General features: G+C 39.6%; 2 protein-coding genes across 3 annotated transcripts; one reads left to right on the forward strand and one right to left on the reverse strand.

Annotated features, from left to right (window-relative positions):
• Window positions 1–4,226: 4,226 nt before the first annotated feature.
• Window positions 4,227–14,200, forward strand: WNT16 (Wnt family member 16). Its single transcript, XM_047095064.1, has 4 exons — window positions 4,227–4,321; window positions 4,505–4,746; window positions 6,705–6,991; window positions 13,736–14,200. Exons 1-4 carry the CDS (start codon window positions 4,227–4,229, stop codon window positions 14,198–14,200), a joined length of 1,089 nt encoding a protein of 362 aa, XP_046951020.1.
• Window positions 14,201–24,416: 10,216 nt separating this feature from the next.
• FAM3C (FAM3 metabolism regulating signaling molecule C) lies at window positions 24,417–81,452 on the reverse strand. 2 transcript variants are annotated; one of them, XM_047096254.1, is made up of 10 exons: window positions 81,305–81,452; window positions 68,234–68,288; window positions 64,128–64,232; window positions 55,354–55,383; window positions 54,588–54,711; window positions 41,452–41,510; window positions 40,265–40,315; window positions 38,217–38,301; window positions 27,166–27,292; window positions 24,417–26,572 (listed from the first exon to the last, which is right to left on the reverse strand). In XM_047096254.1, exons 2-10 carry the CDS (start codon window positions 68,244–68,246, stop codon window positions 26,483–26,485), a joined length of 684 nt encoding a protein of 227 aa, XP_046952210.1. In that variant the 5' UTR covers window positions 68,247–68,288; window positions 81,305–81,452; the 3' UTR covers window positions 24,417–26,482. The 2 variants fall into 2 exon arrangements, with proteins under 2 accessions (XP_046952210.1, XP_046952211.1); XM_047096255.1 differs by lacking the exon at window positions 81,305–81,452 and adding an exon at window positions 75,854–75,871.
• Between the last annotated feature and the right edge of the window lie 62,727 nt (window positions 81,453–144,179).

The raw sequence follows: 144,179 nt of genomic DNA on the forward strand, positions 1-144,179 counted from the left end.
TAGTATAATCCTCATTAATGATAGGAGACATGAACCATATTCTATTAGAGATATAAATTAGATTATAAAAGAACTCCTCACTTTCACATTCCAGAATAAATAAAATATCTGTAATTTCCTTTACCCTCAAAATAAAATTTCATATCGTGGCACCTGGGTGGCTCAGTCAGTTGAGCATCTGACTCTTGATTTCTGCTTAGGTCATGATCTCACAGTGAGCATGGCGCTCCATGCTAGGCACGGAACCTGCTTAAGATTCTCTCTCTCTCTCTCTCTCTCTCTCTTTCACCCTCTGCCCCTCCCCCACTTGCATGCACACATACACTCTCTAAAAAAATAAAAAAATATATAAATAAATTTCATATGGCCTGATAACATTATAATGTATTTTATTTTAATTTAAAAAAATTTTTTAATGTTTATTTATTTTTGAGAGAGAGACAGAATGAGTGGGGGAGGGGCAGAGAGCGAGGGAAACACAGAATTGGAAGCAGGCTCCAGGCTCTGAGCTGTCATCACAGAGCCTGATGCAGGGCTCAAATTTGTAAACTGTGAGATCATGACCTGAGCCAAACACTCAACTGACTGAGACACTCAGGTAGCCCTAGATTATACTGTATTTTAAAGTTAAACCATTTTTTTATTTTAATGTGTATTTATTTTTTGAGAGAGACAGAGCCCGAGCAGGCGAAGGGCAAAGAGAGAGGGAGACACAGAATCTGAAGCAGGTTCCAGGCTCTGAGCCGTCAGCACAGAGCCTGATGTGGGGCTTGAACCCACGAACTGCAAGATCATGACCTGAGCTACAGCTGGTCGCTTAACCAACTGAGCCACCCAGGTACCCCTAAAGTTCAACCATTTAAAAAGACTTTTGCAATTAAAAGAATTCATTTTAATTGAAACTCAGAAGGAAAAGTAGAACTGAAGATGCAGGATAGGGGCCAAAAAAGTCTAGCCTGTGTCACCCTGGAAACTGGGCCATCACTCAAGTAGACATGCCCTTGTCAATGACTAAAGGCTTCCTCCTCCTGGGGTTATAAATCCACTAGCAAATGCAGTCTCCCACCCCCCATTACCACACACACACACACACACACACACACACACTCCCACTACTTCCCTCCCTCCAGCCCTGTGGGAACGCTAGTAGGAGCTTCAGATCTGAAAGAGAGCTTTTTATAATCTTAAAGGTGAGAAAACTGAGACTCAGTGTTGAAATGAATTGCCTAAGAGTACAACTGACTGACTGGCGCCTCAGTCACCCAACTCACCCATTGCTCTCCCCACTGCTCTGTCTCGGCTGCAGAAACCAGACAGTGAGGAGGGGGCAAGCGGCAGGATACCCAGGTGGACGGACATCTGCCTCAGTGAGATCCACTTCAAGGCAACCCATCGTGGGTTGTTCAGAGGACAGACGAACTCTTCTGATGGAGAGATCTGTGAACTGTGATATGAAGAACCATGGAACACAAAAGAGAAATTTAGCCCCCAAGGCCCAGTGATGTGGAATTTAATCAGAAAGAAAGAAAGAAAGAAAGAAAGAAAGAAAGAAAGTTGTGAATTAGGTTATGCAGCAGTATATTGAGGTGGAAAGAACAAGCCGCTACAATAAGACTTTTTTTTTTTTACATTTATTTATTTTTGAGAGACAGAGTGAGACAAAGTGAGAGCGGGGGAGCGGCAGAGAGAGGGGGAGACACAGGATCGGAAGCAGGCTCCAGGCTCTGAGCTGTCAGCACAGAGCGCGACGTGGGGCTCGAACCCACAGACCGTGAGATCATGACCTGAGCCGAAGTCGGACGCTCAACTGCCTGAGCCACCCAGGTGCCCTTTCATAAGACTTATTTTTGACTCTACTACTTACTTGAGTGACCTTGAGCAAGTTTTTAACAGCTCCAATTCATTTTTTAATCTATAAAATGAGTACCAATTTGGGAGCGTTGAAATTTTGTGTGGAAAGAGAGAGAGAAGAGAGAGACAAAGCGAGAGTAAGAGATTGAATACTAGAGGCACTCATCAGGCTCTCCGTGCATGAATGTCTGGCAAAAAAAAAAAAAAAAAAAAGGCACTCCAATGTCTGTTCATTGAATGAAAAGTGTATTTCTTCAGCTCCATCAACTCTTGGAAATAAATACCCTTTGCTTTAGAGGTATGGACAGAATAATCCCTAAGTATTAATGTTCTCCCCTCCCCCATTCCCCCCGAAAAGGAAGTCACTTCTCTTGTTTCATCATTTAGACCACTTAGGTATGCACTCAGGGCGTTCCTCATCATGTTAATCCACTCAATAAATTCTGTTCAAAACCAAGATTTCATGTGCTGGGCCCAATGGCGGGGATACAGCAGAAAATGCTCCATGATCCCCCTGGAGAGGCTCACAGAATAAAGTGAGCTTGGATGAAGGCTCTGATTTTGAGAGAGGCCACTAGCCATTAGCCAAAATATGTCTGGATCAGTAACTACACCCTATCATCAACTTGACTCTCTAAAAATTACAATGTGGCTTTAGGACCTGGTACATAGTGTTCGCTCAACAAATATTTGTTGGATAAAGGCATGAATGGGATGGGATGGGAATTTCAGTGAGCTTTTATTGCTCTGGGCTGATGGAGGAGACATGCAGCAAATAAAATCCTTTATTTGAGGACAAAGCAAAGGAAAGCCAATCTTTTATCTGAGTAAGTCTGGTAGGTCCACCCTGAGAATTTACTACCATTTCAGAAGTCCGCTGGGGAGCAGGTGACACCTCTCAGAAACATTTCATGTCACCAACCAGGTGAGGCAGGACTGTTGGATACGACGGCTGATCGGGTCCAGCTTGCCTTCCCAATTGTCCCAGAGATCTTCTATCCTGGAAATCACTGGTTCCCTAGCCTTCCTAAACTGCTGGGCACCATACATTCTCTGGCTTCCCAACTCTCTTTGGCTCTAGAGTGCCTCACTGGACTCTATGCTCTCCTTCAGTGAAATCTCAAATTCTTTTGTTTTAGACTTGTCTCTGTGGCTGGTTTGTGAACTTGAGGGAAGGGACACTGTCTATAAATTCCCACAGTACTGGGCAAACATGAAGCATTTAACGAGTAACTGTTTAAACTGTGTCTTCCGTGTGTAGCCTTGTCCAATGTCTCCACGTGAGCCACAATACCGAGTGGCGATAAGGGCAGGGACGCAACCCTCATCTACTCTAGAGCTCCCCAGAAGCTCTCTCGCACATTCTGTCTCTCTCCTCCGTCTTCTGACAATGCTCTCAAAGACTGCAGAAAGTAAGACAAACCGGGAAAACGAAATCGCATAACACCATGTAAATATGGTAGATTAGATAGGAGGCCAGAACCTTCTCTTTCGCTAAAAATAAATAAATGTCTATTTAAATGACGACGACCTCAAGCCTGACAGCATTCCACCCATCTGAAGTCTCCTGACACGTTGAGACCTCAAGCAGTGTTGAAAGGTCAACTTGTTTGGTACCAACTCTGACTCAAAAAGATTACTCTCCTGTGAGGTGAGGGAGAGGAAAGAAACGGGGGCAGTGAGGTTTTCCAGCCACTCCACCCAGAGGGTAATTAATCCAAATGCGAGTGGGGTGGGTGGAACTCAAACATCTCCCATTCGACCCACGCCTTCCCCCAGGGTTGCTAAGACAGAAGCGGCCCTGGCAGTCTTCGGGTTGAATCAATACCCCTCCCGCCGAGACCCGCTCTTAGAAGACCGCGACAGGAGGAAAGGTCATGAACACACCCGGGTCTGGACGCGCTGTCCCGGAGCAGCGGGCCCGAGCGCCCCCCGCGGAGCCCGCTCGCAGCCAATGGGAGCTTGAGGTCCGGGGATGATGAGATGCGGGGCCGAGGCTGGGCCAATCAGGCTCCAGGCGCGGCCAGGGGGAGGAGATGGGAGGAGAGGCCGGGGGCGATGGAGACGGCTACACCAACAGAAGTTTCTCACCTATTTCGGCGAGGGACGCTCCCGCACCTCTTGCACACCTCCAGCTCCGCGCGGGAGGAGGGCCCCAAGCTCCTTTCTCCACCTCCTTTCAACTGCTCCCTGCAAGCGAGGGGAAGGCTGCTGAGAGCCCCTACCACCGCTGGCCTTCTTTTTATGTTGTCTCACAGGGAGAGAGGGGGCGAGGGACAACTTGGTTCTGGGGAACTGACCTCTGGCCTGGCGGGCCTCTGGGCAGCGAGGGCAGCAGTGGAGCGGCTGGGGCTGGGGGACTCCATGCTGGGGCCATGGACAGAGCGGCGCTCCTGGGACTGTCCCGCCTGTGCGCGCTGTGGGCAGCCCTGCTCGCGCTGTTCCCCTGCGGAGCCCAAGGAAATTGGATGTGAGTATGGGGGCGGCACGGGGGTTGTGGCAAAAGGGGTGCCCAGCCTCGGGGGACTTCCAGCTGACGCGGGGGAGCAGGGCCGGGGACCCTGGGGCGGATGACCCAAAATTTGGCAAAACACCTGGGATCGGAGAGGAGAGCTGGGGAGCGGCTCACGCTAGGGGCGGCGGTGTCTTACAGGTGGTTGGGCATCGCTTCCTTTGGGGTTCCGGAGAAGCTGGGCTGCGCCAACTTGCCGCTGAACAGCCGCCAGAAGGAGCTGTGCAAGAGGAAACCGTACCTGCTGCCGAGCATCGGAGAGGGCGCGCGGCTGGGCATTCAGGAGTGCAGGAGCCAGTTCAGACACGAGAGATGGAACTGCCTGGTCACCGCCACCGCCCAGCCGGGCACCAGCCCCCTCTTTGGCTACGAGCTGAGCAGCGGTAAGTCCCGGACCCTCGGGGATGGCGCAGGATGGAGGGCGACAACTCCTCCAAGTACGGTAAATGAAGGAGTGCTTTCGTGGTCCGCCGCTGTCTCAATCCCAAAAGAGGTCCTTTAGTGGACGAGAATTGGGGGGGTGACGGAAACCAGGCCCGGGTGCAGGTGCGGTCCTGGAGGGGGGTGACTCCCCAGGTCCAGAGTGGGGCGCTAGGAGCTGTAGCTCTTCCTCCGTCCCGCGGCGCTCGGCGGGAGTTGCAGAAAAACTGACACTCCACCCCGCCGACCCCTCGGAACCCGTAGCGCCCCCCTACGTGGGTGACCAGCTGGAGAAACATGATGTCGGCAGCAGGGAATGCTGCCGCCGCATCTGCTTTGATTTAAGAGCTCCGCTGCGCACCGAGCCTTGGACAAGGGGCTAATTGCAGCGAAGCCCCACGTTTGTTGGCACCTCGGAGCGCGGGGCAGACAGAATAACGGTGATTGTAAAAGGGAATGTCCTGGACAACTCTACGTGCGGCTAACCCGAGCGCGACTACTTTGGCTCTCCCCTCTGGTCTCCTTTCCTTTTATATCTTCCCTCCAGAGAGCACACCCGCGGCGCGGGAAGCTGCAGTAAAACAAAGTTCCACTTCCACGTGCCCAGTGACTCTGTAGGGATAAAGGTTCAGGGAACCAGGATTGTTCTAGGAATATCAGCAGATTCAAAGAATTTTAGAACCTGGGCGCCGAAAGATTCGTTGTTGTTTTTCACATTCATTTCCGTCCTCCCTCCTCCTTTGACCCTTCTCCACCCGCTCCCTGCACGCATCGCCGCCAAAGTATTGCATTTGCCCCGCTGCGTTTTGGCCGGCGCGCCTTTCCGAAGGGGGTCTGCCCCTCCCCGCACCCCCGCAGAAGAAAAAAGAAGGAAGAAGGGGGAAAAAAAGGAGGAGGAAGGAGGGAAGGAAGGAAGGAGAAGAAGGAGAAGAAGGAGAAGAAGGAGAATTAGAAGCAGAAAAGTTTTAGTTGATGAAATTCAGGGACATCAGCTGTTGAAAAGGTTTTTTGGACAACGGGCATGCAACTGTTTCTACTCCAATCTTATCTCAAAAGAAAAAAAGGTCATCTGCTGAGTCTCTTCTAGCCCATTTTACTAATGTTTTAATGAACTTTAATTTTCAAAGATTTTAGGTCAAACTCTATTGCAGGTGGGCTAAATATATACTCAGTAGATTTCTATAACAATTCTTTTTTTTTTCTTTGCTGGTGACATTTCATTTCTTTGCTGGTGACTTTCATTGCTTTTAAGACTGTAAAAGGATTAGCTAGCACTATATAAAATATTTAACTGTTCCATATTAATATCAGTGACTGTTGTTTATGATATCCTTGGGAAAAAAAAAAAAAGACCAGTCTTTGATGTGAAAGTAAACTGTAACATCTACTGATGGCTTTGGCCTTTGCTTAATTTTAATTTGCATTCTGACGTGTATTATTTACACAAACAAAAATCACACCAAGTTTTTCAGCTTGTGTTTTGTGAGAACACATTTGAAATGTAAAAATAAAGGTAATCTGGACTCTTTGGGCATTGTATTACCATTTACTGTATCCATGCGAAGGATTTTAAATTCAATATGTATTTATTGAACTTTTATTGTCTATTAAGTACTGAGCTAGGTGCTGGCATACATTTCAAATTTTAAAAATAAACAGATGATTCTAATTGTCATGAGGGGAATTTATGCTGTACAATATATAAAAATGCCCCCAAGTGGAATACTGAAAATTAATGTAGCTTTTTTATAAGACTAAGACAATATGAAATTGTCCTTTCTAAATATGTACTCATTAAAGCATCCATTGAAAGTAATTGCAAAATCACTTTCCTGCTAAGAGGTTAAGAAGGAGGCTTTGTTATGAACATAAACAGACGGAGGTATGGCTCTTCCATTCAGCAATTTATGTTTTGTTCTAGGCACCAAGGAAACAGCATTTATTTATGCTGTGATGGCTGCAGGCCTGGTGCATTCTGTGACCAGGTCATGCAGTGCAGGCAACATGACCGAGTGCTCCTGTGACACCACCTTGCAGAATGGCGGCTCAGCTAGTGAAGGCTGGCACTGGGGGGGCTGCTCTGATGATGTCCAGTATGGCATGTGGTTCAGCAGAAAGTTCCTAGATTTCCCCATCAAAAACACCACAGGAAAAGAAAGCAAAGTTCTGTTAGCAATGAACCTACACAACAATGAAGCCGGAAGGCAGGTATGTATCAGAAAATGGAATGAAATCTAGTGCCTTTAAATAACACTGGGATGACACTTCTGAATGAATCTGTCCAAGTGATTTTAAAAACATACACTGGTAGTGGAAGAAACATATATGTCATCTATATGTATAATATATATGTGTGTTTATTGTATACATAAACAATATGTATGACTTCTACATCGATTCAGTTTAAGTTCTCCATCGGATAGGGGTTGATGTATTGGTGATTTTATATTTTGTCTACCTGGAACACTAATTATAAAATAACAGATGTGCACATGCCTTTGGGTGATTTTGTTCCATCCCCTTAGCGATAGAGCCAGAATAAGATCTATAGGATCTGCCTAATGGTACCGAATCAAATTCCGTCTTAAATATGACTTTTGATTATTTCTTTAAATCTATTTTTAGTGGGAAATGGCTCCTAAACATCATGTGATCTATGCGTCCGTACTTTCTCGAGCAAACATTCTTGGATACATTAGAGAATTCATAACTCCTAACTAATATTTTGGTAAAACAAATCTTTTTTAAAGACAATCAGTTATTTTATTATAAAGTGACACAGATTCATTATAAAAAACAATAAGTGCAGATAAATGTAAAGAAGCTTTAGATACATTAAACATATGGATACTTAAATATATACATATTAAAGATTTAATTTAATCTTTAATTAAATTCGAAGAACCACCATCTAATTAACCTCTTTTATGAATTCTGTGATTTATACTAAAGTTTTCTTAAAATGGAATAAATTTGTAGCTTAATTTAACTTTTACATATTTATTTTAATGAATATTGACACAATAAAGTTTGAGTTCTACAACATAGGGGAATTACTTGGCAATTCATAGTGAGTTTCTTAAAACAGTCAAAACTTTTTTATGAATATACGTTTTCTATGTTATGATAATCTTTTTAGGACAGGAATATCAGCACATATCCTATATTATTGTAAATATCCAATAACCTGTAAAAGTCCCAAAGTAGTCATTGCAATCTGCCACATTCTCCTGAAATAAATTAAAACAAGTTGCAGTATCTGTCAGAAATATTTAAAGTACATGTTACATTTGTTTTACATTTTTGGAAAGTGAATAAATGGAACCCACTTAGAATAGGTACAAGTTTCAGCCAGCTTTCTTTACTTACCCATTCTGGTTTATAATGCGAAAACAGAAATCTCAATAAACGTTATTATCACCATGAGGCTTCAAATTCAAATTTGAATTCTTAATTCAATGTGAATATTGATTCAAAATAGCAAAATAGAAACTAGGCAAGTCAGTAAATAGCTAGGTAGGCTTTTCATATTTTTGTTTAGCAATTTTAAAATTTAATAAAGTAATTCTTGCCTGACACCACAGTTACACACATGTTTCTTCTTAAAGTTTTCCATGTAAAAAAAAAAAATTAAATGAATGAGGTTCTGCTTCAATGTAAATATTATCCACTAAAGGATTTTTAAAATTATCTCTAACATATGAATATAAAAGAGGTCAAATATATGTTTGTGTTTCTTAATACATATTTTTTAAAACTCTAGAGTTAGGATGAGAAACACATTAAGTCAAATTAATATCTTTAAAAAGTGTATCAAATTAATATCTTAAAAAATGTATATTAATTATCAATTTAGATCTTAAATCTTCTTTAATCATTCTTTAAATAATTTTGTAGGGAGTTTTAACATTTCACTAGAAAAAAAACTTGGAAATTCATGTCATGATTAATTCCCTGAATAAAGCTATCCCTAAACTTCTGAGAAGCTCTGCAGTATTCTGTGTTTTTATCAGTATCGTTAGGCAGGTATTTAGTGTTATTCTGTCTTGTGTTGTTTCTAATTAGGTAGCAATATTTGCCTCGGTAACCACTTGATCTTCAACTAGTATTTATATTCCAAGTTTATTAAAAACATACAACTATTTAGCATCAATTTTAATCCACTGTTGGCAAAAAACAATCTTCTCACATTACTGAGGTTTTTGCTATTATTCTAATCGTGCAGAAAATAATTCAGCCTATACATATATATGCAGTTTGTGTACATTTTGGAGTTTTCTCTACTGAGTCTTTTTGTTCTTTATTGGTCTACATAGAGTCTTAAAATATTACAAAACGTTACCTGGACTGGAGTTTTTGTTGGTCTGTTTTCATGAAATATTACAATTTAAAACTATTTCGTATTTTTCTTTCCACTGGCAGCCAAACCCCCCCCTCCCCCCCCCCCCCACCACCACAACAAAAACCAACCAGGTTTCCAGGCTATTATCTAATATGGAAGAACAATCAACTCCATTTTTAAGATTGGCAATTAGGATTTTAATCTAATAGGCATATTCTTCTGAGTAAAGTTCAAGGTCTGCATTCAATTGAGTTGATTTTCCTCGTCTCAAAATCCCAAACTCAAAATGTAGGAAAGCGTTCAGAGAAATGTGGGTACTGGCGCTTAGTAGTGCTGTGAGCAGGATAGATGATTTTCTAACCGCTGACCTTAAATACTCTGATTCCCACTTGGTTTCTGACACCATTCCTAAAGTTATGACTCCAAGAATAATGTTGCTGAATGGTGATTGGCTAACAGAATGATGTGATGTCTTCCAGGGGCAGAACTTCTGGGAATAATGTGACTTGGAATATTTATGGGTATTTCTTTTGGTGTGCTTAAAATATTTCCATTCTTCCCATGTCCACCTCATAAACTTTTAAGTTTCCCTACCCCATAATTTGTTTTATGATGAGTAACTCAAAAAAGTGGGAAGGGCCCAACCCCAAATTTTCATTGACCTGTTTCAAGAATATTTATAAGTACTTGAACAACACATAAGTGTTTTGCTTTTCAGCAGGTTCAAATATATTTTTGGACTGAAAGAGACAAAATGGGTCAGAGGAATAGGAATTCTACATATAACCATCCAACCTTATGTCACAGTTTTCCTAAAAACTTAACTAGATCATCTGATAGTTGACAAAATGAAATGTTTATAACAAAATGTTCCACAGTAGTTTGTTTTGTTTTGGTCATTTCTGTGAAGTTTGGATAAAGCGATACATTGGAAAACAATCATCGCCTGCTGTGTTACCTCTGAATCAAAATTGTGGGACCAGTCACTCCTTAGACCACTTCTTAGAAGTTTCTATTTTTACATTAAGTATTAATGATACATCTTTCCTATTTCACTTCATTAGAAGTTCATCAAACCAAAACTTAACACAAAGAGCCCAGTAAATTGAATGCTACCCTCCTAATTGCTCTCCCATAGTTGAAAAATATTCCACCAAAATGTGCACATCTGTTTGCAATAGTTAACAAAACATTCCTCTGTTAATATCGTTATAAACCTTAACAACTCAACTAGAGTAGAGAAAGGAATTTTCTCATAACCACATACTACTCATACGAATGCTGTTCTCTAACTTTTCCTGTGAGCAGAAAATGGCTATCACTGCAGTTCAGAACGGCTATTTGATGTTAATTAAGAATCCCAGCTGAAAAGCTCCAGAATATACTTTTTTTTGGAGTGTTCATGCAATTTCCTTAAATATACTACATTTTCCACTTTCATTTTTCTCTGTTTTACTAAAATTCTCCTGCTGCATATACAGACTTTACATCATATATCACCAACTTTCCTTATGTAAATCAAGTGTCTTAACCATGCTGTTCACTCTTTTGTAAAACTGGAATAATATGTAAGTACATGTTCATTAACTACCTACTGTGTGCAAGACATTTCTTTCTGTAAAGCTACATCAAGTAAAATAATTTATGGAAAAGTTCTCTGAGAAACACTAAGTTCTGCAGTTAAACTATGTGTGTGTGTGTGTGTGTGTGTGTGTGATCTGCCTTGGACTCTGCATTTCATCAAATTGTCCTGATGGTAATTACATTGCTTTATTTTAATCCCTATTTGCCCAAGTTTCTTCCTTAGAGTTTTTTTTGGGCTATAATCATTTAAATTTCATGTCAAGTTATTGGAATTCTTCTCCTTGATGTTTATTTGTCTTTCTATCCTAGACTATATCTATAGCTATGTCTATATCTATATCCATATATATGATAATATATATGGTAAAACATATGTAATATAAAATATATACAATAAAACTTATGATAAAATATAAATAAATAAAATATAAATATAAAATATACACACGCTAAAAATACCATATTTATACTTATTGTTAAGGACAAAAAAGATAATGGAATTGAAAGGTAATCGAACAAAACTTAAAAATATCATCCCTGAAAAGTTATAACTAACTCCAGGTATTTAAAAGATTCTAGTTTTCTATAGCAAGAAAATCTTCCCAAAATTCTGATGTGAATTCAGCAGGTGATATCATTAGATATCACCTTTTTATCCTTCAAACCTGGGAGGTAATGTGTCCTAACTCTGTGGTCTAACACTGCTGTGGGCTGAGAAATCGGAGGAGAGCCCCACAGGATCAAGACCTTTCCATGCCATTGACTCTCCTGGCAGTGACTCCTTTGTTTAAGGTGGTTTTCAGTTCTTTCTTCAGCTTCAGAGCACCAACAGAGAGTGAGTTAAAGCTGTTCAAGTGAGCTGGACTAACTATTCCGTAAGTATTTGGTGAGCATCTACTCCATCCTCCATGCTTTGCAAATTGGCAACACCATACATGATGTCTGAACTGGTTGATGAAACAAAAGCCGGCCCCTCAGTAAGATCCTGAGCAAGAGGCAGTTTTAAATCACCAAGTGATGACTGTGAGGAATGTTGATCAGGTTTAAATACATAAACAGACATTCTTAGATTTTTGGCTTTCTTTGGACAATTTGTTTTGTTATTGCCTAGCATTAGCTGAGCTCTCTTTTTCTCATATCCTTCAAGCCCTTAAAATCTGAACAAAAGTAGGCAGATTGCATTAATTTGAACATTTATTTGCCTGGAGACATTTTAAAGAATGGAAGTCTTTGTGAATATCAAATGCCATAAATTTAAGTAACTAAGCTGTGTGCCATACTTTATAAATTGCTTTCATATCATTGAAAGCTGTCTTTTGCCTGAGTTACTAAGAAATAGACATAGCTACTTGCTTCTCAGTTTTATGAATTCAAAAAGAGCATATGTGCTCTATTCCATAAAGGACAGGGTTTAAATATTATCCTGTTTATTATTTTCAACACTAATAAGTATCGAATATTGCACAAATCAATACCATATGCTCTCACTCAAGGTTGCAAATATTATAAATTGTCCGAAATAGTCCATCTCATTAGATAGTTCAGAAACTTTAATTTGTTGGGAAACCTAACATTCCACGAACACGTCAGTGTCAAGTTTAGTATAAAATGGCAAAACATAAACCCCTGTCATTTTAGAGTCGTGATAAGAACTGTAAGTGGAATTTAAGCTGTGAGGTTTTCCTTTCTTTGGTGAGATGACACACATAATTTCCAAGTTATTGAATGGGCAGATCAATTTCCCATTTTACCCAGCATGCTGACAGACCGTCAGCGCTACAGCTAGCCCCGGCGATTTATTAATCTGCTCTGTCGTCCTCTAGGGATGGAAGGAAGCTGTGTTAACCAGCCTGCTGTATAAGAGAATAGAACCCCAAAATTCTTGAAATCTCTCTATTGCTTTTGCACGGTGAGCCCCATGTAAAATTTTCTCTCAACTCTTCCCAGACCTTCTTCTTCAGGGAAAGGGGGCATTTATTTAGACCTTAATGTGTGCCAGGCAATGGACTCTTACAGATATATGTAATTTCATTTAATTCCTCAGGCTGAATAAACCAAACTCAGCACTTCGAATTGAAAAATTATGTATATATATTATCCCTTTTCTATGTTAGGATGGTGCTACTGATCCATCAAGAATAGGACATATGTTTTGAATTAATTTTCCACAACAGGGGAAGAATTTGCTGGGAGCAACCACACTCTCCAGCCCCTTCTCCTTTTGACCAATTTAAGTTGATTAGTCAGGGTTTCTCATGTGGTCTGTGACCAGAGGATAACACGGTGCCTCAAGCCCGCATGAACGTAATGGACTTTTACAGTGATCAAACCTGAGAACTCTCAATCCATAGATCTCATGCTTGGATGCCCGTTAGAATCATCTGAGCAGCTTTGTGGACGTGCCACTGCCTGGACCCCACCTTGGCCAAGTAAATCAGAATCTCAGCGATTAGTGCGTTGGTTATTTGCAAAGTTTCCACGGATGCTTCTATGCACTTGTGAGGCGAGGATGACCATCCTGTCAGTGCTTCTCAAGTTTTAAGGTGCATATGAGTCCCCTGAGAATCTCATTAAAATGCAGATCCTGATTCTGTGGGACTATAGTGGGGCCAGAGAAGTTGCGTTTCTCACAAGTGATGTTGGTGCTGCTGGTTCATGAACTACACTATGAGCAGCAAGGTGCGATATCAGGAACACGGAGGCATGCATGAACATCTTCCCACCCCGAAATTAAACACAAAAATAGACATAAGAGTAGTGTCCCTCAGGTGTCTCAGATAAACCCTGATGACTACGTTGGCCTGGTCCACTACTTTAAATTAGACTTGGAAACGTTTGCTCTGCAGGGTCAGAACGACAAAACACTGGAACCCTGAAGCAGCTGTAGAGACCCTTTATGTTCAAAACTATCGTTTTTGTGCAGGACTACACGGAACCAGAAAGTGAAGCGGTGAGGTCAGCCGCGCTTCTGTTGTTGGGTAAGACACTTCATGAATGATATTTAATGCGATTCCTGTTGGTTTCAGGCCGTCGCCAAGCTGATGTCAGTAGACTGTCGCTGCCACGGAGTGTCCGGCTCCTGCGCTGTGAAAACGTGCTGGAAAACGATGTCTTCCTTTGAAAAGATCGGCCATTTGTTGAAGGACAAATATGAAAACAGTGTCCAAATCTCAGACAAAATAAAGAGGAAAATGCGCAGGAGAGAAAAAGATCAGAGGAAGATACCCATCCGCAAAGATGATCTGCTCTACCTTAATAAGTCTCCCAATTACTGTGTAGAGGACAAGAAACTAGGGATCCCAGGAACACAGGGCAGAGAATGCAACCGCACGTCAGAGGGCGCGGACGGCTGCAACCTCCTTTGTTGTGGCCGCGGCTACAACACCCACGTGGTCAGGCACGTGGAGAGGTGCGAGTGCAAGTTCATCTGGTGCTGCTACGTCCGCTGCAGGAGGTGTGAAAGCATGACTGACGTCCACACTTGCAAGTAGCCCCTCCATCCAGCCTTGAGCCCCACTCCTCAGTGACAAACAAGGGACTGCCATTCCGAGGTGCCTCCCACTGTGCAGGGCTGTGGAAGGCGCCTCCTGCCTCCGAAGTCCCAGACCCTTGGGCCTCCGGCAGCGCTCTCCTTGCCTGACGGATATCCAGTCACACACTGAGCATGTGGATTTTGGGGGATACCAAAGTTGACAAGGTTTGGGTTCATTCTTTGGTGGTTTGGAAATACATATGGACCTACCAAGAAGATAATCTGTCTCCTAAACAAGAAAGAACAAGAAGGAGCCTTCATGCGGGGAGACCTGGGCCATGCTCAGGATAAGATCCTTGACTATGGAATTCAGTTATGGAACTCAATAGCGGTGGGTTTAATATTAGACGTTTTTAAAAGACGCATCTTATAGCAGCAAGGAACAGTAAACATGATCTCATTTATTTTCTCAGTAATTTGGGTGAAGAAATCATACTGTGCATAGAAACAGACATTGAAAAGTTAACAGAAGTGGAAGGTGCTCACTTACCCTTTCATGCATTTCAAAAGAAGGGCAATTTAAAAGAATTTTCATAACTGATACAGTATCCCTAAAATGTGTTTGCTAGAGATGTTTAGTGACAAAAGGGAGAATCTAAACATAGAACGTAAAATGTATGATTTGGATTTTAAGTGCCTTTTAACTATGAGAGTTTATCTAGAAAAATCTCAGTGAGATATACAGCAATCTTTTATCTTTGGCTTTATTCTTTAATTGTAGACCAGTTCCTACTATTAAAACCCCAGCTCTGAAATATCGGAGAAGAGAGGGATCTCAAAAGCATGTGGGAAACTTAAAGGTAAAAACATAAAGGGCTTTCATACATTGTAAGGGAAAGCACCCTTTAAACATGTAAGACAGTATTTTGTACAGTATTTTGCTTAAAAAAGTTATATATTTTGTAAATACAGTATTTAAGTTATATGATGATATGTGTTAAAACTTCAGACATTATTGCCAAAGCCCAAGAGTTAAGGCGATAAAATTATCTCAGAAATAAGATTAGCTTCTGTTTCTTTTCATTCTATTAACTCTGACTTTTTTTAAACATTGAAAAAGAAGTTAATTGAGCAGTTATATGGATGTGTTTTTCTTGTCAAAATGACAGTTTTACATGTTATAGATTAAAATATGCTGCAAGATATTGAGAATTGTGTTATTTCAGCAGATTAGTTAAATTCTGCTTTTAATTAGTTCTGTTTAACTTGTAAGGCTATTATAATAAATTATGCAGTAAAAGTGTTAACTGGATAAAAGAATCTACATCAAAACAATGATCACCTTGTGTATTTGATATCCTGGATATTTATTATATTGTATGTAATGCTGCATTTCCATGTGAATGTTGAATGGTCTTTCTAAGTTTAGTATTCATGCATGTATATTCATCATACTTTACAAGGTTCCTGGTAAAAATTACAGGGCTGTATTTAAGGTTGTGTTTTAATGTAGATGCTTATGTTTTTTATGAATTGTTAACTATTTCAGTATTCTATAGGAAAAAACTTCTAAGTTCAGGAAGGACAAAGAAAGAATATTCTTCTTCTAATATTAAGCCAAGAAAATGTTTCCTTGCCCATAACTCTCATCCTATTTCCTTTCAATCTTATTTCCCAAGGCAGAGCAATAATTTGCAAAAAAGAGCAAACCCATGGAAAATGTCTCAGGCTTCATATTAAATTCAAGGCTAAACATTTCATTGTGACCCTTACAGTTTAACAAAGAAATATTATTTATAAGTGAAAATCTCAGAAATGACAATTGAATAAATATAGTACTTATTTAAAAGAGTGGTTTACCAATCTTTAGCATCCGCTGATTAGAATAACCTGAGAGACTTATTTTCATGCCCCCCCTTTTTTTGCACAGTAAATCTATTTTATCTGCATTAAAATAAGCCCTCTTTTTTTTTTTTAAGGTGAAGAATAGTTCCCATTAACAACCAATTTCTTCTATCAACTAGACAACTTTTCATAATTACCTTACCAACCAATTGGTAGAATCAGGTGGCCTCTAATTCCCAAACGCTAGTATGCAGCCGTTGCTTGAAGACAGTGATGCCAACTCAGACTCTCTTCTCTGGGATGCCTGAGCAGGATCTCCTAACTCCCAAGCTTTGGCTTCTTCTTTTTGTGTATTTTTTGTGTCTTTGGCTTCTTCTTTTCCTTCTCCTCCCTGGCATCACTATGGAAGCCATTCTTGAATTTCTCACCAGTTTAACTGATGGCCAACCTGGACTTGGCTCATTTTCTTCCCATTCCCCGTCATGCTGCAGGTAGCACCACGGTGCTCTCGGGAATACAAGTTGTGGAGCCCAGATGTTCCTATTCAATCTAGGCTATTTTGCCTGCATTGTTTAGGGCTCTTCGTGTTGCAAGTAACAGATGACACAACCCAGACTGACAAATGTTAAAGGAAATGCATTGACTCAGTAACTGAAGAGTCCAGAGTCCAGACTGGTTCCCGTGGAGCTCGATCTGAAAACTCACACTATGTTCCCACGGTTCAGGTCTTTCCAGCTCCAGCCTAAACAGGCTGGCTTCTGCAGTGTTGTCTTCTACTTCAGGCCCTACAAGGTGGTGGGGGGACCCTCACCACCTCATGCCACCCCAGGGGCCCCAGGCTCTTCTCTCTTCTTAGCTAAATGGCTGCTACACTCCCTCCAAACCTCACATTCTCCTACCACTCATTCTAAGGAAAGAGAGAGGTTCTTCTTGGTTGCTTCTATAGGAGAGATGGAATTTTTTTTTTTTTTCCTTCACAAAATGACCAACTAAGGTAGTTCTGAGACTCATTGGCTCTGATTGGTTAATATGTCCATCCGGGAACCAATCACAATGGGCATTGGAGATTGGGGTTAGGGGATAAATACACTGATGATCTTAAGGCAATCAGATCCAGTGTGGAAAGTGGCAGTGAGTGATTCATTCCGACTAAACCCACGTAGCTTGAGAAAAGGGAGGGAAGAGGTGAATCTGCGGAGGAAAACCAGGGTGTTATGTTAACATTAAAGGGTACCTGGGTGCTGGGCAGCACAGACATTAGATGTCTTCAGCTCCAGTGATGTGTTTCAAAAACAGCTTTCTGGCAGCACTTGGGTCAGGCTCACAGCCAGACAAAGCCCTGCGACTTATGTATAGGGTACAAGGTGCCTTCTTTTGTTTAAATGCCCTTTATGATGTTGAAAGGGGAAAAGGAGAGGGGAGGTGCTCTAGTGTATTAATTTTCAACGTAGGAGTTCAACTATTTTGTAAATTGGGAAATGCTTAATAGAGACAGTGGTAAGAGGCAATGATGATTGTCTGAAAATGATATCAAGAAAAGCATATCAAATGGCATTATCTATAACCTCTAGATAAAGAAGTTTGCTAATTAAAATATTTCCCTCGTAGTAGTAGCTTGCAAAACATTAAAAAACGCTTTAATTTGTTTGGCTATAAACAACTGCATTCTTTCCTTATTCACAATCTGGATGACAGTCGTTTTGTTTTTAAAGAACTAGGATAGCTATATTTAGAGTAAAAATAGAATCTAATTATATAAGATGCTACGACCCTGTATGTTTTTGCAGCTTTGTAATCATGTGATATTCACAGTAGAGATTTTAGAAACACACGTTGACTTTCGCAAGCACTGTCAGTACTAGTGTGTCTGGTTTCTACTTAGTTTAAAATGTGGAACCAGAAAAGCTTCCCATCAAAATATTCATTTATAGGCAATTTGATGAGCTGTTGGAACTTGTTGCATTGCGTTGCATTGCATTGCAGTGCCCAGACACTGCGGAGTTAAACCAACCATTTGGAGCCAGTTAGTTAGTGATCCAGAGTACTATAATCCACTTAGCTGACTTGAAGGAAGAAAAATTCAAGTCTGATCTCCAGGAACCAGGAATACTCCTCAGGGCAAGCCCTTCTTAAGGAAAGTTGGCTAAGATGCCTTGATTTTTTTTTTTTTAATTTCAGTTTCACTATAGACCAGATGTGATAAGTCATAACATTTCTCAGAGTAGGATGATGAGGTGAGCCGAGAAGGACAAATGCATGTGGTGCAGCGTGAAAAGGGGGACGTGGTTGTACACCAGGGACTCATTTCCTTTGAAATAGGGAATAATAGCAAACACTTAATTAGCACTTACTGCGTACCAGGCATTAAGTAACTTCTATGTATTAATCAGCCTGTGCCCTTCACCAACATGTGCTTCACACAGCATCAAAATTGTCACACACTGAGTTTGCAGTATACCATTTAGAGAGTTTGGGGCCTTTGTAAATAAAATGAAAATTACAGGATGTTCCTTCATGGTTTGGCCATATAAACTTGATTGAGGAGCAGTAGTTAGATGATGGAAGAACCGAGAGCTTAGAATTCACCATGAAATAGAATGAAAAGACACTGCCTCTTGATTTCTAAGCTCTAAGTGATTTAAACTGCCTGCTATTTTAGATCCCAGTGTGGGCTAACAGTCGGATTATGCAAGAGCCTAACAATCATTCCAAAAGGAAATGACTGGGGGTGAAGATCAAACTAATTTAGTGCGACGTTAAATAAATACTTACATCCTTTTTATTGTTGTGCTTACAGCCAATTGTTACATAAGGTGTCATTTTTAATACATGGATGAAATTTACCATTGGTAACAATTTACATTCACATCCAAAGGAAAACCACTAGAGGTGGTTTGCATGATTAAAACCTCTTGAAACAAAATCAGGATTGAAAAAGCGGCCTCTCCCACTGATTGTAAAGGGAAAGTAATAATAAATGTGGACCAAGTCAACACAAACTGCAGTTTCGTATGTGACTTTTTAATTTGCAGAGTTAAGTGGAAGCATCTGATTGGTGTGTGAATGGTGGATATAGCGCCGCCTGTTCCCCTCTGTTAACTGCTGTTCTGAACCCTCGGAGAGGCTCCTCTCAATACAGGCCAAGGAGCCTTCCCTTTTGTACGCTAGTAACAATCAAGCCCCTGTGATCATGCCCATATCCAGTTGGCCATGTTTAGCCAGGAAGCAGGAGGGTGGCCCCTTGTAGCCCTTATTGTTCTCTGACAAAAGAGGAGTATCGCCAAATTTAACTGCACATTTAAGTACACCTCAAATTCTGCATGAATTACAGGTGTAAATATACAAAATGTAAAGTTAGTAATTACCTGTTTGTTCCTAGTACATAATCCTGACATTTCTTTTTTAAAAAAAGAAAGATTTTTTTGGTTTTTGGGTTTTTTTTTTTTTTTTTTGGTAAGTTGTATTGTTTCTATTTTCCCCCCAGCTTTCCTGGGATATAGTTGACATATAACATTATGTAAGTTTAAGGTTCTGTCCATTGCAAGTGCTTCATCTCAAGCTCCCCGGCAGACTACCAATGTTTGTTCCTTACGGCTTCATCCAAGGCAAGCCAGCAAAATGGAAAAACTGAAAAAGTGAATGTGATAAAGCCTCTTTAACATGCCCTCTATTTAATGGGTATGGGCTAAATAATTTTACAAGCTGAAAGATAAATTTCACTACTCAGAATGAGAAATTCTCTCCTTTTGCTGGCTTGAACACTTGTTCTTTCCCCCAGATGCTCAATATATCATTTCTTGAGAAACTACTTTGAACTTTGCTGACTAAATAGAGAACTACAGCCTTAAAATGTTGATTGTCACAACTGTATTGTATCCGTGTCTGACACAGTTCTGTAGAATTATAGGGAACCTCTTCCAAACAGATTATTTCCGTAAGAGAATGTTAACATTCCCTTGCAAGGTGTTAATAGTTCCACAAGAATTGTCTTCCAACCTCATTCCTGGGTCAGAAGTTTCAGATTTCAGGGCACCTGGGTGGCTCAGTCAGTTAAGCATCTGACTCTTGGTTTTGCCTCAGGTCATGATCTCATGGTTCCGGAGATTAAGCCCCCTGCTTGGGATTCTCTCTCTCCCTCTCTCTCTGCCCCTCTCCCACACACACACACACACACACTCTCTCTCTCTCTCTCTCTCTCTCAAATACGTAAACACTAAAAAGGTTTCAGATTTCTTTAAGAGTACAAGCTCATTTACTGATGTTAAACCTTAGGTCCTCTCCCTCAGGGAGAACAGAAAGCCAGCGAGGGCTGTCTGCATTCCCCTGGGAAGAGGCACCAGGACCAAGGGCCGGGTGCTTGCTCCTCAGACCTCAGGAAATCCCCACCTGCCGACTCTCCCACCTCTCCTACCTCTGAGAACAGCAACCCTCAGGCACCACTGCCTTCTCCACCAACTGAAAAACGTACTTCTAACTTTTCGGCACCATTTGCTTCTACGTCTCTCCTCTGCTCAGAGCTCAGACTCGCAAGACATTCTCCTCAGGGTTCATTTCTCTTCTGGTCACATACTGCGCACAGCACTTCTCCAGTCTGACTCCTGGCACACGGGGTATGCAGAAGCTAACCATTTTTAGAGGCTGAAACTTGAAATAATTGAAAAGATTTCTATGTTAAAACGAACATCTGAGTAAATGATAAAATAAACCAAAAAATTCACGTTAAGTTTTAGGATAGAACTTCTCAGACTCAGACTGGGCTCTTCACTAAAACCTGATTTCCAGAGGTCAGCGTGTACTCTTCCTCAGCTCTGAGCGATATACCTACAGAAAACAGGGCAGTTCCATTCACCATTCCGCTGGTGACACTGAGGTTAAGAAGCCTTGGCAGGGGATTCAGCAGCCCCCGTATTGAGCGTGTCCACCCGAGTAGGCCAGGTCGAAGCAGCAGCGACAGCACACGAAGGCACAACGCATCGCGGAAAAAATGTTCGAAAGTCAAATGCATAAAGTTCAAATAATGAGTTTACTATTATAAGGAAAAAGGTCTCAGAAAGCAAAAAACGTCTCAAAATCCATTCAAGGCATTCCTCTCCTGCCCAGGCAACACTCGCTAGTGGGTAAGAACGTCCACGGGCCTTCTGAACAAGAAGCAAATGCTGGTGTGCAAGAGAGTGCCAGCTGGGTCCCCCCTTGCCCTCAGCAGGAGTTAGATGGTTAGGTAGCAGGTTAGGAGCAGGCCTCCGGGTCTTTTGTTCTGGGCTCTCCTGGCTTGGGGCTGCAGCAGAGCGCTCCCCCACGAGGCTCATCTGCCAGCTGCCACCACAGAAAGGAATCAGCCTCTGGCTAAGTCACACGCTTTCCCATACCTTCCCCTCCAGACGGGACAGCAAGTGCAACTAGATCATGTAATCATTTGAGTTGCCGGCTCCCTGGGGATCCACAAAAGCCTGGATTCTGCATATGAGATACGGTTTGGTGTCAGTGCAGACTGAATGAAAGAACAGGTGATACATAATCGGAGGCCGAGGTCAAGGAGGAGCTCGGGTGAAGAGCTGTGTCCTCTCTCATGACCTTACTATCCAAGTCGTTCAACGGCTCCTTTTTGGCTTGGTGTCTCAGTCCATTCAGGGCGCTATAACAAAACACCGCAGACGGGGTTGGCTTATAAACAACAGAAATTCCGTTCTCACAGCTCTAGAGGCTGGGAAGTCCAAGATCAGATTTGGGGTCTCGTAAAGACCTGCTTTTTGGTTCATGTGTTTTCTTTCTGTGTCCTCACACGGCAGAAGGGGCCAGGGCGCTCTCTAGGGTCTCTTTCATAAGGGCTCTACCCCCAGTGAGGGCTCTACTCTTCTGACCTAATCATCTCTCAGGGTTCCCACCTCCAAATTACCGTTACATTGGAGATAAGGTAACAACCGGATAACAGGGGCAGGGAAGAGGGGTAGCTGGACACAAACATTGGGACCGTACGTGGTGTTTGGCAAGATGGGACTGGGAAGCTCAGGGAGGCTGGCTTTTGTCTTTGACCAGAACAGTATTAGCTGCAAGAGACACAGTCAATAATAAGGACAATACTAGCAGTTGCATTTAGTGCGTACCGGGCACTCGGGCAGGCACCACAAACACAGTGAGGATACAGACTTTCTCAAGTTCCCCATGTAGTCAGCAATGAAGTAGAGACACATACTCAGGCAAGTCTGTACTCTTCACCAGTATGCTACACTCCCTCCGTTACAGAATTCACTCCTCTTTAAGGTTTTAGGACCCTTTCCTCTCTGGTGATCAAGTGAAATAAATGCGGGCTGATTACAGGAAACATTAGGAGACTGCAGTTTCATAAATTATTTTTCCCAAATATAGGACTTTTACCAATTGAAATTTTTTTGAATGTTTATTTTTTGAGAGACAGAGTGAGAGCAGGGGAGGGGCACAGACAGAATCCGAAGCAGGCTCCGGGCTCCGGGCTCCAGGCTCCGAGCTGTCAGCACAGAGCCCCACGGGGGGCTCAAACTCACAAACCTCGAGATCATGACCTGAGCCTAAGTCAGACGCTTAACCGACTGAGCTACCCACGCGCCCCTCTTTTACCAATTCAGTCTCAACTTCATTCAATGTTAAGTGCCCATCCAGTGATGGGCAGACTTTACGTAGAGGTGAACAGTGAGTTTTGTTTGCTAAGTAATCTCTACACCCAACGTTGAGGCTCCAGCTCACAGACCCCAAGATCAAGAGCTGCATGCTCTATCGAATGAGTTAGCCAGGCGCCCCTAAACAGTGAGGTTAGTGATGGCAGTGAGTTGCGCCAGTGAACTAGCTCTACTGGGAAGACGGTCTTTGTAGTAAGTTTGCTTATAAACTGCCTAGGCAACAAAGCCCAGAAGCCTTTCTTCCGACTCTAATTGAAGGATCAGCCAGTCCCTTTTCCTTTCTAGAAGCGACATCCTAGTGTTGAAAGCATTTCCTTAATATAGCTGCCCTCAGGTTTGTCTGCACCCTCACTGGCTGCAGGAAGGTTCTGGTGGAAGAAGTCTCCTAGGTTCCTGGAAGGCGTTCCCCACGCTCCTTCAAGCTGCCTAACAAGACTGCCACTCCCAAGCCAGGCAGGCCTGCTTTTCGCTCTAGCTGGCCTTGATTTGACAGGAACCTCAAGAACGGGGGTGCGGGAGAGGAGAGACCAGAGGTAGGACAGTAGTGAGATTAAGGGAGCTTTGAGGGGAATTGGGATTAACTAGCTATCATCACGTGACAACCAAAAACCAAGTATGCGACAGAAAGATCAAGCTGGGAAGACGCAGCAAAATTCTAAGGGGTGCTTTAGAAAAGGTAAAATCTGGGGCACCTGGGTGGCTCAGTCAGTTGAGTATCCGACTTTGGCTCAGGTCATAATCTCACAGTGTGTGAGTTTGAGCCCTGTGTCAGGTTCACGGCTGTCAGCCTGGAGCCTGCTTGGGATTCTCTCTCTGCCTCTCCCTACTCCTCCTCTGCTTCGCAAACACTCTCTCTCTCTCTCTCTCTCTCTCTCTCTCTCTCTCTCAAAAATAAAACAGGGGCGCCTGGGTGGCTCAGTCAGTTAAGCATCCGACTTCGGCTCAGGTCATGATCTCGCAGTCCATGGGTTCGAGCCTCGCATCGGGTTCTGTGCTGACAGCTCGGAGCCTGGAGCCTGCTTCTGATCCTGTGTCTCCCTCTCCCTCTGCCCCTCCCCTGCTTGGACTCTCTCTCTGCCTCAAAATAAATAAATATTAAAAAAATTTTTTTTAAATAAACATTTCTTTTTAAAAAAAAAGTGAAGGTAAAATCTGGTACGTTACTCTGCAGCCCTTAACTTACATGTACTGACTGCTGTCCGAGGCCTCGCTGAGGAGGGTAAAGCAGGAAATCTGTTCCCTGATCAACATGAGCAATTGTTCCTTGTCTATTCATTTTAAAAAGTATTCTACATGCATTTCTACTCTTCATACTCTAACTGAGCACAGCACATTTCTCATTCCTTCAGTTAAAAATGGGGTATGTCAACTGAACTATCATCTTTTGGGGAGGGGTTCAAATTAGAATTGTAAAAACTGTTAAAGTATGAAGTGCAATACAGGCTAAACGCTTTGAGTTTCATCTGGCATAATAAAATATTAGCTGATTCATTTTGAAACAAATACAAAATGTAGACAGAACACTGACGAACTTTAATCAATTTAAAGTCAGGAATATAAAGACTCTGGCTCAATTTTTCTTTAATTTCCCAAATATCACTTATTTTCCTACAGTCTTAGCTTAACTTTAATAGGCATACTATAACACACTTGTTCTGGAAAACAAAAATTTGTGATTTCAAATAAAAAGTATGCATCCCAAAGTCCTTATACACCATTTAATACACCAAAATGTCAATGCCAAATTTCTGATTTTAATAAAGAAAATTCTCAACATCAAATGAACATTGTTACATTTACAATGCAGACTTTTACAAGAGATCTGAAAATGAAACGTGGGAAAATTATTGCTTCTAAAGTTGGCACCATCTATACATGAACTGAAACAAAAGCAAACTGCACCGAAACTGCCACAGAACCAATCTTTATCCCTCCTTATGACATTCTGTACAGCTTCACAAAGCTACCGTCTTATACTTTTCACCTTGAAAGGGACGTCTTGCCATCTGGGTACTTAAATTCTATATGTATATCCTGAGGATATCAGTGTGTTTAAGCATAGGAATGTCTTAAACGTTCCATGTTGAGCAGTACAATGAATGCTTGACAAACACTAATGTGAAGTTTTGTAGGTATGTTATTTGGCCAGATAATACAACAAAACCCAACAATGCAAAAAATGCAACATCAATTCACCATCCCTGGAACTGGAAAAGAGCTATTCTTTTAATTGACATAATCTAGGGAAGTATTTTAAATGTCAAAATATACATGCTGAATGTGATTTTGCATATGAGCACCAGAAGTCTGAAAAGTTTACAAAAATTCTATAAACGTATAAGGTGCATTTATTCTTGAATTACATTCATTTTGAGAAGAACCAGTACCCCAAAGCTCATTAATATTTAAGAAATAGCTAATAGTCTCCAAGTTGGCTTACAGCAAAATAAAAATACTGCCTTTAGTTTTTTTATACAAGTCATCTAAAATTATATTCAAAATTTAAGTGTTGCCTTTTATTGTGAATAGCAGTTTGATCATTAATTTATGTTCCAGTTTAAGATATTTCATGCACAATAGGTATTTAACGCCCTTAAAGTGTATGTGTGTGTGTGTGTGTGTGTGTATACACACACACACACACACACACACACACACACACACACACACACATTGAATCATTTAGTTAACATCTCAAGTTAACAAAATTTTATGTAGAATTGGGTATGAAGTCATCTGAGGTCCAATAAAATTATTTTTGAAATGGTATCACTCCACTCAGTAATTACGACTTTTCTAAGTCCTTATATCTTCAGGCAAAACTGCTATTATGAAGTTAGATGAAGTGAATACAGAATTATTTCTTGGTTGACCATCAAAATAACTATGATATTAAAGTATGCCTTTTTCTAAACCGCATGGTCAATGCTGACAACAGTTCAAGAGGGAAATCTATGCCAGTGTTGCTCTAAATATACTGCCATGGCTGTCCTGCACTACCTGGTTGGGACAGGGAAGGGACGCGGCCAGCTTCCCAAGTTCCGTGGGGCTGCCACCCCCAGCCTCACTCTAAGCAGCTTCTGCGAAGTCGTTATTCACACCACTAACACGAAATCCAGCAAACTACAGTCCTGAATACCATCTACATTTACATATTTACTTTTTTACTGTGTACATTAAAAAAAAAGAATTCTGTTGTGCTTTTCACATATCTGATACAGGTTTTCATTTATTTCTAGGTTTTTTGGGAAGAGAAGAGAAAGACTAAGGAAAAAGAGCAGAGAGTCAGACTGTAAAGTAACATTACACACACAACTAGCCAAATATCTTTTTAATTTAAAAGATACTATCATTAAAAAGCAATATATATACATACATATATACATACATATATACGTGTATGTATATATGTGTATAAAAGAAAACAAAGTCTCCTCCCTAAAATCCAAATTATCCCATGATAGGTTTTCACAGCAACCAGTATACATATCAATATATTTTTCACAATCGGTTCAGTTATCCATCGGGTATGCTTTTAGAATTAAAGGATGTCATTACTGTAGCAGTCTAACCACTGTACTATTATAATGGAAATGTGCTTAGAAATGGTTCAGTGATTTGCTCATTATGATGACTATTTACAAAGGCATCTATTTACGTTAGCAATAAATAATCCTGATATCAAAAGGGATAATGCTCATGCACACACCGAGATGGCTGCATGCTCTTAAAGTATTTACACATAGCTCCTCTGTCACAGCTCTGCCATTAATAATGAAAGTGCGTCTCCTTCAACTTCCTCTACATCAGTCTTGCTTCTGGGGGATGCATCCTTCCATCTCGACAACTTCGGGCCATCCTTCGTACTTGTTTGTGTCCTTATTGTTCTTGATGTGCTGTTGGAATACAATAGTAGGATACAGGGTTAAAGACCGTTATGAACCGCTGCTCTACAGGAACATACTCCAGTGCACTCATTTCAGTAACACTCATGTCAGTGATGCGTGCACACCAATTACTGTTCCAGACAGTCAATGAGCCACCCTTGGGGCCTAGCAGTCCTTCAAATAGCCAAAAGAACAAAACGTCGCACAAGTTTTCTAAAGGATCATCTGTTAGTCAAAAAGTGAAGTTTACGTTCTTCTAAGTTCTAAGGTATTTCTAAACTTAACTGATTATAATATCAAAAGCTCGATTAAAATCCTTAGTAATCGATGCTTCCCAATGGTCCTGATAAAAGCACTGATATGCCAATGCACTGTCATATAGGAAAAAATTTTCCATGCAGAATAGGACTATTTTTAAATTTTGGTTTTAAAACAGTGCCATAGTTATTTCAAATAACTGATTACCAAGAGCTTATGAAAAATAATATGAACATATTTAATGGCTGCTTTGTCTAAGTTTCAAATAATTGGGATAGGAATATGCGCTGTATAGTTTCACAGTTTACTTTTGTCCATTAATTTTGAAAGTCTAAGACACTAACCTGTTCAAAGGGGCTTTTTGTCTTGATGCCTTTCCCACCACAGAAGACCCAGTTGTCTCTAAAACCAAGATTAGTAATAGAGGTACTCCCCAATTCAGCAATGAGCCGCCGTGCCTCATCATTGAGTCTTAAAGAGGAGGAAAAAGAATAATACAATTAACAAAGAGCACTAATATTATCTAAGTATACTGATTCACAAGGATATTAACATATAACATGAGATGAAATGAGAAAGTATCAGCTTAAATGAGAATATAAAAAAAGAATAAAGAATTTTTTTCAGGGGCACCTGGGTGGCCCAGTCAATTAAGCATCCAACTCTTGGTTTTGGCTCAGGTCATGATCTCACAGTTTCGTGAGTTTGATCCCTATGTCGGGCTCTGTGCTGGCAGCACAGAGACTGCTTGGGGTTCTCTCTCCCTCTCTCTCTCTACCCCTTCCCCGCTTGTGCTGTCTCTGCCTCTCTCAAATACAGAAATAAACTTAAAAAATTTCTTTTCAGAGCAACATTCCTACTATTTGAATTCTTTAGTGACAAAAGACATGAAATCTAGCAATTTTAAGTTTATTCTACTAAGAAATACCTTTTAGATGTCTTCTTTACAATAATTCACTTTCATCTATATCCACCAAATAAATAAGGGATACTGCAGTGAGCACATGCCTACCTAGGTTAATACAAGGTCTTAAGCAAACAGTATCTTTGCAAAATTAAAAATCACTTTGAATTTCCACTAATCCCTCTGTCAATTACATTTGAAAAAAGGTAAATGCTGACAGGTATCAAGGTGTTTCAAATACTGTTTTATTTCAAAGAAAATGAATCTTGAGAATAAGTATATAATTTGTACTTCAGTAAGAACTGCTGAGTGGTTACTTAGTAAAAATGAGTATCAACCACATAGCGGTGAAGTGCGGCCAACGACGATGAAGGGCAGTGGCAAAAGTTAACTGGTAGGGAAACAGCTAACTGAAAGATAGTGTTAAGAAATGTTGTGCGGGTTATCATCCTAATGCTGAGTATTCTCGGTCTCCTCTCTGTGTCACAAAAAGGAAGAAATTCAGTAGATACATGCTAGCTAGCTGTAGAGTTTAAAGAGAGAGAGAGAGAGAGAGAGAGAGAGAGAGAGAGAACAAAAGATCGCTCAGGGCAAGGGCCACCTGTGCAGGTATTCGGCAGTAGGTCCTATAGATCTTCCAAGAGATGGTACTTACAGGTCACTTACAGATGTCTGTTCTGCTAACGTCTGAGGCAAGGTAAGGTTTCTATTTGCAAACAGCATAAGGGGCAGTGAGGAAGGTACTTATTTACCTGACAGTGTTCTTTGAAACATCTCATGCCATTATCAGTCAACTCTTTTAAGGTACTAATGAAAGAAACACTAGGTACCAGAGTTCTCATGTAACTGTCATGACAATGAATAAAATAACTTGTTTTAAAAAAACTGCATAAAACAAGAAAGAAGTGCATATATATTATACTTCCAGTTTATGCAAACCACATCCATGGGCAGTGGAGCTGGGTTGTTTTTTCTTTTAATTTTTAATTCCAGTGTAGTTAACATACAGTGTTAGATTCGTTTCAGGCGTACAATATAGTGATTCAACACTTCCATAAATTATCCAGTGCTCATCAGGACAAGTACCCTCCTTACTCCCCATCATCTATTTCACCCATCCCCCCGCCCACCTCCCCTCAGGCAACCATCAGTTTGTTCTCTGTAGCTAAGAGTCTGTTTCTTGGTTTGTCTCTCTTTTTCCTTTGCTTGTTTCTTAAAGTCCACATGAGTGAAATCATACAGTATTTGTGACTTATTTCTCCTGGCATTATACTCTGTAGCTCCGTTCATGTTGCTACAAATGACAAGATTTTATTATTTTTTTGTGGCTGAGTAGTATTCCATTGTCCATGTGTGTGCATGTGTATACATACATATATACCACATCTTCTTTATCCATTCATCTATTGATGGCCACCGGGCTGCTTCCATATCTTGGTTATTGTAAATAATGCCACAATAGACATAGGGGTGTTTTTGTGTTTGGGGGGAAACACCCATTAGTGGAGCTGTTTAACTACAGCCTGGGTACTGCTGTTCTCCTGGAGGAAGTTCAGTAGAATCACTGAAAAAATCAGCTATAACCCTGGAATATTTAGACTCAAAAATCTATATAAAGCGAGGCACTTACAACCTGGTAAAATAAAAATAAATGAAATGCCTATGCAAAAGAAACCCTGAAGTCTTGGCCTCTCTGAAGATTTTGAGACTTTCAGAGAATCAGGTGTACATGCTTCTGGCTTTCTTCCCGAAGTCTGCAGCCGTGTTTTCCTGCGCCCATCCTTACGTGAATTAGCCATCACTTTTCATTTGTTTGCTCGCTTAATGAGCAACCTGTATTAGAGGGACACTCCCTGAGTGCATTGCCTGAACCCTGTTTTCTTGTTTCCAAATGGTGTCAGGATGTCGTGGATCTGGAGGACTGTCAAATTCCACTTTTTAGTTTATCCAAACATTCTGTTTTCTGGCTACCTTCCTAGAACATTTTACTTGCATTACCAGCACTAGCAGGTGAATCTTGCTGCAATAAGAATAAATAGTATTAAAATGCAGAGGTTGGGCAGCAGGTTCACTAGGCAGCCTAGTGATGACTGCCTATAGAGGTTTTGGTGGTTTTATTTATTTTTTGGGGGGGGGGAGGGAGAGAGTGAGTGCATAGTGGGAGGGGGCAGAGAGAGAGAGAGAGAGACAGAGAGAGAGAGAGAGAGAATCTGAAACTGAATCAAGGCTCTGAGCTGTCAGCACAGAGCCCTATGCAGGGCTTGAACTCACAAACTGGGAGATCATGACCTGAGCTGAAGTCAGATGCTTAACAAACTGAGCCACCCAGGTGCCCCAGCAATACATTTTTAAAAAAATTTTTTTAATGTTTATTTACTTTTGAGAGTGAGAGAGAGAGAGAGAGAGAGAGAGACAGGATGCAAGTGGGGAGGGCAGAGAGAGAGAATCCGAAACAGGCTCCAGACTCTGAGCTGTCATCATAGAGCGTGACGCGGGGCTTGAACTCACAAACTGGGAGATCTTGATCCGTGCTGAGTTGGAAGCTTAACTGACTTGAGTCACCCAGGGGCCCTGAGGCTCTGGGGTCTGATTCACATTTACATCTCAGAGTAATTACCAATTGGCACCTCATGGGCTTTGGGGTTGCTCCTAAATAGCTGAAGGTGAAGTTCACAGATGCCAAGAGACTGTTTTATACGTAAAGTAAAAACTGCTTGCAAAGTCGGTGTTTTCTCCGACTGCAGGCCTGTCTCCCTGTAAAAAGTATGAATAAAATCTTCTTCATCTATGAATTTTATATCAATTAAGAAATATATTGAAGGGCAATCATTTTTACTTCCTTACTTCTGAATTTCAGAACCATTCATCTCGATGTACATGAGTAAACTAGGCCAATTTAGCCAGAGATCCAGAAGCAACTTGAAAATGGCTTTGTTTTGACTCCCTCCCTTCATCTCTTTACTTCCTTTCCCATGAGAACACCCTGCGGTCCTGTGCAGAAGAAGGCAACAAAGCCGGCCTACGAGGGCTATCTTTAGAAAGGCCTAACAGCGGGTTGGTCCCCGGCTGGCAGCTGGACACTTGGATTTGGGGAGGGCTCCCCCATTCCCAGAACTGCTCGGGATGGGTCACTGTGCCTGTACTGCAGAAGCAAGGCTGTCTATGCTGAACACCTACTTTACGTCTGGGAGTCTGGAATCTGGGGATGTGTCAGGCAGAGGGTGCCTATGTGGCCAGTAGCCAGTAAAATCCCTGGACGCTGAGTCCCCAGTAAGCTTTCCTACAAGACAGCATTTCACAGTGTTGTCACTGTTTGGTGCTGGAGGAATGAAGCCTGTCCTGTGTGGCTCCACTGGGAGAGGACTCTTGGAACGTGAGCCTGGTTCCCACCAGACTTTGCTCAGTGCGTATTTCCCCTTTTTGCTGATTGTGCTTTTGCTGCAACAAATAGCAGTCATGAGGCGAGCAGGACCACATGCTAGTCCTAGCAAACCCTCAAACCTGGGGTGGTCCAGGCGCCCCCACCCCTTACCCCTATGAGTATCCACTATAGTTTTAGAACAAGGTAAGTTTCTCAGTGATTTCTAAAATTGTCTGCTTTGCCTACATAGAACTTGGAGGATTTCATTATTCCTTTCTGACATCTTTTATTTTAGTAAAAGATGATTTCATGTTTCAAAAAGAAGTTTAAAATCATGCAACGTAACCAATATTCTCAGCACTTGATTCAATACACATTAGGTATCAAAATATCCCATTTCTTTATTTTATTTTTCAATGCTGTTTTATTTTTCAGAGAGACAGAGCAGGACAGGGGAGGGGAGAGAGAGAGGGAGACACAGAATCCAAGCAGGCTCTAGGCTCTGAGCTGTCACCACAGAGCCTGATGTGGGGCTTGAACCCACGAACTGGGAGATCATGACCTGAGCTGAAGTCAGATGCTTAACTGACTGAGCCACCCAGGAGCCCCTCCCATTTCTTTAAAAGCCAGTGTAACTAATATATACATAGCATAAATTTAAAAATATAAGCTTTTATTCTATATAGGACCCCCATGAGTGTGTTACATATACCAATGGTCTTAACTAGCAGAGATGTGAAAAATTTCAATGGACTACATTTTCTTTAAAATTAATTAAAAATTATCCTGTGACAAACAAGAAAGCAGAGACAGGGATCAAGTTTTCCTAGAAGAGATTCTACAGCTACACAGGGGCAATCTGGAGTACAATAGAGGAAGTGGGTACTGGAGAGGGGGCGACTCCGAGATCTGCCTCCATCTTTCCTGGGGAAAAAGGAGCCGCTGAGAGCCCCACGGTCACACCATCACAACAGGCCGATGCACCCTGTCTTGAAAAGCACAGAAAGCAACATGGAGAATTAATGTCCTGGGCTCAATGTGGACCAACAGGGAAGAAGCACTTGGGAAGTAAAAGTGTAGGTGTCAAGAACTCTGGAAGAAAATCACCATACTATCTCCGGAAACTGAAGAATAAGCAACGCCAGGTACAGGTGACCCCGGAGCCTGGACTTTGAAGAGAGCACATCATACAAAGTTCAGATTAAAAGCTCTTATGAGAGAAGAGGGCTCTTCAAAAACAAACCAAAACTCCCAATAATTTTCACTGTATGATTGCTAGCAATCCCAGAAAAGAGAAGGATAGGTTCCAAATTAGTGCTGCTATAGGAGTGTTCTCTGATGGGCTCAAACTCAGAAAAGCATCCAAAAATGTAGGGCAAATCATATTACTGATGGCAAAACTTTGAATACTACTACCAGGAAGACCTGTAGTGCTCAGAATAAGATGAGACTCCTAAAACTATAAAAGGCCACAGAAAGAACTTCTGCTACTAAGCACAAACAACGAAGTGACCCACTGTTTCACAAGAACAGTATAATATCGAAATCAAAGCATGCCTGTCCTTTCCAGGGAGGCAAACACTCTGATCAACATAAAAAGGGAAGAGTGGTTCAGGAATGTCTATATAAGTGCTTTAAAGTAAATGGAAGCCTCCAGGCCTACACACATCACACAGTTAAATTCCGAGGAACTTATTAATATCATCTTCAAGGCAATGTCCATTATTTTAGAAGCATTATGGAAAATGAAGGTGCAGATTGTTAAAAGTTACTCCAGTCTTCAAAAAAGGCAAGGAAATTTTTAGAAACAATGGTTCAATAGAACTACTTCCAATTCTTAGCAAATTCTAGAATGGATTACAGCAAGGAGATCCTGTGAACATTAAAAAAAAAAAAAAAAAGGAGGAAGAGGAAAGATGGGGTAGTGAGGAGGAGGGAGAAATACATCAAGCCAAGTTAATGTCATCTCAGTCATTTCACCATGTAAAGAGGTTTTCGGGTGGTAGATTAGGCTACTGCAATTAGCATAGTTCATGAGTTTCAAGTGAGCATCTGAGAGTCTTAGAAAATAGCCTCTGTGAATAAAATAATGAAGCAGCAGCTGGATGATATGTCTATTAGGGTGCACTGGCAGCTGTTTAAAAAACAGTTTCTGTAGATGATCAGTAGATGAATCCCTTGGAGGAGGCCCCTAGTAGGGTGGCACACTGCCCTTGGCGAACAGTTTCATCAATGACTTCGATTTAGACACAAGAACAACTCTGGAGAGACTACAAAGCCTGGATCATGGAAATCTCATAGGACAAATGTCAGAATCATGACCTAATGAGCTAAAATCAGCAAAATTGAATGTAACAAGGATAACAAGGGTAAATGAAGCCCTTCATTTAGATTAAACAAAAGCAAGTACTGAATGGGGAGAAAGACCTGACTTGGCAGTGGTTTAAAAAAAAAAAAAAAGGTCTGAGATCAAATGAAATGATCTAAGAATTTAACTTAACCAAAAATTCAGGAGTCAAAAATGTGATATAACCATTTAAAGGAAACTAATACAATACTAGTCTGCATGAATATTCAAAGAAATGTAATCTCCAGAACGGTAAAAGCTAGCATCTCCCCTGCACTGGCCAGACCACATCTGGAGCCCTGTGTTTGATCTGGGGCACTCATTTTAAGAGAGCTGATAATCAACCAGAGAACTGATGCCCAAAAAAATGCAGCCCAGAGGGTAAACCAACCCAGAAACTTAACATGATGAAAGGTGACAAGGGTCCTGTGTATGGTGCAGGAAAATGGAAAAATGAAAGAGAAATGCTAATTAGTTTCAAACATGAAGTATCAAATGATTTGGGGAACATATTTATTGCTCCATTTACCCAAGCTAAGACTACCAGGTGGTATTTAGAAGGAGAGCAACCCTGAGAACGTAATGTTTACTTAAGAATAATTTTTTGCTCTGTTTTGTTTCAGATAGAGCAATGATGAGATACTGGTGCCCTTCAGAGGTAAGCAGTTCAGCGGAATTCCCCCCACCCCCCACCCCCAACCATGGCTTGGATGCTTTGTCAAATGACTTAGGATCACTTACTTCAGGTCACCCACATTTAAACCTTTCACTTAGCCAGGAAGCTAACATGTCATAGAGTGTTGTCTCCAAAAGGAGGGCTATGATAGCAAAATTTAGCTTGCTCAAACTATTAAAGTTCTTCATTACATAAACAAATAATTTATTTTAGAAGGGTAGGTCGGGGAGGGGGAGGAAGTAGGCATCATTAGAGATCTGCACTCTCCAAAATGTACCTTTTCTGAAATATAGTGGGGTTTTTTTGTTTTTTGTTTTGTTTTGTTTTTAAAATGGGCTTCCTTGTTACAATCAAGAAACACTGGGATAAACAAAGGTAAAGAGGTTTCCTTGGGGGCAAACTTCAGGGCCTTGCATTGTAAATCCCTGAAAGAGGCAAAATGCAAGGTGCCATCCCCCAAACTTATTTGACCATTACAGGTTTAAAGGGCTGGGATCCCACTAGAACACACTCTGGGAAGTGCTGTGATGGAGACCAATCGCAAACACTCTCACAAGTTCACTGTACAGCCAAGGAGCTCACTGCTGATAGCAGAAAATGGGATCAGGCAGGGACAACTATGGAGAACCCATACCAACTCCCAGTCTTGGAGACAGTAGGCACATCCATTTCAAATTCTAAACTCTTTTGGGTATTGGGTATAAGCAGGAAAACAAACCATTCCTATGAAGTAAAATCCAGAAGCCTTATGGAAAGAAAAGCCCTTAACACATCAGTTGAAGCACAGACAGCTTCTAATCCCATAGAAGACTGGGTATACCACAGCTGATGAATCACACTTCAAATGTTCCACAGATACCTGCCAAGGTGTATGCTTCAATTCCGTTACATTTAATAGATGCAGATGGCCATTTATAAAGACTGCGTGTCCATTTTTGTATAAAGGACACAATGCTTACAATTTATTTCACTGGTGTTTGGAAAAAGGAAATATTCAAAATACAAATTCATGTACCCAAACTGAAAATGCAGACAATTGAAATCATTTAAATATACAGAGGTTGAACCATATATTGGCTAAGTATAAAGACATCACAATTTATTTATTTTTTTAAATTTATTTTTGAGAGAGCGCACAGGGGAGGGGGACAGAGGATCTGAAGGGGGGGGGGACAGAGGATCTGAAGCAGGCTCTATGCTGACAGCAGAGAGCCAGATGTCAGGCTCAAACTCACAAGCCGTGAGATCATGAGCCAAAGTTGGAGGCTTAACCAGCTGAGCCTCCAGGCACTCCAAGACATCAAAATGTAGATTTCTACTTTTGCCTTACAGGCTGAATGTCTTCTGATTCTGCTCTTGTTATATATGATGGGCACCAATAAACGTCAGTTAAAGAAGAAATATCATCCTGTCTTAGTTCTTAGGTATCGCCACAATTTATCAGAAGAAGGGAAACAGGTCTGAAGCTGACAGCTATAATTATGAAATAACATGATGAAAAAGAGAGGTCATGTGTATCTACTCAGGAAAGCAAGGTTTTTAAAAATTTTTAAACCTCAAATTATACATGTAAACTATCTTAATCTATCAGCAAAAGCAAATAGCAAGTTACTTGTTTTTTCATAAAGAATGCCTAATTACTTTCCATTTAGTTCTATCTAGCTAAATGGCAATGGATGCATAGTCAGTTTTATTTAACCTTCCATCTATGGATTTAACACATCCTTAGCTGAACCAGATAAAATGTAGTCAAAGAAAATACTTCCACTTTAAAACATTCACAAAGTAGCACTGTTTTCTTAGTGCAAATCTGCAACAATGTAATTATACATTAAATGCAGGTACAAAAAAAATCAATAAACAGACATGCCATATTCCTTTGTGAACTTAATTTTATAGCCTTTTCAATTAAAATCTGTAAGGGGTGCTTTTTATTCCTGATAAAAGTACCACACTTTTCATCTGGATAAAATATCATAGAAGGGATTTGAGAAACACTATTATTAAAGACTTCTTAACCACCCCAGAAAGGTATTAAGTACAGTTATTTTTATAAAATAGTTATTAAAAAATTGAAATAGTGTCTTACTGGGGAAGGAAGAAATAGATGAACAGAACAAAAATTATAAAAAACAAAGTCAAATCTACATGAAAATAGGCATTCTAAGACACTGAGAAATAACAGATTTATTTTTTAAATTACATGAAAACAGGGGAGCCTGGGTGGCTCAGTCAGTTAAGCGTCTGACTCTTGATCTCTGCTCAGGTCATGGGACTGAGCCCCATGTCAGGCTCTGAGCTGACAGCACAGAGCCTGCTTGGGATTCTCTCTCATTCTCTCTCTCTCATCCTCCCTCACTCATGCACGTGCGTGTGCTCGCTCTCAAAATAAACATTTTTAGTAAATGTTCAATAAATAAAATACATGAAATAGTGTAATAAATAAAATACATGAAAACAGTGAAGTTGCTGGAAGAAGAAAACGTACTAAATATTTCATTTGGATATAGGAAAATACTTCAAGTACAAAAGTAGAAGAAACTAAAATGAAAAATCCATACACTTGACTAAATAGGAATTAGTCTAAACCTTGAAAGTCAAAAAGCACCATAAATTAACAAAAAAACCCACAAAGTAATATATTTTAACATGAGAAATAGTTAATATCCTTAACATATAAAGATCCTTACAAATCAATATAAGTCAACCTAAATGGTCAAAAGACAGTTTACAAGAGAAAGAGCCAAAAACACTTGTGAAAAAAAATGCAGTCTCAACAATAACCAAAGAAAGGCACATTAACAAAATCCCTTTCCAAAACTTTTAGAATTGGTAACTTTTAAAAAATTAATAGTAAGTGTCCTGAAACTTATGAGAGCCATGTAAAATTGGTACAAACTTAAAAAAAATCATTTTTTTTTAAATTTTTTTTTCAATGTTTATTTATTTTTGGGACAGAGAGAGACAGAGCATGAACGGGAGAGGGGCAGAGAGAGAGGGAGACACAGAATCGGAAACAGGCTCCAGGCTCTGAGCCATCAGCCCAGAGCCCGACGCGGGGCTCGAACTCACGGACCGCGAGATTGTGACCTGGCTGAAGTCGGGCGCTTAACCGACTGCGCCACCCAGGCGCCCCCAAAAAAAATCATTTTTAAAAAACATAAACATCCTTTGATTCAATACCTTTCCTCAAAAAAAATCTGTCTTAAAGAAAGAGATGATTGTTTAAAAATGTTTAAGATAGTACATTTTTCTAAGTATGAACACTTGAAATAGCCTGAGGATCCAGCAGCAGGTATTTGATTAAATAATTTTTAAATCATGACACATGTTTAAGGGCTATACTAGGCAGACATGAACAATTTTGTTATGAAAACTATTTAATGTTATGGGAAAATATTCACCACATAAAGAAATTAAAAGGTATGCTGTAAATGCTAGCATTCCAAATGATTAAGATGAAGAAAATACGTGTATTAAGGAAACTGGAGATGGAAACTAACTTATCAATAGTTACCACTGAGTAGACAAACTATAACTTGTTTTCTTTGTGCTTTTCTGTATTTTCAAAGTTTTACAACATGTACAATTTTAAGAAAAAAGTTTTATATAAAAGTTTACCATGCATTAAACATTATGAAAAACATATCACATTTATTCCTTCACAGTTAATGCCACTTCTAGGAACTTACCCTAAGGACATGATTACTTAAAAGGATGTTTATCGAAATGTTATTTATGATACAAAAATTTTGGCAATAATAGGAAACTTTCAAATAAAGGTGGGGCCGTGTGATCAACTCTTGGTGGGCCATGGGAAATGCTACTGAAGAATCTTAATATTAGAGAAAACTATTTAAGGTTGCTAAAATTAGAACATAAAAGGGTATAACAAACTTTAGGTACTATGTGGTTCTAACTTTATGACCATATATGCATGATAAATACAGAGAAAGACAGAAGGAAGCAAATAAAAAAATGTTAATAGTGTTTATCTGGAATTTGAGTACTTTGCTCTGCTTTATGTATTTTCTTTTCATTGAAAATGTATTGCTTTTATAATTAATTATAGCTCCAAAAATTGTATAAAATTTTAAGTTTACATACTTGGTTGCTCCATCATCATATGTTCCCATTAAGACTATTGTTCCATCTTGTATGGACTTCAGAAACTCAATAAATGGGGCCACATCTGGAGAAAAAGAAAGGATTGATGGTTTTGGGGGATTTTTTAGTGACTAAGTAGCCATCATGACAATCTCCTAAAAGTTAATAAACTAAAACATGAAGTATTTGTAAATCAATAATTTCAAAAGTAGAGTAACCAAAAGGGAAATAAATCTTATGAATAGGTTAAAAATGAAGTTTGTCCCTTAATAGGATCCCACCATCAACTTAGAATTTCCCAATCCTGATTCATCCTATGTGTCTTTTGTACTGACATTCCACCAGGGGCTAAATGAAAAAAAAAACACATGGCAAAGTCATATTAAAGCATGACTTATAATTTAAAGAAAGAAACTTGGGGTGGGGGCAGAAGAAAGCCTCAGGGATTCCCTGGGTATATGTAAAATGGTTTGGGTACTTATCTAAAAGGACACAGAGCTTTTATCTAATTCATAAAAGGCTCTGCAATTTCTCTAAAAATTAAATACACACACACGCACACACGCACACACACATACACACACACACACACACTGATTATGATCCTCTGGGCATATCTTGGGAGAGGAATGAAGGCTATATCTAATTATGGCAAATATCAGTCATTACCTGCTTCGTCTAGTGCACCAAGATTCACAAAAACTTAAAAATAAACCACTTCAGTGACTACAAAGTGGTCAGAGGTAGATCAGGTACTACCAATCGTTTTATATCTTGAATGCTCCAATATCAGGTCTCTGTGCAGTCCCCAAATCTAACACTATTTCAGAACTGGAACACTTCAAATTTACTCAGTTTCTTCCCATAGCAGATTCCAAAGACGTCCTCTAACTGCATTCTTTTTTGTAATAATAGCATTTTCAATTCTGAGAAAATGTACAGAGCAGCTAACAAACCATTTCCTTTTAAATGCAAAGATGGAAGTAAACTGCACCTATTTCTTCACTTGAAGAGTCTTTTCGGCATTCGGCAGTAATTAATCTACCATCTACAGTTGATGAAAGAGCAGAGCTTCTAGTCACGTGGCTGATTTCAACAAAGGTTTTGGAAGGGTGTTTCCCTGTAATAAGTTTTGGTGGGGCCAATTATGCCGTGAGACTATAAAATTGATGGTAGCATTTTAAGTTTATACCATTTTGACAGCCGTGAAAAGTCCTAAATAAAACATTGCATCTCATTACAAGCTGAAGAAATACTAGAAAAGCTGAATGGTTTGAAAACCTAACATAAACTTCAAGCCTAACAGCTATTGGCTTCTAGGGAATCTATACAGGGAATGGAAATGAGGAGGTGCTGGGGACAGCCTCATGCTGATATATGTCCCAAACCAACACCTCAGAAAAGAATCCAAAGATAAATCAGTGTTGGCCTTCCATCAGATCTGAGGAAGAAATGTCTTTGGGGCACACTCTTGTTCAAGGGGCTAGGTCCTCGCTTCTGCATGCTGGTAAATGACTTACACCTGTTCCTTGAGGAATTTCCACATTAGGAAGATACTGGTGAATCACTCTACGTGCAGTGAACTATAAAGAACACTCTATTCTTTCTCTCAAGTACTTATCTACTTTAATAATAATCCTGGTTATAATTTATTTTAGCGACGAAAAAATATGCAAAAAAATTAAGTAAAAGTGCTTAAATTGCTTCTGCCCTTCTCTAAATTACTTCTTCCTTTTTAAAAAGTTCAGTCAGAAACCTAAAGGATCCAAAGCTTTCAATTAGTTGTGCTGCAAAATACAGGACTCAGATTTTTAAAATCTAAATTTTTGTATTATTGCTCCTAATTACACAATTTCTATAAGAAAGCAAAATATACGCAATATGACTAATGACTTAAATACAGATAGATGTTTAGTGAAAAGAGAAAATGAATGAACACAAAAATACCATTATTTTCTCAGTAATGGGCTATGTTATATTGAGGAGGCTTAAAAAGTCAGTCAGTGCTATAGCAACAGAACAGTTACATGTTACCTATCTATACTTACCTCCTCCCCACATGTCAAAATATTTGGTGTCTAATACTTCTCCTGTTTTTCCTGAAAGAGATGGAAATCGTATCAAATTACGCAATTGAAATATACTCCTACACTGTATGGGACAAATGATCTTATCCAATGATGGGTGTGAATTCATTTACAAGAAAGAGTTATTTTGAAAAAGACTTAAAATCTGAACTGTGTGCATCTGAAATATATTTCTAAAAGAGTAACTTTTGGATAAATTAAAATTCTGCACTTTCTCACTAATCTTTAAGCCAAGGAGCAGCAACCGAAGTTCATGAGAGACCGTATGTAGACCGCTCAAATTCAGGTCGATATTTTTCATTCTTAGGTGTTACCACTTTCCCTTATTTAACAATTACCAAAAAATATGTAAGCCTTTTACAAAAAGATTAATTGATGCTATTTTCTATCATTAAAGTCATCTTTTAAAATTTTTTCACCTATTTCCCTTTTAAAGTGTATTTTTTTTTTTTTTGCTATCAATTAGACAAACAGGTACAGAGCTTTTTACCTAAGAAAATGAAGAAAGTAGAAATGCAGAAACTTATCTTTTGTGAAAGAAGTAAAGAATATTTTCCTATACTACGAACTGGGTAAGGTGGCTGTGGTTCCTAATCGCCCCATTACAGCCTTACAGGGTTATTGTACCAGAAGGAAAAGACAAGCATGCAGTTCCTTACTTCACGGGTTCAGATTTTCAGATTTGATTTTGCAAGAATACTTGAGATGCTCAGGATTCAATGAACTTACTTTCACTAATGAACTTACATGATGAATGTGGATAATACTGAAAAGTTACAATTAATTTTTACTCTTCATTCTTCTCCCCACCCCTCCCATTAGTCCATCACCCTCTGTCATTCACACACCCTCATCATGTCAATCTATCTTCATTTTGTTAGATTCCACATTCCTCAGCATTCATCAATTTCACGTGGGAAGCTCTCCACACACTGCACAGCAAGTGGGAGGCTTCCAAGAAAGCATGCTATAATACTTGGACACCGAGTCTCCCCCTACAGGTGGTTTTTGTGGATGAGGGTGGGAAGAGGGCTTTAGGGTCAAGTGTGGTACTTTCTGACCTGATCCCTTGATATTAAGGTGCATTTTACTTTGGGCCACATGAGTATCCACTGATCACATCTGTAAGCTAAAATAATTATTCTTACCATTTGCCAAGGCAACATTGATCCCTCTTCCAACGTTATTCTTAACACCACTCATTAAACTGAAGGGGAAAAGTCAAGACAAATTTAGAATTAGATATTGTAAATACACCTAGATCAGAGAAATAAAGCCATGTCAAAAAAGAGTTGGGGATATTATATACACACACAATTGTTTAATAACTGCAGTGGAGATTAAAAGGTCTCTACTACATCACAGGAGACAGTCTAAATTTAAATAATTTTAAAGCAATGTCCTTAAATAAGAATTCACAAATAGATATATTAAAATGTATCAGGGCCCAAATACTATTTTTTGCTGCTGTTTTGTGTGATGAAATGGCATTTTAGAAAATCTTTAAAACATGTGGACATTACGCACATATTTTGCACTATCCTCCATGGATCAAACAATAATCTCTTTTCTACTTTTTGCAATATCAATGTGACATGAAACAGAAGTGAGATGCTTTTATAATCTGAAAACCAGAATAATGGTGAACATCCTCTTAATCATGATCAATGTAAGATTTCTCTACACTCAGAAGAAGGAATCTTGTATGCATTTAATTGCGGCATCGAACCACACTCACTTGTACTGTTACAGCTAAGGTAATCACCATCCACGAGCAGCTTACAGACCACTGTGATACTGTGACATGGAAGGTATGAGTGGAACACTGCTTGTGTCGGTTCGGTTTGCTTAATCAGAATTATTACACTCAAACTGTAGGTGTCTTTAATTCCAAAAATTCAAGGTAATAGTGATACTGCCGGTGGTGTGCTGTTCAATGATTCACAACTGGTTTGCGGTTGGTGGAGAAGGGCAAGTATGCATATGTGAGAATACACACAGACACACACACACACTCACATGTGGTACATCTATACACACGCACACAGGGGCCTATGTTTATCATGAACTTTTCTGATATAAAAGATTTGTTCCACACAATTTCACAGGAAAAGCTGTAATACTCTACTACGAACCCCACGTGGCCAACTGATTCTCACAGAACGTGTTGATTTTCATAGAACTCATATCTGTAGCTAACCTATGGTTGCAAGTGATGGATGAATGCAGTTTGAACACAAACCTTGGATGACATTTCATTTGAAGAGTAAGACAAAGGAAAAACTGAAATGATGAAGGTATATGTTGGAACTTCACTTGCCTGTCAATGACGTGAGTGATGTTTTTGTTGAAACACATATTAAGTTTTAAATTACTAGAAGACAACTTCCCTCATTTTTTTGTGCTATTCACAATGTAAGAGTTACTGACATAATATACTTTTAATCTGCATAGTTAACATTTTCTTCCTCTTTCTTAAGTCTAGACCTTGAGTCAGCAAACTTCTTCTATCAGGAGCCAGATAAGTAAATAGCAAGAGCAACCACTAAAAAAGCTCTACAAAGAAATACACTCAAAAAAGACTATAAATATATCAAAAAGAAATTTTAAAAAATGTTCATGGAACTCATAGGAAGCCAGTAAAAGAAAACAGGAAAAAAAAAAAAAGAGAGAACAAAATATAATAAAATGGCAGGCTTAAGTCCTAACATGTCAATAATTATAATAAGTGTAAGTAGTTTAAACATACCAAATAAAGACAGAAATTGACACAGTGGATTGAAATAGGACCCAACTATGTGGTGTCTACAAGAAATTCTTTTGTTGAGGTACACTAGTATATAGGTATATTGAAGTATATTTTTAATCGACAAAAATTGTATTTATTTAAGTATACGATTTGATATACACTGTGAAATATTTACATCAAGCTAATTAACATATTCATCACCTTCATTACCACTTGTGTGTGTATGGTGAGAACACTTAAGAACTACCCTCTTAGCAAATTTCAAGCAAACAATAAAGTACTGTAATATAGTCACATCATTGTATATTACATCTCAAGAACTTAATCATCTTGCATAACTGAAACTTGGTACCCGGTGACCAAAATCTCCCCATTTACTCTTCCCCCAAGTCCCTGGTACTCACTACCTCACTCTCTGCTTCTATGAATGTGACTATTTTAGATTCCACATAAGTGAGATCAGGCAGTATTTGTCTTTCTGCATGTGGCTTACTTCACTCAGCATAACGTCCTCCAGCTTCATCCATGTTGTCACAAATGGCAGACTTTTCTTCTTTTATTTGCTCAATAATATTCCATTGCGCATATATATGCACCACATTTTCTTTATCCATTCATCTGTCGACGTACATTTAGACTGTTTCCATCTTACCTACTGTGAATAATGCTGCAGTGAACGTGAGAGTGGATATTTCTTCAAGATTCTGTTTTTAATTCCTTTGGACATACACCAAGAAGTGGGATTATTAGATAAGCCAGTTGTTTTTAATTTTTTCAATAACCTCCACCCTGTTTTCCATAATGGCTGTATCAATTTACATGCCCACCTACAGTGTAAAAGGGCTCCCTTTTCTTGACATCTTCATCAACACTTGATGAAGTGTTGACGATATCTGATATCTTCTGTCTTTCTGATGACTGCCGCTCTACCAGGTGTGAGGTGATTAACTCATTGTGGTTTTGATTCACATTTCCCTGATAATTAGTGACACTGAGCATCTCTTCATATACCTGTTGGCTATTTGTATCCTTTTGAGAAGTGTCTACTTAGCCCTTTCACTGATTATTTGATCAGGTTATTTGATTTTTTTGCTAGTGAGTTGTAGGATTTCCTTATACATTTTAGATATTAAATATCCTAGCAGATAATATGGATTGTACATTTTCCCCCATTCTGTAGGTTGACTTTCTGTTCTCTTGATTGTTTCCTTTGTTGTGCAGAAGCTTTTTAGCTTGATGTAATCCCATTTGTCTATTTTTGCTTTTGCTGCCTAGGTTTTTGGTGTCTTATCCAAAAAAATTCATTGCCCAGACCAATGTCATAAAGATTTTTCCCTGGATCTTCTTCTAGTAGTTTTATGGTTTGGGGTCAAAAAGCTCACTTAAAATATAATGATACAGGTAGGTGAAAAGTAGAAGAGTAGAAAGAGATAAATCACATAAACATTAATCAGAAGAACACAGCATTACTACTCAATAATAAAGAAATAATCCAATTTAAAAATGGGCAGGGTTTGAATAGACATTTCTCCAAAGATATGCAAATGGCCAACAAATAAATGAAAAGATATTAAAGATCATTAACCATCAGTGAAACGCAAATTGAAACCACAAGGTACCACTCAGCACCCATTAGGACGGCTGTAACCAGTAAGTTAGATAATGACAAGTGTTATATGTAAAAACTGGAAACCTGATACACTGCTGTCAAAAGGCAAATTAGTGCAGCCACTTTGGAAAACACTCTAGCAGCTCCTCCAATAGTTAAGCATAGAATTACTATGTGAACCAAAATCCACTCCTAAGCATATATACAAGAAAAATGAAAACATGTCCATACAAAACCTGTATACAAATATTTATAGAAACATTATTCATTATATAAAGAAGATGTGGTGTTATATATATATATAATGGAATATTATTCAGCCATCAAAAAGAAAGATATTTTGATACCTTCAATAATATGGATGGAGCTAGAATGTATTATGCTAAGCAAAATAAGTCAATCAGACAAAGACAAATACCATAAGATTTCACTCATATGTGGAATTTAAGAAACAAAACAGATGAACATAGGGGAAGGGGCGGGGGGGGCGGTGTGGAGAGGAGGGAGGGAAACAAACCATAAGAGACTCTTAACAATAGAGAACAAACTGAGGGTTGCTGGAAGAGGAGTGGGGGGGGGGGATGAGCTAGATGGGTGATGGGTATTAAGGAGGGCACTTGTGATGAACACTGGTGGTGTAAGTTAGTGATGAATCACTGAATTCTATTCCAGAAACCAATATTGTACTGTATGTTAACTACTAAAATTTAAATAAATTTTTTAAAGAAAGAAACATTGTTCACAATAGCCCAAAAGTGGAGACAAACCAAATGTCCATCAACTGATGAATGAATAAACAAAATGTGATACATGTACACAATGGAGAATGACTCCATCATAAAAAGGAATGAAGTACTAATCAAACCATAACATGGATGAACCTTGAAAACACTCTGCTAAGTGAGGACACTGATGACAAAAAAGTTACCTATCATGTAAAACCTTCTATATAATATGTCCAGAAGAGGTAAATCTATAGAGATAGCAAATGAAGTGTGGCTACTTAGGGCTGGTGGGGGGCAGGGGAGAAGGGAGTGGAAGGGGATGGGAATGGGGTGGAAGGGCAATAGCTGAAGGACACAATTCCTTTCTGAGGTATAAAAATGTTCAAGGGGTGCCAGGTGGCTCAGTCGGTTAAGCATTCGACTTGGGCTCAGGTCGTGACCTGATGGTTTGTGAGTTTGAGCCCTGCTTCAGAGCCTCTGTCTCCCTCTCTGCCCCTCCCCTGGCTCACGTATGTACACTCTCTCCCCCACCAAAAAAACCAAAAAAACAAAAACAAAAAAAAAAACCTGACTGTAGTGTACCTGTGAATACACTAAAAACCACTGACTGTATACTTTAAATGAGTGAATTGTACAGCATGTGAATTATATCTCAATAAAGCTGTTTACACAAGGGAGTGGCTATATAATCATCAATTAAATAGACTTCAGAGCAAAGAAAATTACCAGAGACACAGAGAGAGACACATAATGATCACAGGGTCACTTTAGCAAGACACAGTAAACCTTAATGTGTATACAGCAAACAACTGAGGTACACACTATGTGAATCAAAACCGGACAGGAGAAAGAGACAAATGTACAGTTACACTTGGACATGTCAACAGCCCTCTCTCAACAACTGACAGACAGAAAATTACCAAAGGTACAGAAGAACTCAACCACAGCATTACCAACGGGTCTACCTGACATTTAAAGAACATTCTACCCAACAAGGGCAGAATACACATTTTTTTCAAGTGTGCATGGAACGTATACTAAAGGTAGACCATATCATGGGCCACAAAATAAACCTCAACATTTTTAAAAGAATTGAAATCATACCAAGTGTGTTCTCCAACCACAATGAAATCAGTAACAGAAAGATAACAGGAAAACCTCCAAACACTTGGAAACTAAAGAACATAGTTCTCAATAATCCACGGGTCAAAGAGGAAGTCTGAAGGGAAATTAAAAGACACACAGAAATGAATGCACATACAACTTATTAAAATTTGTGAGGCATAGCTAAAAGAGTACTGAGAAAGGAATTTATAGCACTCCATGCTTAAATTAAAAAAGAAAAAGCTTCAAATTAATCATCTAAGTTCCCCTCTCAAGTAACTAAAAAGAATGCCATGAACCTAAAACAAGCAGAAGAAAAAAAAAATAAAAAGATGAGAAATCAATGAAACAAAAAGCTGGTTTTTTAAAAAGATCAATAAAATTAAACCTTTAGTAAGACTGACAGAGAAAAAAAGAGAAAACATAAATCACTAATACCAAGAGTGAAGTGGGATATCACTATAGACCCCGCAGACATCAAAAGGATAAAGACTATGAACAATTTTACACATGTGAATTTGACAACTCAAATGAGTTAGATCCAATTCCTCAGAATGTATAAACTAACACAACTCATCCATTATGAAATAGATCGTTTAAATAGTCCTGTAACTATTAAAGATAGTGAATTCATAGTTTATAAACTCACCTCACCAGAAAATCTCCAAGCCTAGATGGTTTCACTGGAGAGTTCTACCAAATGTTTAAAAAAAGAATTAACACTACTTCCACACAAACTCTTTCAGAAAATTTAATACTTCCAAATTTATTTTATAAAGCCAATATTACAATAATACCCAAACCAGAGTAAGACATTACAAGAAAACTACAAACCAACATTAGTATACAGGCAAAAATCCTCATTAACAAAACATTTAGTAAGTAGAATTCAGCATTATATTAAAAAAAATCATAAACTATGACCAAGTCAGGCTTAGCCTACAGAAACACAGTTATTTCAATATTTGAACAATTGATATAATCTACTATATTAATAGGTTTAAGAAAAATCACATGGTCATCTCAATACAGAACATGCGTTTGACAAAATTCAACACCCATTCATGATAAAAAGTCTCAAAACTCCGGTAATAGAGGACTTCCTAAACTTGATAGAGAACATCTACAAAAATCTACACCTAACATCATACTTGATGGTGAAGGACAACACTTTCCCCTTAAGATGAGGAACAAGTCAAGTATGTCCATTCTTACCATTACTATTCAACATAGTACTGGAAATCCTGGCCAAAGCAAAAAACCAAGAAAAGGAAAGTAACAGAAGTAATAGAATTAGGATAAATTAATTCAGCAAGGTTATAAGATACAAGACCAACACACGAAAATCAACTGTGTCTACATACTAACAATGAACATATAAAAACTGGAATTAAAAATACAAAGACATCTACAATCGCTCAAAAAATGGGGACACTTAGGTATAAATCTAATAAAGTATGTATAGGACTTGTAAGCTGAAACCCACAACATGGTAATGAAAGATAACAAAGAATATTTAAAGAGAAACGCCATATTCATCAACTGAAAGACTCAACATAGTAAAGATGGTCAATTCTCTCCAAAAATCAATATACAGATTTAACACAACTCCTAACAAAATCCCGGCAAGGTTTTTTGTATACAGAGGCAATGTTATTCTTTAATTTTTTTTTATTTATTTTGAGAGAGACAGAGAGCACATGCACGTGTGTGTGGGGGGGCCAGCGGGGGAGGGGCAGAGAGAGAAGGAAAGAGACAGAAAATCCTAAGCAGGCTCCACACTGCCAGTGCGAGAGCCTGATGTGGGGCTCAAGATCATGACCTGAGCCGAAGTCAGATGCTTATCCAACTGAGCCACCCAGGTGCCTCAGAGGCAAGGTTATTCTAAAATGTATCTGGAAAGGCAAAGAAATTAGAATAGCTAATTTTGAAAAGAAAGAAAGAAGGAAGGAAGGAAGGAAGGAAGAAAGGAAGGAAGGAGAAAGAAAGAAAGAAAGAAAGAAAGAAAGAAAGAAAGAAAGAAGGAAGGAAGGAAGGAAGGAAGGAAGGAAAGAAAGAAAGAAAGAAAGAAAGAAAGAAAGAAAGAAAGAAAGAAAATGGGAGGAATCATTCTACGCCACTTAAAGACTTACTCTATAACTATATAATCAAGAGCATGTGGTATTAGTGGATAAATTAGTGGATCAATGGAATGAATGGAGAACCCAAAACCAAGTGGAACAAAAAAAATGCACCAGTGGAAACACAGCCAACTTATTTTTTAACAAAGGAGCAAAAGCAATTCAATGGAGGAGGAAAGTCATTCCAACAAATTGTGCTGAAGCAACTAGATATTCATAGGCCAAAACTGAACCTCAACCTACATCTCATACTTTATTCAAAGATTAATGTAGGATGGATCACAGATTTAAATATATAAACATAAAACATAAAACTAAAAGCTTTGGAAGATCATACAGAGGAAAATGTTTGAAACCTACGGTTCAGTGAGTGAGTGACAGACATGACACCAATCCATAAACAACAAAGCACATCCATGAAAGAAAAATAAATCAATAGACTGTAACTTATCGAAATTAAAACCTTTGGCCGTACAAAACATCCTGGCGAAAGGGATGTCTAGATGAGCTATACACTGTAAGAAAATAGTCTCAAGCCACATATCTGACAATAGGATTCATACCTAGAATATATTTCAAAAACTCCCAAAGTGTAACAATAAAAAACAAACAAACAAAAACAACCCAATTAAAAGATGGACATGGGGCGCCTGGGTGGCGCAGTCGGTTAAGCGTCCGACTTTAGCCAGGTCACGATCTTGCGGTCCGTGAGTTCGAGCCCCGCGTCAGGCTCTGGGCTGAGGGCTCAGAGCCTGGAGCCTGTTTCCGATTCTGTGTCTCCCTCTCTCTCTGCCCCTCCCCCGTTCATGCTCTGTCTCTCTCTGTCCCCAAAAAAATAAATAAAAAAAATAAAATAAAATAAAAGATGGACAAAGACATGAATAGATATTTCACTGAAGAGGATATACAGGTGGCAAAAAAAAAAAAGCATATTAAAAGATGTTCAGCATCACTAGCAATAAAATTGAGATATCACTACACATCTGTTTGAAGAGCTAAAGTAAAAAATAGTAATAGCACCAAATTCTGGCAAGTATATAGAGAAATTGGATCTCTCATACATTGCCAGTGGGAATGTAAAATGGTGCAGTCACTGTGGAAAATGTTTGGCAGTTTCTTACAGAATTAAACATATGCTTACCACACACCAGAAACGATGAAATTGTTTGGCCGAGCACAACAGGTGATGCATAAACTGTGTTGCATCCGTAACACAGACTATTACTCAGCAATAAAAAAGAAGGGATTTAACAGGCACCAATGTTTCAAGAGCATTATGCTGAGAGAAATAACCAATCTCATCTGGTCACATGTTGTATGATTCTATTTATATAGAATTCTCAAAACATCAAAATAATAGAAATGACAAACAGATTAGTGGTTGCCAGACGTCAGTGATGATGGAGGTGACTGTAACAGCATAGCATGAAAGAGCTCTTTGTGGAGATACAATAATTCTGTATCCCAACTGCTTACTGGCTACGTGTACCTACACGTGTCACAAAATGACACAGAACTACACATACACACACTGTACCAATGTCAATTTCCTGTTTTTGATGGTGTACTCTAAGATATAACCATAGGGGAAACTGGGTATAGAGTATGCAGGACGGCTCTGTATGATCTTTGCAATCTCCTGTGATTTCTGTAATTATTTCAAAATAAAAAGTTAAAAAAAAAACTCTACTTGAAGATTCATACAGGAAAAGTATAAAAATCTGATTTTGAAGAGCTTAGTAGCATTTAACTATTTATCTACCCATATGGGTTACATATCTGCCTTCAAAATCCCACTTTTCATTCTCTAAAATTTACATGTAATAAAGCATAGACTTTTTTCACAAGCAGTTCTGAAAGGTGAGTCATAAGGAAACCCACTAAAAGTGCTGCCCAAAAGAGGGAATTTCAAAATGTATTTGCTCTGCTCCCTTCAGAAATATGTGAGATAAGTAAACTCCATCATTAATGTTAAGAAGCGATAGTGTGATTAACCTGTTACATTAATAATTAAGTATCACAGTGTCTTCTCCAAGTAGAATCATCATGGGGTTAGTTATGCTGCTGTGTCTTTCACAGAGCTAGGAAATAAAAGCCACAAAGAAGCACTATGCCATAGGCTTCCCACAAGAGGGCAGTAGCTAATCGATTTTTAACAAGGAATTCAATCAGGGAAAACCTGCAATAGCAAATGACAAACTACTCAAGATTTTTAAATGTATAAAGGCTACTTACTCCCTCTTACTCACACAATTTGAAATATTTTATCTTTCACGAATATGAAGGTTCCCCCTACTACCATTCCACGCCTCCAGACAAAAATCTAAAGAAAATATTACATAATCTATAGAAAGATTCTACATCTTTGAGCACAGTTTTGCTTCAAATACCTACTCTATGTTTTAACCGCTACATCTTAAAATGGTTAGTTTAGAGCAGGCTTTAACAAACCTATAGCCCACAGGACAAATCTATCCAACTGCTTGGTTACTTTTGTTTTTTCATTTATGAGCTTAGAATGTTTTTTGTATTTTTAAATGGTTATATTTTAAATGATTTTTTAAGTACTTATACACTATCCTTGATTTTACCTCTTGATCCTCACAGCCAAAAATACTATCTGGCCTCTCAATGTACACAAATAAATAAATCTCTGAAAATCATTGCTGTATATTCCTATACCAAACATTAAGACCACAATAAAAGGTGAGGTATTATCCTAATATCAATGTCATATAAACTGAAATCAGATGAGTATATGCCTAAAATAAGAGCTATACCTTGAACATAAGTAAATTCTATGGGCTCTCTAATGCAAAATAAAAAGAAGCTACAATTCCTGTAGTGTGTGACATTTGATGTTTATCCCCAGGATTTTCTATTACAAACTAATGAGAAGTTTGAAATTTACGTTAATCTCCGTAATGTATCTTGATGCATCCAACCTGTCCTTAAAGCCATAACCACCACCCTGATCTTAACTATCCTCTTTTGTCTGTACTGAGGTTTCTCAAATTTAGTCTATGATGACATTATGGACCTGATAATTCATGTGTAAAACTGCCTGGCTTCACTGGAGGGTGTTTAAGAGCATCCCAGTCTTTACGAGTACTGCCTCTATAGCTATACCATCCCATAATGTCTATAGACCTTGACAAATGTCCCACTGAAAAGCACTGACCTGAACTAGTGGTCTCCGAAATGAGTGTGCAGGTACTCAGGACATGTGCAGGAAAACAGTAAAGTTTCTATTTATGTATTTTTACTGTCTACTTATATATTTAGTGAATACACATGAAAAAAACCTTTTACTACTGGGAGGAGGGGCAGTGTCAAAGAACCTTGGCAGTGATGGCCTTCCAACTGTTCTAATCACTTTACACATCAGTCAGGTAATTTTTTCAACATCAATGAAATCATGACATGCCAGAATCTGAAAACCTTCAATGACTCAACACTCAGAAAGGGACACTGGGGGACCTGGCTGGCTCGGTTGGTCGTGAGTTCAAGCCCGATGTTGGGTATAGAGATTACTAAAAAAATAAACAAACTTAAAAACAAAAAGAAAGAAAAGACCTCACCTCTTTACCTTCATGACCCTTCAGCTGCTACTGCCCTGGCCCTCATTCCTCGATCTCATATCACTCATCCCCAAGAGTCTTCGTCACCCAGCTCTGCACAGCTTGTGCCACAGTTTGTGATGACTGATGTGCATTTACTCCTTAAATGTCTGTCTCTCCTACTAGACTGAGTTTCATGACAGCAGGGACTATGCTCAATAAATGCTTGCTGAATAACTGAACGAATGATGCTAAGGAAGTCAGGGTCTTTGTTTAAATCCTTTGTTGCAACAACTTTCAATACAGAAACAGAACATACGAGACAAAGTACTGGACTGTGAACTGTCCCCACGGTTTTTTCAGTAGGGATCCCTGGCCAATTATTCAGTCCTTCTTGAAGACTAGATTTTGGGGCTTCATGCATAGCTCTAAATTCCCATCAATTATTTAATTTCTCCTGAGTATCAGAATGATTCCTGAAATGAGGATGGATAGGAGGCCTGCTTCAATTTTACAGTTACAGAAATTGAAATACAAATTCCACATGACATGCCCACCATGCCAGAACCAAATTCTTTGGCTAGGAGCCTAGTATTTACTGTGCCAAATTCCACTGCCTCTATATATACTCTCTTCTTTTTGACCTATACAATCTATAAATAGAGAACCTGCTGGTAAAACAACTTTGATCTCTTCTTTGTATTAAAACTAACATGCTTCATGGGGGGAGCAGGGTGGCAGAGAAAGTCTCCAAAGAAAGTCTACCGTGGGCTAGGCTTTCTAAGAGAAATTCCTACCTATGATTCCGAATCAAACTTGAGGCCTCCTTAGCCAAATAAGGTGAAAAGGGGAACGGAAACATTCTAAGTTAATGGGAAGGGTATGATTTAATGTAAAATCTGCAAACTTCTAAGTCTGTTGAACTTCTAACATCCAAGTTCCTTGTTACATAATTCAGTAAAATAGGACTATTATGGGAAGTCAGAAGACAGTGATGGATTAACAATGGATTATAACTAGCATGAGGGAAAAGAAAGGAAATGAGCAGGAACTTTAAAGATCATCTAGCTCAAGCCTTTAATTACAAGAAAAGCATTATTCTAAGAGGCTAAATAATGCCCATAGCTAACTGAAAAAAGGGCTTAGGATAAAAATTCAAGAGCTTCTACATCAAAAAGAAAAGACACACAGGGGCACCTGGGTGGCTCAGTCAGTTGAGTGTCTCTTGATTTCTGCTCAGGTCATGGTCTCATGGTTCATGGGATTGAGACCTGAGCCCTGTGTTGGTCTCTAGGCTGACAGCATGGAGCTGCTTGGAATTCTCTCTCTCCCTCTATGGCCCTTCCCCATGTGTGCCCTAAAATAAATAAATAAAGTTAGGGGAAAAAAAGACACAAACTGCAGGGAGAAACTGTTTCTGTTTCCTCCTACTATAAAATTAACTCTTTATTCTACATAATTAATGGCATGTCTATTATTTTGACATGAAATTTAAATAAGCTCATGTATTTAATTTTCCAAGAAAGAGCAGATTAAAAGCAACCAACTGAAAGTGGGCCTTGTGATTTCGGAGACACGAACTTCACCTACAAGTGACAGTCAACACTACTTAAGAACTGTAGAGCATCTGAGTATAGAAAACCATTCAGCTTAGTGGCAAACAGTTCAGTATCACAACAGGCTTGAGGTTATTACTGGATTATTTCACACGTCAACAAGCAGCATTTGGACATTTAAAACAAAAGATGTTTTTCTTTTTTCCTATTAATTACAGGCTCTGCACTGTCAGTGTAGAACCTGATGTGGGGCTTGATCTCATGAACCATGAGATTGTAACCTGAACTGAAGCCAAGAGTCAGAGGGTTAACCGAATGAGCCACCCTGGAGCCCCAAAATGAAAGATGTTTGTAAGATAAAGCGTTCATTATCTAGGGCAGTGCTGTCAAAAGGGACTTTTTTCAAGGGTGGAAATGCTTTGTGTTCAGTTTGATAGGCACAAGCCATTTATGGCTACTCAGTACTTGAAATGTGGCTCGTTGACTGAGGAACTGAACTTTTAATTTTAATTAATGTAAATGAATTAACCTTCCCCTACTATTTAAGAATCAGAATTAAACAGTCACATGTGTCTATGCCTCCAGATGGGACAGCACAGATCTAGAGAATTCACACAGAGGAAGTCCCTCATCTTTACGTGAAGCTAGACAAATGCTGTGTTCTTATGTCACTTTAATATGAAATCTCAGAATTTTAAGACTCTTTAAACGTGTGGGAGAAAAAAACTGTGTAATGAAAACTGAAATCACTTTTCTTTAGTAAAACATGCCCAATACATTTTCCAAAGATCCATTAGACTCAGGTTCAATTTGCTAAAATTTACTGGCACGCCAGATACTTCCAAACTGGTAAATACTTACACATTGTCTTCCAGACAGATTTTGGGTCCCACCACATTGGCTGCTCCACTTGCCATTTTAAAAGCAAAATGCTTCTCAGGGCAAGCTTTTGAGATTCCACATTTGTATCTGGGAGGTTTTGTAGCTTTGGGGAGAAATTTTTTTTTAAAGTGTTAATAGACTCTAGAGTCAGTTTGTTTCAGGTCTTAAACCAAAAAGAGCATTATGTAAAAACACTGAGATATACATATCCTAAAATACATGCCTTTTTTTACCCTGAGGGTTTCAAAGAACCTCAAAATAAAACACTGAACCTCCTGGGAAACAAGCTAATAACTGACATAAATATATCAGTTGATCCTGATGAAGGTATACGTATTTTATCTAATTATTTTTATTTTTAAAATTCAGTACAGGAGAGGTTTTGAATTGTTACTTTACACTTCTAGTTAGTTCATGCACACACAACACATGGTTACCTCTAGAACCAGTAAAAAGCCTAACACATCACTGAGTATCTGTTTACGTTCTAGTTCTAACGAGGAATTCTTTTACACATTTTCTGCACTTATATTACTGAACCTAAAAAATGTTAACAAAATATCCATTATGAATACTATTATATATGTAGAATACTGAGCTATTCAAATAGCATCCTTGTAACTTTAAAAATTTCTAAATCGATTTTGCTCACGTTGAAATATCCCCATTGTTTGAATGTAAGTGCTCATACACATAGGATAAAATAGAATAAACCATCTGCAAAATATTGAGACGCAATACTTACAACGCACTGCCGTGTCCAATGCTGACCTTGCTAGGAAAAAAAAGAAAAAGTTATCTTTGCTAGAAGGAATAAAGCTGTTGGCAAGTATCCACATATTAAACATATTTGGCACTAACAGGACTATAAAAATGAAAGTGCTTGAATTATTGCTCAGTATACAATAAATAAAACAGACTACTGCTCTAGAGAAAAAGTGAAAAAGTGACTTCAGGCTACAAAACTCACTATAAACAATTATGCAGAGGAATTATGGACAGTAGTATTCTACTACTGATAGAACATTTTATTCTTATCTTTACAGTTTATTTTTATTTCTACTTATAAATTTAAATCCCAATCAGAAAGTTACTCTACAAATTTAACTTCTTTTTAAATTTATTTTTCAATTTTTTGCCAGCTTTCTTGAGACATAATTGACATGTAACATTGTATAACTTTAGGCATACAACATGTTGATTTGATACATGCATAAACTGCTAAATGATAACCGTTATACATTAGCTACCATGTCCATCCCATCACATAGTAACCATTTCTTTTTTGTGGTGAGAACATTTAAGATTTACTCTCTAACCAACATTCAAGTATAAAGTAGTATCACATACTAGTTAGTATTAGCTATGATCACCTTGCTATATTAGATTCCCAAACTTTTAAATCTTATAACTGGGAGTATAACTGGGAGTTCAGACCCTTTGAGCAATGTCTCCCCTTACCTCCTTCCCAACCCCTGGTAACCACTATTTTAATCTGTTTCTCTGAGTCTGTCCTTTTTAGATTTCACATATACCTGATACCATACACTATTTCAAACTTCTCCTTAAATGACTTTAAGTATATACTTGTTGACTATTACAGTGTTTAAAAGTGGCTGCTGCCTAGGGGCACCTGGGTGGTTCAGTCGGTTAAGCGTCAGACTTCGGCTCAGGTCAGGATCTCACAGTTCATGGGTTCAATCCCCATGTTGGGCTCTGTGCTGACAGCTCAGAGCCTGAAGCCTGCTTTGGATTCTGTATCTCGCTCTCTCTCTACCCCTCCCCTGCTCATGCTCTGTCTCCCTCTGTCTCTCAAAAATAAAAAAACGTGAAAAAAAACTTTTTTAAGTGGCTGCTACTATAGGGTGCTGTGTACACACGCATATGAAATGCTGGAGAATATACATGAAATGGTCTTGGTGGTTAGGCTAGGAGATCTGGGGGGTGGAAGAACATAAGATGGGTGGTGGTGAGGAACTCAATTTCTCTAAAATAGAAGTGTACTGGGCATATTTAAAAAAAAATTAAGGTCAGTTACCAAGACTGTTATAATTTATTGGCTCAAGGAAGCCAGAATCTTGTGATCAAATCTTAACTTTAATGAAGTAGATCGCAATCTAGCCACCTACACTAAGAGCTTTTTAAAAGCACTCGCATCTGATCCCAGCCTAGGGGATTCAGTTTAAATCATCAACAGTATTGTGGGCAGCCATTTCCTGATTTGGCTAATAAGCATGCAGTGTCATAAATATTTGCCAGCTGTTTGACTATAAATAGTCACTTGGTTTTTAGTTCTGTATTATTTTAGATGATTGAGAATTTCCTGTAAGTCCAGAACTCAAGTGGAGAACAGAAAGTTAAAGCTGAAAAATAATATGCAAATGTTTAAAAAGAGAAAAATGACCAAGTAAGTGAAGGTTCACTAACTCTATAAAACACTGAGAATATTATATGCCCCTGAAGTCACAAAGGCAGTGAAGTAACGTGGGGAAAGTCTAACGCATGAAATAAAGCAGAAAGCAAACCTTGTCTGTAAGTACGAAAAATATTCACGGATAAGGACAAAGACTTAACAAAAACAAATGACCAGTTAGTATATAAGAGTACTGGGACTACTGAGCTCATTCTTTCAATTTCCTTCATTATGTCATAAAAGTAAGGGAAACATCATTCTAGAGATCATCTGGTCCAAAGCTCTCACTTGTGTAAATAAGGAAAGGAAAGCTGAGACAATGATTAACAACCAGTGATTAGCAGCATGAACACTAGACATTCTCAATTTCACTTCTGTCCTGAATAAACACATATTTGCAGACTCAGGTGTTAAGATATTTACAGAAGAACACTGTTCAATCAGGAATTCTGGTATACCTAACTTATGGTAACAAGATACAGGGAAAACTCGGGGATCAGAACAGGGGTGATATAACATAGCTCATTCACATATGCTGGGCAATCTATCCACCAAGTACTTTTGCATGCATTACTGACTTAATCATCATCTCTGTTTCAAAAAGAGAGGAACTGGGAACCCAGAAGTTGACTGATTTGATTTGTTCCAAGACATAATTAATAATTGGCAGAGCTAGTTTTCAAAGTCATATCTCACTCTAGCACCCAAACTCAAATTGCATTGCAAAATGGGAAATGTCTGAGGTCTTCTGATCACATGTATAAAAAATTGCTCGTCCTGCTCAGATCAGGCAGCCAGAATAGGGAGCTTTTAGAACAAACCTTCTGACTGAAGAGGGTTCAAGACTTGAGACAAAGTGTCCACAAGGACAGGGACATTGCTAAAGGAATCCAGGTTAAAAAGGGCACCTCTGTAGTCACTACAAAGGTAATGACTGGATTTGAAACAAGTAGACCAGTTCAGAACAACTAAGGAAGCAACACTGATGGGACTTGGCAACGGAACAGATGGAGGAACGGTGGAAAAGGAGGAATCAGGTTTACCTCTTGGACATTTGGCTTTAGAAGCTTTCATTTATTCGTTCATATGAACTAGTGAACAAAAACACCATCTCCACACTCAGGTAGATGTTCATCATCTAGTGAGGAGCTAGGGGTAGGGGATGGATGATGAGTTCTGTGCTGGACTTGCAAATTTTGGATTCTTGGAGAAGATCCAAGTGAGAAAGTCTAAAAGCCAGCTCTAAATGAGATCTGGGATGAAGATACAAACTGGAAAGTTAACAAATGATGAGGCCACCCAGAGAGAGGATTTAAAGTCAAAAGGGTGATGAGAAAATTTCAGAGACATCAGTAATCAACGGATACTCAGAGAAAGAAGAGTGTGGCTGAGGAAAGAAAGGCAGAGGGAAAGCCAGGGATGAGCCAGTAAAATGGTCAAACTAGTTTGCTTATAGAATTTAAGAGATTAAAAAAAAAAAAAAGTAAATGTTATTCAATTCAAAAAACGTTACTGGGATAGGATTTTGAGAAAACCAGTTCTTTAATCATCAGGCTTTTAAATGCGTAATATCACTCCATTTACTTTAAGAGTAAGGAGAAAAGTCGCTAAAGGTTTAAAAACAAACAAACAGGGGCTCAGTCCGTTAAGTATTCGACTTCAGCTCAGGTCATGATCTCATGGTTCATGAGTTCGAGCCCTGCATGGGGCTCTCTGTTGCCAAGGCGGAGGCACTTCGGATCCTGGGTCTCCCTCTCTCTCTGCCCTTACCCTGCTCGCTCTCACTCTGTCTCAAAAAAATAAATTAAAAAAAATTTTTTTTAATGTTTGTTTATTTTTGAGAGAGGCAGAGACAGAATGCAAGTGGGTTAGGGGCAGAGAGAGAGGGAGACACAGAATCTGAAGCAGGCTCCAGGCTCTGAGCTGTCAGCGCAGAGCCCGACGCGGGCTCGAACCCACGAGCTGTGAGATCATGACCTGAGCCAAAGTCGGACGCGCAACTGACTGAGCCACCCAGGCGCCCCTCAAAAAATAAACTTTAAAACAAACAAAAAAGTCTCGTGAAAGACTTTTCTCTCCAGACCAGATGAAAGCTAATTTTTGTCTAATATTTATCAAAACCCAAAGCCCTCTACTAGGTCTGCAATCCTGAGAATTTAACACCTGGAGGTCAAACAGGTAAATTTTCACAAATAAAACAGAATGTTTTCCACTTGCAGTATGGGCACAGCATACTAATAAAAAGCGCTCCTTTCCTGTAACTTGTAATCATCAAACTACCTTGATAGCTTTAATTCTTAATTTCTTTCACCATATACAACTTTTCACTTTAAGGAACAATAGTAAATCTTTTTGATTTGGTTTCTTTTGGGGGGGGGTTAATTTTTCATGTTAAGAAAATAAACAGCCAGGAATCATTTTATTTTTATGGTGGAAAAATTATCACGAATTACTCAAGATTTAATTGCATCAAGATAAATGGACTTTTGTATGGTTTGGATAAGACATATCTTTGGACAGTTAAATAAGCTGACTGCTAAATCTTTTACATCAGCTGAGCTTAATTTTCACATTACCAGCTATTTTTATGGCTTATGTAATCACTGAACAATTTTTTTCAAAAATCATTTAAAATAACTGAAAAACAAAGGTCTGCAATGTCTATGAAATAAGTAACATATCAATTAGAATTACCTTCTTCAAGAAAAAGGTTAATGGTTTAATCATTATTACCTACTCTCATCAGCTGAGCTGAGAAAATGGATCCACTTGGAAGTTCTGTTTCATATCTGGTTTCAATCAAAGAACGTCTTTCAACAAGTCAAACTACAGGAATCAGAACTATTTTGTACTTAAGTTTTTAAGAACGTCAAGTAATTTATGTATATACCATTTCAGTGGTTTAAGTCTGAAAGGGTAAAAATTCATCAACTCAACAGAACAGTAAGTCCTGACGGCAGCAACGTGTGCAATAATCTGGTCTGTGTTCAGTATATTTACTAGTTGTTAAGTATCCACCCTGACAACGAACCACTGTGTGAAAACGCAATGATAACTAAAACGCACAGATTGTATCCATGTTGCTATCCTGGTTGTGACACTAGGGGTAGTTCTGTAAGATGTTACCAATATGAGAAACTGTGTAAAGGGTATGCAGGATCCCTCCATATTATTTCTCACAAATACATGCAAATCTACAGTTATCTCAATAAGTTTTGTACAAAAATTTGTTTTCAAAAAAAAATCACAATGTATTTTAGTAATTTCAAGTATAATTCTGAGCAAAATTTTTCATTCTTCCTTTCTAGAAATAAGATCATTTTATTTTTCTAAAACAGTACTATATATCCAACCTGAAACTAAATTTATAGACACTATCAAGCTATTATATCAACAGTAGAAAAAATGAAAAAATTCACCACCAAAAGAAGTACAGTTCATGTCACGAGACCCCCCTCCCAATATACTGATTATAGAAATAATTCTAATGTTGGGTTAAACTTGTTACCCTTTGATGAATGGAGTTAGATGCTAAGCAAATGGCAAAAGACAACCATATCTCCATCTTTACTCAATTATTCTGAAATGAGAATTAAAATACAACAAGCAAATTAAATTTTCACCAACTCAATAAACTGGAATCCAATAAGGTTTTGTGGATACAGTGTACAACTTCAGTCACAACAACAAAATAAGCCATCTTCCCTAAGAATGAGTAAGTCAAATAGCTAAAACACACACAATAAAACCTTGCAGTTCCCAACATTAGGAAAAATCAAAATGAAAATGAAGAGACAACTATCCTAGTTAAAGTAGCTCAGCATTTGTTCATAGGTGACTACTGGTGGCTTTTCAACTAATATAGCTTGAATCCCACTCTTCCTCTCCATGTCAAAGTACTAATCCTTGGTCACCTACATTCATTCTCCATTCAATCAGCATGGACGGTCTACACGTACGACCCAGCGCTAGATGCTGGGTGAAGCACCAAGATACTATTGCCCTCAAGATTCATTCTCTAGTAAGGGGAGACAGACACATGAAAAATAGAAGAAATTCTCTGATGTAAGGCAGAATAACATCAGTGCCAAATTGAGATACAAGTACTATGCATTAGAACACACAGTTCACAAAAAGAAGCAATACATTCTAATAGGAAAAGAGGGAGGTTCAACTATAATTTCTCTCAAGAAGGGGCATTTATGCAGTTTTGAAAAATGAGAAGGATTAACAGACGAAGGAGGGGATAAGAAAAACGTGCTCTGTGAGGAACCAGCATGAGCAAGGTGGGGATATGGAAGGACAAGGTACGTTGTCTGTAGATCCTGTGCAGACCGGCACAAGCAAGAGTGAGACACGGCTGGGGGGTGGGGTGGGGGGGGGGGGGACGAGAAGGTGAGAAGGGCAGAGGCAGGGTGGGGGTTTGAGTGGGCCTTAGATTTTACTCTCTCATAGTCAGAAGCACTAAAGGTTCATGAGTGTTATTAACCTTCATGAGTGCCGGAAAAGGTTCACGAATGCCGGAACTGCTCCGGCAGCGATGAAACGGGCAGATACCTGGGATGAGAAATAGACATGGGACATCCCTGTGATGTTTGAATAGACAGTCCAGATTAGAGACGAAGACCCAAGCCAGGGCAAGCGCTAGGCTTCACCCAAGCCTCTTCCCTCTGAAAACAGCGGGCCTTTCCCCAGAGTAGTTTTTCACATGTACCAATGGTCCCACTGCCTTGCTTCTCTCAAGGATCCTCCTTTTCTTGCTTGTTCACTCTCATCCCACGGATTTGTAATTCCCTGAATCTTTCCCCAAAGCCTAGAGACAAGTGAGACTCTACATTACTTCACAAAAAACAAAACAAAACAAAACAAAACACTTAACTTGCTTCTGCCTCAAGCTACCATCCCATAACCTTCTTCTCTTACTATCAACCTTTCTTATGTGAACTGGTTACACACTGTTTCCCCAGCAACACTGAACGAGTCCTCAAGGCCTTCAGAGTTTTTCTGCCCCTTATTCAACTACAACCAGCTGTGTTCCCAAAGGACACCAGCCTGGCCTCTTAGTAGTAACAGAAGTAGACAGACCAGAAGTAAAGTCAAATGTCACTGTACTCTGTAATGACTACTCCATGCTGGATCCTGGATGCTTCATGTTAAAACAGGTGCTGAAAAATAGATGGTTCCAGAGGAAAATAGCCAATATACTGAGAGGAATGTTGAAGGGGGGGGGGGGGAGGATTCCAAAACTGGAGAAGATGAAGATTTTATTTTTTTTTTAATTTTTTTTTTTAACGTTTATTCATTTGAGAGACAGAGCATGAATGGGGGAAGGTCAGAGAGACAGAGAGGGAGACACAGAATCTGAAACAGGCTCCAGGCTCTGAGCTGTCAGCACAGAGCCCAACGTGGGGCTCGAACTCACGGACCGCGAGATCATGACCTGAGCCGATGTCGGACGCCCAACCGACTGAGCCACCCAGGCGCCCCGAGAAGATGACGATTTTTAAAAAGATGGCCTGAAGGAGTATGACTACAATTATCTCTTTGAGAGATCATTAGTGTAGGAGAGAACTCCAGCAGATCTTAGATCAGTGGATTGAAACTACTTGGGAGTTTACAAGACAGAATTCAGTGCAATACAAGAAGTACTTTTAAGTAGTTATTGGAAGAAAAGTCCCCTGAAAACGTTTATACAGAAACTGATGATTACACATCAGAATTGTCTAAAGCCTCACTACTCAGTATATGGTGTCTGGGTACCAACCTCAGCATCACCTGGGAGCCTGTGAGAAATGCAGCCCTGAGAGGGCCCATCCCAGACACTGAATCCGAATCTGCATACCAAGACTCCCTGGAGGTTCTTCTGACATTAAAACTGGAGAACCACCGGTTTAAGGGAGTCTTGAAACTAGATGTGAGAGGGAGTAAATGAGGTATTGGGATCCCTTTCAAATATTAATTTATGGAAAGCAAAACTCATTATTCCGGAGATCTCAAAGTTATTTCATCTGATTTCTGCCGAATGGGTGAAAATACTATTTCTGGGTTTCATAGTCTCACTTTTCACACATAATTTTTGTAATTTTTTTAAAAAAATGTTTATTTATTTTTGATAGAGAGAGACATAGTGTGAGTAGGAGAGGGGCAGAGAGAGAGGGAGACACAGAATCCGAAGACAGGCTCCAGGCTCTGAGCTGTCAGCACAGAGCCCAATGCAGGGCTTGAACTCACAAACCACAAGTTCGTGACCTGAGCTGAAGTCGGACACCTAACTGATTGAGCCACCCAGGTGTCCCTTTAATTTTTTTTTTAATGTTTACTTTTGAGAGAGAGACAGAGCATGAGTGGAGGAAGGGCAGAGACAGAGAGGGAGAAACAGAATCTGCAACAGGTTCCAGGCTCTGAGCTGTCAGGACAGAGCCTGACACAGGGCTCGAACTCAGGAACGATGACATCATGACCTGTGTCGAAGTCGGATGCTTAACTGACTGAGCCACCCAGGTGCCCCCACACCTAATTTTTTAATACTTTAAACAATGCTTCATCCAGAGCTTACTGTAACATTTCAACAGTTAACTTATTTTATTGACTTAAGAATTTTGTTAAACACTGAGTTAAGGTGGCTTACAACGGTGTGTTTGCAACACAGCATTAAATAAATGGGTAAAGAGAAAAATAATGCAGAAGGAATTAAATAAGGGTAGGAATACAAGATGGATTTCAATGGCTGCGATTTACAATGCATTGTCATGACTCCACTTGCCATCTGAGGGCTAGATTTGGTTCCAAGTTCTCTATCAGCTAATTCAAATACTGTGTGATAGCTTCTAGAATGTTCGCTCAGAATGCCACGATTAACGTCCTAGACATGAATGAAACAGACCCTATTAATATATTCAGAATGATGAGCAGAAGATTCATACTTTATATTGGATTAATTTTAAGGCTTTCCACTGTGTATTTTAGAATATTCTAAGGGATCACACTTATTGATATAACTATATCTTCTTTTCTAGACAGACTAGACTCAATATTGATAACTGGTAACAATTTACAGACAACCAATAGAAAATAAAATTTAAGAAAGGGGAAAAAATGGAACTTACCAAATAGATTTCCTAAACTTGCATCCATTTTTATTTCAAATACTTGAGAAATAACATAAAATGTCAGTAAAAATACTGCCACGGCTACCACCAACTTTGCAGCACCTAGATAAAGGGGAGAAATAATTCAGCATGAGCTTATGAGCCCAGAGAACTTTAACTAGTGCATTTCATGAAAAATTTAAGTTTATAATGAAATTTCTTAAACTAATAAAGTTTATGTATTGGATCTTAATTTTACTTGAGTTACAAGAAAAACTGTATAAGCAATCCACGGAGATAAGGGATTTTCCTGTTCAAAGAATTATCAGATTGGCTAGCAACCCAGACATAGGACTGCTTGAGTCATCTGCCTAGTTTTCTCCTGCCAAAAAAAAAAAACAAAAAAACCTGCTCCCAAGTGCTGGCTGACTATACGAAAGTACCAAAGTATCACGGCTAATGGAACACCATCACCAAGCATGTTGGACGACACATTCCTAATCCTGTTCACATATAAAGGGCAATACTATACAGGGATAATACAAAAACACCAGACCTTATGGAGATCCAAGGCAACTAGCAGGATGCTCACTAAGCAAGGAACTCTCTAGTGAAATGTACCAGTTTACTGTCCTATCACCAACCAACATATCTCTTAGAGCAACACAAGTGCTCCTGACATGGCAAACAAGAGTGTTCCTCCTCAAACTGAATACCAGTTTAAGACAGGCCTTCTCCAGTCCTAGAGGACTTAATTTGGCAGCTATGACACACGCTTTGTAACGTGGTTCCATGATAAGCTCTGTGAAGACACACTCGTACCCTTTCATACCTTTCTAACTTTATTTCTGGGTGTCTCACAAATAGTTAGCACTGCCAGGTATTAGCTAACTGTTTCATAGGAATTGAGGATTTGTCTTTTTCTCCATAGCTAAGCAAATCTAGGAAAGAAAAAAAACACTGCAAGACAGGAAAGGAAATGGAAAATGACAGGAAAGAAACATCTTCCTCTTTCCCCTAGGCTTTCAGGGCCATCTCATTAGGTTGTTGGGGAAGAATATTAGTATTTGCCTACACAATCTCCATTCCCCTCTTTTACCCAAAGTTTAATTTCTATTGATCTAAAGGAGGTGGATTGGATCAGCAGGCATCTCTCTATCCTTAAGGAGACAAAAGCCCAGAGGTACGGCAACTCCCAAGATTACAAATAACTCAGCAACAGCACGAGGCCTGGAATCCAGGAATCCTGACTCAGTCCAGTGCTCTGGACAGTACTCCATTCTAACACCAGATTACCACATTCTCGTAAAAAAACTACCAAAACTCAACTTCGTGGGAAAGGAAGAGTCAAAAAGACCTATGTTCATTCTAATTTCCTAAAGAACCAGGACTGCACCCGTAAAAGGGAGGGATGAGGATGAACCACTGATGCTCGGAAAAGGCCAGTGATGCTGAGAAGTGCTGGTTTCACGGAGCCACTCTTTTCTATTTAGAAACACTCTACAATACAGAAATGAGATGGCAGGAGGAAGCCTCACAGCTAACCTAATCAGTTCCCTTACCTCCTGCGTCCGACCTTCTCTCCTCTGAAAATTACTTCCTGTTTTCAAGAGCAACCACAAATTGCCTACATGTTTAGTGCATAAGACAGCAAAATTCCAATAGGCTTTGAACTCTTGCCCCCACAGGATCTAGCAAAATTCCTGGACGTAGTCATACTCTCAACAAGTGTTTGCTACACAGATGAATGGTAAGAGGTGACACATTCCTTCTTGATCACTTAAGACCAAGGGCTTGAAGATTCTATATCACATGACAATCTTAACCACTCATTTTCTAGCAATCACGGGCATGTGCAACCAGAGATAACCTCTCCCTGCCACTTACAGCAGATATACGAAACCTTCACTGTTTAAGATCAAAATATTAAAATGAATAAAATATCAAGGTTATAACATATGAAAGTTCTAGACTAAATTCAGTACCAAGTTAGACCTGAGCCTACACTAAACAAGCTATATACATCATATATACACATACGTACATATATACACATACGTATACAATAAACACACATACTCCATTCACTGACTGCCTACCATACAGCTAAATGCTTTACAAGTATAATCGCATTTGCATAGCTTTTCCAGGTAATTATTTTCATTTTACAGATAAGATATCAAAGCTGAAAAATTTCAGATCACTTGCCTAAGGTCATGTAACTAGTCAGTGGCAGAAATGAGTCTTCAACCAAGGCCTATTCACTGATAACTGGACCCAGAGGAACTAGGAGGAAAGAAAACCTCTAAGACAGAGAAAAGTCAGACGTGGCGAAATGAACTCATAATAGAACAAGCAGATGGTCCCAGAGAGCAGGCAGGTGAAGACTGTCAGAGACCCCATAATGGTAGAGTTCTAGAACTTCTGTGACAGAGGAGTCCTCTCCAGAGTTGGGTCACCAGCCAATTCTGGACATAAAGGGCCTGACCATACCACCCCACAGTCCCCATTCTTGACTTCCCACGAGATTCTCTCTTCCTTCTAGCCACGGACTGCGCTAATCTGAGGTGTCCTTATTCTTCACAAAACAAAAAGCATAAACTTTAGACACTGTTGCCTCACTGTAAGAATAAAGGCTATAAGAATATTTCAAAGCAATCAACTTTTTTCAAACTAGAAGAGATTAATCACTCTAAAGGCAATAAATTAAATTAATCTTCCTTCTTCATCAAAAGCAAACACTTCAAGACCTATACTAGGCACAGTGCCAACCATAAAATAAGTTCTCAATGAATAATTACTTACCAATTAACCTTGATATTAATTGTTAGAATCAGAGAAATGAACTCAATGAAAATTTAATTTCAACTAGAATGAATGTAGAATTATGTGAGGAACAGAAACTTGCTTCGATTATTTCAATCATTATGTTTAATTAATGTACTTTTAAAGTCAAGGATACATGATCATCAATAGTCCTGTTGTATTCAAAGATCATTAAAAAAAAAAGACATTGTAATATGATTTTTAAACCATAAACAAGCTCTTCGTTTCTAGCAATATTTTCCTTCACTTGTTGAATAGCTACTCAAAAAAGGATATTTTGTAAGTTCATGATCAAAGGGTCCAGATTTTCAAAGCTCTACAAAGGCATTTGAGCACAACCCTGTTATGTTTTTTAATAATCATGATGTTTCATCACCTGCACCTTATTGTACAGAATGATGCTTGAAGCACAAACACGCATTTGTTCACCCACCATGACTGAGGCACTTCTAAGAGATGCCCCCATAGGAAAATACAGTTTGCTGGTGAGAAGATGATAATTAAGAGGAAGACTATCTTGATTTTGAGAAACTACAAATTATCTTCTATGTTGGAAGAACAATTAGTAAAAATTTCTATGTACAGAGTGTGCACTTCTTCTAGACCCTTGGCCGTGCTGAAGGAGGTGCAGGGGTAGGAGAACACACTTATTTTCACTATTAAGGCAGGAAGCAGTTATCAGCCTCTCCAGGTATTTATGCATCTTTTCATAACATTTAAAGACAGCTACCTTAATACTATGAACGTCAAGCAGTGTTTTTCAGTTTCCTCCATATGCTGCCTAAGAACAGATATTCTTACACAGAACCTCAACTATGCAGACTGAACTCAAACTAGCAAATAGCCACTTAAGCAAAAATACATTTTACTGAATGGTTCACATACACTAGTTTCCATTTGAAGTACCTACATAGCAAAGATTCAAGCTTTTGAACTTCACAATGCATTTTTCTCAAGAAGTTAGAACTTCGCAAAAATAAAAATCAGTCTCCCTAGCTTGTCAAAATTGTTCTTCATATGGGCATTTTATATATAGCATTAGGCAAATAAGCTTAATGTATAAGAACATAAACACTAAAGCCATAAGTTTAAAAACCTAGCATAAATAATTTCAATAAGTTCATCCAATTTGTGATTTACCAACTACATAAAAAAGTAAAAAAGGCAAAGCAGTGATTGAGTTTGTTACACTCCAGCTTTTCACGCACTACATAAAAAGACAACTTACTCTCTCAAGCCACTTAAATAAGTAAGTTACACAAAAAGTAAAATTATTTCTATTGAATTAAATATCTTACCTGCTACCCTCATGTTTCGTTTTTCAGTCTATGGCACTTCTCATTAAATAACCTCCTAAAATCAAAAGAGAAGGCAAACATCATTAGGTCTAGAAGGAGCATTCCTGTCTAGATTGAGTCTGACTTGAAGTATACTATATAATAAACTAATTAGATAAACGTCATGACATTTCGAACTATTCTACCAACATGGACACTGAATGAAAAACCTCTTATCACCAGGCCTGGCTCCTTCCACTGGAACATAAAAGCCCTGAAAGGAGGGCCTGTGCTTTATACTTTTCTGTCCCTCGCTCTCCTAATTTTGGTGAACAGATGTGAGAAATCCTGCCATCAAGCATGGGAACAGAAGATAATGCCCCTTATTATTCTCAGTGATTCTGCATTTATAAGGAACTTTTGATACGGAGTTCCAAACTTCCAGTTTGTGGGTATTTTCCTAGTCTGTGAATAAGTAGTTAAACAGACTGGTAATATTGGCTTCTCATATTATGTGCCAGGTGTTCCAGTAACTAACAAGGAAAGAAATCAATAATGCTCAATTCATAATTAGTTGGTATTTTCTTCAGGGTAGACAGAAGAAAGAGAGCTCACACAAGAGTGGTGGTCCTTGGACGATCCCCCCCACTTCCAAAAGGGAGCTTGCACAGAGCATTGGCCCTTGGATGCTCCCTCCCCCCACGTCCCGAAAGGGAACTCGCACAAGAGCATCGGTCCTTGGATGTCCCCCCCACCCCGAAAGGAGATCGCACAAGAGCATCGGTCCTTGGATGTCCCCCCCATCCCGAAAGGGACCTCGCACGGGGCATTGGTCCTTGGATGTTCCTCCCCCCCCAACCCCAAAAGGGAACTCGCACAAGAGCACTGGTCCTTGGATGCCACCCCCCCACCCCGAAAGGGAACTCGCACGAGAGCATCGGTCCTCGGATGCTGCCCACCCCACCCCAAAAGAGAACTCACACAAGAGCACTGGTCCTTGGATGCTGCCCCCCACCCCAAAAGGAGCTCGCACAAGAGCATTCGTCCTTGGTTGTCCCCCCCACCCTGAAAGGGACCTTGCACAGAGCACTGATCCTTGGATGTCCCCCCCAACCCCGAAAGGGAACTCGCACAAAAGCATTGGTCCTTGGATGCTTCCCCCCACCCCCTGCCACCCCAGCCTATTTCTTACTAGTGAATGACCTAACCAAAGTGCTTGTCAGGTCATGGAACAAACTATTTGCAGAAATGGAGCCAAGAGGCAGGTCTGCTGGCCCTGCTCTAAGGCTCGGTCCAGTGTGTGATGCTGTTTCATGTTTAGGATGACAGAATTCAGGTGTCCCTGTGACAAGCACTTAGAGCAAAGGCTTATGTTAATAACAGGATCATTTTCCTCTTCATGTTTTCAAGTTTGTAAAAGAATATATTCATAAGTACAGAATTACAATTTTAAATATTCCAGTAATTACCGTTATTCATAGTATATGTTACACATCAAATAAAGAAACTACTCTTTGATACTATTCTAAGAACAACAAGAAATAGATACTGGAAAAAATCTTTGTACGGGTATGTATGCTTCCCTCCTACGAAATAACTCAAGATGGATGAAATCTTACAAAGAAAAAGTAAATGAGTTTGATAGGAAATTTATGCTCAAGTTTAATGAGACAGCTACCACGGTCTACTCAATCTATTGTACAAGAAAGGAATTCAAAAGAAAATTTTGATGAATGAGTCACATTGATAACTGATACATTTATTTTACATTGTATTTTGATACTGATGTTTCAATGCTGATGTGTCTGATGCAGTAATTCACCTAATATTTCAAATAAAAATAGCAGCACGCCCCTGAAGGACACAGAAAGGAAATGAGACGCCCGTTTTTTTCATATTTAGTAAGAAACAGGCTGGGTTGGGGGTTGAGGGGCGCATATACAAGGACCGCTGCTCTTGTGCGAGCTCCCTTTCTTCTGCCCAATTTACTCTGAAGAAAGTATCAACTTTTAAACCAATAGTGAATTAAGCACCATTGATTTCTTTTCCTTGTTAGTTATCTGAACACATTGCATGTAATACAAAAAGCCAATGTTATCAATCTATTTAAGCTAACTACTTATCCACAGGCTAGAAAAATACTAAAAGGAAATAAAAGATCGTAATGTACCCATAAGCCATCCCATAAAAGCAGAAAAAAAAAAAATCCTTGTGTTTTCAAACGAAATCTCCGACTGGTTTTAAATCCTTTGTTGACTTCTAGTAAAATGGAACACTACGTTCACAACACACCCATACCTTTCCTCCCAGTAATATTCCAAAGTACCTTCACTCTTATCTGAATGTGGTGTAGGAAAATTTCTTTGGAAGTTGAATGATCAGTAGGGCAGACACTTTGCTGTTCTTTTTCACCATTTCCATTATCTGCTGAGGAGGCCACACCTGTCCAAGCACAGTCACTGCCTCACGTATCTGCCACCTATCTGCACTGCCCAGCAAGCCTGCTTCTAAGCTGATACTAATAAGACCACAATATAAGCAACTGTAATTGTCTAGTAGAATTCATGTTTTCCATTAAATTTCTGAGAAAACAAACATGTCATAAAATCTCTTAAATTAAAATCTTGTAAAACCTCAGCTATAACACATTTTTAATTAGTTTGCTTAAGAAGCAAATTAATGATGCAAGAATGTAGATCAGCATAAGGAAAAAGTACTGAATATATTTGAGAGCAAATCAGGGAACTTGTTTACAACGTGCTAATTCCAAAGCATTCCTAACTTGTCTTCTTAGGATGACATTTAAAAACAAAGAAAATCAGTACATATAATCATCTTAGGGAGAAAAAAGCAGAAACATAATGGAATAAACCTGGCATAAACCTCAGGCATTGAACCTCAGAAATTAAGTAGGTAAAACAGCTTCCGAGATGAACACAACGGTAAAAGGGTAAAAAGTCCTCTGCTAGAAATTCACAGCTCTTTAATCCAGAATCCACAGGTGAAATAATTTACTTTTTTTTTTACACATTCATCAAAAAGGTAGAGATATGGAAACTAGAGCTATTTGCCCAAATTAGAATACTGGTGGTAGAGAGTACTTTTAGGATAGAACAAAAAAGAAAACAAAGTCTGATAGTACATTGGCCCCCCCAAAGTGCACTATAAGTCAAAACAACAAGTTTCAGTGTTTCAGATAAAGGCTCAAACCCACCCGGTTGCTGCCGTGTGAAAGTGCACAATCCTCTAGAGTCTACCCCACACAGATGCCCACCAAGATGCCCCTGGGCAATGAAACGTTAATGAAGCATGTGACCCACACTGAAGAAGAGAGCCCAAATTAGGATCTCAGTCTGACATACTCAATTTCGTTGAGTATCTTGTAATTTAGACATTTCCTTTAACCCGACTACCTACTTTGGTCTAATTTGGTGAAGTTTTATTAAAATCAGGCCTGAATCAGCAGGCCTCATCCTAGAATCAATCAACTCCAGTACAACAGATAAAAACACAGGTCAAGTGATAACTTTCACGCTCTCCTTGAGAAGCAGACTTGAGCCACAGCAGGTCAATGACAAGACCAGCATTCTGTAGCAACAAAATAAGACATATTAACAATTATTTACCAGGAGGGGAAGGTCTTGCCAGTTAAAATATACTAGGTAATAACGCTTTGAGTAGTACTTTATGTACACATTCTTATTTGATGTAATCATCCTAACAGCCCTCCAGTCATGGGTATTTCAATGGCATTATAGATGAGGTCAAGGGATATGTGTCAGGTCACACGAAGGGTAAGGAAGAAGCAGATACAAACACATACACTTCCTCTCACCTCAGCAGCTCTCTGACATACTCTAATACAAGCAAGTCGCTGACACAATTCCATGCCGATCGGTGTGGCCTTTGCAAAGTGCTCTAGGAACTGCTAATCTCTGCCGCCAACCAGCCACTCCAGAGATGTGACACTTTGCCAAAACGATTACAAATACGTATTAGAACACCTCTCCAAGACAGAAAGGATAGGAGAAAATGAAGCACACAAAAACACCCGCTGATGTATTCAATATTAACAGCAATCAACTAAGCCAAGAGAAAATACTATAAATCCTACTCGACAAATATAAAGAAACCATCACTCAATTCGATCCAACTTTAACTCGGTGCTAGCCAAATGGCAACTCCAAATGAATCAACCGAGTGAAGTTCAGATGACTGTAATGTTCATGCAAACTGGGGCTTTTCAAGAGGACTGAGAGGGAAAAAAAGTCAGTGCAAGCAGATAGATTTAAGCACATGTAGGCCCTGTAATGGCTAATTATATGTGTCAACTTGACTGGGCCATGGGATACCCAGATATTTGGTTAAACATTATTATGGGAGTGTCTGAGGGTGCTTCTGGATGAGCTTAACGTCTGCATAAAGCAGTTTACTCTCCCCAATATGAATGGGCCACATTCAACTGGAGGCCTGAATAGAACCCAAAAGTCTGAGTAAGGGAGAACTCACTCTCTCTGTCTAGTCTTCCATCTGGAACATTGGTCTTTAAACCTGGACTGGGGCGCCTGGGTGGCTTAGTCAGTTGAGCAACCGACTTCAGCTCAGGTCATGATCTCGCAGTTCATGAGTTCAAGCCCCGCGTTGGGCTCCGTGCTGACAGTTCAGAGCCTGAAGCCTCTTCAGATTCTGTGTCTCCCTCTCCCACTGCCCCTCCCATGCTCATGCTCTGTCTCTCAAAAATAAATAAACGCTAAAAAAAAAAAAAATTAAAAAAAAAATCTGAACTGAAACTTACACCACTGGCTCTCTCGCTTGCCTGGGACTTTTCAGCCTCCACAACCCCATGGGCCAATTCCTTATGATTTTCTATTCATCCTAGACAGATATCTTCTCTCCTATCAGTTCTGATTCTCTGGAGAACCCAGACTAATAACAGGCTCCCTCAAGATCAGAATGTAGATTAAAATTTCAGTCCTACGGCAGTTAAAGAGGGAAATGAGGTAACACTGGAAACAAAAGGATGCCGTACCTAAAAGTCATGAGGGTGAGTTATTCTGATGTGGTTTATAATCAGAAGTATGGTATTAAAAACACTATTTGCGGAAAAAAATACCTGCATTCATGTGAACAAAACAGAGAAAATGTTGGCAAACTTGCTTCTGTAAAAGGGCCAGATGGTAAATATTTTAGGCTTTGTGGACCATATATATGGTCTCCATGGCAACTACTGTGCTCTGCAGTTGTAGCTGGAAAGCAGCCATAGACAATATGTAAACAAATGAGCCCAGTTGTGTTATAATAAAACTTTATTTATGAACACCGAAATTTAAATTTCATAAAGTTTTCATGTTACCAAGTATTATTTTTCTTCCGGTTTTTTTCCAATCACTTAAAAATGTAAAAACCTATCTTGGTTTGTGGGCCACACAGACCCATGGGTCATCATTTGACAACCGAGACAGAAGAATAAAAAATAAAATTTAAATTAAAAACAACTTTTAAAACAAACCATGCTCTAATATCCCAACATTTCTTGCAGTTGTTTGCTGAATATGCAACTCACACAAGGCTTCTACTGGTCCTCTTCAAAGTGCTACTGCAGAAGTAGGACAGATCAAACAACCCTAAATCCTGTGTTCTGTACATGCTAATCACACGCTTTCATAATCAGCTGCGCTCCATCGGAAGAAGCATATACTCCATGAGAAACCAGGGATTCTCTTCAAAGGAAGGAAAACAAATCCTTCCGTTCCTATAGATGAAGCAGCCCATCCATAGCAAAGACAGGCGTAATCTAGACTTTGGAACGTCTTCCAAAGCGGTCCTAGCAGGTATAAAGAAACTGGATAAAAGTTAGTCTTCTCACAACCCATTTCATTAACTGTAAAATTATGTCGGTGAGGAGAAACGAGCACTATTTTCTTTACACAGGCAATTAAAAGTGATGATTACTTTTGTGATAGACATAAGGGGTGGGGTTTACTGTGCACCTGATGTTTGATCAACTATTAAAATCGCAAATATTAAGCTTTCCAAAACCTTTACTTTAACCAAAACAAAACAGAGCACCTATGACTACAGCAGCTGCAGGCTGTCGAGGGCCCCGGCTCACACGCGTGCCACCACACATTCGTCCTTGCCACGCTGGAGACATTCATGAAATAACAAAAGGAAGAGGGGTGAAACGCTGCACTCGTGTGAAAAAAGTCTGAACATCTGAAAACTAATTATGATGTCTGAGCTATTCTCACCGTGTTACAAATAGCGTGAATTCAATAGGATTTGGTGTTATTAATACTAAACGCCTGATAGAACAGAATCCAATTACAACTTCAGAAAATATTTTAGTGCTAGTAGGCCACTCTGATTCTCAATCCTAGAAGAGGCATTCATTTAAAAGAATTACCACTTGATGGGGCGCCTGGGGAGCTCAGACAGCTGAGCATCAGACTCGGTTCGGGCACAGGTCATGATCTCACAGTTCGTGAGTTCAAGCCCCACATCAGGCTCTGTGCTGGTGGTGTGGAGCTTGCTTGGGATTCTCTCTCTCCCACTCTCTCTCCCCTCTGTCCCTCTCTCTCTCTCTCTCTCTCTCAAAATAAACAAATAAACTTAAAAATTTGAGGAATCTACCACTTTAATACACACGTTATACAACTTTCAAAAATTGGGTATAACCTGGTAATAATTGAGGGAAAAATTTTAAATGAGTACGTAACAACTAGAAAAGTATTCCGGGTTTTTAAGGAACTAAACTAGTCTTACATTTTAACTAGAAGAAAAAAGGAGCCAAAGACAAAACACAACATAGTTTTTCCTTTGGGAAGGGGGAGAGAGCTGCATGATTCTCTAACGCCAAGAATAACCACTTTTTCAAATGATCCCTGAGGAAAACATAAATGTCTCTACTTCTTCTGCAAAGGGGCTTTTAGAAACATGAGAGTACAATGCAACAGACCAAAAAACTTATTTAAAAACTTTTAAATAATGGCTCAACAGAACCAAGGAGTCTTTCAGAACTTTAATTTTCTGTTGAAAACCTTGGGAAGAGAGGAATATACACAATCTATGCCTAGATTTTTTTAAGTTATGTGAACTACCGTCAAATGGCTTATTTTCTAATGCGGCATCATAGTGAAATTACATTCAAAAGAGGATTTGTATCTAATTACGGCTAAGAAACAGAAACAGAATTAAAAGCATCCTATGAAAACGCACACATGAGCCAGAAAGTGCTTTTAGCTCCCCTCTAGAATGTTAACCAACGCTTAATATGAAGCATCCTGGGACTGTTCTGGGGTGAATCTTGTTCTCCCCGACCCCGGTCTGCCAAAAATACCTACACCTTGTTTTTATTTGGTTCTCCAGGCAGGGAATGGAGAGAGCCATGCTTTGGAAAACTTCTCTCTGATCCACAGCAGCTGGATAAAACTCCTTTCTTCTAAGAATGAAACATGAAAAAGTAGAACTATCATATCAACCTGCCTCTCCACTTAGAAAAGGGAAGATGTCCTGTAAAATCACACAAGGGCCCCGCCTACACCGACTTCACCCCAAAGACTCAACGGAGGGGGAGGTAACCAAACTAGACAAACCACACACACTACATCCTGAAGACAAAAGTGTTGCAACAGCATTCACCTCAACATTAAGGGTTCCACAGCACAACTCCTCCAACCAATGTGAATCAGCTAGACATCTACCGCTTCTTCCTCTTCAGACAGGTGAGGTATCAGGTTTCGGAAATAGTTCAGTTGAAACGAGCTTTTTAACCGAGGTTTCTGTAAATACTTCAGGTGATTAAAGACTAAATGGACACGTGTTCTGCTTCCCCTCCCAAATCTAACAGGACTAAACAAGGTTTTCCTGGCAAAAATGTTTCATTTTCTAAGAGGATACCACTGAAGGAAGTACCATAGCCAGGTGGGGTTGCTCTTCGCTGAATTCTCGTTAGTGGACAAAGATTTGTTCTAACCCACAGGCATCCTATCACACAGTCCCCAATAAGCCATGACACTTCATGAGTTGGCAGACAGAGTTCAGGTTTACTCAGACACAGATTGCTGTTTAACTTGATAGTATTGCCACTCCCTCCTAGAACTATCCAAGATAAGACAATAGGTGGCTGGTGTCTGTGCATATCAACTCCTGGCACTGAGGGCTAAGGACACTCTAACAGAAAAAAGGGTTATTAAAAAAAAAAAAAAAAAAGATAAAAATCAAATGACCATGCCACATGTGATGTCAATGTGACATTATCATCTCAGTGAACTGTAGTTACAAAATGGAAATCACTAATGTCTTTGTAGACATTAGAAATGAGACTTCTGAACTATCAACACATCAATGGCTGGTTAGGATGAAAATGATAGGGGGGCAAACTGGAGTGCATTACACCCATCTATCCAGCTCCCTTACATCTGAAAACAAGTCATCAGGATAACATTCATTACAAATAAATGTCAAGTAAGGACCTTACGTTAAATTCTACCATAAACAAATATTTTACACAGTAAAAGGTCTGAAGAATGCTTCATTATAATTCATTTATCATACAGCTTCTATGACTCATGATAATCACTTACCTTAAAAGGGGCCTGTGGTTCCTCCGATCCTAAGATGTTTTTATTGATTCTAAGGTGCATACTCCTTCCCTCATTTCAACAGGTCTTAAATTGGGGTGAGGTTTACAACCCTATTTTTCTCCCACAGTAGAACACAAAATAATGGTGCACCTTATAAACATCTTACATTCAATGAAACAGCATGATCTGGTTCTCTGAAGCCCTAACTACAATGTAACCCCCTGTATGGACACCATGATTATAGGTGGGTTTTTTTAAATGCAAATTCCTGAGCCCAGAATCCCTAGAAGGATTAAAGCTCTTGCAAGTCTAAGGAGCTCCCCAGGTGGTTCTCACTCTCTCGGTCTGAGAACTTGGGATCTACAGTACAGCAATCTGAACACACAGACAAGTATGGGGATGGGGAGCAGGGCAAATCTAGGCCAAAAAAGCCCAAAGGTAAAGCTCACAGAACAAGAATTTCATTCTTTCTTAACAGTGAATGGAAATCAACCTGACTCTGGGCCAGGTCTCCCGTGGGGGTGAGGAGGGAGAGGCGGGCAGTGAATAAATCTGGACGCAATGTGCTGAGGAACAGAGGAAAGAAATCCTGTTTGCAATGATTACAACAGTATTAGATTCAAAATTCCCTGAATGTGTTCTTGCAGTTTTTCCTCACCTACCAAAGCAGAATTCTGCTTAAAAACCTCTAATCCGGTGGAAGAAATGAAATGGTGATCAGATTTCTGCCACTGAGAGCACCAGCAACATGCCAAAAACAGAAAAGAAAATGACATTTAGTTCTCCCAACTCCGTCAGAGTTCTACAGCTGTGGATTAAACAGCTGTAGTGTAAACCACCTTAATCCCTCACTATACCATCCAGGAAAAGAAAGATAGATAGAAATAGGTATCATTGAGAACAATGGCAAAAACAAAACAAAATACATTTTAACTGTAAGAAGTTGAACATATGCAGGGTAAAGAAGTGTCAGGTTCACAAGTTGCAACAATGAAAAAGATTACAGAAAGGCACACATTTACATACAGTGTAACTATCTTCATCTGCAACTATTTTGCATTGTATCAGATGAGAAGTTACAAGTTCCTATTCTGATTGAATGTTTTAAGAATTACCCCACATACCTTCTCCACCTACACTGTCTTTAAAGCATCTGCAGAATTTAAGTGAACCAGAGCAGACACAATTCTGTGGTTCAAACTATCCACGTGAAGAACAGCTGGGTCTACCCTGCATGGTGCACCATTTCTACCACAAAAGCTCAATGAGGGTTAGCAGCTATTTGCAAACAACAGGTAGTAAGTAGCTTCTAGTGGTAAAATTTCCCGGACCACTTAAGAACTTCATCTTTGTTGATCACAGGTCCTTCAAAAAACACATTTAATGATCACTTGACTGCAGATAACGGATGGTATCGGTAGCACACCTGATGCCACAACACTGCCTGAGGTCCTGTAAACCTTCTGATGAAAATCAGTGCAGGAACTGGCTGGCTGCTATAGCTGTCCATGGAACTTTTTCTCACTAGGGCACAAGAACTGACCAGGGACCATCAATGGATGAACGACTACACAAAATGTGGAATGTAACCATGCATGGAGTATCATTCCACCATAAACTGAATGAAGTACTGACACATACTATGTATGTATGGACGAACCTCTAAGACATGATGCTAAGTGAAAGAAGCCAGACAGAAGAGATCACATCGCGTATGACTCCATTTGTATGAAATATTCAGAAGAGGTAAATCCACAGGGGCAGAGAGCAGGCCAGTGGTTGCCAGGGGCTCAAGGGAAGGGGGAATGGGGATAACTGTTTAGTGGATGTGAGGTTTCCTTTTGGAATGAGGAAAATGTTTTCAGACCAAACAGAGGTCATGACTGCACATCACTGTGAACGTACTACATGCCAGTGAATTGTACACTTCAAAATGGTAAATTTTATGTTATTTGAATTAAATTTAATTTCCTACGGAAGGAAATTGGAAAAACTCATGAGCAAAAAAATGAAAAAAATCATAAACAGTAGATGAAAAAATTAATTAGATTAGAAATAAGGAGAATGTAAGTCATCTCAGAATAGCTTCAATCAAATGGAACAGGCCAATGAAGAAGAGAATGAAAGAATACCAGTGGGGTGCACAGTGGAAGTTTAGAGGAATTGGAACACTTAATTTCCTCCTTGGAGAGTAAGTCAGCTGACTGTATTTTAGGAGCTGGATAAAAATCACAAAACCTCTTAAAGTTTAAAGATCTTGGGACTCTTACTCAATATCCCCAAATTAAGAAAATAAGGCACTGCCTATAGTTAATTAATGTGGTCAATGACATTCACGAATCAACTAAATGCAGAACTTCTACTTAAAATCCAGATGATGTGATACCAAGGACAGGAACCGTTCTGGACTAAGTTCAAGACAAATGTTTACTATTGTACCAAGCTCTAAGCTAGACTGACTTTTGTGACTACCTGGGAAAAAGCGGTTGGTTCTTGGGTCTCGCACCTTTCAGCTTTAAGAAATGGGTACAAAAATGAAAGAAAAGAGAAAGATTCACTGTTTCAAAGAAAATAGCTTTGTGAAGGGCTAGTGGTCTTATTCATAGTATGCCTGATACCTATAACTGGCACATACCGGGTACTTCAATATTTTTTTTTGAAAGAATATAAAAATCCTTGAACACTGACACCATTTAAGATCTAAAATATGTGGTTAAAAAAAGATAAGACTCTTCTGAGCCCAAACCGAAATTATTACTTTTTGCCATTCAACAATCTCTTAGCCCTTTGACCCTCTCTCCAATTACCTTTCCTTTGTAATGTATCTTCATTAATTGTGAAAGATTGGTTAATTACCCATGCTTAGGGTAGCAATCCAAATTTTAGTAATTCCAATAAAACACCCATTAAGTCTATTTTGAAAGTCACTTTAATCCAGTGGTGTTCAGTCTTATTTTGATTCCCTTTTGCAACACAAGTCTCCTAACAATGCGGATTTTGGAGGAACTAGGCCTGTGTCCTTTCTAAAAAGTCTTATTTGTGTATGATTCTGTGAGGTTCCCAGGTGAAGAATCACTATGTTGAACTCTTTTTATTTCTCACTATCAAGAAATGCCAGTCTTTAGTGAGCTGAGAAAACATTACATGGAATTTGTGAAACAAAGCTTCCAACACCTGTATAAAATTGGAGGTGGGGAGGAATGTAACTTTAGTAATCAGCTAGAGAATTCAAGAGACTGGAAGCCTTTAGAAAGAGGTACATTTAGTGATATGATCAAAACCAATACCAATTCTGCCAATTTCTTGTTGAAGAGCATAAGTTATTAACTTTATTTTCTAAGTTAAATGGAGATCTCTCTGTACTCTGTAGCACACCATAGGAGTATCAGGAATGTTTCCAAAAACTTGGAAAATCTGGCAGTATACCACTAGCCCTGCAAGGTAGTCAAGGGCCCGAGGGGTCCGGCATCTACTGTCATCAACCTTTACTTAACCTCTAGAGGAGTTCATATGTTCATTTGCAAAATTAAGAAATATAAAAGGACTTACTTTTTGGCTTGTGCGGAATAAATGTACATATGAAAGCATTTAGTACAGTGCCTAGTAAGCAATCTAATATCATCTAGTATATTGTATCCATATATTGTATCCATATATTCCTGACTAAATACAATAAAAACAAAAGGTTCTGTCGATTAGACAGCAGCTCTGTATTATATGAAACTTAAAAAAGCGAGGGTGGGGGATAAGATGATGAAACACAGCTGGAGATCTCAATCTCAAATCGTCAATTTGTCATTTATATTATTTAGACCTAGGGTCACTCACTGTTGTCCATAGTAAGGAATTTTGAGGATAGTAGCCAAAAAAGGGGACGGGGGTAAAAAAAAAAAAATAAAGAAAAGAAAAGAAAGAAAGAAAGAAGAGCACATTCATCAATGACACCGAGTATCAATGAGCTGGATAAATTTCAAAAATGAGAAGTACCTCCAGTTTAGGAGACGCTAAAACTTTACAAGTGAGCCAAGACGGCCCTCCACAGAGTACAAATGCAATACCCAGTTCCACCCTCGCCTCCTTCGAGCACTCGGCCCCGGTTTCCCACCGCGAGCCGGAGCCCCCGCGTGGCACGCGCGCTCCGGGCGCCAGCACCAGGCTGGGGCACCGAGACCGAGCGCCAGGTGCAGGCACCGCCCCGCCCTCCGCGGACCCGGGCACGGAGACGCCGAGCTGGGGATGCGCGGCCGGGACGGCGGCCCGGACCCCGGGCGACCGCGCTCCGGGGGCTCCGGTCCTGCCCGCGCTCCCCCCCCCCCAGCCCCCCACCCGCTCCCTCCAACGCGGGACGCGCCACGACGCCCCGGCGCGCTCGGGGGCCCGCCCCCCGGCCGGCGGTGGCGGGGCCAGCGGAGGATGAAGGTGAAGGTGGGTGCCCGGCTTCCCCCAGACGCCCTGCATCCCTCCCCGCCCTCGGCCGCGGCTCCCTCCGCCTCCTCGTCCATCTCACCGGCCTCCCGCCCGCCTCTCCGCCGCGCGCGCCTGCCTTCCGGCTTCTCAGCTGTCAGTCCTGCCGGAGGCCGACGGGACCCAACGCCGCCGCCTCCCGCTGCCTCCTCCGCTTCCTCTCGGGCTCCTCCGGCTTCCCCTCACCCCCGCGAGTGGCCAGGAGGAAGCCAGCTCGCCGCTGGGCCTCCTCCCCGCTTCCCCGCCGCGACCAATGGGCCCACGCCGCCGGGAAGCCGCGCACGCCCCCTGGCGGTGGAGGACCGAGCGGGCGCCCGGCCGGCCCGCGGGAAGGGCTCGGGAGCCGAGGGAGGGGTCGGCCGTCCGGCCGTCCGGCCATCCAGCCGTCCCCCGCCTGGCGCTGCGCTCTCTGGACTTGCCACGTGGGTGCAGCGGCCCCGGCGGCGGGAGGCGGAGGCTAGCAGCCGGGAGTGGGAAAGATGTGTCACGCCCTCTTTGCGCTCTTTCACACGCAGACATAATTCTGAGCTTAAAGGCAGATATTTCAAAATAACCAGTCCCGTTCTAGAGATCCGATGATTCTGTGCGAGGGTCTTAATCAACCGAGGATCTTAGACAATTACCTAAGCCAAGCTAACCTACCGTGAAAATACTCCCTGCCTGCAGTGCTAGAACGCTGATAACCTTAAACGTTTGGCCCAAGGGGAAAAAAAGTAGTGCATGTATTTTCACGTCATTTTTGTTTAAATTACTTAGCAACACAGGGTTAGAATTGTTTATCTCCTCCACACACATTTTTTTTTTCCTGCAGTCGGGTTGATAACTGGAAGTGAGTCTGAACCCCATTATACAAAACCTGACCTGACAACCCCAAATTGTTTCATAGTTCATATCCACATTCCAGAACAATAATAACATAAATATTATTAAGTAGAAAATCAAGACAATGCATGGTTGTAGAAATTAAATTGCATTGAAGAAGTAACAGGGTTTGACCATAGTTTTCTACCAACTCTTAGCTTTTCTCTAAAAGTATAAAACACAGAACCTAAATAATAGCTATGAATTCTGCAGTTTGTATTTTATCGTAGGGGGAGGAGGCAAGAAATGCGTTCTGAGAGCCTTCTTGGTGCCCAGTACTTGGCTGGGCCTTTGGGTATATCTTCTCATTTAATGCTCACAACTCAGTCGACATAGATATTACTTGCATGTTACTTTTAACAAACCCAAAATCAAGACTGCACAGCTGAGTTTAAATGGCTCGCAGAAAACCACAATATAGTAAGCTGTGAAGCTGGCATTCCAGCGTAGGTCCCTCTAGCTCCAAACAAACGAGCCACTTGGCTTCTTATGGTACCTAAACCCACAATATTTAGTGTGCCTGTGTTTCCCCTAGTTCCCCATGTCCCACTGAAAGAATTTACGAAACCTCTCAAATAGAGTGGTCAGGTCATATTTGTGAAAGAGCTCTCTGACCCGCAGCTGAATTAGTCTGTATAGAAATGACGTATGTCGTATTCTTATAGTACTACACTTGAAACAATTCGTGGTTTGAAAATGTGTTTAATATGCTATTTGCCAATGGCCATAATATATAGGTTAGAATGCTTCAGTAGGTAACGAAATTAATTATAGTGGGTCACAACCAACATTTTGTTGTTGTCAAAACACTTGAATAGAATAGAACAAAACTTCAGTGCTCATAGCATAACATGAGAGTGAGTATTGTTTCATGAAATACTTGTACAATATTTAAGTGTGGATGAGTTTCTTGGTTACAGTGTTCTGGGTTACAATGTAAATTTCATGTCTTCATATGGACTGCAATGTTTAAAAGTTGGTAAGTCACTTTCTTAAAACACCTGTTTAGCAATCAGTCGTTTCACCTACCTTTTCGCTTGGCAAGAGGTAGGGGAGGCAGAGGAAGTAATCAAGATAAATGATTAAGTTTAATCAGACTACAGAGAACAGGGAACTTTGCAGTTCCAGGAGGTTTAATCCAAACAAGTGTTACATGATAATAAGCATTAATAATTTGTATTTTTAAAACCAATATTTATTACATATTTACTGTGTGCCAGGCTCTTTGCTAAGCAGTTTAGCTATATTGACTCATATAATCTGCACATCAGTCCTCTAAATACAGAGGAGAAAAGCGCAAGACTGAAAGAGAAAATTGCCCAAGACCCTATTGCTATTACCTGGCAGAGCCAAGATTCAAACCCACATGCTCAACCTCAAAGCCAACCCCACCTTTCATGTACTTGAGGAGAAAAGTTAATTTTCTCTTCAATGGGTGCAGAATTTTATATAGAACTCTAACATACTACAGTATTTTCCATATAAGGATTACATAATATTGTTAAATATAAAACTTGATGAAAAGCGTCAGAATTTTAATTGGACCCATTCTCAAGCAGAATATTCCACTTGGCATCTGTTTCTTGTATATGCACTAGTAAATTTCCTGCAAGAATGCTCCGTGCAACAGTTCCTCCCATCCTTGCAAATTCATGCCACTTTTACCATCAAGGGATGGAGTCTGTATCCCCTCCTCTTGAGCCTAGGCTGGCCCTGGGATTTTTTTTTTTTTTTTAATCCATAGAGTGCCCTGGAAGTGATGCCCTGTGACTTCTGAGCCTTGAAGCTTCCATTTTCACTGTCTTGGGATCCAATTACCCTATAAAGAAATTCAGATCAGGCTGCTGGATGAGGAGAAACTATAGAGAGAGAGACTGAGACCTAGTTAGGCACAAACCATCCCAGCCACCTTACCCGAGGCACCAGATGTGTGAGTGAAATCATCTTACAAGTTTTAGTCCCAGATAAGCTCCTAGCTGAATGTACCACATGAGTGACCCCAGATAGTACCACTTGGCCACCTGGGAACCTCCTAGTTAAGACCAGCCAGTCCCATAGACTCTTGAGAAATCACTGTTTGTTGTGTTTTTAAGTTGCTAAATTTTGTGTTGTTGTTGTCTTTAACATGGCAACAGATAACTGAAACATGGAAGGAAAGGGGAAAAAGTCGACCAGCTGTGAGAGTAGGGTTACTTTAAAATATTAAAGCATGTTTATATTGGATCATAAAGTCAATCCTGTAGAGATATGGCCAGAAACTTGCCTAGCTTTTTAAAAAATATTAAGGAAAAAAAGCAGAAGTAGAATAATAAAAACAAGAGTAAAAGTGTCAAATGTGATAACTACACTGGGTAAAATACCACCCCCAAGTGTGGTTGAAAAACTTTTCTTCAGAATGTCCTCAAATACATTCATTTCGAACTCTCAGACATCACCCAGCCTTTTCGTATAAGTCTCAGGACGCTAGTGTTACTCCTTTCATCCCACCAACTCCTTTCCTGCCAAGCCAGGGCAGTCATCACTTGAGCCAAATTGAATCCCAGGTATCTACATAGACTCCAAATTTCCTGATTTCTCCTTTTCACAGCCTGTGTTGGCTGAGTGAGCTGGCTGGACCTTTGCTAAATGCCTCACCCTACTTTCCCCTCCTTTCTTCTCACTCTGTGTGTTTTTTGCCAAAGACAGATTCCATACCAGATCCTTGTTCCCAGGCCTATCCCCACTCTTAACTGTCTTTTATGTTGAAGCCCTAACATTTCTCTTACTTTATCCAAGTTGTTGCATGAAGTATAATGGATCACCAAGGGAAGACCTGGTGATGACTCCGTTGAGTACCTCAGTTGATACTCAGAAGAAAGCCTTTATTGCATAATTGAGAACTCAAACTTAATTATGCAATAAAGGCTTTCTTCTGAGTATCCTTGAGACTACCATATAATCATTTTTTTGCATCTTAAAAAGCAGGCTGCACAAGGATACTGTGTGCAGGGGTACATCAGTGAAAGAGAAGGCTAAGAGTTATGATGAAGGACTAGGTCTTTGGAGGAAAAAAAATCCTTCTCATTCCCCTCTGTGCTAGCATCCCCAAATTAGCTTTGGAACCAGTTAAGGGTTCTCAGCTTGGGGGGTCACCGTGACCCATTTTAACATGCTTTTTTTTTGGTTCAGCTACAAATATAACTTTTTTATTTGTTAATAGTAATTTTTCTATTTTCTAGGAACCTAAAAGGGCAAAATAGTATAGTGTTTAAAAAGTTGGACTACCCACAGATTTCATAGCACATTTGATACATTTACCATTTTAACACACATTTTAGCCATTTTTTAAATGTACAGCCCAGGGGTAGTAAGTACATTCACACTGTTGTGCACCCAACACTATCATCCATCTCCAGAACTCTCTTCATTGAGAAACTGAAGCTCTGTATTTATTAAACGATAATTACCAATTCCATGGTCCCTTCAGTCCATGGCAACTACCAAGCTAGTTTCTCCTTCTATGAATTTGACTTTATCTGCCTCATATGAGCAAAATAGTATAGTTAAAAAGTTGAAACACTCGTAGATTTAATGACACCATATTTGATATGTAAGCAACATGGTATCTACAAAATACACGCATTTTTTGTTATAAAACCTGTAAGGTACAATGAAATCATATTATAACACATGTATCTGCATAAAGAATGACTCTACTTTTCCATCTATTACTACTTTTCTAGCAACATATAAGGAAATTCTGGATACCATAAAAAATTGGGTTTTTAAAATGTCTTTTTGATTCTACTCCCTGGGAGATTCTGGTTTGGATTATATCTTTTAATAGATCTTTCAGTGTGGCAAAATTTGGCATTTTTGTCTTGTTGATAAATCATATTAAATGATACACTGAATATGGTAACCCACATCTAAAATATGTTTTGGAATCATAACTACAAAGTAACTTTACTTTTCCTGAAATTATGTGCAAGTGTGTATTATAAACAATTATTAAGATTACTAGTGGTTTCTTCAGAAGAATAGTTTATTATTCTGTCTTATAAAACATTACCTCCTAGAAAAATTTCTGACTCGGCACCATAATGTAAAAACTATTTTTTAAAGTCTTATATGGTGATGTTACCTGTTAGTAATGCCAAGCAAAGATGAAGAAACCATGGATCAGCCTAAACACACACACATACACACACACATCCCTTGCATAAGCATGGTCTACACATAGTCTGTAAGGTATTTAAAAATATATATTTATCAGACCTTGAAAGCAAATAGCTTCTTTTTTTATTGCCACAGAGTGAATGGGAAAATATGACTACACCCCTGACATTCATAGAATTCTAAGTAAATGAATGAATAAGCCTTGCATTAAGTCATCCAAAAACACTTCTTTCCATGTCCTACTAAAAGAAAGAAAGAAGGAAGGAAGGAAGGAAGGAAGGAAGGAAGGAAGGAAGGAAGGAAAGAGAAAGAGAGAGAGAGAGAAAGAGAAAGAGAGAAAGAAAAAATGAGTCCACCAGAAAATCATCTGAGAAGAAGCAACTGAACAAATATGGAATAAAGTTTATGTTTCCCTAAAATATAATTGCTTCAGTCTGTAACCTCAGTTCTTGATTAAGAACTGAATCTGGGAACCCTTCAGTCCAAGCACAAAAGGATTCACTATGACTGTGGTATTTTTATTAAACTTTAAGATCTCTAGTTACATCAAACTGAGATGCACTGTTTGCTTTGAAAGGCCATAGGAATATGAGTAACAAAAATATCATCCGATTATTAGTATTGCATTAAGATCTATTCTCGAGTGGATTTCATGGTCACTAAAGGCAGTTCAGCAACACTCCAAGAGGCCAATGGTTACAGCAGATCTAAGAAATATAGAAGCAGCAGAACAAACAAAATAAAACAAAACAAAACCTAGTCCATGCACTATCTCCATCTTTGTAAATATTCCAAGGAAGCATATGTTAACATTGGAACCCAGACAATGCCGTGGACATTGTCAAGTCATATAGGCCATAGGGTCTCTGCAAGGTTGTATGTGCAAAATGCCTTTCTCTGATATACCTACAGCTTCAATAAGGACCTATGGTTTCAATTTTAGGCCAATTTCCATTACACTTTCTTCACTCCCTCTAACAGATACCACATCTGAACTATCCTGAATTTGTATCTTGATTAAATTTGAAAGGTTATTTATGTGTCCCTAAGCTGTTCATTTTTTGCACTTTTATTTTGAAATGTTTCTTGTAGAACTGCTGTGGCCTCACTGAGGTTTGCTGCATATTTTTAAGTGTAATTTATTTACCCAGAGAAGTCCTGTTCAAATAGAGCATCTGGTATTTTGTAGAGTTCTATCCAATAGTCAAATTTTCCATCTCTATTCATGAAGCAAAAGCCAAGGAAATTGCTCACTTCACTTTAGAAAACCGAGAGTGGGAAATTTAACCTTCAGTTTCTATAGATTCCCAAATAATGTCACCTTCCCAAATTTCCCTTCTCTTCTATCCCACCAGGACACCCCTCCCCGATGCCATCATTGTTTAACTCTTTGAAAGGCCTGAGATGGCAGAGTTGGGTTGGATTTGGAGTCAGACAGATGAATTTAGATCCTGGCTCTGTCTACTACTAGCTGCTAAGTGACCCCAGGCAAGTTTTCTAGTCTGTCTAAGCCCGTTTCCTCCCTGTAAACGGGAACAACAACAATTCCCGCACAGAGTTCCGGTTTTGTGGGTTTTTTTTTTTTTTCTTTAGTAGTACAGAACATTTAGTATAGTTTTTAGAATAGGAGATGAAACTCATTTGCCATAGACGATCCCGAAGAATTCTTAAATGTCCTCACCCACTTCCCCCTGACCTGCCTGCAAACCTTTGGTGAGATGTCTGTTCAGCTGTTTCTTGTGCCACCCATCACACACAGCCTGTGCTGTCCTAGGAGCTGACACCTCATGCCTCCTCCCCCTTCTTGCCACCGTCCAACCCAGGAGAACGGTTGTCTCTCCATACCAGTGGTATCCTCCTAGGGGCTCGGGCTCATCACTGGTCCATTTCTCCCCTTCCAGAAATCCAGAGGCCAGATGGTTTATCATGAGCTGTCTGTACTGTTTTCTTAGCCTAAGCTGCTTACTCTCTCAAATCCTTAACTCCAAATCCTCTGACAGTTTCTCACAGTTCCTTAATGGAGACAGAACATTAGTGTACTTCTTACATGAACACCATTGTATCTGCTCATCAGTCCCACCTCCCTTTGTTTTTTGTTGTTCAGTCACCTCTTTTGGAGCCTTTCATACATGGTGGGTCATTTTGCCAACCAAGGGGCTTAACATGTAATTACATTTAGAGGCTTCTCACTTGGCCTCTTAGTGCATTTCCTAAGGCAGAGACTGATTATTCCCATCATGAGAATAGCATCAGGCACAAAAAAAGATTTCCCCAAATGTTTATTGAGCAAAAAATTTAACTTGTTGTATAGGACGACTTCGAGTCCCCTGACGATATTTAAATAAATTTCACTTTGAAGAGAATACACACCCGCTGGCAACCACCAACATCCTTCTGTGTAATTGCATCATCTCAAGAATGTTATATAAATGCAATCAAATGATATGTAACCTTTGGGGATTGGCTTTTTCCACACAGCATAATTCCCTTCAGATTCACCAATTTGTTATCCTCAAGGACAAGGATGGGGATGAGGCACACAAAAAAGGAGGTGGATGTGGTTATAAAAAGGCACTAAGGGCACCTGTGTGGCTGTCAGTTAAGTGTCCGACTTCAGCTCAGGTCATGATCTCACGGTTCATGGGTTCAAGTCCCATGTAAGGCTCTGTGCTGACAGCTCAGAGCCTGGAGCCTGCTTCAGAATCTGTGTCTCCCTCTCTCTCTGCCCCCTCCCCTGCTTACACTCTGTTACCCTCAAAAAAAAAAATTAAAGAAAATTTTAAAAAGGAAACATGAAGGATTGTTGTGGAATAGAATTGTTTTTTTTGACACGTGATACATAAATCAACACAGGTGATCAATGTACATAAACTAAATACACACATACAAATGAGTACAATTAAAACTGGAGAGATAGGGGCGCCTGGGTGGCTCAGTCGGTTAAGCGGCCGACTTCGGCTCAGGTCATGATCTCACGTTTCGTGGGTTAGAGCCACGCGTCGGGCCCTGTGCCGACAGCTCAGAGCCTGGAGCCTGTTTTAGATTCTGTGTCTCCCTCTCTCTGACCCTCCCCCATTCATGCTCTGTCTCTCTCTGTCTCAAAAAAATAAATAAAGGTTAAAAACCGGAGAAATCAGAAAGAGGTTGTCGAATTGTATTTATACCCATATCCTCGTTGTGACATTGCACTGTAGTTTTGTCAGATGTTAACCATTTGTAGAAACCGGGTAAGAGGTCTATGGGATCTCCCTGTTATTTCTTACTACTGCGTGTGAATCTACATTAATCTCAAAATTAGACTATCAGAGTAAGGCAGCATTCTTAGAGAAGCATGTAAATGGGATGTCAGTTTTTGAGAGAGCTCGAGGAATTTTTGCACCTGGCATTTAAAAGAATTCAAGTGGTACATATTATACCAGGAGCCTGGGGCAACTGTCTCTTCAGCTTCTAAGAGAAAAATGTTTCTACTATTGTATACAGAGGTGATGAGAGACTAATTTCTACAAGTAGCCCAAGGAAATGATGGATATATTAGTTTCCTAGGGTTGCCCATAACAAATTACCGTGACCCAGATGGCGGAAACAAGAGAAATTTATTCTCTCACAGTTCTAGAGCCAGAATTCTGAACTCAAGGTGTTGACAGGCTTATGCTCCTTTTGGTAGCTCTGTTGGGGGTGAGGGGAGGGATTCTCTCTTTCTTCCTCCAGCTCCTGGTACCTCTAGGCATTCATTCCTTGGCTTGTGGAAGTATCACTCCAATCAATACCTCTGTCTTCACCTGCCCATTTCCTCTTCTCTCTGTGTCTTCTCTTCTGTGTCTTACACAGACACTTGTTATCGGATTTGGGACCCACTGGGTAGACCAGTATGATCTCACTTCAAGATACTTAATTTAATTATGTCTACAAAGAACGTTTTTCCACAAAGTTCACCTTCGTAAGTTCCAGATGTTAGGGGACGGGCATATCCTTTTGGGGGCACCTTTCAACCTACTCCAACGAGCAGTAATCAATTTACTTATTCATTCTTTCAAGAAATATTCCTTGAGTTCCTAATGGGAACACAATAGCATGCTGGGAAAGATGGCCTGTGTACCATGGCATCTACGAATAGCTTGTAATCAGATTGTAGAGAAAACACGTGCCAAAGATGAATGACAGTAGTAGATACAAGGGATGACTTGTTAATCTTAAAAATAAAACTGCCAGTTATTTAACCAGCAAAAATGAGTTGATTCAGGAAGAGCAGAGAACTGAAATCCAGGACAAGCAAATCATGGCCACACCATAGGCATGTGGGTAGAACAAAGGAGAGGAACACTCTTTTATAGAGGAAAGGGGGGAGTTGGGAGGGCTGTTCTAAACAAAAAGTCCACTGGAGTAAACTGGGAGTTAGAAGTACAGTGGCTTTTCATTGGCTGAGATGTGACAGCGTCTCATTGGTGGGCTGTTGCCAAGGTGGGGGAAAGCTTTTCTTCCTCCTATTAACACAGTAAAGTCGTGTTGAAGCCCAAGGTCTGTTTCTTTCTATTAGGTCTGCAGTGGTCAAGGAGTGGTAGGGCATGAGAGCTCCCTCTTTCTGGCCTTGGGACTTCATGCTAAAAGAGCTTTTGTTAATTTTCACAGCATAAGGACAAATGAGGGCAGGGGTCAAGTGTAGGATATTTGAGAAGGCTGGTCCATTGTAAACTGGCTTTAGGTAGACTTATCACGGGCCTTATGAAGGACAATAGCTTGAGATAGTCATTAAAGGGTTGTGCGTCGCACTTCGGGCTTGAGGAATAATGTGAGCAAAATCATGTGGTAGAAATGCCCACTGCAAATTTAAGTATGAGGAAATAAAACTGACTGGGGCAAATGGCTGGCATTGAGGTATATGACATAAAATTTACACAGAGACTAGACCCAAAGGGTCATGATGTAATTAAAGAAGCTAAAGATAAAAGAGAACCACGGAATGTTTGTTAACAGAGGTAACTCCCATTGATTGTATTTGTAAGACTCTGACAGGGAAGTGCCCAATGGGAGAGATCACCTAGCTGGGAAGTTCCGGGCATAGAGCTGGCAAAAAGCAATAAAGTTCTAAGCTCATCCGGCAGCGACAGTGGGGACTGAAAGAAGTTGAAGCCAAGGCGGGCCTCACAGCAGGGCGACCAGTCATAGAGGGCCTATTTTAGTAGCGGTTTTCCAGAGCAGCAGAACCTAGAGGTTAATATGAGGAATTGGCTCATGCTGTTATGGAGGCTGCTAGAGACCTACAGCAAGCTAGAGACCTAGGAGAGCCGATAGTGTACTTCCAGTCCCAAAACCAGTGGGTCCAAAACTCAGGGAGAGTCTGAAGGCAGACAAAAGCTGATGTCCCCGTCCCAAGGCAATGAGGCAGGAGGAATCCTCTCTTAGGGAAGTTTTTCTATAGGTTCAGGCTTTGACAAGTTGGATGAAGCCCACTTACATTAGAAAGGGCAATCTGCTTGACTCAGTCCACTGATTCACATGTTAATTTCATCCAAAAATGCCCTCGCAGAAACACCCAGACCAACATTTGACCAAATATCTGGGCACCTGGTGGCCTAGTCAGGCTGACACATAAAACTAACCATCACGGGGACTTAGAAGGACCCTGCTTGGGGTCTAATGTTCTGTGGTTACTGTCTTAACATTCTTAATCATTTTACCTTTGAATCTGTGTTTTATAAGTGAAGTTTGGTGGGACAATGAAACTGTCGTTGGCTTGGAGCCAATGTTCACCTGCAGTTTTACCCCCTCCCTGCATTCCCCGCCCATCCTCCCAGACTCCCCATCTCCCCAGGATGAGTTCTCTGCCTCACCACCTCTGGTGTCCTAGGCCCTTCCTGACTTCCTCCTCCCTGCCCCAGCCTAGTGGCCCCAGTGTAGGCTGGTGTAGACTTAGGAGGACTGAAGGCGGGCATGCATGCCCTACAACATCTCATGGAAGGGCCTGGAGGCCCAGCCCCAGCTGGCAGGACCCAGCTGCATTCAGCGGGCAAATCCATGGGGATAAACCTCTTGTCCTCCCCAATTCAGATGCTAAGCACGTCGTGGCATGGAGGCTGCAATTTTACCGGCCACCATCCACTGGAGATTTGGGCAGATCTTCCCTGATCTCAAACGGGGCCTGGAAAGTGACTCAGCAGCCGGTGGGAGAGGGAACCTGGCTGCTGTAGTCATGCAGAGGGGCCTAGTGACCCTATGCCTGAGGCAGCGCACATCAAATCACACGCACACACAAAAAACACAAACAAACAAAAAACCCACGTCAGATTGAGAGGGAAAGGTCATGGAAAAATGATTTACTTCCTTTAACAGTATATCTATATATATATATTTTTTTTTTTGAATAAGGGTTCTGCATTTTCATTTGCACTGGCCCCACAAATTATGGAGTTAGTTTGGAAATACCATGAAGGGAGAATAGACAGTCGTGGTTATTGAATGGATGTCAACATTGCAGAGACAAGATGTATCAAGTTAATAATTTTCGATGACAGAACAAGTGGAAAGCTCTGTTACTAGAAATTGACAATCAGAGACAGAGCTAATCTCTGAGGAAGGTGACCAGTTAGGTTAGGTGTGTTACAGTGTAAACTTGTGTGTCCATTGACCGGCCAGAACTAACATTCAGGGCCTTGCCTGCTGAGTGAACCCCAGTATGCTCCCTATTCTAGGGTTTCAAACTGTGGAGCTGCTACTTAACTCTGTGCATTCTACTCTCCCAACTCCCCTGCAGCTGCTCTTTGCAAGAAGTTGATTTAGCTTAGTAGGGGTCATGTGTAGATGTCTCAAGAATAAGGGAAAAACATAAGGGGCAGTTGTGACATCAGTATGTTCTTGTAAAGCACTTCAGCCTTGACAGTGTGATAATACATTTGTTTTAGTTTGAGCTCAGCTCAAGGGTGGTCAGTGCCCTAATCAGAAATTCACAATTTTGGGGGACACCTGGGTGGCTCAGTCCGTTAAGCATCTGACTTTGGCTCAGGTCATGATCTCATGGTCCATGGGTTCGAGCCCCACGTCGGGCTCTGTGCTGACAGCTCAGGGCCTGGAGCCTGCTTTGGATTCTGTGTCTCCCTTGCTCTCTGCCTCTCCCTCACTCACACTCTGTCTCTCTCTCAAAAATAAATAAATATTTTTTAAAAATTAAAAAAAAGAAGTTAACAATTTTGGGATTATCTACTTGTTCACATTTAAGAAAGGCTACACGCAGGTCACCTGACAGGCTGTCGTTGGAGCATGTGACTATGACATGAAATATGTGACACCCACATTGGGTGTAGAAATTACTTAGGGGCTCCTGGGTGGCTCAGTCAGTTGAGCGTCCAACTTCGGTTCAGGTCATAATCTCACAGTTCATAGGTTCGAGCCTATGAATCATGTCGGGCTCTGTGCTGACAGCTCAGAGCCTGGAGCTTGCTTCAGATTGTGTCTTCCTCTCTCTCTGCCCCTCCCCCATCCATGTTCTGTCTCTCTCTGTCTCAAAAATAAATAAACATTAAAAAAAATTAAAGAAATTACTTAAAATAAAATCTTCTTTTTTTCAAAAAAGAGCTCACGCCAGAAGCAGCTATACTACAAGTGCTACGGATACTTTTTATCTCCTGTGAACACCAAAGGTTTTGCTAATTAGTGTAACAGAATTTAGAAATTGAGTTCACTCACTGGTGAAATTAGCAGTTTTGTGATATATGCATTAGAAAAAATATTAAAGTAACACTTTTATTAGAATATTCCCTCAGCATTGTATGAACACGGTTTGAGAATCTAGCAAGCTTGTATCCCAAAGGACTATCCGTGGAGGCCTCTAGAATGGCCTCTAGAATGACCCCGACTCCAGAGCGTTGTGTCAGTATCAAATGAACCTCTTCTGCAAGTTGTGTTCAAACCTCTGCAGGGTACAGGGAACTGGGATTTCAAAGAGCTTATAGAAGAGTTTGTATGAATGGTTTTATTCTGTTTTGTGCCCACCGCTCATGACCATTTGCCTAATAAATGTCCATGTGGCAGACTTTGGCCCAAGACTTATCTTCATTAGAATCTGTTAGGAAGTGTGTAGATCTTAGTTAACTGTCAACCACCTGTATTGGCAACAACCATTAATCTATCACAAATAATCTAGAATTTGTAATGAGCAAATTGGCCTAGGACAGGTTTAAATGCTTCATGATCTCACATACCAGCTACATACAGACTCTCACAGGGTAGTTGTTATTCACTTGCGTGTGTTTTGAGTCCAGAGCTAACGGAAATTTGTGAGATGAGTTTCAAAAAGAAAAGGCTGAGGGGTGCCTGGGTGGCTTAGTTGAGCGCATGACTCTCATGGTTGTGAGATCTAGCCCCACATTGGGATCTGTGCTGGGTATGGAGCCTGCTTAAGATTCTTCTCTCTTCCTCTACCAATCGTGCTCTCTCTCTCTCTCTCTCTAAAAAAATAAATAAATTTACAAAAATACAAGAAGTTGATGTGTTAGAAATAAAAGGTTGAGAATTTGTCTTTGAAATTTGAAAGAGAAACCCAAGGAAAGCAACGGATCATCTTAGCTCCAAAAAGGTCTTTGCAGAGAGATCAAAGTACACATATCTAGAAAGAAGGAAAAGAGGAAATGCCAAAATGAATCTTAATTTCCTGGAGATGTCGACATGTCTTTTTTTTTTTTTTTTTAATTTTTTTTTTCAACGTTTATTTATTTTTGGGACAGAGAGAGACAGAGCATGAACGGGGGAGGGGCAGAGAGAGAGGGAGACACAGCATCGGAAACAGGCTCCAGGCTCTGAGCCATCAGCCCAGAGCCCGACGCGGGGCTCGAACCCACGGACCGCGAGATCGTGACCTGGCTGAAGTCGGACGCTTAACCGACTGCGCCACCCAGGCGCCCCGACATGTCTTTATAAAAAAGAGCCACATGAAGATTTTAAAAAATACCAAAGGAGTACAGAAATATGCAATATAAAATTTCTTTGTTTAAAAAATGTTTTCTTGGGGTGCCTGGGTGGCTCAGTCAGTTGGGCATCTGACTTCAGCTCGGGTCATGATTTCACCATCTGTGGGTTCGAGCCCCGCGTCGAGCTCTGTGCTGACAGCTCGGAGCCTGGAGCCTGCTTCGGATTCTGTGTCTCCCTCTCTCTGACCACTCCCCACCCCACTCATGCTCTGTCTCTCTCTCAAAAATAAACATTAATTTTTTTTTAAGTTTTCTTGTCTATTAGTTTCTTTCCTTTTCAATTCCTTTGCCTGTGTGTATAGATAATTATCTGATACATATTATGGAATTCTCTTACCAGAAGAAAATGTTGGAAGAAAGAACATTGGGTGCCTAGCTGAATAAAGGGCCCACCTACTCTGTAGCAACATCAAGCATTTTCTGAGACCTCATAGTTTTCTTTAACAGTTTCAACTTCTTTAGAAGGAAGTTATGGTTCAAAACAACATTTTTTCCTCTTCGATATGCTTATGATTTCAGAAGGTATATGCGCCTTCTGAAACCCTGGACACAAGATTACAATCTCCTGAACTACCCTTTCAAATGCCAAAAGGCTATTAAGCAACTCACCCCACTGGCCAGATCCCCTTCTCTATATCATTACTTCCTCTCCAAACACTAAAATAGCCTCCTTGACATATAATATTAAAGAACATTCTCCACAACATATAATGCAAAGGAAATAATTGTGTTTGGAATTTCATTGCATGGGGTTAGCATTTTATGAGATCTTTTATAAAGGCCACATTGCAAAGGCTAAGTGGTTGGTTATTTACATACATATCACCTTCTGTGCTGAAAAAACATTACTAAGCATACCTGACATGTTTAGTTTCTTAAGTTAGATAAACTTTAAGACTTTTAAAAGTCATCCTTTAGGGGCACTTGGGTGGCTCAGTAGGTTGAGTGTCCGACTCTTGATTTTGGCTCAGGTCATGATCTCACGGTTTGTGGGATAGAGCCCGGAGTCAGACTCTGTGCTGACAGCACGGAGCCTGCTTGGGATTCTCTCTCTCTGTCCCTCCCCCACTTGTGTGCGCTCTCATGCACACACATACATACAGTCTCTCTCAAATAAGTAAATAAACATTAAAAAAAAGTCATCCTTTAACATCTTTGTACTTTCTGTATTTTCACTGCAAAACTTCCATAACCTTAAGTGGTCATTAGAATTACATTGCATATGCTTTTAACCTGTCCTATATGTAAAAAGGGAAGTGGGTAAACAGGAAGGACAGTTATTGGAGTCTCCTCTCGCAGGTCTAATTCCTGAGGTTCATTTTACCAGTTAACTGCTAATTCCTCCACCAGTTCCACTCATCATTTCCCTCTATTGATTCTACCCATTATTGGCACTACGGTAAACCAATCTTTAGGCAGATTTTGACCCCCTCCTTTTACCTGTCTAGGTAGGAGAGGGAAACAATCCTTTCACTTTTGTTACTTCTAAGCAAGTTATAATTTAACAAAGTGAATTCGTTAAGAGGTTAAGGGAAAAAAAAAGAAATAAAAAGTAGCAGAGGAACATAGGAAGAAGGACATCATAGAGCAAAATGGCATATTTTAAAGTAAAGAAAAATGAAGCTACACATAGACTTGACTGGAAAACGTTTTCAGGACAAATCTCCAAACCTACAAGCAAACAAGGCAGTGAGACACCTAAACTCTGTCTGGTATCTTTGTATTGTTCCCAGGGTAAGGTGGGTGAGCTAAGCGGGATCTCTGTCCCTCCAAGACTTTGCTTTTCAGTTTTCTTTTTGAGTTTATGCTTTTATCTGTCACCTGGTCCTGGGCTGGTCTCCCACGGTGTAGGGACTCTCAGTCTCTTAAGAGCTCTGCGCCCAATCGGGTGAAGAGAGTTAACCCAAGGGTTAGGCTGCACTGTTTTTGCCTTTTCTCCTTACTTCTAACTATGCTTTACTTTTTTGACATCTCTTTAGTTATTTTTGCCTCCCACTACCAAAATGCTTTTCCTACATGCCAACAAATTGAGAGCCTAGAGAGAGGAGGAGTCCCTCTTGTGCAGAACTGCTATAGTTGAGCCTGATGTGATCTCACCTTTCTGTGATATGGCTTTTTCACCACTGGCCCGGAATAATATCTTGACCTCATCTCTGGTCTCTGATGGTGGTGGCATCTTTTAAAAGGCTATCCATCTCATGTCTGTCTTGCTCTCTGCCCATGATAAAAGTACTTTTTTTTCCCCCTTTCCCAAATGCCCATATGCTCATGCATTCCCCACTGAGTTCTGGTTTCAGATTTCAGATGTGTAACTTCATTGTAGTTGGTTTGTGATCAGTCAATGCGCCCACACCCAATAAGGATCCAATCTATCTTCCCAGATGCTGTCTGATGGATCCCCTCCCAGAAGTGGTTTATTACTAGTAGGATAGGATCATCTTTTTCCTTCACCTCCTTCGTCTTTTCCATTCAGATCCCTCATGGCCTTAATACAAAAAGTCACCAATATAGCAAGAGAAAGTTCTTTTAGTTACTCCAATGATGCCTGTGAAAATTTATTCACTGAACGCATGTTTATTGAATACCTATTGTATGCCAGACACAGTTGTAGGAGTTGGGGATTTGGAGAGGAATATGTAACTTACAATAAGGTTGAGGAGGATGTGAGGAAAGAGGGAACTTGAGACAGCAAGGTTCCAGGGCATGAAACTTTTATCAATTTTGCAAGCTCCAGACCAGAGGCTGAGGCCAACACCTGGAGAAAATCTATAGAAAATTAGAGAAAAGGGTAGCTCAGGGAGAGAGCAGACTTCTGGATACTCAAAGAATGTGAACTTGGCCTTGACTAAAGTACGTCCCAAGGAAAGAGTAAATATAAATTTGTATAAGGCTCTGGATTCCACGTCTGCTCTTGGTTGGTCACGGTTAGAATTTTTAATTTTTTTTTTTAATGTTTATTTTTTATTTTTGAGATAGACAGAGCAAAGTGGGGGAGGGGCAGAGAGAGAGAGGGAGACACAGAATCTGAAGCAGGCTCCAGGCTCTGAGCTGTCAGCACAGAGCCCAACGTGGGGCTCGAACTCAAAAACCACGAGATCATGACCTGAGCCGAAGTCGGACGCTCAACCAACTGAGCCACGCAGGTGCCCCAAACACAGTTAAGAATTTTTAAAAAGATGATGGATTAACTGGATTCTTTGTATCTTTCTAACCATCATGAATCAAAATTGAGAGAGATTATATAATATAAGAAAATAACAGATTTCAGAAACAAAAGAAATGCTATCTCACAGCATGTATGTGCTTATAGGAAAAGATGAAATTCAGTTCAAGGCATATAATCTATCAGAAGGCCTACTCTAGTCATGATCTATGCTAATATATTATAACTACTTGAAGTTATGATTTCTATGGCTTTGTTTTATATTTCACCTGGAGGAAATTTTTAAAAAGAGGAGGAGAAGAAAAAAACAGACATCTACATTTACACATCTACATTTTCTTTATAATTATAGAAAAGAAAGAAAGAAAACATCTACATTTTCTTTTTAATTATAAATGTCTTCCAATTCACTCTTCAAATACTTCAATAGATACGTTTAACTCCTGATCCTATAATTTGTGGGGAAGTAAGTGCACTGATTTTAGCCTTTGTTAGTAATATTTAGAAAACAGACACATTTGGCCTAGTTCTCTCATAAACTCTTAGCAAGATTAATCAAGCATACCTATGTTGCTAAGATCTTGAACAAGGTAGTGTGATGTTTATGTTCTTGATAATGTTTCTTATGTTTGGACAGTTTTTGTGGTCAATTATTCATGTGAAGTTTAATTATTTAGAAGTTCAATGGAAAGGAATGTGGACAAACTTTTATCCACAGTCTTAAAAAAATAAATTGATTGTCATAGGGTTGTGTATTTTTTTTCCCAGTGCACTAGATTCATCATTATATTATATAATGTTGGGTCTATTCCTGAAAGCACTTACTTAGGGAAGTACTTGGCATTTACTTAGAGAAGTAAAACAAATCTTACTTTTATTTCCTTGCCCTGATTTTATATTTACTCACCATGGCTTGCACCAACCCAAAGGAAACCAAAATGTGCCTAATGACCAGGTAGCTACTTAGGAGGGTTTATTTGACTAATCTGGTGCACAAATCCTCTCTAAAGAACGTGGAACCAACACCATTTTCAGGGAAGTGTGCTTCCATATGTCGAGCTCTAAACAGATGAAATGTGGTAAAGAAAGAATAAGCACGAAATGCTACCTTTAATCTGGAAGAGAAAAAGCGAAACAAGGGAGGAATTATAGATGGAATGAGTACGTGGGTCTTCGAGACGGGGAAAGGAATAACCATGTCTTTTTCAGTTGTTTTGACTTGATACGAAGAGAAGCATTATAGACTGTGTTTACACATATAAACCCTCAGGTCTTTTTTTTAAAAACACCAGCCATGGGGGAATTGAAACAGCAGCCTTCATTTTACTATAATCTGAGGATGGTCTCTCCCTGATGACCTGAATTTCCATTCTTTCAAGGCTGAAATAAAAGAAACAAACAAAACTACACAAAACAATTTTCAAAAAGTTTCTTTTCTCTATTTCAATAGTCCTTTGATAAAATTCAAATCCTTCCTGAGAAATACCACCACTAAGTTGTTAGTGAGGTTGATCTATCAGATTCGTTTTAGCCCTATCTTCAGAAAAAGAGCAAATCCGTATTGAGATAGGTGGAGAGAAGCACCATGGCAGCGGTGGTGGTGCGTCTGAATTAGAGATCTCTGAAAATATGAAGAACTGACCTTTGTAAATATATTGTACACTGATGTAAATCTGCTTGTATCGATTGTCCGTATATCAATATCGATGTATACAATTCCCCTCCCCTCAAAATCACAGAAGCTGGTCACATGAAAAGAAGACTGGGGGTTATGTTAATATATACCTGAAGAGTGTGAACAATTATCATGGCATGCTTAGGGCCTGCTTCCCCACTGCCTATCCGAGTTGTGTCTGTGTGTGTGTTGCCCTCTACTCCTGATATTCATTTCTTTGGCCAGTATCTGATATATAATCTCTTATGTATCTTATACATAATATCTGTAAAGATAACCATTGGAAACGAATGCACTTTATTGGTTTCCAGTGACTATCCTAACAAATCACTACACACTTAATGGTTTAAATTTACGATTTAATACAACAATTTTTTTCTCTCACAGTTCTGGAAGCTAAAAGTCCAAAACCAAGGTTTTGGCAGGACTTCATCTAGAAGCTCTAGGAGAGACTCCTTCCTTGTCCCTTCCAGCTCCTGCTAGTTGATAGCATTCCTTGGTTTTATTGGCTTGTGGCCATATCACTCCAATCTCTGCCTCTGTCTTCACATCTCCCCCTCTGCATGCCTTTATAAGGACATCTGTCATTGGATTAAGAAGCCCTACATAATCTAGGTTGATCTTTTCATCTCAAGATGCTTAACTCAATTACATCTGTAAAAACTCTTTTTCCAAATAAGGTAACATTTACAGATTCTAGGGATTAGAACATGGGTATATCATTCAACCCATTGCACTTCAATTTCCATTGAAGTTTTTGTTTCATAGATTAACCCTGATATTTATATAACGTATCTCAGAGTCAAGCTTTTAAGGTTAAAAGAACACTCTTTCAATCTGCCATCAAGATCTGCTTTCTATGGAGTCTATCAGTAGCTCGACCTTGCACGTCTTGGGCTCTTGGCAGCTATAAATGACTGCTCAAATAGACGCTGTATTTTTCTGAATCTTTCTTTTAAAGGCCAGTCTTTTCTTTTTTCTAATATAATTTTTAGTCTCTCTGCCTACTATTGCTCTTAGCACCCCCAGTTAAGAGCACATAGTGATCACCTCAGCTAGTTTTTAGGCTATTTGGCCTATGATCCTGGCTTTACTTTTTGTCAGAAAACATTTTTGACAGGCTTGTTGCAACCTTAGAGTTCAAACACAATAAACAATAACTAATTCTTCTTGAAAATAGTGTCACCACTAATTATTAAATTTTCAACACTTTTAGCTAGTTCTTCTAGTATTATGAACTCACTCTCATCCTGAACACATACACACACACACACACACACACACACACATACACACACACGAGTTCACTTCCCTATATTATTCTCTTATAGAAGTATTTTTCATATAGTATTAATTTCCCAATTGTTCAAGACAAAACTTACTGAAATCAAAGATGCCTCCTCAACTTTGAAAGAACTGAGTCACCATTTAGTGTTTATGATTATGTAAGTTTTGTTGGCAGCTCAGCCAAGTTTTATATTTCTCTTTTTATTTTTTTTTAAAGTTTATTTATTTTGAGAGAGAGAAAGAGAGGGAGGAGACAGGCAAAGAGAGAGGGAAAGAGAGAATCTTAAGCAGACTCTATGCTGTCAGTGCAGAGCCCAACATGGGGCTCAATCTTATGAACCACGAGATAACCACCTGAGCCAAAATCGAGAGTCGGCCGCTTAACTGCCTGAGACATCAAGGCACTCTTTCTAATTTTTTTTCTATATAATAGTTGTCTTGTTTTATTCATTTGCTTAGTTTCTGTTTAGAATTAATCCAACTCCAAACTTTCCTAGATGAGTGCAAATCTCTCAACAATGTACAACACATAGGATAATGGATCACTTTCAATTTTTTCTGGAAATCTTCCTTCCTTCCATCTCTCTATCTACCCCAGGCCACTGCCATTTTTTTGTGTGTGTGTGGGAGTTCACTTCACCACCAGCCTAAAGACTCAAATGAGGTTTTTATTTCTTTATTTTCAGATGTTTATTTATGTATCTATTTATTTTGAGAAAGAGAGTGCACATGAGCGGGAGAGGAGTAGAGAGAGAGGGAGAGAGAGAATCCCAAATAGGCTCTGTGCTGTCAGTGCAGAGTCCAACGTAGGGCTCGATCTCATGAACCGTGAGATCTTGACCTGAACCAAAATCAAGAGTCAGAAGCTTAAGGACTAAGCCACCCAGGCACCCCTCCAATGAGGTTTTTAAAAATAGCATTTCTCTTGCTTCTGCACTGTCCTCTTTTTTGTCTATATTTGCTTTGATCTCTGCCTTTCTGGTAAGGGCTTTCCCCAGTTGCTGGAGGCCTTGGCTGTCAGCTTATATTTAAGAGTGGGCCACTACAAAGCTTCGAAGTCCTAAGTGCAGTTAAGTATCCCAGGTTTAGAAGCTTTGCTCTAGGTTGACTTGTAGACTATGATATCAACCACAAAATATTTATTTTCCATACTCTATCTGTAATTCACTCCCACTTTATCCAAACCCCTGTCCAAAGTTTACATAACCCAACATCATGGGCACTCTCTTATTTCCCTGACCTTGTTCCTTCCTCTCTCCTCTTCACTCTGCTCTATGCGTATTCGCCTTCTGGCTGTTACTCAACGTGCCAGGCTGCCTCCTGCCTCGTGGACTTTCCACTGGCTGCTCTCCCTACCTGGACTTTTCTTCCCCCAGACCTTTGCACAACTGCTTTATCTCACCATTCTCTCTTCTGATCAGTTCTCAGTAGGGAGGCTTTGCCTGACCTCCCCACCTCAACACTCAGTAGCCCCTTACTCTCCCTTACTTTCTTCCTAGTATTGATAGTGAGCTTATATTATTTATTTGTTTACTTGTTCATTGTTTATCTCTGCCATGAGAATTTAAGTTCCACTTTGTCTTGTTCAAACACTCTTTCCTTAGAACGTAGGATACTGCCTACTGCCCTAGCACTCAATAAATTTTTATTCAAAGGGAACATGACTGACATCTTCCCTGGAGAATAAGTATTTCAACAAAGAAAGCATAATTGGAGATGACAACCAAGTAATTTTTCAAACGCTTTATTCTAAATGTTCAAGTTAAATATCCTTTAAAGTGTTCTCCCATGAGAAGTCAACTGCATCAACACGTAGTTGATGACTTTAGCTCAGGTCATGATCTCACAGTTTGTGAGCTTGAGCCCCCCACCAGGCTCTCTGCTATCAGCACAGAACCGGCTTTAAATCTTCTGTCTCCCTCTCTCTCTGCCCCTCCCCCCTCTCTCTCTCAAAAATAAACATAAAAAGTAGATAAAAATAAAATAGTTTAGTAAAAAGTCATTTATAGTATGTGTAGAAAATTAATTTCATCAACATGTATGACATATAGAGAAATTTTTTTTTTAATTTTTCCCTTTTTAAAAAATGTTTTATTCATTTTTGAAAGACAGAGAGAGACAGAGCACAAGCAAGGGTGGTGCGGAGAGAGAGGGGGACACAGAATCCGAAGAAGGCTCCAGGCTCTGAGCTGTCAGCACAGAGCCTGACACGGGGCTCAAACTCGTGAACTGCAAGATCATGACATGAGCCAAAGTTGGACACTTAACCGACTCAGCCACCCAGGTGCCCCTAATTTTTTTTTAAGGTTTATTTTTGAGAGAGAGAGAGATACAGAGAGACAGAGTGCAAGCAGGGGAAGGGCAGAGAGAGGGACACAGAATCTGAAGCAGGCTCCAAGCTGACTGCACAGAGCCTAACACTCAAGAGTCAGAGGCTTAACCGACTGAGCCACTCAGGCACCCCTAGAAAAAAAAAATTAATGATAAAAGTTAATAAGTCATTTCAACAAAAAAATATGGGAGCAACTTCTATATACCATTCGTTGTATTCGCAACTCAGTTTACCAAGATTAAAAAACACCAGTTCATGCATGAAACAAGTAGCTAAATCAATCTCATGATAAGTAAGTCAGGACTGACAGAATCTCCTCTTCCTGGGAAGAGGTCAATCTTTTTCCTATTTTGGCCTTCAGCTGATTGGATGAGGTCCACTCACACTCACATTATGGAGAGTGATCTGCTTTACTCAGTTAACTGACTTAAACATTAATCTCATCTAAAAATACTTCCACAGAAACATCTAGAATGTTTGACCAACTATCTGGGTACTGTGGCCTAGCCAAGTTGACACTAATATTAACCATCACAGATAGTAATAATAATAATCATAATAATAATGATCATAATAATGAGTTATGTCCTAAGTAATTTTATCTTGATATTACTGCTAGTTGCATTCTTGATACTAGGTAAAAGTGATTTATGAAAACTTTAATTTTCACTTATGCTGTGAAATAATCACTATTAATTATACCAAATAATTAGAGGTTAAAAAAAAAAACCCTTAGTATCTATTTAAGGAGCTTGCCTTAAATAGTTTTTATACAAGTCAAAGTGAACAATTAAAAAGCTATGCCATTAAAATATGAAGCAATAAACTCCTTATAGGAAAGTGTTTCTGTTTGTTTTTTGGTTTTTGCTAGATAATTTTATCTATTAAATCTCATCAATTATGAGCTGGCTATTATCAATACTTGGGAAGAAGCCATAAGAAAAGATTCTTGCAAAACTGTGGGTAGACCTATATCTTCCCCCAACCTACACTGTTTATTTTTGTCTCACGGGAACTGTTAACAATCACTCTGAATTTATAAAAGTACAGAGTTTTATCTCTATCAAATTTTACCACCTTCTGTTGAAGTGATAGGTAAGAACACAACCAGTAATAGAAATGAACTGTGCAAAACAGGTAAACTGCCAATTGCTGTGCCCACACTGCAGTGGATGTGAAGGGGTTAAATAATAATCCTACTGCAAGGGAAGATTTTGTTATTTTAGAAACAGAGTATCATAGTTGTGCATTCCATTTTGATCCCAGAACACCAACAGGAAGTGACTTTTCCTACCAAAGGGAGCCTATTACAATGTCCCCTAATTCGGCAACAAGATAAAGAACACTACCCAGAGAGGGAAACACACATGTAGGAGAGACACAGACAGTACTCAGAAAAGAGCCTCAGGGCTGAGCCAGGAGAAATATTAGACATATGAGTGCCACTTTCTGTGTCAAATTGGGTATATTACTAACTTCCTTGACCCTCAATCTCTTCTTTAGTAAAACTGGAATAATACTACCTGCCCCACAGTATTGTTAGAATGAAATGCGATAATGTATTTATAATGGGGAACTTGTGTTCTTGGTCATGCAGCATCTCATCTTTTGAAGTCATGCTTCTCCACTACTATATTTGATTCCAGAGGTCTGTTGTTTATAGGACCCCACCCCGTATTGTCAAGTATGGGTGATCAAGGCTAGGGTAATCAGAATCTCTTCCCAGAAATTTGAATCTTAAGTGGGGACAAACGGAGATGAGTACATTTCTATGAGAATTGTTGTTACTGAGATCTTGGAAACCATTCTGTTTCCTGTTCTTTCTAAAACTTTATTGTTCAGTTTTTCCTTTGATTCTGTTAGGAGCACAACATTCTTGCTTAAGTTTGGCCTTGTCATTGTCTATTGCTTGTAAATAAAGAGTCCATAATAATGCAGAATATAAATAGCTTAGCACATTTCCCTAGTAAATACTTAAAAATAATTTTTATTATGAAAGCAAAATTTGGGGGTTCAGGGTGGGAAGAAAATCAGCTAAGTAGTTCTAATTGCAGAATGTTGTCAACAAGGCTTTTTGTTTTGTCTTTTTTTTTTTTTTTTTTTTTTTTTAGCGTGAGGTGTTATGTTCTTATCTTAGAAAAGTAGCATGGTATAATAGAAAGAATGTTGGATTTGGGGGGTGGGGTTGGAAGATTAGGTGACTGGGTTCTGGTCTTGGGTCTTCAACCAGCTCATTTCAGGACTTTGGAAAGTCATCCAGCTTCTCTAGGTCTTTCTTCATCTATAGTGTTGAGTGTATTGGACTGAATGATCTAAGGTAATTCTAAATTGGGTTGTTTGCACATTTAACTTTAAAAATTCAATGAAACTGCAAGAAACTCTAAAGAGCCAAAGCAATCTTGAAAAGCTAGGAGACTCATAGTCCCTGATTTTAAAACTTACTACAAGGCTACAGTAATCAAAACAGTGTGGCACTGGCATAAAGACAGACATATAGACCAATGGAATAGAATAAAGAGTCCAGAAGTAAAACCCTCGTGTATATGGTGAAATGACTTTGACGAGTGTGCCAAGACCATTCAGTAAGAGAAAGAATAGTCTTTTAAACAAATGGTATTGGGAAAACTGGATATCCACTTCTAGGAGAATAAAGTTGGATCCTTATCTAATACCATATTGAAATATTACTTCAAAATAGATCAAAGACCTAAACATAAGACCTAATACTATAAAACTATTAGAAGAAATCACAAGGCAAAGTTCCATGACATTGGATTTAACAATAACTTCTTTGATATGACATCAAAAGCATAGGCAACAAGAGAAAAAATAGACAAACTGGACTTCATAAAAATTTAAAAATTTTGTGCATCAAAAGGCATTACCAACAGAATAAAAAAACAACCCATAGAATGGGAAACTATTAGCAAATTACATATCTGATAAGGAATTAATATCCAGAATATATACAGAACTCTTAAAATGCAACAACAAAAAGTGGACAGTACAATCCAAAGTGGGCAAAGAACTTGAATAGACATTTCTTCAGAGAAGACATCAAATGGCCAATAGCCATGTGAAAGATGCTCAACATCAATAGTCATGAAGAGAATGCAAATCAAAACTACAGCGAGATGCCACTTTCCACACATTAGGATAGCTGGCCACTATCAAAAAATAGAAACAGAAACAGAAAATGACAAGTATTGACAAGGATGTGAAGAAATTGAAACCCTTAGGCACTGTTGGTGGGAATGTAAAATAGTACAGCCACCGTGGAAAACATGTGGCAGTTCTTAAAAAATTAATCATAGATTTACCATATGATCCAGCAATCCATTTTTGCATATATACCCAAAAGAATTGAAAGCAGGATCTCAAAGAGATATTGTACATCCATGTTCCTAGCAGCATTATTCACAAAAAACAAAATGTGGAAGCAGCCTCAGTTCCATCAACAGATGGATAGATAAGAGAAATATAGTAGGTGCATACAAGGAAATATTATTCAGTCTCAGAAAGGAAAGAAATTCTAACACATGCTATGACACCGATGAACCTTGGAGACGTTATGCTACGTGAAATAAGCCAATCACAAAAGGACAAATACTGTATGATTTCACTTATATGGAGTACTTAAAGTAGTCAAATTCAGAGAGACAGAAAGTAGAATGGTGGATGCCAGGGGCAAGTGGGAAGAGACAATGGAGGGCTATGGCTTAATGGGTGTAATTCAGTCTCGCAAGATGAAAAAGGGTTCTGGAGATGAATGGAGGTGATGGTTGCACAACAATATGAATATATGTAATACCACTCAAATGTACACTTAAAGATGGTTGAGATGGTAAATTTTATGTTATGTGAATTTTGTCACAATAAAAAAAAATTATAAACAAAGGGAGAGTGAAGTGAAGTTCTCCACATGACTGGAGAACAGAAAGTTGGAATTAGCACTTACAACTACCACATGAGAGTCACAGTCCTCAACCTGGAGGACTGAATTATGTTAATGGCAATTAGGACAATGGCCTTATTTGTTTCCAATAGGAAGATATACTTACTAAATTTGTGTGTTAAAATCTTGCTCAGATCCCCCCCCAAGCTTTATTGAGGTATAATTGACAAAAGCATATTTAAAGTGTACAATGTGATGATTTGATATATACGTATATTATGAAAGGATTTCTCCCATTGAGTTACTTAATACATCTATCACCTAACACATTTACCTTTTTTGTGTGTGAGAACATTTAAGTTCTACCCTCTTAGCAAATTTTAATTATACAATAAAGTCTTATCAACTATAGTCACCATTTCATACATTAGATTCTCAGATATTGTTCATCTTATAACTGAAAGTTCGTACTCTTTTATCAACCTCTCTCTATTTCCCCTATCCCCTGGCCCCTGGCAGCCATTTTTCTACTCTTTTTATCTATGAGTTTGACTTTTTTCTTCTTTTTAAAAATTTCACATGTAAGTAAAAAAGTAAGTATTTGTTTTTCCCTGTCTGGCTTATTTCACTTAGCATAACGCCCTCCATATCCGTCCATGTTGCAAATGATAGTTTTTTCTTCTTTTTTAAAGGCTGAATAATATTCCATTATTGATATACATATAAATATTTTCTTTATCCATTTATTCTTTGGTGGGCAGTTGGGTTGGTTCCATACCTTGGCTATTGTGAATAATGCTGCTAAAAACATGAGAATAAAGATATCTCTTCAAGATAATGATTTGTGTCCTATGGATATATACCATAAGTCATATGGATCATATGGTAGTTCTACTTTTAATTTGTTGAGGAATCCCAAAACTGTTTCCATAGTAGCCATACCAATGAACATTTCTACCAACAGGATTCCCTTTTTTCTACATCCTTGCCAGTATTAGTTATCTTTTGTCCTTATGGTAATAGCCATCCTGACAGTTGTGAGGTGATACTTTATTGTGGATTTGATTCGCATTTCCTGAATAATTAGTGTTGTTGAGCACCTTTTTGTGCACCTGTTTGCCATTTGTATGGGATCACTGGAAAACTGTCTACCCAAGTCCTTTTCCCGTTTTTTATTTGGTTATTTGTTCTTTTGCTATTGAGTTTGTGAATTCATTGTATATTTTGGATTTAACCCCTCATTATATATGTGGTTTGCAGATATATTCTCCCAATCCACAGGCTGCATTTTCAATGTATTGACTATTTCCTTTGAAGCACAGAAGTTTTTTAGCTTGATGTTTATTTTTATTTTGTTTATTTTTACTTTGATTGCCTTTGCTTTTGGTTTCAAATTCAAAACGTCAAAGACAAGATTGAAATTATCTCTGCTCAGTCAGGCGCTCGATAGTCTGGACCAGAGATAGAGAGCAATTTGGGGAAAAAATGAGGTTTCATGGAGACAGAACCTTGGTAAGACTTCAGTTCATTGTCATTGATTCATGGTGTGCAGGGGTGTTGGTCTAGTTTTAAGAATTAACAATGGGACAGAGTGAAATTTACTCTTGGGCCTTCATCTGATAAGTAGCGATTGATGTTTGGTCTCTTGTTCTAAATCTCAGGTCGAGATAAAGGTCAAAACTGAAGGGAAATTTGCCCACTATAAAAGAATGGTTTCACAATTGATCCATTCAGTTGTTCCTAACTTGTCCTGCCTTTCTGAGTCACCTTTCCCATCATCCAAATAATTGGCTTGGGCCACCACCATCTTATGTGCTGTGGGGAAGAAAGCACCCTTCCCCCTTCCCTGTACTTTCACATATTTCTGATCTCCTGTTACTCATAGTTTCTGTTCTCTCTGAATTCCCAATCCCTGCTTATGCTCTTGACTCCTGCGGCTGTCACCTTTGCCTGGCATCATGCCACACATGGCCACTACCCTTTCTCTTGCATTCACCAAAGCCCACCACCAACATTAGGCTGTTTTATGCAACAGATATCCACACAGGGTTTGAGGATAACAGAGCCATACCAACATTCATTTATTCCCTTTAGTAAATCGATTTTAGCACCATCTATCATCTAAACATTTTTCTAGGTGCTGGGCATAAAGCATTGAACGATAAAGACAAACATTCTGGCTTCATGATGCTTATATGTTGTCTGAGACCCAGACAATAAGTAATTTAAAAAACTACATTAAGGTTGCAATTCACTTCCTTTTTGTTAAACAAGTGGGGGCAGGGGTGGGGGGTGGGGAACCGGGCTTGGTTTCTTTAAAGCATTGCTTGTTCTTTCCCACAGCCCTGTGTTTCTCTGAAGAACAAAAGAAGGAAGAACAAAAGAAGGAGAGAAACATCATATGGTGGAGATGGTTAGTGATACAGGACACCTCTGAGCAGCTCTCCTGCGCTCCTACAACCAGGAGTAAAGAAAGGCTCCCCTCACAGGTATTCTGAAGAGGAAAGAGTCTATGGATGTACTCTCTCTTGGAGTTTTTATCTTCTTAAACGGGTGTAGTCTGACATATGAAGTTACCCCCTATTAGTATCAGCTGGAACCTTCCTCCAGGATGGAGGTCTTTTCCTCCTTATCTATATGATGAGCCTCCCCTACATGTGTGCACAGACAGATGATTTTTTCTTAGTACTATGACAGCCCTGTTTTTCTGGTATGCTCTCAGTTCCCAATTTAGGACTGATATTCTTAGCAAATATACTTCCTTTTAATTATCTTAGTAATTTACAGAGGTGAGATTTCTCTCTGTGTTGTAACTAACACAGATAGCTTTGAAATTTGTAGGTTTTATTATGAAATGGTGCAGAAAAGGGCTGTTCTCTGAGTAGATAAAAGAGGGGAGGGGTCTCTGGTCGATGACCAGATAAAGATAGTTCCCAAGCCCCTCTCAATCACAGGTCACTTTAATTCTAAGATCCATAGACATCCTCACCAGAAGGATAGTCTCACTTGTGCTTTTTTCCTCTAGCCTTTTCTCACCTTCTATTTGAATCTTTTTTTTTTTTTTTTCCTGGAAGCTTCTCTTCCAGTTCCAGGACTCCCAGTCTTTTTTCTCCCTTGACTTCCTGACTTCCAAGGGAAAATTGAAGGAAAAAAAACCCTTAATGATGTAGAGAATTTATGTCTTCATCATTCCAACTCTTCCAATTCTGTCCGAGGTCTAAGGTCTACTTTCATATAAATAAATAGACCTGATGAAAAGAGTCATAATTTACGCAGCTGCCCATGTTATGGAAACAAGTTTGAGTCATCTTTTTTAATAGCGATTTTTCTTTCCTGTTACAATTGCATTACAGCCAAAGGGAAGGTTTTGGCATGGGTTTCGGATGGATGGATGGATAAAAAAATGTCAGAAAGATTTTGGAGTGATGGGCTTTTGCCTAGAGCAGTGGGAATGGAGAAGAGATTATGGGAGTTCTTAATCTGGAGGTGGATAAGATTTCTTCTGCAGTTGGGTGGGGGATATATGGCAATAAAAAGAAGAGGATCGATTATACATACACGGTTTTAGAAATGCTTAAATACAGACCCAGAAAACAGAACCTACCTGATTCCAGATTCTAAATGGCACACTTAGATGAGCCAATACAGACTATCCACAAACAAACCAATTATACCAGAAAAAGTTTGCAAAGGCCACGTTGATTGACAGTGTCAATCCCAGGCCGTAGCAGGACATCTGGAGAACCCCAGCTGTTTCCTGGGAGAAGAAGGCAAGGAATGCAGGGTCTCATTTTCCTCAACTGTAAAATGAAGACGCTGGCCTGGATGATCTGTCACATCTTCTTCGTTTCTTACCTTCTACAAAAGGTAGCCAAAATAAAAGTTTCTAAAATGAGCATTTTCGTTTATAATACGCCGGAGTGCACGGAACAAGTGAACAGGCAATTTGGTGACTAGTTTGTTCATGGTAGACAGCCAAATGGGGTAATTCAATCCCAAAGTGGATTTTTTGGCCTAATTTTCCTGTTTGGCTGTCTGACAGTATCAAAATAACTGCTAATTGCCAAGATTTTCTCTTACTTTTCTGCCCACTTAGCCAGAACTGTACCAGTGCATCAAAACATGAGCTACCGTTGCTCAGACCCCATGGGCATGTCCCACTGTGTAAGTAATGCATATAGAGTAGTTTGGAAGGGGCTGGCATGGGAGGGGAGATTTCCACAAATAGGGCGTGGTCATAGCCTGGAGCTAAATGTCTAGCTCCCAAACGCTGCACAAGGGTCTCTCCAAAGTTACATTTAGGACTGCAGAACCAGCTTTAGCCTGAGATTTCTAAAATGACTATCAGCCAGAAGTTCCCAAATTTTACCGCATTTGAAATTACCCAGAGGTCTTTAAAAATACGGATGCTTGGTTCCTCCCACCCCCAACAAACATTGTGATTTAAGTAGTATGAGGTAAGGCCTGGGTGTTAGGAATCGTGAAAGCTTCCCAGGTGATTCCACTGTGGAACAAAGTTTGAGAACCACGATGTAAATTAATAAAGAGAGATGGTGTAGCTTCTGCACAGCCCCTTTATTGCACTGGTTGGGCTTATGGCAATGTGGTCAAGAGCAAAGCGCTTGCACAGCTCAGAGCGATCTTGCTCTATCTTTTCTGGCTCCATGCATGGCCTCGGGCTGGCCAACTATTTTGGTTTAGTTTGTCTTCTCATTTATGGAATGAAGATAACATGCCTACTTCATAGGGTTGTTCTGAGGATAAGATGAGTTTGGTAAGTTTGGGGACATGCGTGGCACAGTCTGGTACCCAGAACCTGGTAACATTCTAGCCATCATTATATTCTGCTAGATTTTTGAGTCTATGTTTCTTGTTTACAAGAAAGAAGTCTTCAAATAAGTCACCTGAGAAAGTTACCACAGGCATTTCTTTACTTATTATCTAGAGATTCCATCATGAATATATATTTCTTTTTTTATTACAAAATTACTTTCTGAAAAAGGAAAAAAGATCACCGCTGAGACTCTCCTTCTCTCCTTCACTCTCCCTTTCTTTCTCCTTCTCTTCTTTTGTTCTATAAAATAGGAGTGGTTTTGTGATAGTGCTGTATAATGGCAATCACAAATTGGCATCTAACTTGATTATCTGCATAGCATCTTTGACAAACCTAAGTCAGTAGGAGGTAATGAACAGAAAATTTAAGGGATTTTGTTCATCTCCTAGGTAACAGCAGAAACAATTCTTCTTTTTTTGTTTTTTTTAATTTTCAGTACCTTTCTGGGCTTTTGGTTAGATATGCAACTCAAGTCATGTAAATGAGAACACAATGAGAACTAATATGTACTTCTGATGGCTGATACGATCACTATTAAATATAGATTACGAAGGTCAACAATTTTATTGACGATCCCTCATAGTAGGTCTATCTCTAAAATCATAATGTATAATGCAGTAATCTTACCTTAAGGTAAAATAGCACAATTCTATTTTCATCTGATATTTTCTTTTGATTTTTCAAAATTATTAAGCCACTGCAAACACGACATATGCTTAGCCCACCTTGAGCAAAACAGTTTTTTGGAGTGTGAGGTGGGGGCAGAGATAAGTGGGCTGATTTGGAAGAGAAGTAGAAGGAATTTTTAGCAACTCTTTTACCAAAGTCCATGCTTCACCCCAGAGTTTCCCTACTGGGGTGCCTTTTTATTGAACCTCAGTGCTGAAATATTGGTCTCATCAGTCTATAGGGCTCCAAACAGCCCTGGATTTATTGATTCTGGCTGACGGCAGCCTCCACAACTTGCTTTTATCTCTGTATGCTATGCAAATATTATTTTTCCTGCGTGTCAAAATGAGAAAAAGGTGGGAAGCACTGTTTACATAGCACTGTTGTTTCAGAGAATTTTATATTATAATTAGAGTTTCTCTGGGCATAAACTTGGATAATTCTAATAGAGAACAAAAATGAAGAATTCCCAACCATTTCCAAAAGTCATCCAATTTTAAAACATCCTTTTTAATTATGGAGGAAAACAAAATTAGAGTTTGTTGTCCAAATTATATGATAGAGAAATGGCTCTGCAGTACATTATAGTATCAAAAAACCTGGGCTTCTCAGCTTAGGAGGCTATTATTATGGGTGATTCATTTAGGTCAGAAAAATCCCATTTCAGGACATCCCTGAAAATATAATTAATATAACTCTACTCATGGATTTGGGAGCATTTGGTATGCTTTTAGCTGCAAACACCAAAAAAAAAAAATTATATGCTTCTCTCTCTTTTCTAGGTTTATGTGTTGCTAGGTTTCACTTGAACTTTACTTCAACCTTGAAAATAAATTGGGAAGAAGAAATATGTTTAGGGTGGGGACTGAAATAACTAATGTAGAATTCCAAGTCAGGGTTAAAGTAAAATAATTCATTGGTTTGGGGACAGGATGTGGTATAAATAGGAAGACTATGGTAAGATTGTCGAGAAGCCAGAATCTGGGTTTGAATACTAAAATTTTAGAACTTGAAACAATCTTAGACATTTTATTTATTTATTTATTCTAAAAAATTTTTTTAACGTTTATTTATTATTGAGACACAGAGAGACAGAGCACGAGCGGGGGGAGGGGCAGAGAGAGAGGGAGACACAGAGTCTGAAGCAGGCTCCAGGCTCTGAGCTGTCAGCACAGAGCCTGACAGCCTGACGCGGGGCTCGAACTCCCAGACTGAGAGATCATAACCTGAGCCAAAGTCGGACGATTAACTGACTGAGCCACCCGGGCGCCCCAATCTTGGGCATTTTAAATGAGAAAACTAAGGGGCAAAAAAATTGCAGATTATAGCTCAAGAGTAGAGTGAAATTGTGTGTTTTAGCAATAGCGCCTTCACCAAATCCCCCCTCCCTTAGATCTGGGTAAGTCTCTCCAATATCAATCCTGCTACTGAGATGGGATTTTAAAGAGACACCTGGAAATGCCAGTTCGGCACCAAAGGGCTGACTACTTCCAAATATTTCCTCTTGATTCAAGTAACTGCTGCCCTACCTACCTCATCTCCATCTGCTTTCCCACCTGCTCTCCTCTTTCCCCCAAAATATTTATCCCCGTGTATTTTTTTAGTATACAGATGACTTTTCTCGAAAAGACTGAAACACCTTTCGAAGCAAGATTTGGGTCTTTATCACTGTATCTTAGGACGTACCATAATACTTTGAATCTATTCGTTGGTTATTCAATATTTGTTAAATAAACAACAAAAAGAGGCCTAACAAAGAAGACCTGAGGTCTATCCAAAAATAAAAAACAAAATGAACAACAACCAAACAAGGAAAGAGCCAACCAAATTAACTTCTATATTGCTCTCACAGAGCGAGGGGCAAATTGCTGTTGCGAACATCCACAGACTGGTCTCTTGTAGGACTCAGCAAGATTTGATCTCCAACCTCCCTGCAGTATCAGCTGTTACTCTGAGGCTACGCACATACACAATAGGTTTGCAGAGCCACTTGAGTAAAAGCATCCCAGTCTTTGCCACTTTGTTCATAGCAACAGCTAGCACACTTTAAGTCTTGCTTTCATTCTTTCTTTCTCCTCATGCTTGTTTATTCTTCTTAGGCATTTTGGCTTGTTCTCACCAGACAAGTAGTTCAAAGATGATGGATTGACCAAGTATATTTATCTCCCTCCTAAGACCGTATTAATATGATGATAAAGAAAAAAAATATATTTAAAGGACAAAAAAGACAAAATAGAGCTAGGACATTCGGGACTGGGAAATTTCAGTCAATGTTTAACAAAGGGTAAGCACAGTGCAGTGGTAACGGAATTAAGGGACAGAAGGGAAGTTCAAGAGAACCTCAGGAGAAGCCAAAGAACTGCAAAGAGGACAAGGGCCGCTGGAGGTGGCAGAGTGTGTTGCTGTAAGAGGGCCCTGGATTGAGGGTCTGTGTACTGAAAAGTGGCTCACCTCTTCCTTCTGCTTTTTCCCTAGCTCTGCAGCTAAGGCTCTCTGGCTGCTTGCTTCCTGGCAGGAGCTTGAATACCTCTGCTCTGGAGAAATGCAACTGGATATAAGGAAAACTACTGCTCTCTACTCTCCACGCAGCGGTAATCCATCCCAGGTCACGACAATGAGGCTTATTATCTCACACCTCCAAACGTGTTCGTAAGTCAGATTCTCTACACCCAATGCTTACAAAAAACATCCTGGAATTGAGTCTCATCAGATTGATTTGGGTTATTTGTTATTTCTGAACGCATCACTATGGCCAGGGAGGACTGATACAGCGATTAATTGGACTCGGGCTACATGGAATGGGTCAGGGATGATTCCACAAGAAAAATAATGGGCTATGTTATAAGAAAAGAAGTGGATTCTGGGGAGGGAACAATGTTATCCTCTGTGTCAATCCCAGTATCAAGTGCACAGGTCTGACTATAGGTAGCTTGATATGAGCCCGAACCAATCTCTGGGCCAAACAACTGTGACCAGACTTGCACATGATGCAAAACATGGGAACATATGTATAATGAATTGTGTCTGACTACTTTCCTCAGAAGGAATCAGTGACCAGGAAGCATTTTAAACGGACCTTTTTCTGCTCTCAAATATTTCCAAGGAAGACATCTTAAATTTCTTTAATGGTCCACTCCAGCACAGCCACCGTTGTCAGAAAATGGCCTCTGTGCTCTTACTTTGATCTAATTCTTCTATTCTGTCCAAAGCATCTCTTAATGTAGCTGGACATAATTCTCTGTGCTATACATGCTTACACTTGAAGATAATTATAAAATTTTCTCCTGAAATGAATGACTTTTGTCTGTAACCACCATATTTTGTTTTCCAAACCTTTCATCATCTTTGTGGGTCTCCTCTGAACTGCCTCCAGATTTTCTGCATTTGTCTCAGCTGTAGAGTCCAATACTGAATGTAATAATCTAGGGAGATTCCCACAACAAAGTAAAGGCAATTGCATGGGGAAACAGACAGAATATTTTATTTTTGCAGGGCACTTCATAGTTTTAAAAAGATCTTTCCAGGCATTATTATGTCATTTGAGGTATAAATGTTGCCTTATCCTCCTTCAAACTCTGATGGTTGATGTGGGTCTCTGTTGAGTCTGGTCCAGACTAGGAAAGCTCGAGCTCCAGTCTGGGGTCAGAGACTGCATCAGAAGTTCACATTCCTTTATGATTTCCTTGGACCAGAAACAGTTTTGAGGATGGTATAAATCATAGAGGCCTTCCATGGTCTGGAGAAGCACTGTCCAATAGGACTTCCCGTGATGATGAAACATTCTCTATCTGAGCTGTCCAATATGGTAGCTACTAGTCACCCATGGAAATGTGGCTAGTGCAATTGAGGAAGAGAATTTTTACTTTCTTTATGTAAATTCAAATTTAAATAGTTACATGTGGCTAGTGGCATAAATTCTGGACCACCCCTAAATTTGGGTCTAAGTTGAACTGGTTTATGAGACAGAAGTGCAAGGTACTTTGGTAGATCTTCATATTTTAGAAACAATTTGATGGGTGAGAAGCATCTTAGTGGAATCCCAGTGTTTTTCCACCATATTCATTTTTATGCATCTCAGTGTTATTTGATTAAATACATTTCTTCCCCCCACAGGAATGCTAGGAATGTGACTAATTTATAGTTTTCTTCAGAAAAGGGTTACCAGATACTTAGCTCTGTTCTCAAGTAAATTTATACGGGCACAGCAACAAAACCATGGAGTACCTAGATGGCAAATAAGCACGTTTTTGCAAAGGAAGTCTTCAAAGAGGGTGTGTTCTGACTATCTATCTGAGACCCAGACCAATATTGCTAAGCCAGAAGACAGTGTAGCATTTCATTTAAGCATGACACATTTATTGGCATGAAAATGTTATATTAAAGGATATACACAATATGAAACTTGACCAGTTCAGTTCAACTTCTGTTACGTATCTGGGTTACATTTTTTGCTGAGTTTAGTGTTTAAAGCACCTTAAAAGCCAGAAGGAATTAATAGATCAGCGAGGAAGGGAGTGAGGAGTCGCTCTTCTATTCTTGCAGATAGAAACTCCCCAAGTTGTAAATTTGTAGACAGCTTTGGCCTTATGTTTCCCTCCCTTTTATGGGCCTTTGATAATCATAAATAAATATAGTTTTATTTCCTTTTCAAATGAAGTAGCTTCATTTATAAATATATATTTATTGGTTGCATTATTACTTTCCACCCTGACCTTTTCTTTCTTACAGTTTTGGTTTTTTCCTTGAAGTAACCTTAAATTGCCAACACTCTATGTTCCTCTCCTCAGTTTTAGTTGACGGCCTTGCTTCTGATTTCACTGAGAAAATAGAAGCTTTCAGAAAAGCACTTCTCTTCCAACATCACATCCCTGCTAAACTACTTGGATGTTTACCCAGTACACTCTGCTTTCCCTCCCATTACGTCCCTTTATGATGGATAAACTGCCTGTACTGTGATCTGAGGCCAAGTCCTCACAGACACATCAGAACCCATCTCTACTTGGCAGCTGAGGGGTGTTGCTTCTGAAATTATCTTTCTCATGGCCCTTTCCTTCTCCATTAGACTTTTCCCATCCCCATCATACCTTGCTTTGATATCACTCTTACTCAAACAACAACAGCACTTGTTCAAACCTTGTTAATTCCCACATTTCCAGCTACTGGCACATAGCTCTGCTTCATTCTAGAGCAAATTCCACAAAAGGGTTCTCGACACTCAATGGCTCTACGTTTAACCTTCGATTGTCATATACATGAGAATGGAATTTTGATTTGGAAAAATGTGTGGCCTTTATTTATTTATTTTTGCTTTTTTTTTCCCCCAAAAACAAAAGTTCAAAATGAAGAGGAATCATTTAATGACTGTCTCCTGTTTCTCGATCAAATCATAACAGAAAGTAATTGTTTCTAATCAGAAATGTATTGTTAAAGACAAAGGTATTATAACAGGAGGAAATGAAGACATAAGCCTTCAATACAGGAAGGTGTGGCAAAGTTTGGCCGTCTAACACATTTGGTAAATTGTGACTGTCTGTCTATGTAGGCAGCAGATAGACCCTGTGTGCCCTTAATGCTGGTACAACAAACTATCTTCTTTGTGCCCCAATGCTGGGCTCCTCCTACTAGTTTTTGTTCCTTGCCTTTCTTGAGGAATTTTAGATGAGTACTCTGAATCAAAGTTATTTTTTTCTGTAATAATTGAAATTTAATAAGTTTGCCATTCCCTCCACAGTTTCTGTGTCCCACCTTCCCCCTCAACTGTTAGTAATTAAATAATCTTGTATGTATTTTTCCATGACTTTCTTCATGCTCATTTAATCATATACAAATATGTACACATATGGGTGGAGTGGGGTTTGTTTTACACACTGGCATCATTTCATATCTATCTCTCTGCATTGCGATATTCTCGCTCAGGTGGAAATAAAACCGAAACTGATATGCCTCCACTCAATATTTTTAATGATTGAATAATATTCTATGGTATGGGTAGAATACAGTGTTTTGAATCATCACCCTGATGATATACATTCTCTTTGTTTCCAAGTTTGTAAAACCACAAAGAAGGCTACAATGAGTATCCCACAATGCCAGTGAATTTCTCACTCTTGGTGTTTAATTTCAGTTTTTGTTTTATATATTTGAAAGTTAATGCTTTAAGAATAAATGTGAAATGCTATCACAAATTTTGGGGTGGGTTTTCCCCTTCATTTTATATAATTCTCTACTGGCATCTATTACAGTGTTCAAAAATCTTCTGTCAGTCTAATTTGTGTTCCTTCGAAAATGATCTTTCTCTCTAATAGCTTTTAAGATTTTCTCTTTATCCTTGACGGATGTGCAGTTACATTTGAAAACGTCTAGGCATAGATTCAGTTTTCTTTGTGTTTCTTGACAAAGAGTACTTTTCTTTTTTTAAATTTTTTTCTTAACGTTTATTCAGTGTTTGAGAGACAGAGACAGTGCTAGCGGGGGAGGGGCAGAGAGAGAGGGAGACCCAGAATCTGAGGCAGGGTCCAGGCTCTGAGCTGTCAGCACAGAGCCCGATGTGGGGCTCAAACCCACGGACCCTGAGATCATGACCTGAGCTGAAGTCGGACGCCATCCAGGTGCCCCTCAGAGGGTACTTTTAATCTGACTCATGATTTTCCTCAGTATAGGAAAATTCTTAGGCATCTCTTCACATATCGCCTCTCTGCCACTTCCTCTTCTTCTCCCATAATGCTTATCGGGCAAATTTTGGAGCTTAATTTCTAATCCATCTCTTTCATGTTCCTTAACGTCTTTGTCTCTGCGTTCTGTGGTATGAGTGAATTTCTCAACGCAATCTTCTAATTCACTGATATCTGCATTCTACAGTTTTCCCCAGCTCTCAAGTTTTCCATTTCCATAATTCTACTGTGTTTTTTAAGTTTTTACTTAAATTCCAGTTAGTTAACATATAGTGTAATGTTAGTTTCGGGTGTACAATACAGCGATTCAACACTGCCATACAACACTCTGTGCTTATCACAGTAAGTGCCCTTCTTAATCCCCGTCACCTATTTAACCCATCCCCCCACCCACCTCCCCCCTGGTAACCATCAGTTTGTTCTCTGTAGTTAACAGTCTGTTTCCTGGTTTGCCTCCTTCTTTTCTCCCCCCTTTCCTCCTTTGTTTTGTTTCTTAAAGTCCACATATGAATGAAATCATATGGTATTTGTCTTTCCCTGATTTATTTCACTTAGCATAATATCTCTAGTTTCCTCCAGGTTGTTGCAAATGGCAAGATTTCATTCTTTTTTTTATAGCTGAATAATATACATATATGTGTATGTAGTAATATACATATATATCACATTTTTCTAAGCCATTCATCAGTTGATAGATACTTGGGCTGTTTCTATAATTTGGCTATTGTAAATAATGGTGCTGTAAACACTGGAGTACATCTATTCTTTTGAGTTAGTATTTTTGTATTCTTTAGGTAAGTGCCTAGTAGTGCAATTGCTGCATGGTAGGGTAGTTCTATTTTTAACTTCTTGAGGAACCTCCATATTGTTTTCAAGAGTGGCTACACCAGTTGGCATTCCCGCCAATAGTGGAAAAGGGTTCCCTTTTTCCACATCCTTGCCCACACTTGTTTCTTGTGTTGTTGATTTTAGTGATTGTGACACGTGTGAGGTGATATCTCATTGTAGTTTTGATTTTTATTTCTCTGATGATCAGTTATATTGAGACCATCTTTTCATGTGTCTGTTGGTTTGTTTCCAAGATTTTAACTTATTTTTATTGCTATTCAGTTCTAATTTCATTGTTACCTGTTTTTGTCATAAAATTTTTTATGGTACATTTCCTACATAAAAATAAAATAAATATTTTAATTAGTATATGATAAATAAAGGGTACATTTTTACCTCTAAACATGATATATGGATGCAACATTGTATCAGAGAATTCCTATTTACCTGGAACCCACTTGTTAGTGTACCTATCCCTTTCACACACAGCTTTGAATTCCTCAGAAATCTGGATCTCCTGAGTAATATGGCACTTTCTATTCCAGGTTTTTCTACTAAAGTCATTGTTCAGTTCATCTGACAAATCTACAATTTTCATCAGTTAAAAACTGGAATTTATAGGGTGCCTGGGTGGCTCAGTTGTTTAAGTTTCAAACTCTTGATTTCAGCTCAGATCATGATCTCACGGGGCATGAGATCAACCCTTGCATCAGGATCTGTGCTGTCAGCTGCAGAGCCTGCTTCGGATTCTCTCTCTCTGCCCTTCCCCTGCTCATACTCCCTCTCTCTCAAAATAAATAAATAAATAAACATTAAAAAAAGAAAATGGTATCCTTTAAAAAGATTAGAATTTATCACATCAGTTGATCAAGACTTTTCCTTTTCAGTTCACAAAACTATGATATTTCTCAGAATGTTTTACATTCATTCTTTATAAATATTTGCTGATGTCAAAGTTACTCAAATTTAATTTCATTCTTTAATATTCTCTTCTGTCTTTTTATAAAATCCCTTAGTTTTCAACCATTATGATTTGGTAATGGCAAATGGGTGTTTTACTCATTACACACAAATATCTCTCATTTTTTTATATCCAGATTGACTTACATTCCAAGTAATAAGATTATGCCACTTCTCATGAAATGTAACAGATTTTGGACTTAGCCATGACAGTGTTCAGGTACTAAGGAAACAATTAAGCAACACAAATAGTATAGTAAAGTTGTTTTCTCAAAGTTGAGAGGCTGTGGCTTGAGAAACTCATGTTAACTCAGGGCTTCCTTCATATTATCTCCTCACTCCGATGAAAATGTATTCAGGACGTTGTTCTCTCTTTGGCTTTGGTGCCAAGAGTCTGCATTATCCTGTCTCATGACAGTGATTCCCCGAATACAATTTGGGGAATCAAGTCATTTTGCCACAAAAACTGCTCAATTCACTAAGGTCTTTGAAAGATGTTACTTGGATTCAGAAGAGTAAACTAATTGGAATGGGGTATTTCCGTGTTTGATCATTGCTCAGGTTACAGAACACCTGAAAAACTCAATTTCCTACTGTTTGCAACAGTTATTGAAAGCTACTGCTTTCTGATAACTTCCTACAATCATTCTGTGATTCAAAGGTTGTATGTATATAAAGAAGACAAAAACAGATGACACAAATTTATTTCTAACTTTTAGAGCTCATGAAGAGAGCCATCTTGAAAGCCTGAAACACAAATAAACATTTTAGTAAATGATACTCAGCAAAATGGAAGATTAAGAAGCACACTTATACAGAGAAGATAAGAACCATTCTCTATATAATACTCAATAGATCCTCCTACAGATTACTCAACTTTATCTTCGGCTCATTGAGAATTTACTCCGAACCATACCAGCAAAGCAGAAAAAAGCACTTCAGTCATGCAAGAGCCTGGCCAATAATTTAATCAAACGATTAGGTGCCTCAGAGGTCTGAGTTTTCTAGAAATTTTGTACTGAGGAAAGGGAGAAATCAGAAGGGCTCCAAGCCATGACAGGTTGCTAATTTGGTCTCCTATTCTTTACAATATATTCCTTAATTCACTGACTTCACTATCTGTGGTCATAAACGCATTAATGAATATCAACAGCAAGTGTATATTAATCATTGCAAAATTAACACATTTATGATTTTTTTCTAGAAAAATAATTTATCTACAAAATGATCTTCTACTATGAAGGAATACATTTCCTCTTCATTGGTGGAAAAATGTCGGCTATTGAAAACCAGGTTTCCCAAAGTACGTTATGTTGTGCTAGTGATAGAAAGCACCAGGATTTGGGTGCTGAGCGAACGATTATTTAATTATTTTTTCACTTAGAAATGAAGTGGGTAATTATTTAAGTCGTAATTAGCTACAGAGAAATGTGTAAAGGTGGTGTGTGAAAGACTGAGGTCAGAGAAACTCTGCTTTAGGATTTTTAAATAATAAAAGGTGATTCCTATGGAAGAAGGAGAGACCAGACTAGGATTTTAGCTGAAAATTGTTTAGAAATAGATTGCAGGAAAGGCCAGAGAGTTGTATTTGGTATGCTGGTAGGGACAGGCCAGATAAAGCAGGCTCCTTTTATATGAAACTCATTCTTGAAGCCAGTGGCTTATGTGGTAAAAGTAGGTCCCAAACTCATTTGAAACAAAGAGCAAGAAGCCTTGTTCACCTCAGGGTTGAGCCAGTTTGAACTTCAACTTTCAGTAAGATTGATACGACAGAGAACAGTGTGTCTGGACAGAAGCACACTTCCTCCTTCCCAGAGGAAGGCATAGAGACCTACAAACAGTCAGTGGAAGGCCTGAAGGGTCAGTGCCACAGATGGACACCAATAAGGATTCTGAAAATCATCAAATTAAACACCTTTTTATTACAGGGATCTACAGGTGATGTCAGGACCCAAGAGGATGGCTTGCTAAGAGTGGGGCTTCAGGCGGCAATCCCCTACCCCCTACCCCTGCAGTATTGTATTGAATTTCTGCTTTATGATGATAAGGTGAGGCAGACCCAATTTTTAGGTTCTTTTAGTATTGGTTTTAAATCTTCTTTACACCATGGTCTCCCTGGATGGAGGGCTGTCAGCAACTCATTTGCTTATGTCCCTGCAGAATATTCAGCATGACTGTAGAACAGTAGGGTAAGACCTCTCTAGGTCTGGGAATGTTTGGCCTCCAGTCTAGAAGGTCAACTGAAAAGCAAGTATCTCTTTGGAAGAGATCTATGTGGAGGTGCGATCTGAGTGGCTCCTGCTCCCACATAATCCGGGTAAGCTAGAAGGCCTGGTTGCCACAAGAGGTCTGGAGGGATAGCTAGACAACAGCTGATCAGGAAGATGAGGAGATACAAATAAGTAGGCACAATGAAAGAGGTATACGGCCAAGTCAAGGAAGATATAGAAGGAAAAAATTGAATACCTTTAAGTGTCCCCCAGTTTCCTGGATTTAGATTTGGTGTGCATCTTTCTACTCTTTTTATTTTTTCTAAAATCTTTTTTGATGTTTATTTTTGAGAGACAGAGACAGAGTGCGAGTGGGAGAGGGGCAGAGAGAGAGGAAGACATGGAATCCGAAGCAAGCTCCAGACTCTGAGCTGTCAACACAGAGCCCAATGCAGGGCTTGAACTCCAAACCGTGAGATCTTGACCTGAGCCAAAGTTGGACACTTAACCTACTAAGCCACCCAGGTGTCCCGTGCATCTTTCTACTCTTGAATTGTGGGACCCAGAGGCAGAGGCTGCGGCATCGTTTTTTGCAGGGTAGGAATCAGGGACCCTGTGATAGGTGGTACCAGCCCAACCCTTCCCTGCCGCCAGTTCTGTGCGGGCCTGGCTGAACCCAAGTAGAGACAGAGCCTTTCCCTGAATTAAGAAATGCTAAATTTAATTTCTGCTTTAGCCAGATAAGTTTATTGAAAAGTATCCCGAAGGAATGTTATGCAGAGAACCCAAAGTGAGCGTAATACCGAAGACCCGGCGACCTGAGAGACCTCAGTAGAGCAGTAGGAAACTACTTCAAGGAGAAGAGTGAGGCCCTCCCACAAAAACAACCCCCCAGGGGCCACGGTGGCACAGGTGCTGACCACACCACGGATCGCAAAGCCAAGTGTCGAACTTTGAATACAATAAAGTAGTGTTCTAGGTCAAAACTCCACAACAAACCAATGAGCCATTTTCCTCTCTGTTATTTTGTATAAAAGGTAAGGCTGGCAATGAGGTTTTGCTTCCTTTAGTTGCCTGGATTGTCTGAGAAATGTATCACTTGTGGGGGTGGGGAGGATGGTGCCGGTGGAGAAGCCAGAGAGGGAAGAGAATAGCCACGCGGCCCTTCTGTTTACAGACATGCCCAGAGTTGCTGTTGATTAACATCTTCAGTGGTTATCTGAGCATCCTGTATCTACTACTACCTTTGTTCACACCTCCGGTACAGATAACATTTATTTTCCTCAGTTGGCAGCGGTCTGTAGAATTTATTTACCTTCCTGGTCCTGGTTTTCAGTTTTCCCCAAAGCTCTGATAACTAAAAAGGTGGAAATGATCTTCAAATTACAACTTACATCAATGTCACGGGCCACTTGAGAGTAAACATGGACACAAACCTTTCATTGCACTTTGAGGGATGGCAATCCTAAACTTGAGCAATGCTTTCCCCTCTTCTTTTATATCCACGGGATGCTTACTTACTTTATAGGCAGCCTGCTTTTCCCCTTAATCCTATAATATTTACTAGAATTTTAGCTGCTTTGACTTCTAATTCCTTTAATCTGGTTTAGTACTTCATGATACCTATACCTGTCTTCCACCCAGCTGGGTGCCTGAGCAACCAAGGAAACAGAAAACTGGCAAATCTTACCTCCCTTATGATTAATCAGGCCTAGGTAGGAGGAAGGAAGCCACATAATTTTCCCTTTCCTGAAAGGATGTGATTAGAAACAGAAACCATCAGTCAATCAGAGTATGGTCGCACTAAAAAAATACCAGTGTCTCTTGTCAGTCCAGGGAAAATAGCTGCTAAGCCCCATATGCTTGAAAAGTGAAGAGCTTATTTTTCAATTCTCGGTCATTTCATGTAGAAATACCCATATGTAAACTGTCATTAAAAGCTATTGAAAATATGGGACCTAGATATGTCATGATCTTCAGTTTGAGAATAAGCAAAAGGCCCAGGGAGTCAACTGAAAATCCTTCTCACACATTCCAGCACATTGGGCTTTACTATTATGGAAGACACCCCTTTTGGAGGAAGTAAGTCTCCCATTTCAAGAGTTATTCAAACATAACTGTGGGATCCTGAAGACGTCAGGTAAGGCCTGCATTATATTAGCTTCTTAGGGCACAAGCACCAGCTTGGTGGTTTAAATAGCAGAAATGTATCCTCTCACAGTTCAGAAGGCTGAAGTACACAGTCAGTGGTGTCAGCAGGGCCATACTCCTGCTGAGACTCTGGGTAGAGTCCTTCCTTGCTTCTTGCTGGGTTCTGGTGATGGGTGCTAATCCTTGGCCTTCCTTGGCTTGCGGCGGCAGGACTCCAGTCTCTACCTCTGTCACCTCACGGCATTCTCCCTGTGTGTGTGTTTCTGCCTCATCTCTCCATACATATTTGAATAGACTCCACTTTATTGTGACCTCATCTTAATGTGATTGCACCTGCAAAGACCCTATTTCCAAATAAGATCACGTTCATAGGTAATGGGGGTTATGACTTCTCCATGTCTTTTGGGGGGAACACAATTCAACCCATAAGAGTTGTATTGCTACTAACATCCCTGTGGACACTAAGATTTCATAATCCTCTCATTGGGCAAAGTGGATTCATATACTTTACGAGAATGCTTGAGCATGATATCCCTAATCATTTCCTTCAGAAGAAATGTATTGGAAGATATCAAAGAATGAGGGCTATGTTCTTAGATCTCTGACCACAGACATATGTCCTGAAATCATTGTGTTTGGTTTGCAGCAGTGAAAACTTCTTTTCGGAGATACTTCCTGCTGCAAAGAAAATAACTGCATTTCTCCCAAAAACACTTATAGCAAAAAGTTCTTTAATCATTCAGTCAAGATTAAGTGAGTGCATACTTTGTCTCAGGTACTAGATGCTAGGGATGCAAAAATAAGTAAAATATTTTTTCCCGTGGCCTACTGGAGGAAAAGACTTACAAGCAGAAGATTACTGTACAATGTGAGATGTTGCAAAATAGAAGGGTAAGCAAAGAACCATGAGACCATAGACGCTAAATTGATTAGTAAGGGAAGGGATGTCTTGAAATGTAGTATCTGAGATGGGGCTACATGATTTTATGTGGCAGACAAGACAGGAAACTGTGTTCAAGGCAGAGAGAACAGCCAAGTGCTAGGCATGGACGCATTAAAGGTCAAGTAACGTGACTGGGATCAGAGGCTACATGGAGGAAACAACCTGATGGAAAGTTAGAAAAGTATAGTCAAATTAGAAAGCTCTTAGAATTCTTGTCTATGGAATTTGGGATTCATTTCATAGGGCATGGAAAGCTTTTTAAATATCTGAAACCAAGGAAATCCATGATCACACCTGTGTTTCAGGAAGAAAACCTTGGCAGTGTGGGGGCTAAAGCAGAGTCCAGGGTCAGGGAGACCACTTAAGAGGGGCTAGTCGTCGGCCAGCTGGGAAAGAAGGTCTGAATTCAGTTGTGGAGAGCAGCATATGGCTTCAATATACAATCAGATAGTAGAAATAAAAGGATTTGGTAGCAATTTGGAAATGGAGAGAAAGAGGAGGGAGGGGATGAATGATTCCCAGCAATCTAGGTTAATTCCCTTTAATCACCATAAAGAGATAAAGAATAAATAAGGTCTTCTTGTGTTTTTAGTAGGGCAAGAAAATGAGTTCGTTTGAAGACAACAGATGGGAAAAGGAGAATAAGAGGTTGAGATCAACTCCAAGCTCCGGCTCAAAGGAAAACTAGCAAAGAAAGGACTTAGAAATACGTATCAGTTAGAACCAAGTAAGTTACAGGGTAATCACTATCAAAGTAATTCTACTTATTTATTACCTAGGGAAGTTTCATATCATCCCCTGTTCCCTCCCTCTCTGAGTGTGTGTGTGTGTGTGTGTGTGTGTGTGTCTCACTTGCAGGAAAAGTAAAACAAATGTCCTCCACATACTATTGCCAAAGCACTTACATACCAACTGGATGTTCAGTCTTTTCTTTTCATTGTTTTAGGCTCATTTCATGGTGGCACATATGTATATTTAAACTAGAGTCTAAAGTCTTAGAGATGGTAAATTAGACACTCAGGGAAGTAATTCTTAGCAACTCTATATAAATTGATACATTCAATAATCCCTTAGTGATCGGAGATGTATCTTCCAAAATGTTCAACTTCCATTCTGGATTTAAGCAGAGTGGAAAACCATCATGTGATTGTATTAGCATACTGCCTCAGGTCAACATATTTTATGTTTCTTAGAATGTAAGTGCCTTAAAGGGAGAAGCTACGTCTCCTCCTTCCTAGTTATCCCTGAAACAGGTTGTGAGATAAAGACTCGTCTTTCTACTCCAGCTGAAGGTCCAAAGACTAAAAAAGAAGCTACTCCCACATTGGAAAGTTTCTGCTGGGTCCTTTGAGGACACAAAGAAAGGCAATCATCTGAACTTGGGACAGGGCTGTGAAGCAGTGAGTTATTCCACATTGGAAAGTGGGAAACTTTATTTTAAACATGGGTAGATTAAATGTACACATTTTTCCTTGCTCCCTCTAGAAACCCTGCTAACATAAGAATAAAACATTTAAAAAAATCAGTGTAAACCCACAGGGGCCAGAAGAATATGAGCTAAAAGTAACAGAAGGCAAAGGATAAGCAAATGTTTTGAGGAGACGGAAAGAAGTTGGTTACCCAGGAACTGTCAGAGTAGTACACCTAACAGCGTGTGGTGGGGGGTAGTTGATGAGCATGAAGGGGGAGCTGAAGGGAAACAGGAAATCCCACACGAGAGTCCCACAAATGTACCCTTGTAGTTCAGGGCACATAATGGGACTGAACAAAGAAAGATTGAAAATCTGTATAAGCAACAATTAAACTCTCAAATCCTTCCTGGTGGACCAGCTAGGCAACCACCCCACCTCCAATCCCAGTAAAGCCAACATAAAGGGGCCATAAGTTTCCAGAAGAATAAGCAAGAGATTGTGTGATCTGTTTAATTTGTTTAATTAAACTGAGGACTTTCTGTCTCTGCTAGAAAGTGTGGAGCTCAATGAGTGATAGGTACATAAAAGAGTAAGTAAACAAAAATTGTATCTATTAACTTCCGGAAAATGAAAATGGTGTAAAAAAGAAAATGTAAACATTATTGCATGAATGGCATTTACCTAGTTACGGTAATGTAAACCCTGAATACAAATCAAACGAAAAAAATTTTAAGTTTTTATTTTAACTCCAGTTGGTTAACACACAGTGCTATATTAGTTTCAGGGGTAGAATATAGTGATTCAACACTTCCATTCATCACCCAGTGCTCATCATGACAAGTGCACGCCTTAATCCTCATCACCTATTTCACCCATCCCCCACCCACATCCCATCAGTTTGTTCTCTATAATTAAGAGTTTGTTTCTTGACTTCTCTTTTTCCCTTTGCTCATTTGTTTTGTTTCTTAAATTCCATATATGATTGAAATCATTTGGTATTTTTTTCTCTGATTTATTTCTCATAGCATAATACCCTCTACTGCATCAACGTCACTGCAAAAGGCAAGACGTCATTCTTTTTTTATGGCTGAGTAACATTCCACATCTTCTTTATATATTCTTTATATGTTCCATGGACACTGGTCTGTTTCCATAATTTGGCTATTGTAGAGGGGTGCATGTATCCCTTTGAATTAGTGTAAACTCTGAATATCAATCAAACAAACTGTTTTTTTTTCTTTTAAAGATAATTACTCTTGAAACTCTAAACTAAAACAGAAGTAATCTGTCAATGGATTATTAGTATAGGCAGAAACAAAAGGATACATTGGGAAATATCCTAAGAAAAAGCTGGGGAACATCCAGGTGGCTCAGTTAGTTGAGTGCACAACTCTTGATTTCGGTTCAGGTCACGGTCCCAGGGTCATGGGATTGAGCGCTGCATCAGGCTCTGCATTGAGCATGGAGCCTGCTTACGATTCTTTTCCTCTCTCCCTCTGCCCCTCTCTCCCACTCATATGTTCACTCTCTGTCTCTCTGTCTCTCTGTCTCTCTCATAAATAAATAAATAAATAAATAAATAAATAAATAAATAAAAGAGTTGGGAGTGTGGTTAAGTCCAATCTATGTGCAAGCAGCAGTTTTAAAGAGCAGAATGACAAATCAGTAGAGGAAGCAGGTTAGTAGAGGGAGAGGAGAATGAACAGGAGTCCAGAGGGAAGCAAACGTAACATTGCAGGCAGCGCCCACGCATTGTACACAGGAAAGCAGGCAAAGCTTGTTTTGCAAGTTGCCTTCATTCTAATGTGTCTTTGGTGAAATTTCTATTTACACACGCCTCCACAATAATTTCTTTTACTTGAACTAGCTTGAATCTGACTTTTTTTTTTTTTTTGCAACAAACAAATCTGGCTGAGATAAGGGGCTAAGGACACACTCTACTAGGTCTTTTAAGGCATTGTCTTTTTTAACCCTGTTAACAAACTTGCAAGTTAGTTATAATTACCACCAACTTGGAATATGGAGATAAAGCAGACTTAAGAAATTTGTTTAAATTCACACAGCTACTAAGTGTCAAAGCTGAAAATCCAATGAACCCAGGACTATCTGGCCCTTAAGCCAAAGCTCTTTTTACCATTCTTCTTTTTAAAAAGAAGATACAAAAAATAAATAAAATAAATAAATAAGAAGATACAAAACAAATGAAACAAAATGAATTTAAAAAACCCCTTTGCTCAAAGTGGGTAAATGCCATTGTCTTCCACATACGCCAAGGTTCCATATTCAAGTAGATTGACTGATTGGTTGATTTTTTTCATTTAGGTAGTTTTAATATATGGGAATCTTAGCTAAAAAAGAGAGAGAGAGAAAAGGAAAGAAAGAGAAAAGAGAAAAGAAAGGAAGCGTTCTTAACTTTAGTCCAAAACTACTTTGAAAAGTAAAATATTTCAATAGGAAAAATGAGTTTAACTGACTTGTGTGTTTTTTGAAATGTGCTTTTGACTTTCCAATGTGAATGCATAATTTTAGAGATACATATAATACCTAAAAAAAAGTTTGTAAGCCATGACTTTTAGGACAACTTCAGAAGAGATCATAACTGAACACAATCTATCACTTGAATGCTGATGAAGCCTATGAATTTTGGCAGATGTTTCAACCTCAAACTGAGGCACCACATGAATTAATTTGTGAGAGAATATGGATTTAGAAGTCAATTCTGAAATGGGCCCTCACCCTACTATTTACTGGCTGTGTAGAATACTAAGAAATTTCTTTTAACCTCTGATTTGGGGTTTCTCACCTATAAAAATAGTCATGGGTATACAGCAGAACCAATCTCAAAAGTTTCTGTGAGGGCTAAATTAGAGACCTCTGTTAGTGACATGCACACCGTTAACACTTGGTAAGTACTCATTTCTCAAAGTTTTTCTTTAAAGATCTAGAAACTCTTGACTAGGAAATTTAGACACACTTGAGCTTTCCAGTACGACATACTTTATTACCTCGAGAGGTGACCTCTGGTGTCTGAAAGGCCATGGAAGTGTTTGTGGTGCTTTGATGCAGTGGAGAATGATCTCACAGCCACAGCCTTACTGAGGTACATTATTTCTAAATAATGTAGAATCCAAGCCAGTAGAGAAAGCTCAGCGTTAAAGAGTTTTTAGTTCAGTTCCTGTCTGTTAATATTCCTTTTAGCTCAATCTCTTCTAAAATGACAGGAAGTGAAGAGGAGAGGATAAGGGCACAAAGAGCCAAAGAGGAGACTAGAGGAGAAGTGAACATGGGACAAGAGATGTTAGGTCCTGGTTAGAAGACAGAAGGAGGGGAATGGCTGCTGACTGAGATGATAAAAGTTGGCTGTCACTTACTGGTCACACAGGAGTGTGTCAGCAGGATGCAAGACCTGGAACACCCCAGGATTCGGGCCACCAAGCATAGGGGAGGACCTAGAGAGGAGAAGCTGGAGGCAGAGTGGGGCCCCTCTGTCGGTCACAGGGCCAGGCAACCACCTTGCCTCTACCCTCCCCCCACTGAAGGAGAAGGAGGTTGGGGAAATTGAAACTGAAACTCTACTCATTCAGGCAAACAGAGCAGCCTAAAAATAGGGAATACAGTGAATGTCAGCGAATGGAATTGAAAGCCCTTAGTTCCCTCCGTCCCCCCCACCCCACACTCTCCCGGAACTCCAGGATTCAGGCATAATTCTCCCAGGCAGGACAGGACAGACACCCCGAGGAGAAATGCCTTCCTTTGCTGACACTATAGAGTCACCCAATGGAAGACCCCGCTCACTGCTGATTACGCCTCAGAGAGGTCCACCCTGTGCCGGCTCTGCCCTTGTACACAGAATTTTCAGTTATTTTAACTGCTTTATATTTGACACGAACGGATGGCCAAGAGTTAAACATTTTAGGGAAGCCTCCAGTATAAAAGAGACCAAACACAGAAAACAGGTGATAAATAAATAAAGGAATATAACAGCCACTCTAGAATGTAAAAGACAACTTCAAAAAACAAAAAAAAAAAACAAAAAAAACCATGTAACATAGAGCCTCAGAGACGTAACATGTGATATTACATCACAGAAAGAGAATAAAAAGGCATAAGAGAAGAACATCGGAAAACTGAGTCGTTAGATATTAAAATTGAGAGAATACAATAGAAATTTCAATTAACATTTAAGAGTGAAGGGTACCTTTTAGAAAATTACATAGGAAGTAGAAGAATAATAATGGATGGAAGAAAATATATGCAAATGAAGGAAACAATGCAAAAGATGCGATATCTGACCAACCGACATCAAAGGAAGGAAGGGAAAAGAGCAAAGGGAGATGACAAAACTATCAACAACTATCAACAAATATGTACAAGGAAGTTCCCTAGCACTTAATAAAATACATGTATTTTCATATGGAAAGTGTCCACTGAAAGCCTCGCATGGTAAACTTGAAAAGAACCGTAATAAAGAAAATAATTGTAAAATTTCAGCATGCTTGGGCAAAGCATGTATGTCGAAAGCTTCCAAAGGGGGGAAAAATAGGTTGTACACAAAAGATGAAGAAATGGAATGACATTAGACCCTCTGCAAGCTAGATGACAGTGGGGCAATTCCTTCAACATTCTGACAAATAATATTGGACTTAGAAACTTTTTGCCAGGCCAACTGTCAATCAAACATGAAGGTAAAATGAAGGCATTTTCATGCAGTTAAAGGTCACATTAAATACACTTCTGCCCCCCTTTTAAAATTTTTTTTAAATGTTTTATTATTATTATTATTTTGAGAGAGACAGACAGAACATGGCGGGGGGGGGGGTGGGCAGAGAGAGACACAAAATCCGAAGCAAGCTCCAGGCTCTGATCTGTCAGCACAGAGCCCAAGGTAGGACTCGAACCCATGAACCACAAGATCGTGACCAGAGCTGAAGTCTGACGCTTAACTGACTGAGCCACTCAGGTGCCCCAACTTCTGCCCCTTTCTTAAAATAATATAGAGACAGGTGCTCTTTCAACAGAGAGCAAAATTTTTAAGAAAGACAAAAAAAAAAAAAAAAAAGGAAAGGAAAGGAAAGAAAAAGATGTGGGATGCAGGCGACAGAATACTCGGCACAGAAAAGGTAAGGAGCAGGAAGCAAGGTGACTGCTTTGCTGTGAAGCTAGAAGATCCACAGTCCTGAATTGAGCCAGAGACAGGTTTGGGGGTAAAATGCAATGGACATATTATCTGATGGATTATAGACTTTGTAAAGCATCCCTTAAGAATATTTAGTAATACGTAAATAGATAATTTAAGCACATGGAATAAAAAAGGACAATTGTTAACTTCAGGAAAAAAAAACCCACAAATGTTTTCCATACAGGAAAACTTATTCGTGTACTTACTTGAACTAAATTTACATGGTCACGGTTATGTGAATAGTATCATTATTTATTTGGCTCTTTGTTTAATATAATTTACAGTCCCATTCATTCATTTAATACACAGTTGTCAAGCATTTACTAAACAAAGGTACTAAGCTAGGAGTGGGGAATTCTCATATGAAAAAGGGATGGTCTCTCCCTTCCTGCCTCCTGCCTCCAGGGAGTTCAAAGTCAACAAAGATGGACAAATTAAAAAAAAAAAAAAAGGAATTATAATCTCAGAAGGGTGGTAATGACAAAGAGTAATAAGGGTAAGATGCAGTGTTGGGCACAGAGGAGAGACCACGTCTGTCTGGCAGGGCAACTGTAGCTATCACAAGAGCAGAATATACTCGCCCCTTGAACAACGAGGTGGTTAGAGGCACCCAGCCCCTGTGCGGTCAAAAATCTGCATTCAAACCATTCTTGTTCAAGCATCAACTGTACTTTAACTGATGCTTGTAATGATGACCTTGAGCTTCCCAGGGGAAAAAAAAATTGTTTGAATGTTCCAATTTCCCAAAGCAGGAAAAGATATAATTTTCATTAGAAATAGTCAAAATAAAAAATGTATGAAGACTTCGGGACTCTTAGGAAGATGGCTGATCAGAAACATCCCAAGAGTATCCATTAGTGAAATAGGCTGGTCAGCTGTAATCTGCAGACAGGGCCGCAGCATAATCAAATGGGGAGTTCAGCAAACTCAAGCCTGGAAGGTAGGATAAGAACACAGAGAAGGGAGCCTTGGGAGTGGCCCTTGGGAATGCCTGGAAAGAACAATTGCAAGATTTAATCCTTTCCCAAGGAGAAAACTTTTCCTGTAATATACCTCATCATTTCATAGTTTATACTTTGAACTTTCTGGACATGATACAGTGTAATTAATCTGTGTATACAGGACTGGGGAAAGGTTGACAGTAAAGCTGAAGACAAAATGGATAAAAATAGTTAAATATGGCAGAATGCTCCTTAATGTACCACCAGGGTCAGGGGGTGCCTGGGTGGCTTAGTCGGTGAAGTGTCTGACTGAGGCTCAGGTCATGATCTCATGGCTGGTTAGTTCGAGCCCCATGTCAGGCTCTGTGCTGACAGCTCAGAGCCTGGAGCCTGCTTTGGCCTCTGTGTCTCCCTCTTCTCCCTCTCTTTCAGCCCCTCCCCTGCTCATGTTCTGTCTGCCTCTCTCTCTCAAAAAGAAATAAACATTAAAAAATTTTTAAAAATATACTACCAGGGTCAGGAATGAAATATTAATCCATATGTTCTGACTGCAGGACAGAAATGTATTTAGAGAGCATATGTTTGCCTCCCATCATCCTTGAGACTCTGCTAATGAGTGTAAACAGATTTTTTCAAGAGCACATAAAACCCCAAGAGCAAATAATTTATGTGAGAGGAGATGACAGGAACAAAATTTGGGAAGTTGGAAAGTAGTCAGTGGTTAGTGGTAAGTGACTTAGCAGATCCGAGAAAACTGAATGTCAAGTCAGCAGAGGGGACAGCTGAGGGACTGATTGGCCACAGTAGTCCCTCATTGCTCCAGAAGTGGGGCAAGGGCTGAAAAGAAGAGTGTTGGCTGAAAGTGAAGTCTCAGAAGCAGTGAGTTCCCCAAATATGCCCCTCAGTCATACGCAGCTGGTGGACTGATTCTCTGGAGAGAGTAAATCAGAGAGAGGTAGAGTTCGGGACAAGGATACCACGCTGAACACAGGGAGACTGAATGAAAGTGTCCTTCCTGGATGCTGGGATCCCCAGCTCTCTTCCCCTACTGATTCTCGGCTAGTGGCAGCAAGGCTTCTCCATTCCAGGCAGTAGCTAGGAGATCCTTCTTTAACTTGACCAGCCCAAGAAAAAAGAATCTGACACAAGAGGACTCCTTGTAGTGAAGGTGACTGTCAACAAACCCCACTCCCGGGCACGGAGTATCTGAACAGCTTCTCAGTGTTCCTCCCTTCAGTCTGAGCCATCAGCAGAGATTAACAGAGCTGTCTGAGAAGAACAGGCGGAGGTACTCATCTTGACTTAGCACATTTTCTACTGAAACTGTTGTGAAGGAGAAAGTGTATGTTGAGAAAAGAATGGATGAAAACTAATGGAAGAAGCAGGAAGAGGAAGGAATTTAGCCTCAGTTCTCTCTCTGAAGTAGGAGGCAAAATCATCCGAGGAGGGCAGACGTTAACAGTGCTAGGATAGGTGTTTGAGAGTGTGGTGATGTTGGCTACTGCAAACATTAGTCTCCTGTAACCAGGAGACTCTTAAAGACAGCGAGCAGCACCGAGGGCCCAGCTGAGCGTGGAATTTGGAACTATTTCAATCTGTCCTAGTTCGTGATTTTCCTACAAGGTAGAGGAGGCGAGAGGAGATGTGTAGACTAATTCCTGAGTGGGAGGTTTCAGGAGCCGTGTGGTGAAAGACCAAGTAGGCAAGGGGGGTGGAAAGAAATAATGAAATGGGTGGGATTGGAGCCATAGTAATAGAACGGGTCGGGTGATAGGTAAGAAAGGGAAGATGAGATTTGTGGACCGATTGAGGAAACACAGGGGCAAGGGTTGGAAACTCTAAGGTTAGCAAATCGTAAGGCTCAGAGAGTGGGGTACTCTGGTTCAAGTCTGCTGAGTGATGGCAGAATGGTTTCCTGTCTCCTGGCAGCGAGGAGGGAAGACCCACTTCAAGTCTTGTTTCTTTCATTAAACTTCCACTGCTTGCCTCAAGTCAAAATTTCTTTTCTTTGTAAGTTTCTTTGAGTCTTACTGTTTGAATCACAGAAATAACATCTGATGATATGTCCTCTCCTGTACGTGTCTCGTGGTGTATTTCATTTATCATTTAAAAATGTGCGCTCATGTATTGCTCAAATCTTTTCCTTCCCTTTACTTGTCACCTCCTGAGTATGTTGGGGAGGGAGGTCCATTGACTTATTGTACTCCCGAGTTGCTTATTTGATCATAGCACACTATCAGATTTGTGATTGCCTCTTTGTCTCATCAAGTGTGATAAAAGGCTAGGAGAGCTGCTTGCACCAAGCAGGGCCTGCTTGAGGGCACTTGCCCTTTTGACAGTGAAATAGGTGTGGCAGGCTGAATAGTGGCCTCCCAAAATGTCCATATCCTAATTCCTGGGTCCTCTGCTTATTATCTTATATGGTGTATTTGTTTCCTAGGGCTGCTCAAGAAATTACCATAAACTTGGTGGCTTCCACAACAGAAATTCATTCTGTCACAGTTCTGGAAGCTGGAAGTTGGCAATCAAGTCACTGGCAGGGCTGTGCTCTCTCAGAAGGCTCTGGGAGATAATCCTTCCTGGCCTCTTCCAGTTTTCGGTGGATCCTTCTGTTCCTTGGCTCGTGACATCACTCCAATCCCTGTCTCCATCTTCATGTGGCCTGCTTCCCTGTGACTCTGTCTTTTTCTGTCTCTCACAAGCACACTTTCATTAGATTTAGGGCCCACCCTAATCCAGTATGCTCTCATCTCAATCCTTTGCTTAATTGTATCTGCAAAAATCCTATTTCCAAATAAAGTCACATTCTGAGTTTTCAGGTGGACAAGAATTTTTCTAGGACATTGTTTAACCCACTGCATACGGCAGAGACCTTGTGATTAAATTAAGGGGTCGTGGGATTGGGAGATTATCCTTCACTATGCCATCACAAACATCCCTATAAAAAGAGGCAGAGAGAGATTACATACACAGAAGATTATCTGTTTTCTTTAATAGTCTGCTGGCTCCCGTAGAATGGCATTGTGCCTATTTTTGCCCACCTGTGCACTCCCAACATTTGATACATTGTAGGTACTCAAAAGATATTTCTTGAAAGGAATTATTAACCTACAAAAATTCATTTTTACCCAAATAGGTTAAATAAAAATAACAATTACTCTTATTTGGTGAATATATTTAGTGACTCTCTGTCCCCCTTTTAAGCCCAGATGGGAAAGCACCCTCCCGCTGTCCTATTATGAAAGGAACAGAAGTTTGCAGCCACTCCTTCACGGGGAACAGCCATTTGGATGAATTTTAAAATACCTTTCACACTGAGCCAGGACATACAATGGTCTCTTCCATTTCTAAAGTTAATATGGTAGCAGCCTGAGCATCAAGGGACTTTACTGCAAAACGATATTGTGCTCCCGTGCTCCCCTCTGATTGCTTGCTCGGGAGCATTTTTGCTGTCCTTCATTGCACCCCGTAGGGTGTCATGGCTAAGCTCCCTCTTAATACTGCCAGAGGTAGCAGCATACTGAGGAGGAAGCCCCCACCAAGTTGGCCTGGGGATGTTGAAGACAGTTCCAGAAAAGAAGTGTTCGTATCAAGAGAGCTTTCAGTTATTATTTTTTTTTAGTGTCCATATGCAATTATGACTCTAGGGACTGTTTCTGAATTTGCATTTAGGCTTAAATGTAAATAATCACAGAGAGATAAAAACTCTAGAGAATAAATATCCAGCAGACATTAGTTTGGCATAACTTTTTTTTCTAGGGAAATATAACCTTTTAGTTTGCTAAAGCTGCTTCAACAAAGTACCACAAACTAAGTGGCTTACAACAGATATGTATTGTCTCAGTTCTGGAGGTTAGAAGTTCAAGATCAGGCATCTGCAGGGTCTGTTCTTTATGAGGACTGTGTCTACTTCAGAGTTTCTGGAAGCCTCAGGCACTCCTTGCTTGTAGATGGCATTCTCTCTGCGTCTCCACATATTTTTCCTCTGTACTGCTCTGTTTCTGTGTCCAAATGTCCCTTTATAAGAACACCAGTAATATTAAGTTAAGAGTCACCCTAATTACCTCATTTTAACCTGATTACCTCTGTAAATAAATGTCTCTATCTCTAAATAAAGCTAATTCTGACATATTGGAGGTTAGGACTCCAACACTTTTATCTTAGGGGGAAAGAACTGAACCCATAACACTCTAATGTGGGAATCCCAGCAGCAGACAATTTGTAATATAGGCTGCAGGATAAGGCAGTTTCATGCAAGCTAAGGCACTGGCCAGTGGCTGACAGACTAAGCAAGAGCATCACAGACAATAAGCTCAGCCACCAGTAGCCAGGGTCTCTGACAAAAGGAGTATTGTACCCAAAGAAAAGACTGAGCCTGCCCTTGGGGCTTCTCAGTTTCATTCATGCCCTCAGATAGCAGCACCAAGAACGCGCCAATTTTCGGAAACAAGGGACAAACTATTGCTCTAATCTTGTAAAATCTGCAAGATCAAATTAATTATTAGTTAAGGAATTAAACATTATGAAAGTGGTTAAATGAAATACCATGCAATGTAGCTATTTCCTTAGAGAAGGTAATTTAAAAATAAGCAGAAGAACTGTAATCTTCTTGTTCATTATGGGAAATATATGTGAAACTGTCCTGACTGATTGAAATCCGACACGTACAATTCCATAGTCCCAGTTAGCTTTATTGCATAAACCCCATTGAAAATGAAATTTTATATTAACTTATGGGATTTTTTGATCAATGTTTGTCTGCCTCACTAGAATGTCACCTCCTTCTGGGCAAGGATTGCATTTTTATTGTTGTTGTTTTTTCATGTTTTTAGAATCTCAGAAATGCACAGGTATTGGGTCATAGCATGGCTTCAATAAATATTTGTTTGTTATGAATGAATGGATGAGATAGCATTTGAACAGGTTCATTTGTTAAATGAGTCATTATTTGTTCATCCAATCATTCATAGCTAATAATATTTATTGTTCTGCAAATATAGCTTATGAGGCGCTAGAGAGGTTACAAATGATGAAAAAAAGTAACACTTTTTCTCAAAGAATTTAGGATTTACAAAAATCAGGAGATACAATATGCAATGATAAAACGTAAGTCCATTGAGAGTAGACTAATGTCATAGACTCTGGGTCTGAAGTTCCCTCTTGTCCAGCAAGAGAGTGGGACATGGGACTGAAAATGCAAGTGAAGCTAATGTCCAGGAGGAGACAAGAGCCCCAAGTAAGGTCCTTGCTCCGTTTTTATTAGGATCAGAAGGCTCACAAGCACGGTGGGTGTGCACAAAAAGATAATGAAACTGTGAACATTAACTCGTGGGCATGGGGAAAAGGGGTTTTGAAGATATGCAGTGTTAGGGGTTCAGACCAACACAAAACAAAATTCTGGTGCTGGGTGGAAGGTTGTTTACAACATACATGAGGTGCCAAGTCTGTTTACCTGAATTGGGTTAGGGGACAAGAAAGACAGAGCATGCACCTCAGGGTCATCAAGGTATCTTTCTTTTGCTAATTAGCTCCTCTCTGAGCAACTTCACCCTGCTGCATCTAAAGTCCTATTTACCAGTTTACCTATTTTGGTCCTTCCCTCCTGTGAAAGCAGCTTTCTAAGTTGGGGGGGTGCGTTTTCACCCTGAATACCTAATCTTGTTTACCCCATCTTGGATGTTTTCATCCTGAGATTTCCTATTCCTATACTTTTGTCCTATACTGGGGCCTTTGCCCTGTTTACCTAATCTTATTTACGTAATCTTATTTACCTAATCTTGTTTACCTAATCTTGGATGTTTTCATCCTCAAAGTTCCTATTCCTATGCCTTGATCCTATACTGAGGGACTTTGCCCCATTTACCTAATCTTGTTTACCCAAACTTGGGTGTGTTCATCCTGTGGCTTTCTAATTCTTTACGCCTTGTTAACCCATCGGTGCAAGTTCAGGGAATTCCTAAGCCTATTCCCCACAGATTAAAACACTAATAGACACACAGAAGGGGGTAAAGACTGTCACATTCTGAGAGCAGAGGCTGTTCAGAAAGGAAGTATGTGAGGTAGGTCTTAATGAATGAACAAGACCGTGAAAAATAAAAATGAGAGAAAAGGGGAAATAGGGAGAGAAGGCACCCAAGTGATGTTTTTGTGGTAACAAGTATCTATATTGCAGGAAAACAAAACCAAACCAAGGAGCTGTTGTCAATACAACTAAACATTAGACTGGGACCCTACCTTGCCAAACTGAAGAGTTTAGATGACTTCTGTGATGGGAAGAGAGTAAAGACTTTTCAGCAGGGCAGTGACGTGATTGGAGTGTTTCCTTGGGAAGACTTTGGGATGGCAATGGGTCATTTAGGAAGTTGCGTGTGCGAGTGTAGGACAATGGTGGTCAGAAATGAGGGAGATCTAGTTTTTGTGGGGCCTGATGCCTACACAATTAGACAGTCTAAGAAAAGTAATACAAAACCAAGTATCAAATATTAATTTAAAGGAAAAAAGTCATGAGTCTATAGGGAGAATGGAAAGATAATTTTCTGTCCTGCGGTATGATTCACCACAGCTTTAAAGAAATCATTGATAATTTAGAAAATTCTCTTCTAATTTTACAATTTGCTATTGGTAATGTCACACTAACATGGATTCCGATATGATGGAATATACGAAACTTTGTCCAGAGATGTATGTGCTATTGTTTTACACACAGGACATCTAATAATTCTACTTCACACATTAGCTGTCAGAAAAGAAAACAAAATAAATGGTACATTTATAATTATATATGTTACATCGTTGAATATATTCTTGACAAGGCAGAACTTGTTTTGACTAGACATTGATGAGAACTGAATCCTCCACTTGTACTGAACACCAATGATTGAATTTCCCACACACAAGCTTCAGGCTCTATACCTTTCAAATCTCGTAATTCATTCCCTAACTGTGACAGTGTTGGAACACCTGAGAATACCTTCATATTAAGATACGACCTCTGCTTTGTATGGCAAGGCTGACTGAGTCAGCATAGTAAGTAATTGGCATATTCCTTGAAACTGTTCCTATGCCTGAGAAACTAGCAATAAGTTAGCTGCCCAAGGAAGTGAGTATGAACCACTTAACAGACCACACTAAACTCACCACAAATAATCTCCAACTCAATTACCTCTTGTCTCTATACAAAATTCCTGTGATCAGGGGCGCCTGGGTGGCGCAGTCGGTTAAGCGTCTGACTTCAGCCAGGTCACGATCTCGCGGTCTGTGAGTTCGAGCCCCGCGTCGGGCTCTGGGCTGATGGCTCAGAGCCTGGAGCCTGTTTCCGATTCTGTGTCTCCCTCTCTCTCTGCCCCTCGCCCGTTCATGCTCTGTCTCTCTCTGTCCCAAAAATAAATAAACGTTGAAAAAAAAAAAAAAGAATTCAAAATTCCTGTGATCATTTCCATGCTGTTTGACAAAGGGGTGTGGGTGTTGCTGGGGGACATGAGATGGAAGGCCTGTTGAGGTGGAAACAGATTTAGTCTTAACCAACTGTAGTTAGTATATCTTATTTTTTTCCAATTTTATTAAAATATATGACCTACTGAACAAATTCGTAGAGCCCTGTGACTCTAGGCATGCTCTAATATGGCTCCAGTGGTCCCTGTCTCCTGGAATTAATAATCCTGTGTAATCTCTTCTCCTTGAGTTAGGCTGGCCTGGAGATTTGCTTTTAACCAATAGAATGTGACAAAGGTAATGGGATTAAGTTACATAAGACAGTCATCGCCATCTTGTTAGCATACTCCCTTGCTGGCTTTTATAAAGCATGGTACTAGGGAGGTCCATGTGGCAAGAAACTGAGTGTTTTCTGGCCAATAGCCAGTTAGAAACTGAAGCAGTCCAACAGCCTTTGAGGAACTGAAAATCTGTCAACTACCACATAAATTTGGACATCAATCCTTTCCTCGTTGAGCCTTTAGATGAGATCCTAGCTCTGGTCAACTCCTTGATTGAAGCCTTATGACAGGATCCAGCTAAGCTGTGCCTTGATTCCTGAACCAAAGAAAATGTGAGATCAAATGTATGTTGTTTTAAGCTCCTAAATTGTGAAGCAATTTATTACACTGTAATAGAAAATGAACACAGATCCCTTCCAGGGTCTTGGGATTGGTATAAAAGAAGGGCCTCAAAGCTTAATGCATTTGCTTCATGTAAATCTGCCTTTGAATATGAGCCTAAACCAGAGTTGCGGCCTTGGGGACAGTACACTAAAATCTCACATACTCATGCTATAGACTTTACCAATATGTGCAGCATTTTATCCCTGGGCAGGCAGCATGGGTTTGTTGGAGGTGATTGTTCAATTGAGTAAAAGAAAAACAAACAAAACAAAAACAACAACAACAAAAAAAACAAACACCTGCCAAAGGTAGGAGGTAGGGGGTAGTTTAAGGAGAGAAGATATTTCTTTGAACCATTTTTGAGAATTAGGACTTCGACAAGAAATGATAGACATACACTAGGGCAGTCACCCACAGAGAGCACACATTTAATAATCCCATCAGTATGATTTTATTACTGTCTTCAGCAAAGTGTGGCAGCTTTGGTTTGGAAGCTGAGACAGAGAAATGTGAAGGCCACCTAACGGTAAAGATTTATGATGTGACTATGGGATTTTGGCCCAGCTGGATGGCAAGGCAAGTTATAAAAAGATGATATACAATAGGATAATAGGGAGATATGTGGGGTCTGGAAGTCGCAGTGAGATGGGGTTCACGAGTTATCAAAGAAGAGAGGGGGGAAATGGCATCGTCCGAGAAGGGATTGGTGAGTTCCAGATCTCGGAAGTGGAATACTTTTGTGGGAAAACAATGAGTTGATTTTGGCCATATAAACATGTGGTTGAAATGGAATTAAAAGAAAACTCATTGAAATTGAAAGCAAAAATTATGACACCAGGTTCTCAAAATTTTCACGAATAATTTTAGAAGTTATAGAATATGGCTGTAAGGATAAGGCGTTGGAAGATGACTGTGAATTAGACATTTTCCATCAGTATGATCCTGCCTACTTTTCACTTCTGAAATTTTTTTTTAATGTGGCACATCTAAATTGATATTGTCAAAATACATCCTATCATTCTATTGAAAAAATAACAAAGGAAATTATAACCTGTGTCCTGAATCCTTTCCAATTTAAGAAATACAAATAATATTTGCCCTAAGATGAATAGTATATCCTTCCTTTAGCATCTCCATCATGTCACATTTAATTGATTTCAACCAAATGATTCATGAACAGGTACCATAAACAGGTCATCTGAAGTTGGTTATCAGTTGGGACATAAAGTCATAGTTTCTGTCATAATCTAGTCTCGTGATTCTACAAAGAGAAATTAGATGGGCTGTTTTGGCCAGTGTTCATCCTCCTGGGTGTTGGAGTAAAACTCTCACCTAGATTTAGGGAAACTAATGTTTCAAAGCTGAGTGTTGAAAAGAAAATGTTAGTAAGTCATAGCAGCAAGTCTGAATTGGTCTCTGATAGTGTAGCTGTAATTTTAACATTGAACCACCTCCTTTGAAAGATTTTTAAGGCTTTGAGTAAATTCCTACACAATTCTTACAGTGCGCCCTGCTTCTTCATGTGTCCTAATTTAAATTCCCAGTACAGCCAGTCAATAAAGTGCAGGCACTGGGGGTCAGTCAAGAAGCAACAGGACGGTATTGGCCTTGACAGGAGCTTCCATTTTGGCTTGGGCATGTGGCAACGGATGCATTAAACTTTGAGCCTTGGTGGTGGCAGGGGCAGTTTCCCAGA

This window comes from Lynx rufus, unplaced genomic scaffold, assembly GCF_022079265.1.
Source record: "Lynx rufus isolate CCGP_SWC_20201006 ecotype Redwood Valley unplaced genomic scaffold, mLynRuf1.p SCAF_4, whole genome shotgun sequence".
Lineage (NCBI taxonomy): Eukaryota > Metazoa > Chordata > Mammalia > Carnivora > Felidae > Lynx > Lynx rufus.

What these genes read in the sequence shown, in the direction of transcription:
- WNT16 (XM_047095064.1), top strand. Translation starts at nt 4,227, where the DNA reads ATGGACAGAGCGGCGCTCCTGGGACTGTCCCGCCTGTGCGCGCTGTGG. An exon ending in GGAGCCCAAGGAAATTGGAT is followed by an intron (nt 4,322 to 4,504) that starts GTGAGTATGGGG and finishes GGTGTCTTACAG; the next exon opens with GTGGTTGGGCATCGCTTCCT. An exon ending in TGGCTACGAGCTGAGCAGCG is followed by an intron (nt 4,747 to 6,704) that starts GTAAGTCCCGGA and finishes GTTTTGTTCTAG; the next exon opens with GCACCAAGGAAACAGCATTT.
- FAM3C (XM_047096254.1), bottom strand. An exon ending in ATTGGACACGGCAGTGCGTT is followed by an intron (nt 54,712 to 55,353) that starts GTAAGTATTGCG and finishes TTCTCCCCAAAG; the next exon opens with CTACAAAACCTCCCAGATAC. An exon ending in CAAAAAGCCCCTTTGAACAG is followed by an intron (nt 26,573 to 27,165) that starts GTTAGTGTCTTA and finishes GTATTCCAACAG; the next exon opens with CACATCAAGAACAATAAGGA.